This window comes from Hibiscus syriacus, unplaced genomic scaffold, assembly GCF_006381635.1.
Source record: "Hibiscus syriacus cultivar Baekdansim isolate YM2019G1 unplaced genomic scaffold, ASM638163v2 tig00111708_pilon, whole genome shotgun sequence".
NCBI lineage: Eukaryota > Viridiplantae > Streptophyta > Magnoliopsida > Malvales > Malvaceae > Hibiscus > Hibiscus syriacus.
In genome coordinates, this window is record NW_024063159.1 from 455119 (window position 1) to 599297 (window position 144179).

At 34.7% G+C, this 144179-nt stretch overlaps 5 protein-coding genes and 4 pseudogenes across 6 annotated transcripts in view; 5 read left to right on the forward strand and 4 right to left on the reverse strand.

The window, feature by feature from the left end:
* Window positions 1-292: 292 nt before the first annotated feature.
* LOC120168098 (GDP-mannose transporter GONST2-like) lies at window positions 293-1723 on the forward strand. The gene is made up of 7 exons (XM_039176926.1): window positions 293-307; window positions 412-517; window positions 661-759; window positions 906-1060; window positions 1162-1278; window positions 1449-1546; window positions 1624-1723. Exons 1-7 carry the CDS (start codon window positions 300-302, stop codon window positions 1665-1667), a joined length of 627 nt encoding a protein of 208 aa, XP_039032857.1. The 5' UTR covers window positions 293-299; the 3' UTR covers window positions 1668-1723.
* Window positions 1724-12631: 10908 nt separating this feature from the next.
* Window positions 12632-35791, forward strand: LOC120168099 (annotated as a pseudogene).
* On the reverse strand, window positions 14424-32233 carry LOC120168097. Of its 2 annotated transcripts, none has more exons than XM_039176925.1 (3): window positions 32223-32233; window positions 14985-16446; window positions 14424-14736 (listed from the first exon to the last, which is right to left on the reverse strand). In XM_039176925.1, exons 2-3 carry the CDS (start codon window positions 16364-16366, stop codon window positions 14496-14498), a joined length of 1623 nt encoding a protein of 540 aa, XP_039032856.1. In that variant the 5' UTR covers window positions 16367-16446; window positions 32223-32233; the 3' UTR covers window positions 14424-14495. The 2 variants fall into 2 exon arrangements, with proteins under 2 accessions (XP_039032856.1, XP_039032855.1); XM_039176924.1 differs by lacking the exon at window positions 32223-32233 and adding an exon at window positions 16681-16815 and having other exon boundaries at window positions 14985-16458.
* A 7845-nt stretch (window positions 35792-43636) lies between the features above and the next one.
* Window positions 43637-64192, forward strand: LOC120168028 (annotated as a pseudogene).
* A 469-nt stretch (window positions 64193-64661) lies between these two features.
* LOC120168029 lies at window positions 64662-89475 on the reverse strand (annotated as a pseudogene).
* Window positions 83050-85800, reverse strand: LOC120167969 (dehydrodolichyl diphosphate synthase 2-like). The gene is made up of 3 exons (XM_039176849.1): window positions 85262-85800; window positions 83709-83776; window positions 83050-83627 (listed from the first exon to the last, which is right to left on the reverse strand). The coding sequence occupies exons 1-3, from the start codon at window positions 85679-85681 to the stop codon at window positions 83180-83182; spliced, it is 936 nt and encodes a 311-aa protein (XP_039032780.1). The 5' UTR covers window positions 85682-85800; the 3' UTR covers window positions 83050-83179.
* Window positions 89476-90240: 765 nt separating the features above from the next.
* LOC120167958 (inositol 3-kinase-like) lies at window positions 90241-92899 on the forward strand. Its single transcript, XM_039176844.1, has 2 exons — window positions 90241-91298; window positions 92475-92899. The coding sequence occupies exons 1-2, from the start codon at window positions 90429-90431 to the stop codon at window positions 92712-92714; spliced, it is 1110 nt and encodes a 369-aa protein (XP_039032775.1). The 5' UTR covers window positions 90241-90428; the 3' UTR covers window positions 92715-92899.
* A 27730-nt stretch (window positions 92900-120629) lies between these two features.
* On the forward strand, window positions 120630-122560 carry LOC120168030 (annotated as a pseudogene).
* Window positions 122561-143526: 20966 nt separating this feature from the next.
* LOC120168127 (omega-3 fatty acid desaturase, endoplasmic reticulum-like) overlaps window positions 143527-144179 on the reverse strand; it is a 2022-nt gene continuing 1369 nt past the window's right edge. The window contains exons 7-8 of the mRNA XM_039176962.1: window positions 144002-144139; window positions 143527-143816 (exon numbers count right to left, since the gene is read on the reverse strand). Of these exons, the coding sequence (XP_039032893.1) occupies window positions 143631-143816; window positions 144002-144139 (324 nt within the window). The 3' untranslated portion in view covers window positions 143527-143630. The remainder of the gene's footprint in view (window positions 143817-144001; window positions 144140-144179) is intronic.

Here is a 144179-nt window from a genome sequence, read left to right on the forward strand (position 1 = left end):
TTGTTCTATCAAGTTATAACTTCAATGGAGGAATATCATTGATGTTTTTTCAAGTATGTAACTGCATCTCAATAGTTTTATAGCATTTTAAGTATGCAAAAATGTCATGAGAACCTTAAAATTTTGTCGGAGTGGAAGTTCATTCTTTTTACTGTATTGCACCGCAGAATCTGATAGCATGTCTAATTGTTGCCATACTGGGTCTATGTCGAGCATTTTCGATCGTAAAACTCAACTGGAAGTTGATCAGGGTTTGGATCCCTGTAAATATAATCTTCGTCAGCATGCTTGTATTGGGAATGTATAGGTATGTTGAGGCTGCCTCTAGCATATTCCTCTTATATTATTTACACAAAAAAAAAGTTAAGAGAAGTGGAGTCCTAACTATACAATTTATGTTTTTCATTACAGTTTGAAATACATAAATATAGCAATGGTGACCATTCTGAAGAACGTGACAAATATTTTAACAGCAATCGGAGAATATTATGTTTTTCGAAAACGTCAAAATGTGAAAGTCTGGACAGCCATGTATATGATGGTAAAGTTACTAGTGCAAATCAAAACTCTTCCATAAATATAAACTCTCTTACAATGATGAATATAAATTTTCCCTATAGTCTGAGATTTTACAGAGATTTATGTGTCACTGTGCTGCAGATTATCTCTGCTGTCAATGGTGGTATTACAGATCTCTCATTCGATGCCACAGGGAATACTTGGCAGATTTTAAATTGCATCTTAACCGCTGGCTACTTGGTATGCGTTGAATATATTCGTTATTTAGTCAACTCATGATTTCAAGATCTTTAATTTCTAGCTTAGACTATGGAAACCATTGTTTTGTGAAGATCTATCCGCACTTGTATGATTATCTAATGAGCCACATTTGCAAATTGTGACAGCTTACTCTGCGGCTGGTCATGGATAAAGCTAAGCAGGCAGCCAAATCAGAATCACTTAATAAAGTGTCCATGGTTTTGCTGAACAATTTGTTGTCTCTACCCTTTGCCATCTTCTTGATTTTCGTTTTGAACGAATGGGAATATGTAATAAACACGTGCGTAAACACCTTAACTTACTCTTTGTCACGGTTGCATAAGTTTTCCGTGATGCAAGTATCATCATCCACATCCTGACGATTGCAGTTTTGGTTTTCAGCGATGTGATTAGGTTGCCGATGTTTTGGGTTGTCGCAACGGCTAGTGGGTTGCTTGGTCTTGCCATTATCTTCACGTCCATGTGGTTTTTACATCAAACCGGACCAACCACTTACAGGTATTCGGTTGTGTTACTTTACAAGTAATGCTTGATACAAAGTACATTATGTCTTCCAAATTACTTCGGTATCGTAATATATGTTAGTCCAGTAACTGTCCGGTGTATCCTTCGTCTACGCACGAATGTGACGATCACACTAACGATGACATTGTATCCTTGTTTTACAGCCTTGTAGGTTCCTTGAACAAGGTTCCCATCTCTATAGCCGGACTCGTGTTGTTCAAAGTTCCGCTAAGTGTACCAAACCTGTTCAGCATACTTTTCGTTAATGAAACGAATCATTTAGCATGAACAAAATGCTTACAAAAACTTAGATTCTTATCTTACGTCGATCGATGCCAGGTTTATTTGCCGGAATATTCTTTGCCAGAGCCCAAATGTCATGATCCAAGAACACGCCGGAGTCTGAATGAGATGAAGCAAACATGGCTTCTCTCCTTTTGTAGTGATTCACATACATTAAAAGTTGTAGGAAACAAAATATGATTGCAATCTCAATCGAGTAAACATATATACTTCGTATACACAACTCGGAAAGTTAATTAGTTAACACAATAATTGTCAATTTCATTGTTTAGGGCATGTTTTTCATTTTTTTTTAGGAGATGACCCAGAGAAAAATATTGTCAACTGTCCTTTGCTTATTCATATGTATTATATATGAATTACTAGTATTTTGATATATTGATAGTGTAAACTTTTAATTCCACAAACGGATTAAAACATTGTTGTTTGTCGACTGTGAAATTAAAATCATATGGAATTTCTTGGATCTTTGATTTCAGATTAAATCAGATAGTTCAACTATCTAAGAAATATATAATATTAATTAATAAAGGGCATGGAGCAATAGTCAGAAAGACATGGGTAGGGATGGATACGGGACCTGAATCTAACCGTTCATATCCGACCTGATCTTATTGGGTCGATTTTTTTTAAAACAATCGTGTTCAGGTTGGATTTGGGTTTAGGGTAAAAATACTCGATCTGATCCAAAAAATAATATAATTTTACCTTATATATTTAAAAAATTGCAATAATACTCATTTATAATATATTTTTTCAATTAAATCTATATTTTATTGAATAAAAATAATATTTTTTATAAATATATCTTTCGGGTTGGATCGGGTCAGACTCGAATTTTATCTCAAAAAAAGGATTGGGTTTAGGTTAGGTAAAGTCACCCTAAACTTGAATCGGGACAGATTTCGTGTGAAAAAAAAAATATTTTTCTGTTGAGTCAGGTTGAACGAAAACCCAACCCAAATCAACCCATGCTCATCCTAGACATGGGATTCTATTATTAATTGGTAGGAGAAAAGCAGCATAACTATCACAGTCTCTTCAATCTTCAACTTAAAAAAGATTGTTAGCTTCTGTTTGGCAGAAGGGAAAATTGAAGAAAACAAAAGGAATGGGTTCTCTTCTTCATTGTGTATTAGCATTAATTGATTTTGTGTTTGGCAGAAGAGAAAATTGAAGAAAACAAGAGGAATGGGTTTCCTTCATTGATGTAAATCGGCCAGCATTAATTGATTCGGTGTATGTTGGGGAGTAGAGAATAACGAAGAAACGACAACAACAACACTACAGCCTCGGCCTCCTTAATGTGAAGATTTGCATGTGAGAAGTGCATGTGCATGCATGGTGTCAACACACATTTTTCGTCTTATTAGGATTCAAACTCCTAAAAATAGGATAAAATTTTAGGATTCAAACTCCTAAAGATATGATAGAATTTTGCTAGGATTCAAAAAATAGGATATAATTTTATGATCTAAACTCCTAAAGATAGGATCCACAAGCACTATAAATAGCCATTGTAACTCACCATTGTAAGACACGATTTACACACAAAAACATAGAGGAAAGCACGGAAAGATACAAAGGCAAAACTATTGTAAATGATTCGAAAAGGAAATAAAATGTAGCATTTTCTTTTTTTTTTCTTTTGCATGTGCACGTTATTTTTCTTGAAATTTGGTTCGAATAACCCAAAATGTAGGTTGCGCCGATGACCAAAACGGGTGGGGTTTCGAAGTTTCGAACCTAGATCTACCCCGAGGCTTATTTTTAAAAACTGGTTTGATTTTCGGTTAAAGGAGGGGAAGAGCTTTTTAAAAATCTATATTAGTCCCTTTATTTATTATATGGATATTTTATTTATTTATTTTTATTATTCATGTTATTATTATTATATGTATATATATATATTAAATTATTTTCATTTATTTTTTACTATATTTTACTATTATATATATATATATATATATATATATATATTTTTTCTTTAATATTTTACTTATAAGTCTAATATTACTATCTATATATATTGTAATTATCTTTATCTAGTCATATATTTTTTTATATTTTTAATAGTTTATTTATATACCTATTATTAATATATATATTCTTAATTATTTTTATTTGATTATTTTTTTTATTTACGTAATATATCTTATAACTTTATATATATATTTTTTATTATTTTCGTTTTTTTTATTTATTATTATTATATTATTTTTTAAAAAACCTTGTGTCTTTATCATTATTATTATTAAACATTATATTATATACTACTAACCTAGAGAGTCTATTTTTTGTCTTATTTCTTACTAAAGCCCCCACTTTCGGTAAATTGAGAGGGTAGCTTTTCTATTTTTAAGTATTTGGTGTACATATATAGCTTATTTATTTTATTAATACTTTGATATATATATATATATATATATATATATTTTTCCTTTTTTCAAATATTACTATATACAATTATTACTTTACTATTTTTTTTTCTTATCTTACTTATTTATTTTATTTTTCCATTGTATCTTATTTGTTTTCTTTACCTTGTTTATCTAACACATTTCTCGATTTTTTTTTTCAAATCAATCAAGGGTAAGTAATTAGGATCGAAACTTTACTTTTTAATTTAACTTGTCATTTTTCTTAATTAAGACAACTGGAAATTACGTAGTACCGAAAGGGCGGTTCAAGGGTGCTAATCCTTCCTTGACCGTAACCGACTCCCGAGCCCGACATATTTCTGGTAAGACGCAGATCAGGTAAGAAATAGGGTATCCGATCAACCCATTTATTTTTAAATAAATGATCGATGGCGACTCCAATCCACATTTTTCAAGTCGAAGCCCAATTCTGGGGCCCAACCGAAAAACGGTTGCGACAGCTTGGCGACTCCGCTGGGGACACAGGTAAGTGAGTCAGGCTAAGGTAATTTCCAGTTGTCTTTTTAACGAAAAGGGTAAGTTTAAATTTTAAGGTAACCTTTCGATCCTTATTGCTTACTTTTGATTATATTTTCTTCGAGTAAATAGTTGTACTAACCGTTTTCTCAATGATTTCATCCCTTAAAGTCTTTTTTCATCTAAAGCTCTAAACCCGAGCTCTGAACCCATTTTAAATGGGGGTGAAAGCGACGTATTCGTGTGAATTTATTCACCGCATATGCCTAGCAAGTAGCCTTCGGGATTCATATACCTTATGTCTTCGTGTGAATTTATTCTCCGCATAGACATAAGGGAATGTGTCCTCTCGAGTTTAACTTAGCCCACACAAGCTTGTAATAGGCTTAGGACTAAGGGTCTGACAAGCCCAAGGGGCACCAGCAATGAGAACTCGGGTACCATTTTTTTAGAACCTAAACCGGGAGACGATGGAGAATTAGAGCCCACCCCAAAACCTCATTCCAAACCTTAGGCTGCTTTGATTTTATTTCATGCCTTACTTTCTGTTCAAAGCATGCGAACTAGACAAATATGCGGTTAGGATTTGTTTGAGATTAGCATGCGGGATAGAGATCATGTCCGGGTAGGAATAATAAGCATGTGGGGTAGATATCATGTGGGGTAGGATTTTCATTTTTATGATCTTTTTTTATTATTTTTTTCACCTCACTAACTCTTTTCATCTTTCTTTTATTTTATTTTATTTTATTTTCATCACTTGCATCATAAAAGAGGTCATTGATCCACTAAAACGTGTTTGTTAAAACTCGAATAATCTGAATCCATGGACAAAGGTGTTGTAATACAAGAGATTAAAAACCCCGAGGTACGACTATGGTCCGAGAAGACTCAGAAGGAAAATGGAGATAGTCTTCAAGGAAGCTATGTGTCAGAGCTAGTTAGCTACGCCTCTATCAGTTTAAAACATAATAATGTGCAAGAACTTCGAGACATATGAGATAGTTGGAAGAATGATCGGAAACAGAAGTTCAATCAGCGGTATGGTGACATTGCACTTTTGCTTCATGTTAAGACCAATGAGCCCTTAATCAGAGTCTTGGTTCAATTTTGGAACCTGGGATACAGTTGCTTCACTTTTAACCAGGAGGACATGGTACCTACCATCGAGGAGTATACTACACTATTGCACTGTGAAAGCATTAAACTGGAGTGAGCCTACATCAAACACATCAAGAGTCAGCCTTTCAAGAACGAACTGGCTAAGATTGCAGGAGTTGATGAAAAATGGGTGACTGACCGACTCCAAAACAAAGGTAACGGGCAAGACTATAGACCTTTTTGCACTAGGTCTGTATGGCTTGATCATCTTTCCGAAGGTTTTAGGATGCATTGACGCAGCCGTGGTGGAACTGTTTGAGCAACTTCCGAAACGAGTCAACCCATCACCGACCATCTCAGCCGAGACCTTTTGGTCTCTCAACCATTGCCGAAGAGCTGGCGGAGGTAGATTCATTGGATGTGTTCAGTTCCTTCAAGTCTGGATTCACATCCACTTCTAGAAGACTAATGGGGTTGCCTACTGTAGATTTAACACTACGTATTCACCTTTGAGAGAGTTCATCATCATGACAGGATATGAAGGCGCTTCAAAAGAGAAATGGATGAAAGTCTTCACTCATCTACAGGACCGAGATATTACCTGGAGAGCCCCCTGGTTGTTCCTCAGTGATGTTCTTTTCAAGTGTGGGAATTCTGACACTATGACCCTATTTGGACTTTGAGGTGCAGTTGGGTATGCTCCGTTGTTGGCACTTAGACAGTATAGGGCACATCAGTTTGTCCCAGCAACATATGGATTATCTATATCAGAGTTTATGTATCACGGTGACAGTTATAAGAAGATGATCAAAGAAGCAGTCGAGTCATGGAAGAAAGTATCTTGGATGGATGTCTAGAAGATTTAGTCCGAACATACCTTTTATTGTTTTTATGTCTCTTACAAGATAAAACATTTTTGTCTGAATAAGGATTATTTATGATAATGGACACTTTTCTGGATCAATGCCTCGAACATTTCATGCATTTTTGCATTTTGCATATACATTTCATTTTTTAAGTATTTTCATAAACATGAAATCTCTTCATGGAGAATTCGATGAAGTGGTTTTAACCACATGACACCACATGGAAGCAAGATTGTAACATCATAAAAAAACTATCACAACGAATGAGCCCAATCAGCTGGTTGTACGACTAAACCTGCCAAGATGATCTGAGAAAAAAGTCCACATATCCTAAGGGCTACAATGTTGAAGCTATTTGTAGTTGCCACATAGGATGCTCCAAACATTCCTCTGAGAACTATAAGGCGCTGAAGCGCAAGATCCAAAACCTGATGGATTCAGGGGCATTGACAGCCGAAGAAGGGGGCATGGCATATACCATTTGCACTTAGAGGATTGTTTTGTTTGAACACGTCACTGATATTTCATGTTTGCTTAATCTTTTAAACGATTGAATTTATGCTACTTTCTAAGGTGGAGCAATTGAACAAATTTTAATCTTTAGTTCTTCGAATATTAAATGAATTAAGGATTCTTTTAACTCTTCAAGAATTATAGATTTTTGACATATGACAAGATTAGACCTTTCTTATCATGTCTTAAACCCCAAAATGAAATACCTTGATCATTACCAAAAAGACCAAATTTTGACATAACTTTCCTTTGAAATTCTTGAACATTGTCTTTATCTTTTTGATACACCCATACCTTTCTTTGAGTCAAATAAAGTCACACCATTAGACTCAAAATTGACATTTTAATACCCAAGACATTGAGTTGTTCATTTGAACATGAGCATTCTTCTAAGACACAATTTGGGGCATCTCGCCGGGAGCCTGAACATTGAGATATGTTGGGAGCAATGAGTAAAAAAACAATTCATTCGAAATAATTCTATCACGCATTAACTACACTGTTTTCATGTGAATGAAATTAATCCTGAAAATCTATCCCCCTGGGGATACCTCTTCTGTGAGGACTTCCATGTATGAAATGATGAACGGCTTTCTTTCTTTATCCCTTTACAACAGGAGAAAATATATATCCCTTGTGTCCCCTTTTGAGCCTGTAGTATTTTTCTTCTGATTCAACCCTAACCAAGGATCACCCTCCACATTGGGGGGTAAGGTGGAAGAAATCTGCTCACATGAGTGAAGACATCAATCAAAAGGAGACACCAAAAGGTGGACCAAATGGCAAGTGCGAAGATCCAATCAAGAACAAAAAAGAAAAGAAGCAAAAAAGCAAAAAAAAAACAAAGAAAAAGAGAAACAAGAACAAAAAAAAAGAGAAAAAATCAAAAAGAAAAAGGGACAAAAAGCACATGCAAAGATTCCCTAAAGACAAATGGCACATCAAGCTTCAAACTATGAGATTGATCAAGCACAATCATTCCCGAATCTCTGAATCACTTCACTCGAAGATCATGGAACATCCAGAGAAAATCCAGAGAAACACATATGAGCAGATCCAAATTGAGCAAGACAAGATTGAAGGCATCAGAATGAATTGATCCTTGGTTCAACACCCTGAAACACTTGTTTGGGCCTATTTATCCTTTTCTTTCATAACCATGAGCCTTGGCCTACATTACGTGCCTTAAAAGTCCCTTCTAATCATACATGGATTTCTAAACAGAAGATACTATCTTCAGATTTCATCCCGCCCATCAGGATTAATCTTTGTTTGCAAAAAAACAATGTAATTAATGCATGGTAGAAAAAATAACAAAGAGGGGTTCAAGACGTAAATCATGAATAACGTCTTGAAACCAAAGGAGGGTTCGAGTTGAAAACCTGAAAAGGCGGCTCAAATATAAAAATTGTGCAACTGAGGCGATCACACAAATTCCTTGATAAGGCATCGCACAATCCGAGTGTGACCACGAATACTGGGAGTCGAAGAACACTTCCAGTAGAGGAGCATGCAGGCTATCCCATCAAACCTTTGAGCATCAAATGCCAAACCTTTGAGCATCAAATGCCAAACCTTTGACCAAACACAATAACCTGAGACTTTTTATCCTTTCCTTACTTGACCATCTCTCAAAGATAGCTTTGATCTTGACACTTGTCAAATAGCTATAATTTATTGAAGGATTAACATTGTAATTAATTCTTTGATATCCAATGAACTCTAGTTTTATGATTCGTCTCAATTGTAAAACCGTGAAAGGGGCAATATTTTTAAAACTTGGGATTAAACATTTTTCGAAACTCTTTTAATTGATATTAAAAGAGAAAGAAAAACATTTTTTTCAAACAAGACAGTCTCTCTAGAGTGGATCTTGGTAAATGACATGTGACTCTTAGACACAAAACTCATGCTCAGAATCAATGCTGAAGCAAGAAATGAGGAACATTTGGGACATCTTTGAAGATTCAACATGAAATATTGGAGCATTTTTTTGGGCATCTTTGGGGATTCAACATCCTAATGCGAATTATCAGGCCTTTTTCAAGAGATAAAATATAACCAATTCATGTTATATGCATCTTATGCATACATTTTAGAGCATCATTTTTTCCCACATATATAATTTTTGCAGCTTTTAGAGTCAAGTTTCGACTTCAAGACGAATGATACTCGAATCAAAAGCACCTTTAAAGATTGATGTTGGTTGCTTAACTCAGCAGCAAGAAGCTACACTTCAACCAATTTGACATATTGAAAGATCGACAGATCTTAGAATCAACTTCAGACGAGTTCGAGAGATAATTCAGAACCGATCCAGTTCGCATTTTCAAGTTGGATTTCAACTTCATGACGAAGGATATCCAATTCCTGGCTCAACTTCACGACGAAGAGGCCACCCACGATTTCAACTTCACGACGAAGGGAATCGTGCTCACTATTGTCTCTCTTGAGACAGTTTCCCTTGAAACAAACTTTGTCTCTCTTGAGACAGTTTCCCTTGAAACAAAATTTTGTCTCCCTTAAGACAGTTTCTCTTGAAACATAAACATTGAAAACATTTCCCTTGAAATGAGTTTTTTCTCTCTTGAGATAGTTTCCCTTGAAACAAAATTTCGTCTCCATTGAGACAGTTTCTCTTGAAACATAAACATTGGAAACATTTCCCTTGAAATGAATTTTGTCTCTCTTGAGATAGTTTCCCTTGAAACAAAATTTTGTCTCCCTTGAGACAGTTTCTCTTGAAACATAAACATTGAAAACATTTCCCTTGAAATGAATTTTGTCTCTCTTGAGATAGTTTCCCTTGAAACAAAATTTTGTTCTCCCTTGAGACAGTTTCTCTTGAAACATAAACATTGGAAACATTTCCCTTGAAATGAATTTTGTCTCTCTTGAGATAGTTTCCCTTGAAACAAAATTTTGTCTCCCTTGAGACAGTTTCTCCTGAAACATAAACATTGAAAACATTTCCCTTGAAATGAATTTCGTCTCTCTTGAGATAATTTCCCTTGAAACAAATTTTGTCTCCCTTGAGACAGTTTCTCTTAAAACACAAAACCTTTGAGATTGTTTCCCTCGAAACAAATTTTGTCTCCCATGAGACAGTTTCTCTTGAAACACAAAATCTTTGAATTTATCTCCCTTAAAACAAAATTTCGTTTCTCATGAAACAACAGATATCTTTGAAATCGTTTCCCTTGAAACGAATTATATCGCTTTTGAGGCAATTTCTCTTGAAGCATCATCTTTGAATATGTTTTCCTTGGAACTAATTTCATCTCCCCGTGAGACAATTTCTTTTGGAACTAAGTTTTGTCTCTCTTGAGACAGTTTTTCTTAAAACAAAATTTTGTCTCCCTTAAGACCGTTTCCCTTAAAGCAACAAATATCTTTGAGATCGTTTCCCTTGAAACGAGTTCTGTCTCTTTTGAGACAATTTCTCTTGAAGCATCATCTGAATCGTTACACTCAGCTCAGGCACATATTTGGGATAGCATTTCTCAAATCAAAAATAGAATGTGCACATCAGATTTGAACATTTGAAGAATTTGAGACCATGATCAGAACTTGAAGATTCCAGAGCCAAGATTCCAGAAAAACAACCGGAGATCGAGATTTCTCTCCTGAGCCCAAAAATAACATATGTTGCATATGCATTTTAGGCATACCTAAGAGCATTGCATCCATCTCATCACATATATGCATAACTTTTTCAGGTTTTAGCTAGAGTCAAGTTCAACTTCACAACGAAGGGACGTCTGGTTGCCAACAACAATTTCCCAATTTCAGAACCGATTTCAACTCCACGACGGAGGATATCGTGCTACCCAAGACAACACAAGTTCAACTTCACAACGAAGGGACGGTTGGTTGTCAACGAACAACTTCCCAATTCCAGAACCGATTTCAACTCCACGACGGAGGATATCGTGCTACCCGAGAAAACACAAGTCCAACTTCACAACGAAGGGACGACTGGTTGTCAATGAACAACTTTTCAGTTTCATCCGCGATTTCAACTCCACGACGGAGGATATCGTGCCACTCGAGACAACACAAGTTCAACTTCACAATGAAGGGACAGCTGGTTGTCAACAAACATTTTTCAAATTTCAGAGCCAATTTCAACTTCACAGCGAAGGATATTGGACTCGAGACAACACAAGTTCAACTTCACAACGAAGGGACGGCTGATTGTCAACAAGATTTCGTTCAGAGTCAATTTCAACTTCACAGCGAAATATATTAGACTCGAGACAGCACAAGCTCAACTTCACAGCGAAGGGGCGGCTGACTGTCATCAAACAATTTCCCGATTCCAGAACCAATTTCAACTTCACAGCGGAGGATATTGGACTCGGAACAATATTTGGATTTCAACTTCATGGCGAAGGATATCCAATTCTCAGGCTCAACTTCACGGCGAAGGGGCCCTGTACGATTCCAATTTCACAAACAGATTGACCCAACTTCACGACGAATGAGTCATCTGTAACGCATCAACACTGAAGTCTTCAGGTCAAGTTTCACCTTCACGATGAAGTATCTTGATCCAGAAGACGATTCAAAGGCCACTCGCCAAAAGCTTTGAGTTCGATTCCAACTTCACGACGAAGGATATAGTGCTCAGAAGTTTCAAGATGAACTCGACTTCACGATGGAGGAGTCATCCGTAACTCAATTCGACAGGGAGTTATTGAAACATCAGAGTTAATTTTCAACTCCACTGAACGAAAAGTGTGTCTTTTAATCTTTGCCCTATCCCCGTTACACGACTATGGGCAAAGAGGGGCAGCTGTCAACACACATTTTTCGTCCTACTAGGATTCAAACTCCTAAAAATAGGATAGAATTTTAGGATTCAAACTCCTAAAGATATGATAGAATTTTGCTAGGATTCAAAAAATATGATAGAATTTTATGATTTAAACTCCTAAAGATAGGATCCACAAGCACTATAAATAGCCATTGTAACTCGCCATTGTAAGACACGATTTACACACAAAAACATAGAGGAAAGCACGGAAAGATACAAAGGCAAAACTATTGTAAAGGATTCGAAAAGGAAACAAAAGGTAGCATTTTCTTTTTTCTTTCTTTTGCATGTGCACGTTATTTTTCTTGAAATTTGGTTCGAATAACCCAAAACGTAGGTTGCGCCGATGACCAAAACGGGTGGGGTTTCGAAGTTTCGAACCTAGATCTACCCCGAGGCTTATTTTTAAAAACTGGTTTGATTTTCGGTTAAAGGAGGGGAAGAGCTTTTTAAAAATCTATATTAGTCCCTTTATTTATTATATGGATATTTTATTCATTTATTTTTATTATTCATGTTATTATTATTATATGTATATATATATATATAAATTATTTTCATTTATTTTTTACTATATTTTACTATTATATATATATATATATTTCTTTAATATTTTACTTATAAGTCTAATATTACTATCTATATATATTGTAATTATCTTTATCTAGTCATATATATTTTTATACTTTTAATAGTTTATTTATATACCTATTATTAATATATATATTCTTAATTATTTTTATTTGATTATTTTTTTATTTACGTAATATATCTTATAACTTTATATATATATTTTTTATTATTTTCGTTTTTTTATTTATTATTATTATATTATTTTTTAAAAAACCTTGTGTCTTTATCATTATTATTATTAAACATTATATTATATACTACTAACCTAGAGGGTCCATTTTTTGTCTTATTTCTTACTAAAGCCCCCACTTTCGGTGAATTGAGAGGGTATATTTTCTATTTTTAAGTATTTGGTGTACATATATAGCTTATTTATTTTATTAATACTTTGATATATATATATATATTTATATTTTTCCTTTTTTCAAATATTACTATATACAATTATTACTTTACTATTTTTTTTTCTTATCTTACTTATTTATTTTATTTTTCCCTTGTATCTTATTTGTTTTCTTTACCTTTTTTATCTAACACATTTCTCGATTTTTTTTTCAATCAATCAAGGGTAAGTAATTAGGATCGAAACTTTACTTTTTAATTTAACTTGTCATTTTTCTTAATTAAGACAACTGGAAATTACGTAGTACCGAAAGGGCGGTTCAAGGGTGCTAATCCTTCCTTGACCGTAACCGACTCCCGAGCCCGACATATTTCTGGTAAGACGCAGATCAGGTAAGAAATAGGGTATCCGATCAACCCATTTATTTTTAAATAAATGATCGGTGGCGACTCCAATCTACATTTTTTAAGTCGAAGCCCAATTCTGGGGCCCAACCGAAAGACGGTTGCGACACATGGCCATGGCCTTAAATCTTCACTTCAAATCAAAATCAATACCAAATGGGTTGTCAAATTTCTCACAGTTTTTGGAGGTTCCATTTGTTTGCATGCTTTTGCCTTCCTTCTTTAATGCTACCACCACCTTCTACTCTTACTACTATTTATTTCTAGTTACATCCAAATGATTTTAATTCCAAATTTGATCATTTAAATTTTGAACTTCTCATATAATTTACAATCATATTGTTTCAGATTTTATTTACTTACTCATAATATTTTAAATATAAATTGTTTAGATATCATATTATTCATGTTCGAGTCGAGTTTTTCAAATTTAATTATTACAAGTTTGAATCACGTCGTTGTTTTATCATTATAAGTCATATTAAGATCGATTTGTTCTGCATTAAATCGTTTTAAGATCATATCAAAGTTGGTTGAAGTTAATTTAAGTTTGAATCAAACAAATTTGAAATTCGAACTATAGTTTTTTTTTAACAGTCTACTTAAATCCTAATTTGTGATTAGGTTAAACTGTATTATAAATTTAGTAGCGGAAGATTACTCGATGATTAAGAATTTTTATTTAAGTAAAAAGTTCTATGAACATATAGAATAGGTTCTGACTTTTACAATTACGAGAGAAAATTATTTTAGATAGATTTTTGTATCTCTTAAACTATTAAAGTTTATAGGAGAAATATTATTTTCAGTCGAAAACTAACCTTAGAAATTGTCCTTAATATTTGTTTAAATAATTGTATTGATCTGAATTAATCTAGTAATTGATTAAATATAGGTGATTATATGAAAATATATATATAGATTTAGATTAAAGGTTTGAAATTTGGGATCAAAGATTGAGACATCAACACCGAAATATCAACTACCGGACCCCTGAGGGCACCGCCTAGTGCTAAAAAAAGTCGCCAACTTTGCCTGTATTTTCCGGAATTCTTCACGTGCATCCCGATTCCATGCACCTCAAATCAGCCACCTGTCCCGAATCGCCACCCCTTGCGACCAGATGTTTACGCCTAGTTAAAAGAACAGCACCACAAGCTTCGAACACATGGCCCTTTCTTTTTCTCCAAGTTACTTCAATTTCATTCATGCCTAAACCTGGATTATCCGATTAATCATGGAAAAATAGCACGCGAAAAGTAAAATAAGAAAGGCTTTAATTTTGTTATCTTACAAACAAAATCAGGGGAACAGAGGTAATTGTCTAAAATTTCAAGCTTGTTCCGGGGAGGGAAGAGGGAAGCAAGTGTCTTCCCCGCCGGTGTTCCATAGGAAATGAGCATAATTGGCGGCGTAATAAGAGTTGGTTGGATCTACCGACATGGCTTCCAAGAATGTTTCCTCCGCCGCCCACAAATCATTCCTCGCCTTCCATAAAAAACTCGCGTATTTACTGTATGCTTCCGCATCCGCTGGCTCCACCCCTATTGCTTTCTTGAAGTACTCTTCCGCTCTGCGTTTTTTCAATACCAAAAAACAAAGGGGGGTAATTACGATTTTTACCATCTCAACCTTATGAACCACACACATGAAAAATTTATTTCGTTCAACAAAATGCCAAAGAAATAGATATTATAGCAATTTTTGATTCAGATGCTCAGTGATCAGTTAAAAACTATAAATTTTTTTTTGGGGGGGGGGATTAAGTAATACTAAATTATACTAATGAAATTGAAAGAGTAGATGACAAAGATTCTGTACCTGTCGTAATCATGTGCAACAAGGTAGAGAAACTGAGCATAATTGGCAAGGAGGACGGCGTTATTAGGCTCTCGTGACAACTCCGTTTGATAAAGCAGCTCCGTTCTGAAATAGTCTTCATGATCACCGTCCGGTTCGATTATTGCCGTCACCGGCGATACAAATCTCCCAACTGTTTCATGATCCACCGTTTCGTCTCTCACTGAAGCTATCATTTTCGAAGCTTCGTCCACCATCGAGTTCCAAAGAGTGAGCTCTTCTTCTCTGCTGCCCTCTTTCGTTGAATCTCTCTGTGTTTCCCCTGTTGTTCCTGGAGATGACAAGCCATCGGGAAAGATGGTACTGAATTGGTCGGCTTTGTTAAACCATCCATCGTCGTCTGTTCCGCTGGCGACCGGTCGGACTTTCCCGCCTCCGCCACTGTTTCCGCCAATTGATATGGTTTTACCGCTCGATGACGATAGCGAAAACGACTTTATCGACGAAGAATCTAACTTGGAATACTTCTGATCTTGGACATTTACCGTGGAAACATAAGTCCCCGTCGTTGGATTCGCGGCGTTGCTTCCCATGGAATGAACTGAATAATTGGCTAACATGATCATCACGTAAACCATTAAAGTGGGTGTGTGAGAAAAAACCTGTTGAAACAACCAAACGAACGAAGCGTGCATCTCTTTTTGAACTCTAACGAGAATCCCTTGTAAATCCTCGTAATACAAAGGTTCTCGCATATGCAAAGTGTAACTATGAAGCTCTCGGATTATGAAAACCATCGAAGAAAACGCCTTTTTAATTGAACAATAAGCTGATTCCCCCGGCTCTCGGAACCCTTCTTGCCATTGTAATTTCCTCTTAATCATTCGCAGGGAAAGCGGAAGATCCACGCTGTTGGCTTTACGTTCTATGCTTGATGAGGCCATTTCTTCCCCTCTTTCCTCCCACAATGATTGTTCGTTGAATCCCAAAGATTCCAGTACGGAATCGGAATCGAAAACGGATTCTCTTTCCCGTTCGGAATCTCGATCATTCCCGTTACTTGTGCTGCTAGCGGTTCCATCATTGTCCGATAATTGGAATCTGAATACCAATTCTTGAATTTTTTTTGAAAATTCTTCATCGGAGGAGTCTAAGCTTGCACTGCAGGCTCGTCGTGAAGTTCCAGATCTAGGTTTCTCCCGGGACCGTTGGATGAAGGTTGAGTTTGTAACGAAGAGAGCCGACCGGTTGAATCTTAGAACGGTCTTGAGATTAAGAACGCTGCCGTAACGGCAACGCCTCGGAAGGGAAGGCGAAGAGACTGCCGATGCTAAAGCTTGGGAAGAAGATGGTGGCTGGGACCATTGTAAACGCGCCGCCGTTTCCGCAACTTTCACTACCATTTGTTGAAGCTGTTGAAAAGCTTTCAGGGGAAAGATAGAACTTTCTATTACAGATGGGAATCTCCACAGTAAGCTTTATCCTTGGCAATAACCTGGAGATTTATTAAAAAGCGAAAACAAAGAATTTCTTAGAAATCACTCACCTGAAACTGAAATGGAAAACACTTTCCAAAGGAAGAATTCCTCTAACTGAGATCTATAAACCACATTTGCTACCACGGAAATCGGATCTCTAAACTCGAAAACAGTGAAATTCGAGGCTTCCTACGAAATTATTAAACAATTCTTCATTTTTTAATAAAAAAATAACTTACTTAGATTGCCTTTTAGTACGGGTTTCGCTAAAAGTGGGGGGAAAACTATATTTCAGCCGTCCGATTAGAAGCACCGGCGAAGCTTGAAATGGAAGCTTATTGGAAGAGAGAGAGAATTTCAAGGCGCTTCTTTACCCAGACACAGCTCCTTGATTTCTTAAAGAAAAAAAATGCATTTTTGAATAAATAAAAATGTAATTTTATAAAAGAAAAAAAATATCTAACCGGCTAAGCCGGTTACGAATTATGGCCTATGATCAGAATCCACAATCTGTTCGATGGAGATATCCGGTCACGGGTTGCTTAATCATTTTTTTTTTTGGATAAATTGATTTTATTATCCAATGAACCAAAGTCTGATACATGCTCAAAATCCCAATCACCGATTACACCCCTAAATAATTACAACTTACAAACAAAAAGAATGATCGGTTAACCTATACTTCAAGTATTACAAAATTGAATATTAACACAATCTAAACGGGTAATTTTCCTTCCTCTAAGTTGAATCCCTATTATCTCTTTGATAGCTTTAAAAATATCTTCCGGAGATCTGAAGCAACCTTGAAAAATTTGTTTGTTTCGTTCCTCTCATATGGTGTAGATAAATGCGTACCACGAAAGTTTAAGGAAAGTGGTTAGCAGGGATTTACCTCTCTATGATTCACAAGTTTGCACAATCATGTCCTCCCAATATTGAGAAGACTTCCTCAGTCTAGTATGAAGCAGCACTTGATTTCATACATGAGAAGTCAAATAGCAATAAAAAACAAATGATCTCTAGTTTCAATTGCTTCATTACAAAAACAACAGTTCGCATCATTAATAATACCCATTCGTTGTAAACGAGCTCTAGTGGGAAGTCTATCCAACAAAGTCATCAATGCAATCATGCTATGTTTAGGTATATGTAAAGGAAACCATACCAATTTATGCCAAGGGGACTTGTCTCATTTCTCCCTAATTTCCTCCCAAATTGATCGGATATTTTGAGATCCAGTAGCAAAGACAGCAGTAGCTTCTGTTCTTGCTTTTAGAATATGGTTTAAGCACCAGCTGTAGGAAGTGTTAACTTCAATTTGCCAGAAATCTCTATCCTTTAGAACATTAGCTTTGATCTAGGCAACCCACATTGAACCTTCTCCAGCAAGATCTATTCCGGCTTTTTAAATTTTTCAAACCGAGCCCTCTTTCATACTTCGTTTGACATATTTTAGACCATTTAACTCTTGCACCAACAGCTGATTTATCATATCCTTTCCAAAAACAACCTGAAGCATAGTTGTTCGATCTTGGTAATGATAGCTTGAGGTAAAACTACTTGTCTACACCAATAGTTTGCAACATTGAAGAGAAATGCCTTGATGAGTTCCAATCGACCAGTGCTGAAAACATTTTGATGTTTCGATATAACAAATTAAATTAAAAGAATTTTAATTTTGAAAATGATTTTTCTAAGCATATTCGATATATTAAATCGAATATCAAAATATTACTCAAAGTATTTCAAAGTTCATTTTAAATCCTTAGTAAAGTGTAAAATTAAGTTTTAATCTTAAAATAATTTCAAAACAATTTTACAAAGTATTTCGAACCGTTTCAAAGCCAAAAATTATAGTTTGTCCAGAGGGAACCGATTCCCCTTGAATGGTTTTGCTCCGAGAAATTCCAGTATGCTCGGAGGGAATCGATTCCCCCCAAGAGGTATCGATTCCCCCCTGTTCAACGGTTGAATATTTGAATTTTACACTTAGGTAACCGATTCCCTAGGAGGGGGTACTGATTCCCCCCACGCTCCAAGCAAAAATATTAATTGTTTTCACACTTAAACGGCTCCAATAACTTCATTAACGATCCCAAATGTTCAGAAGTGATTCAAGGTGTATTTAAACAAGCTTAGAAGCCATTGATCAAAAACAAGAAACAACAAGCAACTAGAATCAAGAGAGAATCAAAGAGAAAGCATCAAACCTCAAGTTTGTGCATTTCAAGCCTATTTTTCATTCAATATTCATTTTGCTTTCAAGAACACTACTTGCACTCATATTCATTCTTGAGTGTTATTTTCTTTGTTCTAGAATTGTGCAAACAATCTACCTTGTGAGGATTTCCTTGTAAGTTTGCAAATTTATAATCTTCTCTTTGGAAAAGAGTATTCTCAAGAATTGGGGTATATTCTTGAGGGTGTTGTAAGGTTATCTCTTTGGCCTCAAAAGAAAGAACAAATTAGTGAATTTTTTGGAAAATCCTTAGTGTGGATAGCTAAGGTAGTGGACGTAGACTTTGATTGAGAAAGTCGAATCACTCTAAATTGTTGTGCAATTACTTTTAATTTTCTACAAAAGCTTTCACAAATTTTTAATTACCAATTCACCCCCTCTTGGCCGATTCCGTCAATCGATTAACTCAACAATTGGCATCAGAGCCTAACTCATTTGAAGGTTTAATCGCCTCTTGAGTCGATTCGGGAAGAGTTACATCGATAATCAAAGTCATCAATGGCCTCTACTTCAAACTTCGACTCTGGTCTCGATTCGATGCCCGTCAACAAGCCTCCTTTCTTCAATGGGGATAACTATGCCTATTAGAAAAATAGGATGATGTACTTCATTCAAGCAAGTGACATGGGAGCATGGAATACCGTAGAAGAAGGATACATAAAGCCTCTCACTCATCCAAGATTGTGGAGTGAAGGAGAGACAAGAATGTTCCAGCTCAACTCCAAAGCCATCCATATCATATTTTGTGCTCTTGGACCAGATGAATATGGAAGTGTTTCATCTTGTACAACAGCTAAAGAAATATGGGACAAACTTCAAGTCACTCATGAAGGTACCGATGAGGTAAAGAAATCTAAAATTAGTATTCTAACGCATAGCTATGAAAATTTCAGGATGAAACCAAATGAAGATATCAAAGCTATGACGGATAGATTTTCAACGATTATCAATGGTCTCAAATCATATGGAGAGATCATTTCAAATGAAAAGCTTGTGAGGAAGTTAGTCTACTCCCTTCCAAAATCGTGGCAATCAAAGAAGACGGCAATCATCGAGTCTAAGGACCTAACGTCCTTAACTCTTGAAGAACTAATCGATTCCCTTCTCACTCATGAAATGATGCTTGAAGATGAAGTGGACCTCGATAAGATTAACAAGACACCAAAGAAAAAGGAGAAGAAGAAAAATATTGGAGTTGCTCTCAAATCCATAAAAGATAAGAGTGATTCGAATGAGGATGATGATGACGAGGAAATGGCAATATTTTCCAAACGATTCAGAAAGTTGATGATGCCCAACCGAGGAAGAAAATTCAAACGTCATGAAGGCTTCAAAACTGAATCGAAGGAGAGAGACATCATTTGCTATGAATGCAAAAAGCCGGGGCATGTCAAATATGATTACCCACAATTGAAGAAAAATGGTCAATCCAAAAAGAAGCACAAGGCTCATGTAGCTACATGGAGCGATGAAGAAGGTTCCGATGAAGAGGAACAAGAAGTTGCAAACTTGTGCTTGATGGCTATCGGGGAAGATTCTAAGGTAACCTCTAACTCATTCGATTTGGATAAATTATCTTATGATGAGTTATTAGAGGATTATAATGGGTTGGCTTCGTATTATAAAACTCTATTTTCAAAATACAAAAATGATATTTCAAAATTGAAAAACGAAAATAGTCTTATATCCAAGATCAACAATGAGCTTGAAAGTAAGATCAAAGAATTGCAAATCAAAATTAATGATTTTGAAAAGAAAAATACTGATTTGCATAACTTACTTTCAAAAGTTCATGATGATCATCAAAAGAAGATTGATGATCTTAAAACTTCTTTTAATAAGGTTAGAACAAAAAGTTTTGAAAAATGTGAGAATTCAAAATCCAACTTTGTTAAGAAAAGTTTTAGAAGCTACAATCATAGAAGTCCTCAACGAACCTTGAATGGTAAAATTATTAGGAGTATATGGGTTCCTAAAGAATTCATTACTACTAAAGATAATGATGTCCTTCATAAATGGATACCAAAGGGGACAAGGATTTTAGAAACTAATGAATATGGACCCAAAAGAATTTGGGTACCAAAAATTAGAAATTAATCCATGTTTGTAGGAAAAGAAGCATTGCTACAAGGCATGGGAAACAAATCCAAATTCATGGTACCTTGATAGTGGATGCTCGAGACACATGACCGGAGACAAAAGCCGGTTCATAGAGCTTAACGCCAAAATAGAGGAGAAGTGACTTTTGGTGATAATTCAAAAGGTCACATTGAAGGTAATGGTACTATAGGTAATACCTCTTCCATACAAATTAAAAATTTGTTATATGTGAATGGATTAAAGCATAATCTATTGAGTATTAGTCAATTATGCGATAAGGGATTCAATGTCATGTTTGAAATTAGTGGTTGTAAAGTCATTGAAATTGCATCTAATCGGGTTATGCTTGTTGGTCATAGAATAAGAAACATATACATGGTGCATTTAGATTCTATTAATATGACTAATTTGTGCCTAGTTGCTAAGGATGAGCATGATAGTTGGTTAATGCATAGGAGACTAGGACATGCTAGCATGAGTGTTTTGCAACGGTTAGTTAAAGGAGAATTGGTTCGAGGGCTGCCTAAACTAAAATTTGATAATGATAAAATCTGTGATGCTTGTGTTAAAGGAAAACAAAAGCGAGTTTCTTTTAAATCCATTAATGATGTGTCAACTAGTAGAGTATTACAATTGATCCATATAAATCTTTTTGGGCCAACTAGGACTACTAGCTTGGGTGGAAAACAATATGCATTTGTCTTGGTAGATGACTATTCTAGATATACTTGGGTTCTATTTTTAAGTACTAAAGATGAAGCATTAGAAAATTTCATCACATTTTCAAAAGTAATCCAAAACGAAAAAGGTTACTCTATCACTAGTGTTAGAAGTGATCATGGCACTGAATTTGAAAATCTTAGATTTAATGAGTTTTGTAATTCTAATGGTATTAGCCATAATTTTTCAGCACCTAGAACCCCTCAACAAAATGGAGTTGTTGAGAGGAAAAATCAAACTTTAGAAGAAATGGCTAAAACCATGCTTTGTGAAAATAATTTTCCAAAATATTTTTGGGCAGAAGCCACAAATATCGCTTGTTATGTTGTAAATCGAGTAATGATTAGGCCAGTTTTAAAGAAAACTCCATATGAAATTTTCAAAAATAAAAAGCCTAACATTAGCTATTTTCATCCTTTTGGATGTAAATATTTTTTTTAAACAACGGTAAAGAAAACCTTGGCAAATTTGATGCTAAAAATGATGAAGGAATTTTTCTGGGCTATTCCTTAAATTCTAAAGCTTATCGAGTATTTAATAAAAGAACTTTAGTTGTAGAAGAGTCTATACATGTTGTTTTCGATGATAATCTCCTTCCGAGGAAGGATTCTTGTGTTAATTATGATGTAGGTATTATAAATACAAATGACGTTAGACATGACGTTGGAGAATCATCATCAAAGGAAGAAACGAAAGATGAGGAAACTCATGATCATCTCGAGAATCCAACCATTGAAGAAAGGGAAGTATCTTATCCAAGAGAATACAACTATGTCAAGGATGGTGAGATTATAGGTGATCCATCCAAAGGGGTAACAACTCGATCTTCTTTTAGAAATATTTGTAATTATGTTGCATTTATTTCATGCATAGAGCCTAAGAATATTAAAGAAGCATTAAATGATGAACATTGGATTATGGCTATGCAAGAAGAGTTAAATCAATTTGAGAGAAGTAAAGTATGGACATTAGTTGAAAGGCCTAGTAATAAATCTATTGTATGTACTAGATGGGTATTTAGGAATAAGCTTGATGAGAGTGGTAATATAGTGAGAAACAAGGCTAGACTTGTTGCTCAAGGGTATACTCAAGAAGAGGGTATAGACTATGATGAAACATACGCTCCCGTAGCTAGGATGGAAGCAATTAGAATATTATTAGCATTTGCATGTTTTCATGAATTTAAATTATATCAAATGGATGTTAAAAGTGCGTTTTTAAATGGTTTTATAAAAGAAGAAGTGTATGTGGAACAACCTCCAGGTTTTGAAGATTCAAAATTTCCGGATCATGTTCTTAAATTGACAAAAGCACTTTATGGTTTAAAACAAGTTCCTAGAGCTTGGTATGAAAGATTGTCAAACTTTTTAATTGAAAAATGGTTTTCAAAAGGGAAGGTTTCAAAAGGGAAGGTTGACACTACATTGTTTTTAAAGCATAAAGGTAAAGATTTATTAGTAGTTCAAATTTATGTTGATGATATAATATTTGGTTCTACAAATGATGTTCTTTGCCAAAAAATTTCTAAGCTAATGCAAAGCGAATTCGAAATGAGCATGATGGGGGAGCCCTCATTTTTCTTGGGACTCCAAATCAAGCAAAGAAAAGATGACATCTTCATCAATCAAGCTAAGTACGTCAAAGATATGCTCAAGAAATTTGGACTGGAAAATGGCAAGCCTCATGACACTCCAATTAGCTCTTCAACAAAGCATGACTTAGATGTAGGAGGTAAATGTGTAGATGTTAAATTATATAGGTCAATGATTGGATCTTTACTTTATCTAATTGCAAGTAGACTAGACATTATGTTTAGTGTTTGCTTATGTGCTAGATTTCAATCATGCCCTAAGGAATCACATTTACTAGCTGTTAAGAGAATATTTAGATACCTTAAGGATACTCCTAGTTTAGGACTTTGGTATCCTAGAGACTCTAGCTTTGGCTTGCATGCCTTTTCTGATGCGGATTATGGAGGATGCAAATTAGATAGGAAAAGCACCTTCGGTACTTGCCAATTCCTTGGAAATATGTTGATTTCTTGGTTTTCAAAAAAAAAAATGTGTTGCATTATCTACCACTGAAGCGGAATACATTTCAGCTGGTAGTTGTTGTGCACAAGTGTTATGGATGAAACAACAACTTTTTGATTATGGACTTGAAGTAGGTACCATTCTTATCAAGTGTGACAATACTAATGCTATCTGTCTCACTAAAAATCACATCCAACACTCTAGAACTAAGCACATTGAAATAAGACATCACTTCATTAGAGACCATGTCACTAAGGAAGATGTAGTTCTAGAATTTGTTGATATTTTGTATCAATTAGCGGATATCTTTATAAAACCTTTAGACAAGGAACGTTTTTGGACACTTAGGAGAGAATTAGGTTTAACTTACATATCTTCACTAAGTGTTTAAAATAATTTTAGCACTTTAAAGAATAAATGAAAAATGCTTATAATAGTAATTTCTGATTACATTCATTGCTATTAGTTAGGTGGAGTTTATGATTCTTGATGAAAAATTAAATTTATGTTCAAATGTAGTTTAAGGATTAATTTGATTGATTGAACATAATTAATTTTTGATATATGAGTTATCAATACCTTTAGAAAATATTAATTTAGCATTTTGAGTGTTTAAAATACATATTTTTTGAATTATAGGGCAGAGGGAATCGATACCCCCTTGAAGGGGAACCGATTCCCCCTTTGAAGGGGAATCGATACCCCCCTAGGGTTCTGTTTTTTTTAACACGGGCAGAACACCCAAAATTATCAAACCCTCTCTTCTCTTCTCTTCGCCGTTATCCTTCTCTCTTTCTCTCTCCCAAATCATCAATTTGATTCAAAAACAACGTTTCTTATCGAAATTACTTCAAAAATCATCTCCTAAACCTGTTGGAATCATCAAATTAGAGCAAAAATCATCACATTCTCACAAAATCCAAAAATCTTCAAGGTATTTTTCTAAAACTTTTATTTTATCAAATTTTGAACATAGAACTAGTTTTAATTAGTTCTAGATTGAAATAGTGATTGCCATTGATTGTGTAGTGATTAGAAACTAGATTTTACAACTAATTTCATCAAAAACACAAGAATTTTCCAAAATTCTTTGAAATTGTTGAAATAAATTTTTTTTTCTTCAAATTATTGTGTTTTGATTAAATTATGTTGTTGCTATGAAAACTATACATATATTGATTTTCAAAACCTTATTTTTCAATAAGTTTTTCAAAAAACTTTGTCCATTAGGATTGGTTTAGAGAACCTTGAAATATTAAGGACTCAATTGAGTTTTGGGATTGATTACATTGCATACATGTGTTTTATAATTGCAGGTTATTCATTCTATTCCGATTTTCTTAAACCATGTCAAATCCTAAACGTGTTAGGTCTTCATCTAGTCGTTCAAACCAACAACTAAATCCACCTCCAAATCCTCCTCCTATTCCTGAAATTCTTATTCCTAATCCCGTTGATCCTAATATGACTATCCAAAACTCGTGCTTCAATCATCCTGGTCCTAGAAATCATCGTTTTTGGTATTATCAATATTTTGACTCTTACAAAATTAGAGAAGAACGTATCCCTTCTCTTCAAGCTATGATAGATATCAATTTTAGATATCTTCCTCTTTTACAAGAGTGAAAATTTGATAAACTTAGTGACCTTGAACCTATAGTTTACCATCAACTTGTTCGCATATTATATTATAATGTCGTTTGTATTAAAAACCGAGCTCAAACCAAAACCATAGGAGTTCGTTCCTATCTCCTAGAACAATTCTTCCATATTGACTCGGCTTACATAGCCAATGAATTAGGATTAGATAATGATGGTATATCAAATGAAAACAGTTTTTAGGTTCTTGTTATAAAAGAAGGGATAGTGCGAGTATCTTAGATCTTCATGATCGTTTTCTTCATCTAATGATTTCTTGGTGGTTTCGACCATCCGAAAGTCGTTACTCAACTCTTAGAGCCTTGGATCTTTGGTGGTTACATTATTTCCAAAACAATATTAAAATAAACCTACCTCATATTATTTTTGCTGAAATTGTTGAAACCGTAAATCTTGTTCCTAATAAAAAACTTTGTTCATCTCTAGTTTACGGTTGCATTCTGAGTAATCTATTTTCTAAAGCCGGGCTTAGAGTTGGTCTAGATGTCGTCTTCCCTATAAAAAAACTAATTAATCTTCTTTCCTTAATGAGAGCGGGATGGATAAAGAATAAGGAAACCGGTGAATAGGTTCGATCTTCTGAGAATCCTCCGGGAGCTAGTTCTTCACAAGCTCCACCTGAAGGTGACGATGATCCCGAGCTTGAACAATTAATGCAAGATATTGACGAAGCCGACGATGAGTCGGAGCAGCACAAGGAACAAGCTCAACAAGAAGATCAAGTGCCTCTATATTTTAAATCATTTATGGAGACATTTGATTTCCGTTATGCATCCTTGGATTCTCGCTTCACTTCCATAGAATCTCACTTCTTGACTATGGAAGCTCAACAATTGGAAATTCTCCAGGAGATGCGTGCAAACAATGAAGCTACCAACGCTCGTATTAATGCACTCACTCATGAAATGGCAGCTATGTCCTCCTACGGATGCTTGAACTTTGATCTTTGCTTTGCTTGTTTGGATTGAACTTGGATATTTGCATTATTGTTAAAACATTTTACATGCTTTTGGATTGTTTATTTTTGGTTGTTCAAACTTATGTTTAATACATTTGATTTGGATTTCGTGTTTATTTTGCATCTTTAGACATATATGACCAATTATACATTACATGTTTATGAATATTGATTATGAAACTAATGGTTAACCTCTCTTTTGATTGTGATCTTAGTAGCTTAAGCTTTATATTAATAAATCAATTGGTTTACGTTTTTCAAAATTCTTGTTTAAAACGTCTTATAGGGTATTTTTGATTTAACAAAAAGGGGGAAAAAGTGTTAAAGTAAGGGGGAGTAGTATTTTTCAAAATCAAAATTCATTTTGAAATTAGAAAATCTTAAAATGTTTTGTTATATCAAAAAAGGGGAGATTGTTGAAAACATTTTGATGTTTCGATATAACAAATTAAATAAAAAGAATTTTAATTTTGAAAATGATTTTTCTAAGCATATTCGATATATTAAATCGAATATCAAAATATTACTCAAAGTATTTCAAAGTTCATTTTAAATCCTTACTAAAGTGTGAAATTAAGTTTTAATCTTAAAATAATTTCAAAACAATTTTACAAAGTATTTCGAACCGTTTCAAAGCCAAAAATTACAGTTTGTCTAGAGGGAACTGATTCCACCCCAAGGGGGTACCTATTTCCCCCCAAGGGGGTACCTATTCCCCCTGAATGGTTTTGCTCCGAGAAATTCCAGTATGCTCGGAGGGAATCGATTCCCCATGAGGGAACCGATTCCCCCCATGGGGTATCTATTCCCCCCACTGTTCAACGGTCGAATATTTGAATTTTACACTTAGGGAACTTATTCCCCAAGAGGGGGTACCGATTCCCCCCACGCTCCAAGCAAAAATATTAATTGTTTTCACACTTAAACGGCTCCAATAACTTCATTAATGATCCCCAACATTCAGAAGTGATTCAAGGTGTATTTAAACAAGCTTAGAAGCCATTGATAAAAAACAAGAAACAACAAGCAACTAGAATCAAGAGAGAATCAAAGAGAAAGCATCAAACCTCAAGTTTGTGCATTTCAAGCCTATTTTTCATTCATTATTCATTTAGCTTTCAAGAACACTACTTGTACTCAATTATATTCATTCTTGAGTGTTCTTTTCTTTGTTCTAGAATTGTGCAAACAATCTACCTTGTGAGGATTTCCTTGTAAGTTTGCAAATTTGTAATCTTCTCTTTGGAAAAGAGTGTTCTAAAGAATTGGGGTATATTCTTGAGAGTGTTGTAAGGTTATCTCTTTGGCCTCAAAAGAAAGAACAAAATAGTGAATTTGTTGGAAAATCCTTAGTGTGGATAGCTAAGGTAGTGGACGTAGACTTTGATTGAGAAAGTCGAACCACTCTAAATCGATGCGCAATTACTTTCAATTTTCTACAAAAGCTTTCACAAAATTTTAATTGCCAATTCACCCCCTCTTGGCCGATTTCGTCAATCGATTAACTCAACAACCAACATAGCTCAAACGCTTACCAGACCAGGATAGTAGCCTTGATTTAATTTTATGGATTAGCTCTTCACAATCCTTTTCATTAAGCTTTCTTGAAACTAAAGGAATTCCCAAGTATTTTACTGGCAAGGAACCGTGGTTGAAGCCAGTTGAGAGCTTGATAGAGTCAATGATATTCCTTGAGATTCCTACAGTAAAGAAATCGCATTTGGATGCATTAAGTTTAAGTCCAGAAATATCATAGAAAAAATCCAGAACAGAGCAGACTCCCAAGACAGATTTCATATTTCCTTTGCAAAAAATTAGTAAGTCATCTGCAAAAGATAAATGAGTGAGCTCAACTTTTTTGCATTTAGGGTGATAATAATTTTTTTTATTAAATTAAAGTATTATAAAGTAGTATATAGTTTAAATAATCTCAATTATTTGATAATAAATACTCAATCACTCTACTACTACCACTGATGCTAAAACCTATGACCTCTAAAAACAACAATGATTCCTTTAACTACTTAATTAAGTTGGTTCGTGCACGAATTGTTTAATCTTATTCTAGAAAACTTATAAACATGTTATATTTGTTGAGATTTTTCTTTAAATTTATTTGAAGACAAATTTTACTTATGTTGTATATTAATATTTATTTTTTACTTAATTTTTTAAAAATATACCATATATTTTATAAATAATTAAAGTTTGTAAAAAATGTTTGTTATATGGTCTTATTAATTTTTAGTGATAAGTTCACGTTCATGAAAAATAACAATATCAATTATATTTTGTACTCTTACAAAATAAATTATTTTGTAAAATTAGTAAAATTTAAGTCTCTAGATAGTTTATAAATTTTAATAAGTTATTATGAATAACGATACGTACTAAGCCATTAAAACATTGACCACAAATGTGTATATAACAATAACTATTCACAGTATGTGATAAAATTTAATACATATAGTTTGATTGAATCGTTTAAATAATTATATGATTCTATTTATAAAATTAAAAGATTGATGATCAAAATAAAAAGAGATGATAATTAAATGGTTATATGTATAATTTATCTTATATCAAATTGCACAACTACTCGATTAAAATTGTATTTATTGTATTATATTAATGACTTAACTAATTTTAAAGGATTTTTAACCTATTTTAAAGTATTTTTTTAACCTAGGATGCTTACAAGTGGTAATATATGTTGTAAAAAATTTTAATCATTTGACAATAAACGTTTAAATATTCTGCAGCCTCTGGTGTTCGAATCGAATACCTCTAAGAATAACAATCACTCCATTAATCATTAAAATAGCTTGATTTGTGTGATTTAAAAAAAAAAAAAAAGTTTATGTTGTGTGAAATTTTCTAATTTAAACATATAGGACAAATAAACTTGGCATGTTATAATAACACATTTAATATTCAACACTTATACATTGTGATTGTTCATCATTGAATAGTTAATCAAATTTATTTTCTTATATTTATAATTTTAAAATTTTAAAATAATTATGATTATAAAAATTTCTTGCAAATGAAATTTTCATCTTTAAATGGCATTACTCTCATATTCTCTTTCGACTATATGATATTACTTTATTAAGTCATCAAATTATTAAAAGTTACAAAATGATCTTTCGATTTTAGGGAGTTACTTTTTTGAGTCTATGGACTGTTAAAAGTTACAAAATGGTCACTTGACAATTCATTATGTTCCAACTCATTTTTTTCTATTAAAAAATTGACGACAATGTGAACTGTACATTAACCTGGTGACTGAGATATGATAAAATCAATTTTTAATAGAAAAAAAACGAGTTTGGAACATAATGAATTGTCAAGTGACCATTTTGTAACTTTTAATGGTCGATGGACTAAAAAAAGCAACTCCCTATAGTTGAAGGATCATTTTATAACTTTTAATAGTCAAATGACTCAATAAAATAATATCCTATAATTGGAGGATCATTTGTGTACTTTACCCATAACACAATGAAACGTACATTTACCATTCTTAATTAATCGGAACAAATTGAACAAACCCCGAAAACTCTACCCAGTGTTGTGGAGATGGATGTGGTTGAGGCTTTTTTATTGTGGTACGTGTCCAACACATCACCGTCTGATATGAAGTTTTGGTTTAACAAGGGATATTAATGAAACCGTGATAATTTCACCGACCTTTCACTGTGACGTCATAAACACTCGTCTATTTTCTTTTTTCTTTTTTGATAAAAAAAGAAAAAACATGTCTGTTTTCTGTAGCTTTGTGATTTGTTCATGGAATTTAAACATTTTTCGGCTTGAATTAATATATGGAACATATATTAGTTTTAAAAAGATGTTATTGATATTTTTGAAAAAAAATAATCATTATTACATGCGTGGCAGAAATTTCTCATTTTATTTATTTTAAATATGTATTATATCTTTCACTCATCTATAAATGTAATAACATGCGTATTAAATAAAATTTAAATCGTATTTAGAATTTATACATGTGCAAAATATAAGTGTAAAGTTTAAGCTTTTGTATTTAAAAGTTCAAAGTTGAAGCAACTGAAACCGATATTTTATTTATTATGACCTAACTTTATGAAGCAAAGTTTTTTAAAATGAAATTCAACTTTGTTACTTATAAATCAAATAAATGATGTTAATTATATATATATAGTGAATAATCAGCAAAGTTTTGTTTATATTTTATGATGGTCCAAAAATAGAAATACGATGTCTTTTGGGGTAGCCTGGGTAAGGTGATGATGAACCGACGGTCCAAAATGGAAAGGCTTGGGAAGGCAATTTACTGCATGTTTGCATCAGCAGAAGAAAATAGGAAGGGCAAGACATCATAAGAACAACGGCTGAAATTTTACTTGGAAAATCTTCTGGACGGTTCAGATTGATTTTCTTCGAAAAAACATCTTTTCTTTTTTAAAAAATAATATATAAGAATCATTCGTTTTCATTTTATGAATTTCTAATCAGCATACATTTGTTGTCCTTTTATAGTAGCATATGGTATGATCTATCGTAATATTGAAAAAAATATTTTTGCGACATCTCTTTTTTAGTCGGCGGCGATATTAATTTCAATGTTGGTTTTCGACCGCCGATGACTATTAGTTATATATATATATATATATATATATATATATATATATATATATATATATATTATGTCTTTTATATTTTTTACTTGAGTCTTTTTAATTTTAAATAAGATTTTCTGTCATTGTGACATGATTTTTTATGCTCTTTTGGCACGTGTTTTATTTGTTATTGTGGCACGATCATCATTATTTTTGGTACGTTTTTTTTGTAAACCTTTTGTAGTCGTTTTGTTTATCGCACAAAAATTATCACGACATTTATTTTTTTATTAGCTAGTCGGTGGTCACGTATAACCATATCTCCTCTTTTGGTAAAAGGTTTGTTGATGTAATCAGATTATATAGCGAAGTAGCTTGACATATTATTTGGTTCGCTCTCTACTCCTTTATCATTTCGTCAAGTGTCTCATTCGATAAAGATAAGGAGTTTTTATGTAATTTATTAGGTTTTGATGTTAGTTGTCATTTTCATTAAAATATTTTTTTCTTAGTATCTTTAGTTTTAATTGTTTCTTTTGTATGATTATTTTGGTGATTATTATCTCTAAATTTATCTTTATATTTTGATATGTTTTAATATTTATTCCTTCCATTATTAATAGAATCCAATTACCGTTATTGAAATTAAATATTTATGTGTGCGAAGAGCTAATACACTTTAAGCCAGTGGCGGGATGCACTCATAGCTTAGGGTGCCCATTCTGAAATCTGGATTTTTTTTCTATTAATCATCTATTTTATTGATGGTATCAGTCTAAAATTATATTGTGTCTATCTTAAAATATAAATACTTTTCGATTAATGACCCATTTTATTAATAGTTTTCACTGTAAAATTTTATTTATATTTATCTTATTTAAAAATTTTATACTATTAATATATATATATACTCTCAAAAATATTTTTAGATACGGGGCTATTTTGAGTGGTGCATCATGATTCTGTTCATAGATACAAGCTTATTAATATGTGAGTTGGCAACAGTTAGGGTCTGTTCAGCAGGTCAACAAAGTAGACCCATCCAATGGAAAAGGGTTATAAGTATTACGGGTGGGTGGAAGTTGTGGTTCTAAGCTGGTCCTAGGTAGGCTCAAAAATATATATCATATAATATTATAGAAATATCTCAGGATGGATCGAGAAGAATCATCCCTAAAAATATAATATTTCAAATTCAAGTTTCAGGTTTAAACTCGAGATCAAATTTCAATCGAATTAAGTATGATGATATTTTGAATTCAATTTTTTTCCGAAATCAAATCAAATTTTAATTTTTTATTTCGAATTTGAATTAAACAATCTCAAGCACATGAGCTCTCAATTGAATCGAACTTAATTTTAAATTATTTGAATAAAATCAAACAACACTCCACCTCGACTCCACTTACTTACCATCATAGCCAAAAGTATCAAATTCAGTACACTGCGAAATCGACACTTGGTAAACTTTACTGAGAAATGGGTGCGTGCAATTCGTCAAAGCCAATACACTAGAACCAGATTGCATATGCTGTGTCTCGACATGAAAAGTTGCCCAAAACACTATTTTTCTTACAAGTCGGAGTAATAAAATCGCAAGTTGGGTGTCTTTTAGCCGCAAGAGTTCAATCCATAAATAGTTGGAACAGGCAAAATCACCGTTTGAAGAACCACCAAACAAACGATAAAAATGGCATCAATCATGGAGGGGGGTTGAAAAGAATTCAACGTTTAGGTAAAGGTGTTCAAAGATAAAGGTTGAGGGATGCATGCGATGGAAATTGTACGGGTTATCCAAATAATTGAGCTTTAAGCCAAGAGGGAGAAATGGGTGCATTGATGTAGAACTGTCTACGTCGTTGGAGGCTTAATTGTCTGCATCAGGGGAAAGGGTATCTGAATTTTCACAGTACGGGGTTTAATGGATACGAAAAATAGGGACGTGTACGTCAACGATGCCACCTCAATCTCCTTATCTCTTCATCCAATATAATACATGGATCAATGGCTTCTTTTCCTCTCTTTTCTTTCCCAATATTTTTTCTGTTAGACTCTCGTATAAACTCCTCCATTTATCAGAGTTTTCAAGGAACCGGCATTTTCAAAGTATAAATTTCTAAATCAATTACGGTGCATATAAAAGCCCTTTAAAAAGTAAATGTTTACACCACTAATTAGAATAGTATGGTTATTATAAATATCTTTCAATCAAGACCGATAGACCGATAGGAGGGTCGAACCTTCAACTATCTAGACACACTCTCTTCCTTCTTTATGACTCTTTCTTCATGTTGACCAAATTCCTCTCATAGAGAAACATACATTAGTCTTCTATGAGTTCAGTTCCTAAAGCCACGTTAACTTTTGATCCTCCAACAACCAATTCGGAGAGCAAACAGAGGAAACATACCATAAACCCTGCTTCTCCTGATTTTGTGCCACTTCCATCATTTGAAGAATGTTTCCCGAAGAGTTCAAAGGAATTCAGGTTAATGTGGTTATATATGTAGCTTATTGGTTCTACTTCCTTTCCCTTTAGCTTTAAATTATTTTCTAATGGATGATCAATCTTTCAGGGAAGTTATTCATGAACAATCTGGCCATACACTCAAGGTTCCCTTCCAAAGGGTGCATTTATCCGGAGATGTGCCAAACTTTGACACATATGACACCAGCGGTCCTCAAAACATCGATCCACGTATTGGTAGGAAGCTCAAGCTTACTTTTATCTTTTTTCTCCTTTTTGAAGGCTTTAATATTAACTCTTTTTCAACTTTGTTTTAACAAACTCCCCTCTTTTTTATTCATGATGAATATTGTTTGTTTGTTTGAGTATTCTCTATGCTCTTATTACTTTCTGTTCCTTACATATATTGGATATAATGATATTGTTAGTTTTGTGGTTAAGCTAAATGCCAAGTATTGTGCATGACATCTTTAAACAGGACTCCCTAAATTGCGCAAGGATTGGGTCGATAGACGAGAAAAGCTTGGTGTCCCAAGATACACTCGATGTACTATGCGAAGCAGGGAATTATTACTGACGAAATGTTATATTGTGCTACTCGTGAGAAGCTTGACCCAGAATTTGTTAGGTCAGAGGTTGCCCGTGGGAGGGCAATCATTCCTTCCAACAAAAAGCACTTAGCGTTGGAGCCAATGATAGTTGGACGGAACTTTTTGGTCAAAGTAAATGCAAATATTGGAAATTCAGCTGTTGCAAGTTCTATTGAGGAGGAAGTTTACAAGGTTCAATGGGCAACAATGTGGGGTGCTGATACTGTTATGGATCTTTCAACTGGACGCCACATTCATGAGACCCGTGAATGTATCCTAATTAACTCTGCTGTGCCAGTTGGAACCGTGCCCATCTATCAAGCCCTGGAAAAAGTAAATGGAATTGCTGAAGATCTTAGTTGGGAAGTCTTCAGGGACACCCTGATTGAGCAAGCTGAGCAGGGTGTAGATTACTTCACCATCCATGCTGGGGTACTTTTGCGATACATTCCCTTAACTGCAAAGCGCATGACAGGAATTGTTTCTCGCGGGGGATCTATTCATGCAAAATGGTGCTTGGCATACCATAAAGAGAACTTTGCTTATGAGCATTGGGATGACATACTAGATATCTGCAACCAATACGACGTGGCACTTTCAATTGGGGATGGACTAAGACCTGGATCTATATATGATGCAAATGACACTGCTCAGTTTGCTGAGCTTTTAACCCAAGGGGAACTGACTCGTAGGGCTTGGGAAAAGGAAGTACAGGTATCTCATTGCAACTTACACAATTTCCCCTTTTGCATTCTGTTTATAAAATGTTTAGAAGTACTGCTTGACTTGAGACATATTAGTGGCTCTGCGTGGTCTTGATTATTTAATAACATTGTCATTGATTTTTAAAATGTTGATATCAGGTAATAAATGTCGATCTCTGTTTCAAATGAAAATATAACATGCAATATCACGTAATTGGCAATCTCATTTCTGGGATCTGTCAGTTGTCAAACCGAGAACATTGCTTGTTGTATTCTCATATAACTTGGACTTTTGAGTTTTTCATTTTTGCGCATTTCAGGTAATGAATGAAGGACCTGGACACATCCCAATGCACAAGATTCCTGAAAATATGCAAAAGCAGCTTGAGTGGTGCAATGAAGCACCTTTCTATACCCTTGGTCCTTTGACAACTGATATTGCTCCAGGATATGATCATATCAATTCTGCAATTGGTGCAGACAATATTGGGGCCCTTGGCACAGCACTTCTTTGTTATGTTACTCCAAAGGAGCACCTTGGGTTGCCAAACAGAGACGATGTGAAGGCTGGTGTTATAGCATATAAGATAGCTGCTCATGCTGCTGATTTAGCCAAGGGTCATCCACATGCTCAGGAATGAGACGATACATTAAGCAAGGCGAGATTTGAGTTCCGATGGATGGACCAGTTTGCTTTGTCACTGGACCCCCATGTCCTTCCATGATGTAACACTGCCATCTGAAGGTGCCAAAGTTGCTCACTTTTGCTCCCTGTGTGGACCAAAGTTCTGCTCTATGAAGATAACAGAGGATGTTCGTAAGTATGCCGAGGAGCATGGTTACAGGAACCTGGAGGAAGCCATGCAACAGGGGATTGATGCTATGAGTGCTGAGTTCCTGGCTGCTAAGAAAACAGTGAGCGGTGAACAACATGGTGCAGTTGGTGGGGAAATCTACCTGCCAGCCAGTTATTTCAACTCTTCTGATAAGTGAGAGTAAGTATGGCAGGGCTGTTCTTTGTTATTGAAATTCTAAAAGAAACTATATGTTGCAATTAAAATCCATGTTTTGTTCCCTCATGCTATATGTCTCGTCGGGATTTTTCCTTGCAGGGTTACATGAACAAGGAGAATTGCTTCGGAATCCCTGGGAGCCCTGGTGCATTATAATTAGCTCACTAATAACAGTTGTATTTGCAGTCATTTGACTATCGTGCTTTAGGTGAGTACCAGTTTAGTAGATCTTCAGACGTTTATCTTTGTTATGCTTTGTCTATTGCGAGTTGGAATGATAAAAAAGGGGTTTCCGACTATCTTCCATGCACATTGCATTGTAATTTAAGTTTTTGGTGTCGGTATTGACGAAAAAAAGCACCAGGGGTGCCTGTATCCACGTTTCGGCACACGGCATTTTGGCCGAGATGCCGGGCGGATGAGGCTGAGAAAGTCCCTTTGAACCTGAACAGGATAATTCCTGCGTAGGGAGTGTGCTTTATTGTTGCTTGGTTTAACAGGACTGCGGCTCCCATGGCCTGATGGTTTGAGCTTAGCTGATACTCGAGGGCAGATACATACGGCTCAATGCCCCAACTTTTCACTCCTGAATTTGCCTTGTTGGGTAAAACTAAAATTGGCTAATTTGCTAAACTTCAAATATTGGCTCTAAATATAATTTTAATCCATCTACCGTAATTTGATAAAATTTGGTGTTAACTTTTTATACTGTTATCTAAATTGAGTATACCTTGTTCTTGTCAAAGTGATGGTGTGGATTTTGTTTACTATCATTTATAATCACATCATTATTTAAGTGATTTTAATCATGTCATGTCTTGATATTTAATGGAAATACCGATGTAACAGTTAACAAAATTAATATAATTATATATTTGATTCTCAATACTTATATATTCGATCAATTTGATCTTAATTTTAATTTAATTTAATAAATTAATCTGTCAATCAAGATGTGACATGTGTTAACATATGATCCTAGCACATGCCACAATGGACATATGTTAGCACCTAATTGAAGGACTTTTATATTAATTTCAATTTATTTAATTAAATTTATTTTCTATATATTCAAATGATAACATGCGTCACAAATGCATAATTAAACTTTGGTTCTTGGGTAAAGAAGTGCAGCGTCCAAGCCGCTGGACCAAATGCCTTATTTGATTTTTTACCTTATGATATTATTAATTAATGATAGAATAATAATAATAATAAAACACTCGATCTTTGGTCAATTATAAAATATAAAATACTTAAACCAATTAAATAAATATAATGTTTTTATAATTAAATAAATCACACACACACATATATATTAAACTGCATTTGATATAAGATTTAAAATTTTAAAAAAGTTTAATAATTTTATATTCTTAAATTAAATTAAATTTTTTAATATTTTTGTTGATTAGAATAATATTTTTCAATATTGATATTTCTAAAAGCAAATATGAAATTATAAAAACTAAGTATGAAAAATTTATTGAATATTTATGCAAAGTACTATTGGAGTTAACAGACTCTAAAATTTCTAAAATGTCTCCGACCTTGACAAGATATGAGAACAAATTTGTTAGTCGTCCTAATTTTTTTACACGAGTTAAAGGTGAGATGAATATTTTTCACACCAATTACATAAAATAATCTCTAGTCCCAGCATGAACGAAGATGTAGAAATTAAGAATTTTTTTTTAATTTGTTTTAGTAACAATGTATAGAAGCAATCAATCTGACAGATTAAACATAACAATTAGAAATGTAACAAATAGTTAACATGGAATCTATTCATGATGATTTTACATAAATGTGCAGCTATTTAAAGTTGTGAATGAGCAGCTGCATGAACGGTTATAACTAACCTAGAACCGTCTACCAGCCTAACTAAATATGGTTTAACATTCACCCTGCTTCTTACAAACTTCCTTCAACTGAAAAACACACAGTTTACTTCTAAACAAATCAAATTTGAGCAAGGGAAAAGGCTTTGTTAGAATGTCTTCTACTTGGCTACTAGTGGGCACATAGTTGATTTGAACTTCACGAGCTGCCACCTTTTCACGTAAAAAATGTAAGTCTAGCTCGATGTGTTTACTCTTTGCATGCAATATGGGGTTTGTTGCCATAGTTACTGCACTGGTGTTGTCACACCACACCTTGGGCTCTTCGGGCAGTGTAACGTTCATCTCATTCAGCACAACCTTAATCCACACGACTTCAGAGGTGGCATCAGCAAGGCTCTGGTATTCGGCTTCTGCAGTGGACTTGGGCACGTTGCTTTTTCGAGCTCCATGGCAGCAGATGGTTCCCATTGTAGACACAGTATCCAGAGATCGACCTCCTGTCATCAGTATCTTCTCCTCAATCCGAGTCCGAAAAAGCATTGAGTGCCACCATCTTTTGTGCTTGAGTTGAAAACCAGAGGCCAGCCTCTAGTGTTCCTCTTAGGTACCTCAGTATGCGTTTTACAGCAAGCCAGTGTGCCTCTGTGGGCTCATGCAGGAACTGTGCTGCTTTATTGACTGCAAAAGAAATGTCCGGCCTTGTATGACAGATGTACTACAGTGCCCCTACTACACTTCTATACTGCTGAGGTTTGTTTAACACTTCCCCATCGTTCTTACTAAGTTTCATTGTTATTGCCATGGGAGTAGATGTTGAGTTTACATTCAACATTTGGTTCTTTTGTAGCAACTCGGTGACAAACTTCTTCTGGCTGAGGAACAAGCCATTGTCTGACCGATGAACTTCGATACCAATGAAGTACTTAAGCTGCCCAAGATCCTTCAAGGAGAATTTCTCATGTAGTGCATGAATAATTTGATTGATTTCAAGTTGAGAGCTCCCTGTGATGAGGATATCATCCACATACACCACCATGTATATGACTTCACAATCTATTTGTCGAATAAACAGTGAGGAATCTGCTCTCGAGGGCTTGAATTTTAAGCTAAGAAAGAATTTCTTAGCTTAAGAAACCAATTTCTTGGAGCTTGTCTCAGGCCATACAATGCATTCTTCAGTTTGCACACTAGAAAAGCTCCATCACTAGACTGTTCCTCAAAACCAGGAACCTGTTGCATGTATACATCCTCGATTAGATCACTTTTTAGAAAGTCATTGTTCACATCCACCTGCCTTATTTGCCAGTGGCATGAAACAACCAGTGAAAACAATATGTTTATTGTGAAAAATCAAACCACAGGACTGAATGTGTCCATAAAATCATAGCCTGATATTTGGGAATACCCCTTGGCAACCAGTCTAGCCTTCAATCTTTCTACTGAGCCATCAATATTGTTCTTCACCTTGAAGAGCCATTTGCAGCCAATGGCTTTCCTACCAGCTGGTAACTCCACAACGTCCCATGTGATATTGCTAAGAAGTGCATTGTATTCAGCCATAACAGCTGTCCTCCAGTCATCATCTTTGAGAGCATCTCGAATATCACTAGGCACTTCCTTACATTGAGCTGAATAGATTTTTGGTTTAAAAATCCCATGCTTGCTTCGAGTTTTCATAGCGTGAGTATTGGTCATTCTAACATCTGGAACATTTTCTTGATTCTGAGCTTGCTCACTAGAGGCAGCTTGCTCATGCTGAGAAGATGCAGCTTGATCATGTTGGGAATAAACATAGGCAGCAGATTCAAGAGCATGAGAGCCTGATTAATTATTTATTGACTGCTCTTCAGTGTGTGTATGCAGTTCATCGCCTGCAGCTGCATATTGGTTTGTACTGCTAGCTTCAATCGTTTGACCAGTACCAACTCCAACATTAATACTTGAGCCTGGGGCAGTCTTGGCTTGCTCGTGTGGACTGAAAACAACTAGAATGACCCTCGATCAAACTGTTTCATTACTACTTCTACTGCAAGTTGTTGTATTATGAGCAAAATAGAAGATACTTTCATTGAACACCACACTCCTGGAAACATAAATTCTACCATGATCATCCATGCATTGATAGCCCTGATGCATAGGAGAGTACCCTAGGAAGACACAAGATTTGGATAAAAAATCCAACTTGTGAGTATTGTACATCCTGAGATTAGGAAATCACTGTCATCCAAAAAATTTAAAGAATCTGTAATCAGGAGGCTTATTATATAGTTTCTGATAAGGAGACACATTACCAAGGTTCTTGGATGGCATCCTGTTGCTGAGGTATACAACACTTAGAATTGCATGAGACAAAAAGGTTAGAGGCATTAAAGCTTCTGCTAGCAGAGTCAAGGCAGTTTTCATCTATGTGCCTATGTTTTCTTTCCACCACCCCATTTTGTTGTGAGGTATGTGGGCATGTTTTCCTGAGTTTAACACCTAATTTTCGTGAGACAGCTTCTAGGAATCAAAACTCTCCTCCATTGTCTGTTTGTAAAGCAAGAATTGTAGTTTTAAACTGATTAGAAACCAAGGCTGAGAATACTTCAAAAGACACATCAACTTCACTTTTATTCCTTAGCAAATAGACCCAGTTGTTTCTTGAGTACAAATCTATACAACTCACAAAGTATTTGAAACCACTAGAAACAATAGAGGCAGGACCCCATACATCAACTTCAACTAACTCAAAAGGTTGTTTGTACACAGTTTGTGACATAGGAAAAGGTTGAGTTTTGTTTTTTTCCATCTGACAGGATGCACAAACCTCACTTTTATCTATACTTAATCTCCTATTGAGGGTTGTCATTACCACCTCAGGTGCTGGATGACCGAGCCTCTTGTGCCATAATCAGTACTCATTAGTATTTCTAGCAATAGTGTTGTTGAGTGTTACTGCTCCTTGAATAGTCTGACAATCAAAACTGTACAATCCTCTATCAAGCTTCCCTTATACCAGCACGACTCATATGCATTCATCCTTAATATAACAAGCATTTTTGTGAAATTCAAAGAAAACAAAATTGTCTTGTATGAATTTCGAAACTGATAAGAGATTCTTGTTAATATTTGGAACGTGTAGTATTTGATCAAGCAAGAGATCCTTAGAGATAGTTTTTAAAGCATTTCTACCAATGTGAAGGATTAGAATAGAGGAACCATCACCTAGATGAACCTTACCACTGCCAGTGTATGCTTGTTTGCTCGAGAATGTGGAGATGGTACCAGTCATATGATGTGTGGCTCCTGAATCAGGAAACCATTTAGCATGATTCAAAGGACCATTAACCATTAACGCATTGACCTACACATTATCACTTGGTTCAATGGCAGATGCGTCTTCACCTCCTGCACTGTCACTTACAAAGGGACTGTAATGGCAGTCAGGTGTATGCGAAAAACATAAACACATATTTGCCTGCATGTCATTAGGTAAGGAGTTTTGTTGAGCGATTACTCCTTTGAAATTTTGATCAAACCTATGCCAGCAACTGTCAACTAGATGACCTAGCTTTCCACACAATTGACACTGCATCTTAGGTCTTCCTTTATATTTGTTTCTCGTGGTGCTGTTGGGTTTAGAAGTCCCACAACTCTTGTACTATTGTGTATCAGAAACCTGGTTGGTGTTGTAGCGTGTGAAATTAACACCTATTGGGAACCTTGATGAGCCATCAAGACGAGACTCAGCATCGATAAGAACAAATACCACATTATCGAGGGAAAATGGATCTCTGCTCGTAGTGATCATAGCCACCGTTAGTTCATATTCGACTGACAGTCCATTAAGAATAGTGGTAATGTGATCGATGTTTGAGATAGGGTTACCACACGTGGCCAAGAGATCACATATTTCTTTGATGACCATGGTGTAATCTCTCATAGACTGAGAGCCTTCTTTCATCGATCTAAGGCGACAATGCAGGGCCATTATTTCTGTGGTAGATAGTTTGGAATACAACCTGGTAATGGCATTCCAAACTGCAGCAGTGGATTCATTACCAACCAATTGAGGCAAAATATTGGTGCTAATAGTGGAAAGAAGCCAAAAGGCCAAAGAACTGTCTTGCTTGACATACCGAAGGTAAACTGGATTAACAGTCTATTCTCCAATCTCGTTGAGTATCAGTTTTGTTGGAACCACCATGGATTCATCAAGAAACCATTCAAGACCGAGCCCTCTGATTGTGAGAATCACTTGTTGCTTCCAAAGAAGGTAGTTCGAGTGGTTTATGCATACATTTATTCTTTTATTAGCGAAGGTATGCGAGTTGGCTTCTGTCAGCTGCTCATCCTCGGTCATCATTATAATGCCTTGAACCATGACTATTCTTTGAAGACAAACAATAACCAGAAAGAATGACACACATCGGAGTTTTTTCAGGATCTAATGGCGAATGATATCATGTTAACTATATCTTGAAGCTTAGAAAGAATAAACAAGAAAGGAATGCTAAAACATAGAATCTATTCATGATGATTTTACAGAAATGTGCAACTATTTAAAGCTGTGAATGAGCAGCTGCATGAACGATTATAACTAACCTACAACTATATACTAGTCTAACCGAATATGGTTTAACACAAATAACCTTACGTTGTTATTGATAATCAGAGTCTCATTATATTATATATAAGATTTGAAGATTTACTTTGAAGCCAAGAAAAAACCAAGGTCAAGAACTGGGGTTGGCTAGAATTTGATATGTGATGGAATCTTTCACCTAGAAGATTATCTAAACCTTTTTCCATTACGTTAGACTAACAAATCAAGTAGTAAGAGACGGAGTAGAGAAACGATCAACACATGCCCTTGAATTAGATAACGACATAATTTGGATGGAAGATTTGACTTTCATGGCAAAATGAATGCAAATTGATGTTTAGATTAAAAAGTTAGGTTAAATAATTATTTCATATGGAAGCGTGTAATGGATAGGGGTGTTCAAAATTTTGGTTAATGAAATTTTGAAAGTTCGGTTTGGTCAGTTAATCGAACCGATTGATTGAACATCCTTAGTGATGGAGGTTAGGAAAGTATTGATTGTGAATTCTAAAAATCGTCCACTAATCATCGTTAATTTTTTAACGATGGACGATCACAATAAAATTAAATAACATGAAATAGTTGGTGACAAAACAGAACTAAAATAATAGTTAAATGACTAAATACTTAGTTTATCCTTGGTATTTACCCAAATGTTTTTTTTATTCTTTTAATAAGAAATTATTCTATATACTAAGGGGCTGTTTGTCTACTTCAGAATGATTAAGCGCTGAATGATTCAAATGCTGAATGATTCAGAGGCTCTATATGAATTAGCTCTGAATGTGACATGTTGTTTGATAATGACTCTGAATCATTCAGAATGTACTTCTGTGCTAAATCATTCAACACTGTTTTGCTGAATCATTCAACACTGTTTTGCTAAATCAGTCAACACTGAATCATTCAGAGGTGAGAAACAAATAGTCTGAATGTTGAACGGTTCAATATTCAGCGCTGAATGGTTCCATTCAGAGCTAAACAAACAACCCCTAAGTTGTATTTGGTTCGAGTGATTCTTGATATTAATCTTTGAAGGTTTTTTTCGGCCCACTAGGCCATGTTGGTTAAAAAAATAGCCCATTAGGTCATCTCCAAAATTATTTTGGGATCTACGACAAATGTTACAGTGCAGGACAAACTTGTAACGCTCACATGACGAGTTTGCGCAAATAGTATTTTTTTTATTTAAACTCGTCACAAAAAGTTACGAATTCCAATAAAATATAATTTTTTATTAGATTTTGTGACGTCGTAGTGACAAGTTTCAATAAAAAATATATCTTAGTAAAATTCCTCATGCCCACGTGATAAGTTCCAAATCATTGTAGTGAAGGCCTTAGTTTCCAAAAAAAAAATGGTGTTGTATTGGGTTAAATAATTGGCCTGAATACGATATTTGGCCAATTTTGCCATCTTTGAATGAACGAAGGCCCATTGAGTTTATTGTGTTAAGTCCATTTTATGAAATTGTGATTAAACCAATAAAAGGCGGGAGACCAAAACGTTACGTTAAGTTTCCCGCGAGAAGAAACATTTAGCCGCTCCTCGTTTTCCCCATAAATTAATAATGTTATTCTTTTATATATATATACCGCCAATATTTTCCCACTCGTCAACCGAATCCAAGCACATTTATTCTTGTTCCAGTTTGTCTAAATCGGTGAAATTTTTTAACAATGCATGCAATTGCAGATCGCTGTTCGTCTCCCTTCAAGGGGGTGTCGGCCGGATCCAATGGCTATTGTACTCCTCAGAAAAGAAGGTTAAGGTTTGACACGACAGAAAAAAAAACAGGGTCGGGTTTCAACGCCGATGAAACTCAAATCTCCTCGCCGTCGCTTAATTTCAAGTCCAAGCTGCCCTACAAATGTGAGCTTTACTTTTAATGTTTACTTTTTTTGGTAACTGTGTGTCTGTTTTTGTTTGAATTAGTTTTGTAAACATTAATTTTTTTCATTTCGTTTTATTATTAATATTATTATTATATATATTATTATTATTAAATAAAAAATACAAGGCCCAAAATCGGGGCCTGAATACAGACCCGACCCATTTACAGCGGAGCCCAGTTCTGGCCTAACATACAACCCAAACCCTTCAGGGTTTGTAACATTTCAACTAGGGTTTTCTAACCCTAGCCCTAGCCGCCAATGATCCTTCATCCACGCGGCCGCCGCCGTTGATTCCAGAACATCTAGCGCCGATGCCTTTAACGCCAGGTGGTCCAAACAACTACTGTCGACGCTGTTGCTGCCACGCCAAGCCTTCACCGAGCTTTCTAGAGAGCCAGCTGTCCCATCCACGTCAAGACCCTATTGTGAGTCACCACTAGAGGTTCGGTGACTCACCAAGGACCATTCTTATATCCAGTCTGTGGTAAGGTTCATGGTGGCTATAAAGCCACCGAACCTACAAAACAAAAAAAAGAGGACAACAAGAAAAAGAAAACGGAGCAAAACAGAGGAATAGAAGAGAAATCAACGACCATCAATAACCACAACCACAACAAACAGAATAGACAAACATCCAACAAACAACAAACCAACTGAGAAAATGGAAGAAAACTTGCCGAGGAGTCATCGGAGCATCCCTGCGGCACTAAAAAACCGAAACATCTAAGGTAAATAACCTTGGATCTACGACAATCGAAGGCGATTTATAAAAAAAGAAGGTCGGATTCGATCTCTAGAAATTGAGTTCTTCGATTTGGGGTATGTTTTGAGTTTTTCGGCCACCATTGACGGTGGGCGACAGTGGTAGTTGGTGCCGGAGCACAGCTGCCGACCGGTGGTCTCTCTCTCCATTTTAGAGAGATGTCAGAGAGAATTTCTTTTCTCTCTTTTAGAGAGAAAGAGGAAATAAGGAAAATGAAGAAGAATGGCCTCAGATGGCCGGTTTTATGGGTTTATATACCCCTCCCTGAACGACGTCGTTTTGGGGAGGGGTATGTGCGTAATTTCACTAAGGGGTAAACCCTTCCGCATTGTTCCACGTTTGTATTCTTTACGATTTAGTCACTGAAAGCACTTTTTAATTATTCTAATTTATTCTTCGAATTTTATTTTATCGTATTTTAGTCTATACCAGTATACATATATTTTAGGTTAAATACTAGATTTAGTCCCTCATGTTTTGATAAATTTTAGTTTAACTTCTCAATAATTAATAAGGCTAAATTACATTATTAGCACTTATATTTTTTATTTTTCGAGTTAAAGCCTTTAATTTTAATTAAGTTTTATTTTAATCACATATTAATAATTAGAGGCTAATTACACTATTAGTAATTATAGTTTTATAATAATTTGAATTATGTTCATTAAATTTTGATATTTTACATTTTATTCCTATTGTTTTAATTTTTATTTGTTTTAGTCACTTTTAAATTGCAATTTTAATTTTTTATTACACTATATATTTCAATACTTTAAATTATAGTTACTTATATACATTCCCTTAAATCACATATTAATTTTAAAATAGTTGTAGTTGAAAAAGTGCTTTTGTTTTATTATAAAAATAAGACTTTTGATGTTGATTAAATGGAAAAGTATACTTACCCTCAACCGTGTAAACCAAATCTCTGCTTTTGCATTGAATTATTTTAGCTATATACATTTAGGGTAAATACCATAATTAGTCCTTAATGTTTTTTTTATATATTTTATATTAGTTCGATAATTTTTATTTTATATACTTTACAATTTAATTTTATAATTTTAATTTCTTTTAATCATTATTTATTGACAATATTATTTTATTATTACTTTTATATTTCAATTATTGCTTCAATTATTATTTTATTATTATCTTAGTCATATATATATATATATATATAATAAATATTATTTATTTATTTTTTATTTTATTTTGTTTTTCTATGAAATAAAAATCCTATTTATGAACTATATATGTTTAAATTTTATTCTATTATTATTTTAAGAAAATATTTTAGTTATTTATTTATTTTTTAATATTGAAGGAAATAGTTGTCTTAAAACAACTAGAAGCCCTTTTCTAATATTTTTAAATAAATAAATATATTATTATATTAAAATAAATTTATTATTATTATTTTAAATGTTTTAGTTATTTATTTATTTTTTAATATCAAAGAAAAGAGTTGTCTTAAGGCACCTAGAAACCCTTTTATGATATTTCCAAGTAAATAAATATCTTATTTATAAATATATATATACATATATCTTAATATATTTTCTTAAAATTATATTAATAAATTTAAAATAACAAGATTATGAATTAAATATATTTTTGAATTTTTAAATTTCCAATAATAGAGACTATTTATAATTAAAGAGTACCAATCTTAGGCGTTGTGGGGTGCTAATCCTTCCCCAAACGTAATCGACCACGAATCCCTTTTTAATAAAATTTTGGTTATATGTAGATCAGTTTTATCTTTTAAATTATGTTTTATTCAAAACTATTTTAAAAGAATGTTTTTAGGTATTTGACCTGACCCAAAAGATCAATGGCGACTCCCAAAATATTGTTTTATACAAAAATCATTTATATTATCATTTCGTATTTTATTTTAGCATATCTATTTTTTTACGTCCAACCTCTCCCCCTTTTTCCATTTATTCCCGCCAAGTAAAAATTTTGTACCCGGACGAAAACCGGTTACGACAGCTTGACGACTCCGCTGGGGACCTGGTCAAGCTTTAAAATCAATTATAAATTGTTTCTATTAATTAGAAATTATAAATTCATATATTTAATTTATAATTCTTTCTTTTCAAAATTATTATATATACTTATTATTTTCATAATATTTATATGTATATTATTTTTTAATATTTTTATTTTATTTTCAAGTATTTTATTTTCATTATTTATTTGTTTGTCAGAGGGTTGAACATTTCTCCTCACACACAACACTCGCATTGCATAAACATAAAGCTTTATAATTAAGCTTGTCCCTTTTAAGTGGGAGTGAAAGCGATGTCTTCGTGAGAATTTATTCTCCGTGTCAGACCTAGCAAGTAACTTTCGGGGTTCATATACTCTATGTCTTCGTGAGAATTTATTCTCCGTGTCAGGCATAAAGAAATATGTCCCCTCGAATTGAACTCGGTCCGCTTAAGTCTGTGATGGACTAGGATTGAGGTTTGGCAGCCCAAAGGGGCATCAACAAGGACAGTTCGAGTACCTTTACTCCTAGAACTGAAACCTTGCATATAATAAACCCTAGAAATTCTCCAGATCTAAGACAATATTGAACCTCTGTCCATAGGTATACACAAAGGAGAAATAAGCTCTAGCTTTTAATTTATTTTCTTTTCTTTTTCCTGAATAAATGCATGCGAACTAGAAATCATGCAGTTAGGTTAATTTTTCCAAACAAAGCATGGAACTCGAAAGCATGAGGTTAGGATTTAAACCTTGATAGATAGAAATTTTTTTCTTTCCATTAGTTGGTATTAACCATTTTATTTTTTCTCATGCATGTTATTTTGCTCTAACTTGTTTATATTGATTTCTTTTGTTTGCATTGCATGATCATGACATAACCAAAAGGTGTTGACTTGAAAGACTGTTCATCAAATTGGAAAGACTTCATAAATGGAAAAAAAGTTTTATGATCAAACAAAATATGACGCAACCATGGAATGGCATCCTGAGGGAACTCCGAGGATAGATGAGAGATATACACCCAAAGATCGTATGCCCATTGAAGAGAAAAAGGAGATACGAGAAATAAGAGAGCAGATGTCCAAGATGTTTGGTAGAATATCTGTTTTGGCCAAAGGAAAAGAGACTTCTGCACAAAAGGAGAGAGAGCTCAATGAACATAACCCTGCAATCTCAAATATACAAGGAGCTTATAATCCTAACCAATTACAGACAGTCATCATTCGTATTCACAAATCGTCCGGAAATACCAAAGAAATGGTGACAACTGTAGAAGCTTCCAAAGATGAGAAGAAATCATGTAATCCGAAATCATCAAAGTTTAGTCTGATCCCGACGTCGAAAACTCAGGTTCAATCCAAGACAAAAGGCGGTTCTCATGTTGATGATATACCTATATCATATAAAGAGTTGTATAAAAGCTACTTGAAGTGGCTCTATATTACATAAAACCATTTCAACCTCCGTATCCAAATTGGTATGACATCAACGTTCATTGTGAATATCATGCCGGAGCTCAAGAACATACCATCGAGAATTGTCTTGCCTTCAAACGTCGAGTCCAAAGTCTTTTGGATCAGGGAATCTTACAGTTTATGATAAATGATCGACTTAATTTGGTAATTGAATGTCCTGTAAGATTGATACCAAAAGTTAGGGGCATCCAGAAAGAAGAAGATTTGCTGATGTTTGAAGCTCAAATACGTCATTTAAAGGATCAAAACGATAAATTAAGCATCAAAATGGAAACCATGCATGAATATTTCCAAAAGGTGAGTCAAGCCTTTCAAAATGCTGTCATAGGAAACACCCCAGAAGAGTGGATAACAGAGGTCACCAAACTGAAAAAGAACTGTAACATACATGAAGGACGAGCCAAGAAGTTTTCTCATGATTTACGAGTTACAGAAGAAAGACTCAATACAACCGTCATTGAATCGAGAAAATATCAAGTCGACAATCAAAGGTTGAATAGTGCTATGACCAATATGAGATTGATACTAAATTAAAAGCCAATATCGACAAGAACAAGACATTGAAGAAATGATTAGATGATTATGGAGATATTGTACGAGAACTTCTTGAGCTCAAATATTCTCTCACAGGAAAAAATGAACAACATTGTCTACAACTTCGAGAATTGACACGGAAGATGAAGGAAAAAGATAATATCATGAATAAAGCTGATGCTCAAGAAAATAATGTGGCTCATAAGCTGGTGGACATAGCTGGTTTCGCGAGAGAATTAAAGCAGATTGATAACTCCACACCTGAGCATAAGTGGAAGTTAATTTGGCTTTTAAGAGAAATAGAGAAATTAGGAGTGAAAGTTATCCCCTACATGTAAAGTTTTGTTTGATGTACCAAAACTTTTGTGTTCAATGAAATCTGTTCTAAGATAATCACTCTTGAGTAACACATTTTTCATACATGCATTTGCATTTCACATCTTTGCGTTTTCATTTTTGTATTCATACTTTTGTGTTTGTTTTTGCATTGCACATTTTACATTCTTATTTTTGCATTTATGCATTTTCACATTTACATTACATTTGTTATTTTAAGTAATGTTATATACATTAATGTAAATAATTCATGAAAGGTTTTTGTAACAGTAAAATCAAGATCATTCATTCGTTTTACTTTACCATCATCATGAAAACAATGAAGCAATCTTATGAGGGACTACAAGATCAGTTGCCAGAATAATTGACAGGGTTACCTCAGGATACTAGGAAATAAACATCAGATTCAGTACCAGATGGATCAAATCAAATTATTCAGATGATGACAACTGATAAAGAAGAGATAACTGATAAAAAGCAACCATACTGTCAGATTGAAGAACCAAGAATGATAACATATCCTGGGGCATCCCACTCGAACCCAAAGAATAGCCTCATTAATTATTCACAATATGAGGAGAGATTCAAGAGGATGGATAAAGCAATCAGAAATGTGAAAGGTGTTAATGCCCCTCAAGAAGAACTAGAAGCAAGAGAGCTCAGTTTGGTTCCAGATTTGGTTATTCCCCATAAATTCAAAATGCCTGATTTTGAGAAATATGATGGCACCAGTTATCCCTTAATCCATTTGAGAATGTTTTACAGAAAAATGGAAGGATATTTAAGTTCTGATGATCTGTTAATTCACTCTTTCCATGATAGCCTCATTGGCCCAGCAATAGTCTGGTACAATCAGTTGACCCAAAAACAAATCAAGAGATGGGTTGATCTAGCTGATGCATTTTTGGGACAATATCAGTATGTTAAAGGCTTAGATCCAACACGTATGGATCTTCGAGGAGTAAAGAAGAAAGCCAATGAAAGGTTTCAAGAATATGCCTTAAGATGGAGATGAGTGGCAACACAAGTTCAACCTCCCATGTTAGAAAAAGAGATATCACGTATGTTTCGTGATTCCCTTCCCGCTTCTTTCTTCGAGTTAATGCAGGCAAATCCTACGAAGGAATTCGAGAATCTTGTGACAAGTGGAGAATTAATTGAGAACGTAATCAGCGAAGAAAACTCAAAAGTCACATCCAAGAACCCGACAGATCAAAAAGAAAAAGCTGATGATATAAATGAGTGTCGTATCCAGAGTCCCCGCAATTGTAAAAGAAAAAGATCAAGTAGTTGTTCAGATCGACCAAAGAAAGTCATGCGATCAAGAAAAACTTTGGAAGTGTTCCGAATTTCCATTTCAAAATTGTACCCTCATTTGGTTAAAGATCGATACATCACACCAAGATCAACGAAAGTACCACCAAACCCTTCTGCTCATAGTTATGATCAATGTAGTGTTTGTAATTTTCACTTAGGGGTAAAAGGACATTCAACAGGGAGTTATTGGCTATTGTTAAAAGAAATAAAGATGATTGTTGACAAAGGAGTCTTAACACAAGAAATGATTAAGAAAGGGGGGCAATTGAAGACAATGACCCTGATCTTATTACACACCCAACATTATAGGATTAATGAGGCATGATAAAAAAGTAGAAGTTAATATCTACCACTATAGTACCTTTCATTTTCAGCATCTTGTTTGAACTTGTTTTTTGTTCATTTTCTCCGCCTTTTGTACAATAAATAAATTTTTGTTGCTTTTATGGTTATGAGCAAAGAATCAAATTTTAATCTTAAAATTCTTGAGTATCAGGTAGATTAAATATTCTTTTAATTTTTCAAGAGCTATAGATCTTTGGCAAGTGGTAAAATTATATCTTCCATATCCCATCCTACACCAATTACTTGATCCTTACAAAACCAAATCCTGACACTACAATTATCTGAGACTCTGAAGAAATGTCTCTACCTATTATTGAGACACTAACTACAGATGTTGACTGGTTTATGATACTACCTTCCACCATATACATGACTTCAAAAGTCACACACTTTTGTCATTCCAAATACAAAACCATCATAAACCAAATGACCTTAAAAGAACAAAACTTTTAATTATCTGGGAATTTTCCTGCAAGAAGAGACGAGATGAGGCATCATGGATCAACTTATCGAAGATAATTTCGAGTGATTGGGGCATACCCAAAGAAGAAGAAAAAAGATTGATTTAGATAAATATATCATGCATTAATTACATTGTTTTCATAAAGATTAATCTTGAATATTCATCCCCCGGGGATACCTCTTTTTACAAAGGCTTCTGTGTATGAGATGACGAACGACATTGTTTCATTTATCCTTTCAAATATATGTATATATATATCCCTTGTTGTCCCCTGTTGAGCCTATAATTTTTTTTTTCTGATTCAACTTTAACCAAGGATCACCCTCCACCTTGGAAGGCAAGAAAAAGGATATCTGCTCACAGGAATAAAGATTGTCAATTACAAAGGCAAATCTTCATGAAATGAAGAGAGTTTTGAACTACATGGTAGATCAAATGAAAAGTGCTTGAAGATCAATCCATTAAAGAATAACGAAAGAATTTTTGAAATACAAGAGAAAAATGAGGTTCTCAAAGCAATTGAAGTCATATACTCATTCAAAAAAATAAAAAAAGGGAAAAATGAAAAAAAGAAAAAAAGAAAAAAAAATTGAATCATTATGGGTGACTCATTGAGCCTCAAGCTACAAGGTTGATCAAGTGTAATAAGTTCAAAGATTCATATTCAACAAGAAGCACAAGAAATGCTGGAGATGAATAAATCTTATGGAAAAACCCCCAGCAAAGCAGATCCAAGTCAAGCAAGGCAAGTTAAAGGCATCAGAATTGATCCTTGGTTTAATTACCCTTAAACACTTATTTGGGCCTTTTTATCCCTTTCTTTCGTAACCATAAGCCTTGACCTATGTTACATACATGAAAAGTTCATTCTAATCATACATGGATTTCTATGTGAAATGGACTATCTTCAGATTTCATTCCGCCTCTCAGGATTGATTTTTATTTACAAAATTGTTTTTTTTAATCTTTAATGCATGATATGAAAAATGATAAAAGGGGGGTTCAAGATGTAAATTTTTAAATAACATCTTGGAACCAAAGGAGGATTCGAGTTGAAAACCTAAAAAAGTGGCTCGAATATTGAATGGTGCAACAATGATATAAGAGACGATCTTAAGCTCTTGATAAAGCATTGCACATCCCAAAGACGTTCCTGAGATTCTGGAACCAAGAAGTATCTCCATCAGATGAGCATAACAACCCTTCTTTCAAGATAGTGGAATCTCAAAGAAGACATATATGCTTGACCAACCTGAGAGACCTTACTTTACCAGAATCAACCTACACCTTAAATCAGTCAATAATTTTGACACTTGCCATATGACTATGATTTTTGAATGATTTGAAAGAGTAGTTGATTTATTTGATATTCATTAATTTCATGTCTTATGATTCAATTCTATTATGAACCAGAAAAGGGCAATACTTTATAAAATTTTGTCATTCTTCAATAAAGAAAGGGAAAAAAACATTTTCAAACATGATAATCTCAAATAAGAAAGATCCTTGAAGCAAGTTATTGCCTATTCTACCTCTATTGAAGAGAAAGAATAAGTCAGGCCAAAATGATGAAGCATTTCAATTTCTTAAAAACAAGTGATTCAAGAAGTCCAAAAAGTTTATTGTGACACTCTCTTGTGACATTATTGGCAATTCATCAAGAAAGATTATCACTTATCTCATGCGGAGGGTGACAATCATAACCAGACAAAATCATTTTCCCTGCCATCAATCCCTGTCCCTAGCAGATCCTCCAATCATAGATCTATAAGTCCCATTAAGGTGTATTATGGGAATAAACAAGTCACCATATGCACTCTGGTTATACCATGATAATGACTCAAGTCTTGATACATCATTGTTACTTCTTCCATGCTAATCATTTTCTTTGTCAGGATTATCTTCATTATGTCCTTCAGAAGATTGTTGAACCTAAAACTGAGAACTTATAGACACATAATAAGACATTGGAACAGATTCTACATTTGTAGGCTTTTCATATGGAGTAACAGTGGTTATCGGATTCCAAAAGTAGAGATAACCAGTTTTACTATCAACCAAACCTTTCCATGGTTCAGGAAAAGTGAATGGGATATAGCAGTGACTATTTTGGAGTAGCAGAAGAGACAGTCACTATAGCATTCATTGCAAAAAAATGCACCAACAAAAATTCTAGTTCATCCCGATGATGTATATTTCTTCCGGTAAGGTTATTACACTGGATGCCACAAAAAACAAGGTTGAGTCCGTCAAATCTACTCATCAATTGCTCCAACCGATCACCATTTAGTTCTTGCACATTTCAAGGTATGCTAAGACAGTAGAAGGCAACCTCTGCATCACTGATCCTAAAAAAAAGAGACAGGACATTGATATCACCGGGGAACATGTCTCTAGCAGATCCTCTACCTCGTATATGGTTTTTAGGGAAACATAGAAGCATTTCCACCTCATCCGGTTCAAGTGGAGCAACTTTATTTCTCCCAACCCATACATGATTCCATTTTCAGCAATTATCAAGAACATACTTCTGGATATTCAAAGGTGGCTTATTGTCATAAGTTTCAAGAGCCTTACGGATCCTTTCTGTCAATTTGGCTCTTCCTGTACATGTTTGTAAATAGTTCAACTTTGTTCTTAGATCCCAAGAAGGTCACCAGTTTGTTGTCAATGGAAAAGCATCATGTATGGTGCATGGAGGAAGCGGAATAAAAGGAAATATGTTATCAATTGACAGATTATGAATATAGCCCATTTTCCAGCAACACAAAAATACTTCGAATCTACAAATTCTGGCTCTACATTGTATAAGTACCATGATATTTCGGTCCAAACACCAACTGGAGCAAGTGCCACATTCTCGAATTAGAAATAAGGAGGCCCAATAGCATCTTCTGGAAGTGTTCTTTGAGTTATCTGATCTGGTTTGGTGAGAACCTCAAAACCAATCATTGGAGTTAAAAGATGAACTGCATGATCGTCTTCATTAAGAAGCTTCTTTTCAAGCTTCATCTGATCTTTCCTTTTTCAAAGATCATAGCCCGAGTTTTGCCTTTTCTTGTAATTGGGGTCATTGCATATTGATTTTCTATCTTCTACTGGAAAAAATGCGTCAGTAGCCTTAGCCATTTGAGCAGAACATATAAAATCTGTCAACTCTGTAATTGATGAATCCGGACCACATATCTCCATGATTATTAAAGCCTCAATCTCTGAGTACCCCATGTTTGTCAAGTATAACAGTTTATTCTCCTCATCAGAATCAAAATTCAGGATTTCCTTGGTATCAGAAGAACTATCAATATATGTGAAATCATCCTGAAAGGCCGCTTCATAATCAGATGATTAGTTATCAAAATCAACATGTTGCATGGGTGCAAACTTTTTAAGAGCCTTCACTGAAAACAAGGTTCTCTGTGTCAGCCTAAAATGAATTACCAAGTGATTTACACCATTCTGTCTAATTAGATCTCTTCAGATCCAAAGAATGGGCACCTCATTCAGAAGAGGCACATATCTCAGACATTTCTGTCAGAATGATTGATTACTTCTTAAGTTTGTGAAAACATGAAGAGAATTCCTCAAGTTACTTTACAACACTGCTGTTTAGTGACATCAGAATGAGAGTATTCAAGATAAATAGATTTGGGCACATATAAATTCACAAGTACCCATAACAATACATTGTCAAAATTGGACCTCGTGGGGATCATGAAATTCAAATCAAACAAACATTTAGAATAAGCCTTACAGTTTAGAATGTGGTGGCATTTTGAAAGCCTAATTTAGACAGATCCATGCGGGACATCTTGAAAGCCCATTTAAACCATAAATAAAATGGTGAGGCATTCTTGGAGGCTCATCTCAACAAAAAGTAATGTTGAGCACACTTTTAACATTTGTAACGATAAATGTTGGAACATTTTAAAGATTACTTCAGACAGTTCCATGTGGGGTATTTTGAAGGCTCAGATTAACAAAAAGCAAATGCTGGGGCATGCTGAAAACCCCTTTTAATCAAAATCAAAAATGTTAATGCATTTTGAACGTTCATCTCAACAAATATTAGGGCATGCTAAAGGCCCACATCATCCTATGTCAAGATCATTGCCTTGAACAAATATTTCCAATGAGACAGAAAGGTATAAAGAATGAAAATGGAGAAACAGTGATAGTCGAGCTGATTATACATAATTGCTTCTTTCATCAGATAGATGCACTAGGGTTCTGATGTTTACTCAGCAAGTATGGTTTCAAATACCCAATCTTCTTAACCATGTATCACATGACAGCGTGTTCTTTCTTAGGCTACACTATGGTTGCATGGATAAAGATATTCCCCAGGTAGACCATTCGATCTAGGGTTCAGTTCCTCAAAATCTCGGCTTTGAATTTTGCATTCTCTGTGTCGGTGATGATTGGAAATATTTATTTGAGATTCCTGGCAGTTAGTTTCAACCGTACTGTTGGGATTACAAAGCTATTTTTCACATTAGTTTTTGTTTACTTGATGACATTGAAATATCTATTCTGGTTTTATCATGTGCGTTTCATCCCCAATGGCAAGAATTACATGAACATCCTTCTGTACATGGTTCCTATAGTTGATGTGTTTCTACTTCCTACAACACTCGTTATGGAAGAAAATGTGACCAGTATCACACTGGTACTTACCTGAGACGATATCAAGATCAATTGAAATCTCTTATTCAATTCATCACTAGCATATTTTGTGAATTTGACCAACTTTTTGGTCATGAAACACATCAACCTCTCACCTATATTCCCTCTGAGTTTTGTTCTCAAGAGGTCTTGTGACATCATATAAATGCTTTGAACACTGAGCAAAGAGCTTCCTTGACCAAAAATTTATGCAGAAGCCATAGGAAGAGATGAATGTGTTATCAAATGTTTTATGAACATCTGGGCAGAAACCACATGAGAGGATAAATGTGTTGTTAAATATTTTCCGAACCAGTGATTATGGTGCTGACCCAATGTTGCTATCATATGGTGTTTTCATTTATTGATCTGAGATAAAGTTTTCTTCAACCCTAAGGTTTGAAATGAGAAATGATGAAGATTTCTTTCCACAAAAGGGAAGCAAAAATTTTAACAACAAGAAACTAGTGGAGCCAACAAATGTTGAACGACAGGTTGTTGTTAAGTATCTCGACATGATATGGTCCAAGTTGCCTTATTGAGATTTGATTAGATGTGGAGACATGAAAGAATTAGGATAAATCCTCCTTGTGATGTGTTTCAAGAGTCAAATCAGAACATACGTCGATCTCCTAATTAATCTCCGCTGAGTCAGACATATCTACATCTATACTCTTCAAAGATGATAGATTCTCTCTTTAAAGATGATAAATTATTTTTTCAAAGTTGAAAACTTTATTGGATTTTTACACAAGTCCAAGCAAAGGAAGTCAATTTTATCCAGACAAAATGGGGCAATAAAATCATAGCTCTGATTACTGCAAGAACTCCATAAATGAAACATTTCTTCTGAGACTTTCATGAAGCCAAGAAGACACAAAGATACAAGATTGATAAGATGGTTCTTCAGCTTTATGGCATAGGTTGCTACACTGATATCCAAAGGTAACCCTAGTAATAAATGATGAAGTGAAGGAAGACCAAGTTCACCACTTTAAAGTCAAATGAAGATTGCATCAACATTCATGCATTCATAAGAACACCATTTACACAATAGACAATGCATTACATTGATACATCTGAGTGCATTCAAACATAAAAATTTACAGATCTTCGTATGAACAAGAAGATTCATGATGGAAAATACCTTACAAGAAGAAGGTATTCAAAACCGCAAATGTAGGAATCACGCAAACATCTGAAGAATAGATGGACGCGATCCATAAATGAAGCATTATCTTGAATTGGGGCATATTACCCAATCAACAAGTTATTTCAATGAGAAAACAATTTCCAAAATTTCTCATTTAATCATTTCTAAAAATGAAATTGTTGAAAAGTAAGAAAATGATTTCCATAGTTTTTTACTTAGTAAACTATTTCCAACATCTGTAAGTCCTTCAGTGCATGATATTATCAAAAAAACCTTTGGGTCATCTGTAAGCCCTTTAGTGCATGATGTTATTAAAAACCTTCGGGTCATCTATAAGTCCTTCAGTGCTTGATGTTTTCAAAAACCTCCGGGTCATCTATAAGCCCTTCAGTGCATGATGTTATCAAAAACCTCCGGGTCATATGTAAGCCCTTCAGTGCATGATGTTATCAAAAACCTCCAGGTCATCTGTAAGCCCTTCAGTGCATGATGTTATCAAAAACCTTTGGGTCATCTGTAAGCCCTTCAGTGCATGATGTTATCAAAAACCTTCGGGTCATCTGTAAGTCCTTCAGTGCATGATGTTTTCAAAAACCTCTGGGTCATCTGTAAGTCCTTCAGTGCATGATGTTTTCAAAACCTTCGGGTCATCTGTAAGACCTTTAGTGCTTGATGTTTTCAAAAACCTTCGGGTCATCTGTAAGCCCTTCAGTGCATGATGTTTTAAAAAAAAAACCTTTGGGTCATTTGTAAGCCCTTCAGTGCTTGATGTTTTCAAAAAACCTTCGGGTCATCTGTAAGCCCTTCAGTGCTTGATGTTTTCAAAACCTTCGGGTCATCTGTAAGCCCTTCAGTGCTTGATGTTTTCAAAACCTTCGGGTCATCTGTAAGCCCTTAAGTTCTTGATGTTTTCAAAAACCTTCGGGTCATCTGTAAGCCCTTTAGTGCATGATGCTTTCAAAACCTTCGAGGTCATCCATAAGACCAGCAGTGTAGGATGTTTTCAAAAAGCCTTCGGGAGCTTTTTTGATATTTTCAAAGCCTCATGGTCATCTGTAAGACCTACAATGCAAGATGATAAGACCTTAGGGCCATTCATAAGACCTCTGGGCAGAATGTTTTCAACATTTCCATCATACTCAAAAGAAGCCAAATGAAAAAATTATTATTTTTTTTCGTCTTTGATCTATTCTTGTTAACACAAGAATGAGCAAAGAGGGGCAGCTGTAAACATTAATTTTTTTCATTTCGTTTTATTATTAATATTATTATTATATATATATTATTATTATTAAATAAAAAATATAAGGCCCAAAATCAGGGCCTGAATACAGACCCGACCCATTTATACCGGAGCCCAGTTCTGGCCTAACATATAACCTTAACCCTTTAGGGTTTGTAACATTTCAGCTAGGGTTTTCTAACCCTAGCCCCAACCGCCAATGATCCTTTCTCCACGTGGCCGCCGCCGTTGATTCCAGAACATCTAGCGCCGACGCCTCTGACGCCAGGTGGTCCAAACAACTGCTGTCGACGCTGTTGCTGCCACGCCAAGCCTTCACCGAGCTTTCCAGAGAGCCAGCTATCCCATCCACGTCAAGACCCTACTGTGAGTCACCACTAGAGGTTCGGTGACTCACCAAGGACCATTCTTATATACAGTCTGTGGTAAGGTTCATGGTGGCTATAAAGCCACCGAACCTGCAAAACAAAAAAAAGAGGACAACAAGAAAAAGAAAACGGAGTAAAACAGAGGAAGAGAAGAGCAATCAACGACCATCAATAACTACAACCACAACAAACAGAACAGACAAACATCCAACAAACAACAAACCAACTGAGAAAAGGGAAGGAAACTTACCGAGGAGTCATCGGAGAATCCCTGCGGCACTAAAAAACCGAAACATATAAGGTAAATAACCTTGGATCTACGACAATCGAAGGCGATTTATAAAAAAAGAAGGTCGGATTCGACCTCTAGAAACCGAGTTCTTTGATTTGGGGTATGTTTTGAGTTTTCCGACCACCATTGACGGTGGGCGACAGTGGTGGTCAGTGCTGGAGCACGACTGCCGACCGGTGGTCTCTCTCTCCGTTTTAGAGAGATGACAGAGAGAATTTCTTTTCTCTCTTTTAGAGAGAGAGAAAATAAGGAAAATGAAGAAGAATGGCCTGAGATTGCCGATTTTATGGGTTTATATACCCCTCCTCGAACGTCGTCATTTTGGGGAGGGGTGTGTGCGTAATTTCACTAAGGGGTAAACCCCTTCCACAGTGTTCCACGTTTGTATTCTTTAGGATTTAGTCACTGAAAGCACTTTTTAATTATTCTAATTTATTCTTCGAATTTTATTTTATCATATTTTAGTCCATACTAGTATACATATATTTTAGGTTAAATACTAGATTTAGTCCCTCATGTTTTGATAAATTTTAGTTTAACTTCTCAATAATTAATAAGGCTAAATTACATTATTAGCACTTATATTTTTATTTTTCGAGTTAAAGCCTTTAATTTTAATTAAGTTTTATTTTAATCACATATTAATAATTAGGGGCTAATTACACTATTAGTAATTATAGTTTTATAATAATTTGAATTATGTTCATTAAATTTTGATATTTTACATTTTATTCCTGTTGTTTTAATTTTTATTTTTTTTAGTCATTTTTAAATTGCAATTTTAATTTTTTATTACAGTATATGTTTCAATACTTTAAATTATAGTTACTTATATACATTCCCTTAAATCACGTATTAATTTTAAAATAGTTGTAGTTGAAAAAGTGCTTTTGTTTTATTATAAAAATAAGACTTTTGATGTTGATTAAATGGAAAAGTATACTTACCTTCAGCCGTGTAAACCAAATCTCTGTTTTTGCATTGAATTATTTTAGCTATATACATTTAGGGTAAATACCATAATTAGTCCTTAATGTTTTTTTATATATTTTATAATAGTTCGATAATTTTTATTTTATATACTTTACAATTTAATTTTATAATTTTAATTTCTTTTAATCATTATTTATAATATATTTTATTATTACTTTTATATTCAATTATTGCTTCAATTATTATTTTATTATTATCTTAGTCATATAAATATATATATATAATAAATAATATTTATTTATTTATTTATTTTGTTTTTCTATGAAATAAAAATCCTATTTATGAACTATAAATGTTTAAATTTTATTCTATTATTATTTTAAGAAAATGTTTTAGTTATTTATTTATTTTTTAATAATGAAGGAAAGAATTGTCTTAAAACAACTAGAAGCCATTTTCTAATATTTTTAAATAAATAAATATCTTATTATATTAAAATAAATTTTGTATTATTATTTTAAATGTTTTAGTTATTTATTTATTTTTTAATATCAAAGAAAAGAGTTGTCTTAAGGCACCTAGAAGTCATTTTATGATATTTTCAAGTAAATAAATATCTTATTTATAAATATATATATACATATATCTTAATATATTTTCTTAAAATTATATTAATAAATTTAAAATAACATGATTATAAATTAAATATATTTTTAAATTTTTAAATTTCTAATAATATAGACTATTTATAATTAAATAGTATTAATCTTGGGCGTTGTGGGGTGCTAATCCTTCCCTAAATGTAATCGACCACGAATCTCTTTTTAATAAAATTTTGGTTATATGCAGATCAGTTTTATTTTTTAAATTATGTTTTATTTAAAACTATTTTAAAATATTGTTTTTAGGTATTTGACCTACCTGACCCAAAAGGTCAATGGCGATTCTCAAAATATTTTTTTATACAAAAATCATTTATTTATTCCCGCCAAGTAAAAATTTTGTACTCGAACGAAAACCGATTACTACAGGTTTTATAATCTCTTGTAATGTTCGGGGTAAACAAAATGAAATTAATATGATGCTTATTTGAATTTTTGACAAATTAGAAGGAAAAAAAGTAGTTATTTATGGTTTCATTCCATTTTAGTGTTTGATGAAATTCATGTTCTGCAAAAAAAAACATTGGGGATGGAGTTCAAAAGATAGCTAACGTGGCTTAATTTTGTATATTTACAGCAAATTAAGGAAGATCTGAGCGGTAAACCAGTGAAGAGATGCTGGGATCCGAGAGGTAGTTTTGTAGCAAGTTTTCTCCCCAAAGAGCCTTTTAATTTTGAGCAATCAATGATTATACTGAATTGGTTTTTGTTTATTTTTTAAAAGATGTTGAGCAAATGAGGGGTCTGAAGGAGGCTCTACATGTATCAACAGCCCCATCAATTTTTGTGTACCGAGAAGATGAGAAAAAAAGGGTTTTGGATTTTTGCAAGACGTGTGTTGAACAAGAGAAATCTGGGAGCTTGTATGCGTGTGGATGTCCTGGGACCGGTAAATCATTATCCATGGAGAAAGTAAAACAGCAAGTTATCGATTCTGCAGCAATGGTATGTTCATTGTTTTATAATTCCTTTTACCTTGAAACCTTATTGAACCGATTTATCATTTTCAATTATTCCCTCTTTTTGTAACAGGAAGGTTTGCAGCCACCAGACATATTGACTGTGAATTGCACTTCTTTACCAAATACACCTCTGATTTTTAGTAAGGTGTTGTTATTGAAACCTTAACAACATTTAAAGCTTTTTATTTTGTAAGTTTGTGCCTGATGATTATCTTGGCAGATTCTTGACATGCACCAATTGAAGAAGAAAACTACAGGATCGATGTCACCTTTACAGCATTTACAGAAACTATATTCTAACAAGCAGGCGTCATCAGGCTCAAAGATGATGTGCGAAATGTGCCCCCAACTACCTTGAAGCATCTTTATTCTCCTCTACCCAGGCCTTAACAATACCATGCGTTTTTTCAGGTTAATAATTGCTGATGAGTTGGATTATTTAATTACAAGAGATAGAGCAGTACTTCATGATCTTTTCATGCTTACAACTTTTCCGTTTTCAAGATGTATATTGATAGGTATAATTCATTCCAACTATGTATTATGAATATGAATATGCTTATTGAGTTATTTCTATGTTGCTTGTCCTGATTCATGCTGACATTCACTCATGAATGTTATCCTTTTTTTTGCAGGAATAGCAAATTCCATTGATCTAGCTGATAGGTTTCTTCCAAGACTTCAGTCATTGAACTGTGAGCTCCTTACTTTTATTACCCTGGTTAACACTGCTTGATCACTTTCTGCTACTTGTTATTTTCCCGTTTTCTTGAAGCCATCCGTGTTCTGAAATAGCCATAATCATTTTCCTGGTTATTTTCAACTAAAAACTAGTGACTTGTCACCTGCATCTTCCTAGTTTCTCCAACTAAGCACCGGGGTTAAGAATGAAAGCATCTTTAACTCAGTTTTATATTTTCTTGGTTCTTTACTTGCTAGTCTTGAGTTTTTCACTGTCATTTTATTTATCTGCTGATATTAACTTCAATGCATGTTTTTAGTGCTTGCAATGATGCAATATGGGTTGTTTTTATTAAACTACTACCACTTCTACATGCTAGGCAAACCTATGGTTGTAACCTTCCGCGCTTACTCAAATGATCAAATCCTTTCAATACTCCAGGAGAGCCTCCTGGTAATTACTACATTCCACTTTCATTCATGATTCTGAATTACTTTGAATTTGATTTGTGAGGCAAATTCAATGTTTTTGAGTTTTCTTGGCTTTCTTCTACAGGTACTTCCATATGTTGTCTTCCATCAGCAGGCTTTAGAACTTTGTGCCAGGGTAAGTTATATGACTTCTTTTGTAAGCCTCTTCCCGCCTTTAATTAATCTGCTTTCAACAGATTCTAATTACTCGAAATTAGCAGAAAGTTGCAGCTGCATCTGGGGATATGCGGAAAGCTCTTTCTGTTTGTAGGTTAGTGTTTCATTGCACCATAATATTACTTCAAGCAAGGCATTTCATTATAATTAATATTCCTGAAACATCGTTGGTGTCAGTGTCAGTGTTAAGGAATTTTTTTCATGGTTTAATATTTTTCCAAGGGGATACCAAAACAATAACTTGTATTTAAATTGTGGTTAGTTTATTTGGTAATGAATATGACCTCCTTAACATTCTTTGGGTTCCAGGAGTGCGGTGGAAATTCTTGAGGCAGAATTAAGGGAAACTGTAAGTGATGTCAGTTTGACATCAGTAGAGGGGGAGTTCATCAGTCCACAGACGCCTCCTCATGAAGCCTTCCCTTCACAAGAAAATATTACAGTAAGCTTTCTCCAAATGTTATATCAAGCTTGAGCTTGAAACATTACTCTTACACATTGTGCTTAACCAGTCACTTCTTCTGCAGTTCCTTGCACTTAATGATATATTTATGTTTCAGGTGAGGATTGACCATATGGCTCTTGCATTGTCAAAGACATTCAGATCACCTATAGTTGACACTATACAGTCTCTTCCGCAGCATCAGCAAGTAAGCTTGAAGTGCATAACGAATACAACAGAACAATAGTTAAGATAATAGTCATGTCTTTGCCGCTTCATCTTCTCACTCTTAAGTTTGACTGCAGATTGTACTTTGCTCTGCTGTGAAGTATTTCCCCGGTGGAAAGAAGGATACAACTGTTGGGGAGGTGTGTTTTCCATTAAGTTTGATAGTAATTAGCTGAATCATTTCATATTTGCAAAATTGACTTATAATGGTTATATTCGGCTGCAGCTGAATAAATCTTACATTGGTATCTGTAAATCAGCATTGATTCCACCAGTTGGAATTTCAGAATTTTCTAGTCTGTGAGGAGTGCTAAATGACCAGGTAGCCAATTCTTCAGTTTGAATGCATAACCATAACCATCGACAAAGCATAGAAAGGGAGATTGACATGGTTCAATATACAGGGGCTATTTAAACTGGGTCAGTCTCGTGATGATAAGTTCAAAAGGGTAACGCTAAAAGTTGATGAAGCCGACATCTCCTTTGCTTTGCAGGTATAGTAGATTCATCACTTCAGCACAGACAAGATTCTATCTTCTTGACTATTAATTTGTTTCTTACCATTTAGCATTTATCTTGAACAGGGTGTTCGTTTGTTTCGGAATTCTCTGCAGTAATTTTGTACAAACGTATGATGAGTGGTGATAGCTTGATATGGTGGCTGTCTCTGCCTGCTCGACACATTTCGGCAGGCATTGCAATCCTAGGTAGGTGGTCAAGTTTAGTCTGCTTCGTGTCGCAATGATTAGTTCCATGCCGATCCTCCGTAAAGGGAATGCAAGGTACTATAGGCTTAGTCTGCTTCAGTGTCGCAATGATTAAGTCCATGCCAGTCGTAAAGGGAATGGACAAGCTATTGGCTATTCGGACACTGTTTCTTCAATTGTTGAGCATTTGATACAAATTGTAAATTTTTCTTTTTTACTTGATGAGTATTCTCGTGTAACATTGGTTCTTTTATTTGTTTACCTTTCTAACAAAAAAATATAAATTGATTATGCAATGAATGCCTCCTGTTCTTTCAACTGCATGCATGTGTAATTAGTGCAAGGGACAAGGGAGAACCTACCAAATGATCTCAAAATGATCTCAAAGCTAAGCCTGGCTAGATAGGGGTGTGCAAAAAAATCTGATCCGTTGATCCGACCAAAAAATTTAGATATCCGATCCGTTTTTTAATTTTTGGATAGTTCGGATCGAATATCTGAAAAAAATTTCGGATTATCAAATCGGATACGGATCGATAAAATTTCATGTTTGGATTATCCGAAAACCCGAAAAAAAAATTGGGCCTTCTTTTTTATTTCAGATCAATCCATTGAACTTGATGAAAGCTTACATATGACGCTCCTAGAATCCCATTCGATGATTACCTCCGAGAAACCCAGATCAAGTGCCAACTGGACAGCATGAATCACCGCTCTCGCCTCTGCCATAAAAGCCGAGGTAACATTCTTCACCCACCTTCTGCATGCACCAATATTTGACCCATGGAATCCCTGATAATGACCCCCGGCCACGATTGATGTTGTGCATGTAAATATCGGGCATCTAAATTCGCCTTAACACTAGGAGCTGTTGAAGGAAGCCATCAGACACTCGAACCTGGCATGGAGAACCCCAAACGAGAGTTAGCACTGGTAAAGTCTCGATTTTGGGTTTGAATTAACGTGCTAAGATCTTCTCTTCTCAAAACTCTTCCTTGATGAATAACGGTGTTCCTAGCATACCATAAAGCCCATATTGTTATCAAAATCTCTGCATGTTTGTTTGGATTTTTTGCAAAAATAAATAAATAAATAATCGGATTCGGATCCGGATATTTGATCCGAAATTTCGGATATCCGATTTTTTCGGATTGAATATGGATATTTTTTTATGTATCTGAAATTTTCGGATATCCGAAAATTCGGATCGGATAATATCCGATAATGCACACCCCTATGGCTATAAGTATGTCCTCTAATTCTCAGTCAAAAAGACAAGCAACAAGGTCCTCATCAGAGTTATACTCTTTGCCTCCTCAACCTTCTCTTCCTTGGCTGCACCTGAATCTGCCGGAGCAGCTGCACGCCACGGGCCCACGGCAAACTTGCTCAGATCCTATCGTATTAATAATAAAATATCCTCTCAGCATTGTCAAGCAATCATATGACAAACAAAAGCAAATTAAATGAAATGCATTTAAGAAATCAAGATACTATTTGACTCTCAGCTTGAGGGAAGGTATACTCTGTAGCCACAGCAAGAGCATTATTGTAGGCATGAATAAACATGCGAGGTGCAGCGGCAAGAGTTGGGAACGAAATCGCCAATGAAATGGAAGAAACATCGGAGAGCCAACCATAAGATTATATCTTCAGTTAGGTCTGAAACACCGTTCCATTGTCATAAACAGATACCACAGCAAGTCCATAAGAGAGTGGCTTTATTCCGAGCTTTGAAAGCAGGGCTGCCTCGGATGACCTGACCTTCTCACTCTTCTTAACCACCTCCACCGCCGTCACAATTTTGACTGTACCTTCGATGTTCTTGGTCAGAATGTTGAGCACCTGATGAGAAGATATCACATATATGAGATTATAGCATACATGAGAGCTTCTGAAACACACACACACACATATATATATACCTGAAAAAAAGATGTTTGAGAAGGATCAAGGCCAGTGTTGCCATGGGGAGCAACGAGACCCATACGTGCTGGAACCCCAACCTGAAGATCAATGGAAAAGCACATAAACAAGCAACAGTTATAGTTATGGATAAGCATTAAATGAAAAAGACTATTTGACATCAAAATCAGAAATGAAAATAATATAAATCATCCATTATGGAGTTGGAAATTAATAATCATAAATCATAAACAGAACATTTATTAGTAAAAAAAAAACCCCCTAAGCCAAAAGTGGTAACGAATAATCATTTACAAAACAACTTATAATCATGAGAAAGTTCCTTCAAATCACCCTTGGTAAAGATGAACCCCACATTACCCTGATAAGGAAAACAACTCATCAACATATCATAAATCACAATTGACTTCAGAAAAGTAGAAGAAAAAAGCAACCAAGGAGCTAAAAGTTTCTAAAAAGGGAAATGAAGATGAAGATAATCAATTTGCCACAAGCAAAGGAATGAGGTTTGTAATAGCAAGGTCGGCGGTGGTGTCAGCGTGCATCCTAATGGACATTTTCGTCATAGTATTCTTTCCCATGAGAATAACGGAGTCATCCCTCAAACCTTTTCTCTTGTTCTGCATTTGTTTGGATCTCACCATATGGGACGTGTCGCAACCTGTTTTCGTTCGGGCACGAATTTTTTTACTCGGCGGGAAAAGTGATGTGAATAAATGGTTTTAAAATAATTTGGGAGTCGCCATCGGCCTTTCGGGTCAGGTAGGTCGAATACCTAAAAATCATCCTTTAAAAGAGTTTTTAAGAAAACATCGATTAAAAGATAAATTGATATGCGTTTTAACCAAAAATTCGTTCTTTTTGATAATAAAAAGGGATTCGTGGTCGGTTACGTTTAGGGAATGATTAGCACCCCTACAACGTTCAAAATTGGTACTTTTTAATTAGAAATTGTCTCTATTATTAGAAATTAAAAATTCAAAATATATTTAATTTATAATCCTATTATTTTAAGATTATAATTATGAAAAGTATATATTAATTTATATATATTTATAAATAAAATATTTATTTATTTAGAAATATCAGAAAAGGACTTCTAGGTGCCTTAAGACAGCTCTTTTCTTTGATATTAATAAATATTATAATAATTTAAAAAATAAATTATAAATTTTTTATAATATTTAATTTTAAAATACCAGAATAGGACATCCAGTTGTATTAAGACTGCCCTTTTCTTTGATATTGAAAAATAAATAAATATTAAAATATGATAAAAATAATTTATGTAAAATCAAATTAAGATTTAATATAAATTATTATTTATTATATATATATTTATATGACTATATAATAAAAAAAATAATATTTAAATATATAAACAAGTAAAATTAAAACATAAATAAACAATAATAAAAATACAATTAGAACTATATATTTAAAAGCAATAAAACTTTATAATAAATGAAAATATTTAAAATTAGTGACTAAATTATAATCTAATAAAATTAAATACTTAATTTATAATTAATTATTTAAAATTATAGGGATTAAACATGCTATTTTTCTTATTTATTAATTTAGTGACTAAACCAAAATTATATAAAATTCGAATATCAGATTAAATAAATTAAACATATGATTTGGGGTTAAAATATTAGTTAAAAAATTAGGGGACTAAATATGTTATTTATCCTAAATATTTATAAATATAGTTAATGGTTAAAATATAATAAAATAAAATTTAAACACTAAATTAAAATGATTAAAAGTCAATTTCAGTGACTAAATTACACAGATACCCCTCCCCAAAACGGCGTCGTTTGGAGAGGGGTTTAAATACTCAAAATGGCCGGCCCTACGGGCCAAATTTCTCATTTCTGTTTTTCTTCTTCTCTCTCTAAAAAATAACTCTCTCCCTTCTCTCTAGTTTCTCTCAACAGAAAGATAGCCGGCCGTTGACCACCACCATCGCCGGCCACCGCTCACGGTGGCTGGAACTCCCAAATCCCCCAAAATAAAGCTATGAACACCCTAAGACCGATTCCAAACTCCTTTTCTCCTAAAAAGCTGTAAAATTACCTAGATCTATGGAAATACGTTCGGTATTTCGGCTTCTTTAGTGGCTCGTGTAGGTTCCGATGGCCGTGCTCCTTCCTCGATAAGTGCTTCTCTTCTCTTTTCTCTCGGTTTTTTTTGTTTTGGTTTCTGTTGATGTGTTCCTCGTTACTGCATCTCTCTCGTTTTTGGTTGTGGCTGTCCTCCTCCCTTCTTTTCTCTTTTTTTTTGTTGTTCTCCGTTTGTTGTCGTGGCTCCTTCCTCTCGTTGCTTGCTCGTGGTTTTGGTGGTTGTTCTCATTTTTTTTTATTTTGCAGATTTGGTGGCTTTATAGCCACCACCAAGGCTCACTATGGACCAGTTAATAGGGCGATTTTCCGGTGAGTCACCAAACTATGGTGGTGACTCACCCTATAGCTTCAATGTGGAAGGGCAGCTGGCTTCTGGATGCTGCTGGAAAGGGTGCTGTAGTAGAGCTGAAACGTGGAGGGGCTGCTGCAGTTGGAAGCTGCTGGAATTTGCAACGTGGAGGGGCTGCTGCAGCTAAAAATTTAGTGTCTACAACTGCCCCTCTTTGTTCATTCTTGTGTTAACAAGAATAGGGCAAAGACGAAAAGGCAATAAATTTTTGCTCATTTGACTTCTCTTGATTAGGACATAAATGTTGAATAAATTATTCTCATTATGAACTTCTTCCACTGTAAATGACAATTCATCCCCTTCTATGATGAAATCTAGCAAAAGGTTGAACATTGATGTTGCTCTATATCCTTCTACGATAGAGTCGAACAAAATGTTGAATAAGTTCTTCTCATTACGAACTTCTTCTTCTTCAGATGAGTTCTTCTCATTATGAACTTCTTCTGGCAAAGTTGATGTTGATCTACCTTATGTGATAGAATCAAGCAAAAGGTTGAACAAGTTCTCCTCCTTCTTCAGATGAGTTCTTCTTATTATGAACTTTTTCGTTGGGGATGACAATTTATCTTCTTCTGTGATGTAATCTAGCAAAAAGTTGAACAAATTCTCTTCCTTCTTCAGATGAGTTCTTCTTATTATGAACTTTTTATGGAAATACTGATACTGATCTATCTCATTCTGTGATAGAATCAAACAAAGGTTGAACAAGCTCTTCTCATTATGAACTTCTTCTTCCTTCTTCAGATGAGTTCTTCTCATTATGAACTTTCTCTGAAAAATTGATGCTGATCTATCTCCTTCTGCGATAGAGTCGTGCAAAAGGTTGAACAAGCTCTTCTCATTATGAACTTCTTCTTCCTCTTCAGATGAGTTCTTCTCATTATGAACTTTCTCTGGAAAAGTTGATCCATCGAATGATGAATTTAAGCAAAAAGTTGAACAAGTTCTTCTCATTATGAACTTCTTCTTCCTTCTTCAGATGAGTTCTTCTCATTATGAACTTTCTCTGGAAAATTTGATCCATCGAATGATGAATTTAAGCAAAAAGTTGAACAAGTTCTTCTCATTATGAACTTCTTCTTCCTTCTTCAGATGAGTTCTTCTCATTATGAACTTTCTCTGGAAAAGTTAATCCATCGAATGATGAATTTAAGCAAAAAGTTGAACAAGTTCTTCTCATTATGAACTTCTTATTCATTCTTCAGATGAGTTCTTCTCATTATGAACTTTCTCTGGAAAAGTTGATCCATCGAATGATGAATTTAAGCAAAAAGTTGAACAAGTTCTTCTCTTTATGAACTTCTTCTTCATTCTTCAGATGAGTTCTTCTCATTATGAACTTTCTCTGGAAAAGTTTATCCATCAAATGATGAATTTGAATCTTTGCTAAAATCTTTGAAATTCCTGTCAAAATTCAACATGGATGAGAATGAATGAAAATGCACTTATTTTTGCAAATGTCTAAATATGATGCATGAATGTTGATGCAATCTTCATTTGACTTCAAAATGGTGAACTCGGTTTTCCTCCACTTCGTCATTTATGCCAGGGTCACCTCTGAGGATTAATTAGGAGAGTAGAGTATGTTCTAATTTAACTCTTGAAACACATCACAAGGAAGATTTATTTCAATTCCTTTCATGTCTCCATATATAATCAGATCTCGAATAAGGCAACTTGGATCATATCATGTCGAGATGTTTAACAACAACCTGTAGTTCAACCTTAGTTGGCACTACTAGTTTCTTGTTTAAAATTTCAGCTCTCCTTCTGTGGAAAGAAATCTTCATCATATCTCATTTCTAATCTTGAGGTTGAAGAAGACAAACTTCATCTTGTATCAATAAAGGAAAACATATGATCACAACATTGGTTCAACATCAGAATAACTAGTTCGTAAAACATTTTGACAACACATTCTTCATCTCATGTGGTTTCAGCTCAAATGTTCGTAAAGCATTTGACAACACATTCATCCTTTTTTGTGGCTTATGCCAAGATTTCTCAATCATTGAATCTCTTTGCATGGTGTTCAAAGTTTTTGTATGATGTTACAAGACCATTTGAGAACAAAACTCAATGAGGATTCAAGTGTGATGTTGGTATGACCAAAAAGTTGGTCAAATTCATAAGATATGCTGGTGTCGAATTGAATAGAAGACACTAATTACTCCTGATATCATCTCGAGCAAGGTCAAATGTAATACTGATCACGTTTTCTTCTGTAATGAGCATTGTAGAAAGTAGAAACACTTCATCTATAGGATCCATGTACATAAAGATATCCATGGATTTCTTGCTGCTGGGGATGAACCGCACATGATAAAACCAAAGTAGATGAAAACTCAGTTCATCTTGTCTAGCAATGATGATCCCAATAACAACGGGAATAACAGTAATGTAAGTGAGTCGAGTCTCCCTTTCCAATGTCATCAAGTAAGCAAAAACCGATGTGAAAAACAGATTCATAATCCCAACGTTATGGTTGAAACTAACTGCCAGGAATCTCAAAGAAATATTTCCAATCATCACCGATACGGATAATGCAAAATTCAAAGCTGAGATCTTCAAGAACTGAACCCTGGATCGAGTAATCTGCCTGGGGAACCATCTTTATTCATGCGATTGTGATGTAGCTTAACAAGGAACACGCTATCATGTGACACATGGTTAAGAAGATTGGGTATTTGAAAACATATTTGCTGAGTAGATATTTTTTCAACAACATGATCATAATGTAACTGCCTGATGAACGAAGCAATTATGTATAGTCAGCTTCATTGTCATTGTTTCACCATTTTCATTCTTCATACCTTTCTGTCTCATTGGAAATATCTACTCAAGTCAATGATTTTTAACACATGATGTTGTGGGCCTTCAGCATGCCCCAACATTGGCTAATACAAGTGTTCAAAATGCATCAACAGTTCTGATTCTGATTGAAATGGGCTTTCAGCATGCCCCAGCATTTTGCTGATAAATATTCAGAATATTTCAACATTTTTGATTCGGATTGAAAAGGGTTTTCAGCATGCCCCAATATTTGCTTCTTGTTAATCTGAGCCTTCAAAATGCCCCACATGGATCTGTCTGAAGTGAGCTTTCGAGTTACCCCAATATTCTGCTTCTGATTCAACTCTCAATGTATGTTTAACTGGAATATCATGATCCTCATGAGGTCCAATTTTGACAATGCATTGTGGTGCTTGTAGCTTTCTTCATGCCCCAAATCTGTTTATCTTAAATACTCTCATTCTAATGTCACTGAACAGCAGTGTTGTCAAGTAACTGGAGGAATTTCCTTCATGTTGTCACAAACTTAAGAAGTGCTCAATCATTCTGACAGAAACATCTGAGATATGTACCTCTTATGAATGAGGTGCCCATTTTTGAATCTGGAGAGATCTTAATCGGATAGAGTAGTATAAATAGCTTGGTAATCCGTTCCAGGCTGACATAGTGAACCTTGTTTTCAGTGAAGGCTATTTCTGGAATATAATTTTCTGAGGTCGAGAAACCAATTTATGTGAATAGTAATCTGATACAACAGCAAGACTACATATACAGTGGTACAGGCTTTTGAAAAATCTGCATCCATGCAACATGTTGATTCTGATAACAACTCATCTGATTATGAAGTGATATTCAGGATGATTTCACAGATATTGATAGTTCTTCTGATATCGAGAAAATCCTGAATTCTGATTCTGATGAGGAGAATAAACTGTTATTCTTGACGAAAATGGGGTACTCAGAAGTTGAGGCTTCAATAACCATGGAGAGATGTGGTCCAGATTCATCAATTGCAGAGTTGACAGATTTTATATGTACTGATCAAATGGCTAAGGCTGCTGACGTACTTCTTCCAGTAGAAGATAGGAATTCATTATACAATGACCCCAATTACAAGCAAAGGCGAAACTTGGGCTATGATTTTTGAAAAAGAAGAAGCAGAGGAAGCTTGAAAAGAAGGCTTCTTAATGAAGACGATCATGCAGTTCATCTTTCAATTCCAATGATTGGTTCTGGGGTTCCTACCGAACCAGATCAGATAACTTAAAGAACACTTCCAGAAGATGCTATTGGGTCTCCTTATTTCTACTATGAGAAAATTCGTCTTTTAAATCCAATGATTGGTTTTGGGGTTCATACCAAACCAGATCAGATAACTCAACGAACACTTCCAGAAGATACTATTGGGGCTCCTTATTTCTACTACGAGAACGTGGCACTTGCTCCAGTTAATGTTTGGACTGGAATATCATAGTACTTTATTCGATGTAGAGCCATAATTTGTAGATTCGAAGCATTTTCATGCTGTTACACTGAAAATAGGCTATATTCATAATCTGCCAATTGAGAACAGATTTCCTCTTATCTTGTTTTTCTCCACGCACTATACATGATATTTTTTCATTGACAAAGAAATGATGGCCTTCCTGGGATACAAGAACAAAGTTGAACTGTTTACAAACATGTACAGGAAGTGCCAAATTGACAGAAAGGATATGTAAGGCTCTTGAAGCTTATGACGATGAGCCACCTTCGAGTGTCCAGAAGTATATTCTTGATGAGTGCTGAAAATGGAATCTGGTATGGGTTGGAAGGAATAAAGTTACTCCACTTGAACCTGATGAGGTGGAAATGCTTCTAGGTTTTCTTAAAAACCATACATGAGGATCTGTATAGAGACATGTTCCATGGTGGTATCAATGTCCTGTCTCTTTTCTCTGGGATCAATGATGCAGAAGTTGCCTTTTACTGTCTTGGCATACTTTTGAAAACAGATGTGCAAGAACTGAATGATGATTGGTTGGAGCAATTGATGAGTAGTTTTGTCGAATTCGACCTTGTTGTCAGTGGCATCCAGCGTAACAACCTTACTGGAAGAAATAAACATCATTGTGATGGGCTTGAAGATTTTTGTTGGTGCATTTACTTGCAATGATTGCTACAACAAACTGTCTCTTCTGCTGCTCCAATATATCCCACTCTTTTCGCATCATGGAACGATTTAGTTGACAGTAAAACTGGTTATCTTCAACTTTTGGAATTCTATAACCAATGTTACCCTATATAAAAGGCCTATAAGGATAGATTCTGTTCCAATGTCTTGTTCTGTTCCATAAATCCTCAAATTCAAATTCAGCAATCTTCTGAAGGACATAATGGATATATAATCTTGTCAAGAAAATGATCGGCATAGAAGAAATAGCAATGATGTATCAAGACTTGAGCTAGCATCACGGTATAACCAGAGTGCAGGTAGTGACTTGTTCATGGCTCTATGATGTAATCTTCTAGAGAACATGAATTGATAGTTGGGGAAAATAATCTGTCTGGTGATGCTTATCGCCCTCAGCATGAGATAAACGATAATATTTCTTGATGAGCTACTAATAATGTCATAGGAGAGTGTCACAAGTTCAATTCTCCAGACTTTCTGGCTTCTTGGACCACTTGCCTTCAAAAATGTGAAGTGCTTCATTATTCTGGCCTCGTTCATTCTTTTTCTACAACAGAGGTAGAATAAGCAACAATTGCTTCAAGGACCTTCCTCATTTGAGACTGTCCTGTTTGAAAATGTTTTTTTCTCCTTTCTTTATTGAAGAATGAAAGAATTTTGTAAAGTATTATCCCTTTCAGGTTCACAATATAATCGAATCATAAACCTTGAGTTTAATGAATATCAAATAAATCAACTACACTTTTAAATCATTCAAAAATCATAGTCCTATGGCAAGTGTCAAAATTATTGACTGATTTGAGGTTAGGTTAGTTCTGGTAAAGTAGGTTTTTTCAAGTTGGTTCAGTATGTCTCTTCGGGCTTCCACTAACTTGAAGAAATGATTGTTATGCTCATCTTGTAGAGATACTTCTTGATTCTAGAATCTCAGGAACGTCTTTAGGATGTGTGGTGCTTCATTAAGAGCTTAAGATTGTCTCTTATGTCGTTGTTGCACCATTCAATATTCGAGCCGCCTTTTCAGGTTTTCAACACGAATCCTCCTTTGGTTTCAAGATGTTATTTAAAAATTTACATCTTGAACCCCCTTTTATCATTTTTTATATCATGCATTAAAGATTTTAAAAACTAATTTTTTACAAATAAAAATCAATCTTGAGAGGCGGAATGAATTATGAAGATATTCTCTTTAGATGCCTTCAATCTTGCTTTGCTTGACTTGGTCTGCCTTGCTGGGAATTTTTCCATCATCTGGATCCCTCTAAAATGCCAAATTTTGGATTCATTTCCATTTTTTCATATCTTCATCATTTCTTGCTTTTCTTGTTGAATATGAATATCTGAATTAATTGTACTTGATCCATCTTGTAACTTGAGGCTCCCTGGAGTCACCCATCTTGATTCAATTTCTCCCTTTTTTTTCTTTTTTTTTCTTTTTGTCATTTTTCCTTTTTCATCTTTTTCATCTTTTTTTTCTTTCTTTGTTGGATTTTTTTTCTTTCTTTGCTGGATGAGTATAAGACTTCAACTGTTTTGAATACCTCTTTTTCCTTTTTGTCATTTTTCCTTCTTCAAGTATAATATTTCTTGACAGAATCTAAGTTTATTTGGTTTCTCAGACCTTTCCCATCCATTTTCTGCCAAGATCAACGCTTCTCCGGAAAATGTCTTTTTTACAACGTATGGCCCTTCCCAATTAGGCATCCATTTCCCCCGGAAATCTTTATGTATAGGCAAAATCATTTAACCACTAGATCGCTCTCTTGGAACTCTCTCAGATGTACTTTCTTGTTGTGATCTTTCATCATCCACTTCTGATACATCTGCCTATGGCAAATAGCTTTAATTGATTCTTATCGAGATTGGATACATTCAGTCTTCTCCAATTTGTCTTCCTTTAGGATACAAAATGATGGGATCTCAACTTCAATTGGTAATACTGCTTCCATCCCATAGACTAAACAATAAGGTGTTGCCCCAATAAATGTTCGCACAGTAATTCAATATGCATATAAGGCAAAAGGTAGCTTCTCGTGCCAATCCTTGTAAGCTTCAGTGGTCTTTGTAATGATCCTCTTAATGTTCTTATTTGCTCCTGCAAATGCCCCATTCATCTTTGGGTGATATGAAAATGAGTTGGCGTGCTTGATCTGTGCTCGAAGTTTAGTCATTTCATACATAGAAGTCCTTGTAAAAAGAGGTATCTCCAGGGGATGAATATTCAAGATTAACTTTACTTACATGAAAAATGTAATTAATGCATGATATATTTATTTTAATCAATCATTTTCCCCTTCTTCTTTGAGTATGCCCTAATCATTATCATCAATGAGTTGGTCCATGATGCCTCATCTCGTCTCTTCTTGCAGTAAAATTCACGGATAATTGAAAGTTTGGTTCTTTTGAGGTTTTTTGGTTTATGATGGTTTTGTGTTTGGAAGGATAAATGTGTGACTCTTAAAGTCATGTATATATGGTGGAAGGTATTATCATCAATCAACTCTATCCGATAAGGTAAACATCTAGAGTTGGTGTCTCAAAAACAGGTAGAGACATTTCTTCAGAGTCTCAGATAAATGTAATGTCAAGATTTGGTTTTGGTAAGGGTCGAGTAATTGGCATTGGATGGGATATATAATTTTACTACTTGCCAATAGATCTATAACTCTTGAAAAATTTAAAGAATATTTAATCTACTTGATACTCAATAATCTCAAGATTAAAATTTGACTCCTTGCTTATAACCATAAAAGAAACACATATTTATTTATTGCACAAAAGGCGGAGAAAGGAACAAAAAACATATTCAAACAAGATGCTGAAAATAGAAAGTACTACAGTGGTAGATAACACTTCCACTTGTTTATGCATCATTACTCCTCTAATGTTGGGTGTGTACTTAGCCCAAGATTTTTATCTTTATTTGCCCCCATTTATTGATCATTTCTTGTGTCAAGACTCCCTTGTCGACGAGCGTCTCTATTTCCTTTAACAGTGACCAACAATTCTCTGTTGAATGTCCAGATACTCCCAAGTGAAAATTACAGAAGCTATTTTGATCATAGCAATGGGCATAAGGCTTTGGTGACACCTTCACCAATCTTGGTGTAATGTATTGACCTTTAACCAAATGAGGGTACAGGTCTGAGATAGATTCTTGAAACACCTTCAGAGTTTTTCTCGCTCGCGAGGCTATCACTTTCTTTGATCGTTCTGAACGAATGAATGCTCTCATGTTATCAAGGGGGTTCTGAATACTCATTTCAACTATAACTGGGGTAATATTAACCATATTTCTTAAGTTGTCCTTTGCCTTAATAGTTTTCGGCAAATCTGATACATGTATATGAGGTGTCTTCTGGGTTATATCTGCCTCATTCTTTCTTAGACCTATAGGCCAATCTCGAATTACATCCATGGGAGCCTTTTGATTTCTTTTCCCATTTTCTTGTGCCCAATATTCTTCGTAGGGTTTGGTTACATTAGTTTCTGTTGCAACAACGGTTTCTGAACATTGAACCTTAACCCCTTCTTTTATCTTGCATTTTTGAATTGCTTGCTCTAAAGGGTCTTGAAAATTTCCCTTAAGGTTACCATGAACCTTAGCTGAACAATTTGGAATTCCAGTCTGATTTATCCAAGGAACTTCCTTATAGGTCTAATTCTCATTTGGAGGCCACTATGATTGATCAAGTTGTGGAGTAATTGATCTAGCTAAGAGCATTTTTGGATACAATTTTTCACTCGAACAGTGGAAGGGAGGAAATTGAAATCCCTGCACATTCTTTTTCTTCTTGATCACTCTATAAGGTTTGGCACCATGTTTAACTGAATAAGACCTCACTGTATTAAGCCCAGCTTCTTTCTTGACTTTAGTATTGTCAGAGCCTCTTATCTTGCCATTCTTGATAGCCATTTCGATGATTTCTCCACTTATGATAATGTCAGAGAAATTATTAGGGACAACCCCTATCATGTGATTAACATAAGGAAATTTTAATGTGCTGATGAACAAAGTAGTGAACTCTTTTTCAATCAATGGTGGATGTACTTGAGAAGCAACGTCTTTCCATCGTTGTGAATATTGTCGAAAGCTTTCATTGCACTTCATATTCATGCTTTGCAACATTGTTCGATCAGGGGCCATATCAGTCATGTGCTTGTATTGACCCAAAAAAGCTTGAGCTAAATCCCTCCAAGAACGTATTTGAGTACGTTTTAGCTGATTATACCATCTGGATGCAGACCCAGATAAACTGTCTTGGAAACAGTGGATCAACAATTTTTCATTCTCTACATAGTCAGTCATACGACGACAATACATAGTGATATGATATGAAGGGCATGTGGTCCCATTATACTTCTCAAAATCTGGAACCTTGAACTTTGGTGGAATAACCAAGCCAGGGACCAAACTTAGTTCTTTGGCATCAAACCCATAAAATGACTCAACTGTCTCTATAGATTTTATCACCTCTTCTATATTTTCCAGTAGTTGAGTGAATTTTTCCTTCTCAACTGATTTGTTTAGGTCAAGGACCTCATTACTAATACAAAATTCATCAGGCTTCAACTTATAAGTAGTAGGACAATCAGTGGGGAACGATGCTCCAGCTTGATATGGTGAGTTCTTAACAGCGAAGTAAATCGGTGATTGAATTTCCTGGGGTATAGAGGTGAACTCAGGAATATGAACAGGAATAACATCCAAAGAATTTTTGGGGTTTTCAACAAGACTCTTTCCAGCGGTCTGGTGCTTCTCAATCATTTCTTTCATATTGTTCAGTAGATCGATATGAGAATTTATGATATTAGCTTCAATTTGTGCCAACTTACTCCTTAATTCCTCTTGTATTTCTTTCTGCTCTATCTCAAATTTGGCTAGCCTATCCTCAGTTTTTTTAGACATTTTTCTTGTGTCGTGCTGAGCGTTCTTTTTTCAAAGAAAAACCAAGATCACTTCGTTTGAAATCCTTATTTTAATGAATGAATGTTTTAATGTATTATGACATAAAAAAATGCAAAGATGCCAAAGGCAAATGTAAATACGTGAATAATAATAAGAATACAAATTGTGCAATACAAAAGCAAACATGAAATACAAATGCAAAGATGCCAATGCAAATGTAAAATGTAAATGTAAATACAAACGTAAAAAAATGTACAAATGCAAAATACAAATGCATGTATGAAAAGGTGTTTACTCAAGAGTGATCGTCTTAAAACCAAGATCACTTCGTTTGAAATCCTTATTTTAATGAATGATGTTTAATGTATTTGACATAAAAAAATGCAAAGATGCCAAAGGCAATGTAAATACGTGAATGTAAATAAGAATACAAATTGTGCAATACAAAAGCAAACATGAAAATACAAATGCAAAGATGCCAATGCAAATGTAAAATGTAAATGTAAATACAAACGTAAAAATGTACAAATGCAAAATACAAATGCATGTATGAAAAGGTGTTTACTCAAGAGTGATCGTCTTAGAACAGATTTCATTGAACACAAAAGTTTCGATACATCAAACAAAACTTTACATATAAGGATATCTTTCACTTCTAACTTCTCCAAAGCCCAGTTAGTTTCCATTGAGTCTTCAATCTGCTTCATCTCCTTGTAAAGTTAGCTAAATCTATCATTTAAAGACCATATTGCTGTCTGGACTTGAACAAGATCCTCATATATGTTGTAGCTCTTTTTCAGCTTGGTGACCCCTGTTATCCACTCTTCTGGGGTACTTCCTAGGCCAACATTTTGAAAGGTTTGACTGATCTTCTGAAAATCTTCATGCATGGTTTTCATTTATGTGCTCAATTTCTTGTTTTGGTCGTTCAAGTCCTTCAAATAACATGCTTGAGCTTCATAAAAATCTCCACTACTCTGAATGTCCCGACTGATACTCTTACCATAGACTGCTTTTGGTATCAATCTGGCAGAATCTTTGTAGAGTACTTTTGGTATTAATATAACTGGTTCTCTGTGTACAGAACTTCCCTCGATCCTCGTAGTTTCTTCAGGATGTTTTTCCTTGGCCGCATCATATTTTGTTTGATCATAAAACTTTTTGTCCATTTACGATTTCTTTCCAATATGATGAACAGTCTTTCAAGTCAACACCTTTTGGTTATGCCATGATCATGTAATGCAAACAAAAGAAATCAATATGAACAGATTAGAACAATGTAATATGCATGAAAAAAAATAGAATAGTTAGTACCAACTAATGGAAAAAAAAATCTATCTATCAAGGTATAAATCTTAACCTTATGCTTTCTAGTTCCATGATTTGTTTGGAAAATTTAACCTAACCTCATAATTTCTTGTTCGCATGCATTTATTCAGGAAAAAGAAAAGGAAATAAAATAAATTAAAAGCTAGAACTTATTTCTCCTTGTGTATACCTACTGACAAAATTTCGGCATGGTTTCAGATCAGGAGAGTTTCTAGGGTTTATTATATGCAGGTTTTCAGTTCTAGGAGTAAAGGTACTCTAACTGTCCTTGTTGATGCCCCCTTGGGCTGTTAACCCTCAATCCTAGTCCATTACAGACTTAAGCGGATCGAGTTCAATTCGAGGGGATACATTTCTCTATACCTGACACGGAGAATAAATTCTCACGAAGACATAGAGCATATGAACCCCGAAAGTTACTTGCTAGGTCTGACACGGAGAATAAATTCTCACGAAGACGTCGCTTTCACTCCCACTTAAAAGGGACAAACTCAATTATAGAGCTTTATGTTATGCAATACAAGTGTTGTGTGTGAGGAGAAATATTCAAACCTCTAACAAATAAATAATAAAATTTAATATTTGAAAATAAAACATTAAACAACATATAAATATTATGAAAATAATAAGTATATATATAAAAATTTTGAAAAGAAAGAATTAAAAATTAAATATATGAATTTTTAATTTTCTAATTGATAGAGACAATTAATAATTGGTTTTAAAGTTTGACCAGTCCCCAGTGGAGTCGCCAAGCTGTCGCAACCTGTTTTCGTCCGGGCACGAATTTTTTTACTCGGCGGGAAAAGTGATGTGAATAAATGGTTTTAAAATAATTTGGGAGTCGCCATCGGCCTTTCGGGTCAGGTAGGTCGAATACCTAAAAATCATCCTTTAAAAGAGTTTTTAAGAAAACATCGATTAAAAGATAAACTGATCTGCGTTTTAACCAAAAATTCGTTCTTTTTGATAATAAAAAAGGGATTCGTGGTCGGTTACGTTTAGGGAATGATTAGCACCCTTACAACGCCCAAAATTGGTACTTTTTAATTAGAAATTGTCTCTATTATTAGAAATTAAAAATTCAAAATATATTTAATTTATAATCCTATTATTTTAAGATTATAATTATGAAAAATATATATTAATTTATATATATTTATAAATAAAATATTTATTTATTTAGAAATATCAGAAAAAGACTTCTAGGTGCCTTAAGACAGCTCTTTTCTTTGATATTAATAAATATTATAATAATTTAAAAAATAAATTATAATTTTTTTTATAATATTTAATTTTAAAATACCAGAATAGGACATCCAGTTGTATTAAGACTGCCCTTTTCTTTGATATTGAAAAATAAATAAATATTAAAATATGATAAAAATAATTTATGTAAAATCAAATTAAGATTTAATATAAATTATTATTTATTATATATATATATTTATATGACTATATAATAATAATAAAAATAATATTTAAATATATAAACAAGTAAAATTAAAACATAAATAAACAATAATAAAAATACAATTAGAACTATATATTTAAAAGCAATAAAACTTTATAACAAATGAAAATATTTAAAATTAGTGACTAAATTATAATCTAATAAAATTAAATACTTAATTTATAATTAATTATTTAAAATTATAGGGATTAAACATGCTATTTTTCTTATTTATTAATTTAGTGACTAAACTAAAATTATATAAAATTCGAATATCAGATTAAAATAAATTAAAACATATGATTTGGGGTTAAAATATTAGTTAATAAAATTAGGGGACTAAATATGTTATTTATCCTAAATATTTATAAATATAGTTAATGGTTAAAATATTAATAAAATAAAATTTAAACACTAAATTAAAATGATTAAAAGTCAATTTCAGTGACTAAATTGCAAAGTTACAGACCTATAAGGGTTGCGGAAAGGGTTTACCCTTTCTTAAATTACACAGATACCCCTCCCCAAAACGGCGTCTTTTGGAAAGGGGTTTAAATACTCAAAATGGCCGACCCTACGGGCCAAATTTCTCATTTCTGTTTTTCTTCTTCTCTCTCTAAAAAATAACTCTCTCCCTTCTCTCTAGTTTCTCTCAACAGAGAGATAGCCGGCCGTTGACCACCACCATCGCCGTCCACCGCTCACAGTGGCCGGAACTCCCAAATCCCCCAAAATAAAGCTATGAACACCCTAAGACCGATTCCAAACTCCTTTTCTCCTAAAAAGCTGTAAAATTACCTAGATCTATGGAAATACGTTCGGTATTTTCGGCTTCTTTAGTGGCTCGTGTAGGTTCCGATGGCCGTGCTCCTTCCTCGGTAAGTGCTTCTCTTCTCTTTTCTCTCGGTTTTTTTTTGTTTTGGTTTCTGTTGATGTGTTCCTCGTTACTGCATCTCTCTCGTTTTTGGTTGTGGCTGTCCTCCTCCCTTCTTTTCTCTTTTTTTTTTGTTGTTCTCCTTTTGTTGTCGTGGCTCCTTCCTCTCGTTGCTTGCTCGTGGTTTTGGTGGTTGTTCTCCTTTTTTTTTGATTTTGCAGATTTGGTGGCTTTATAGCCACCACCAAGGCTCACTATGGACCAGTTAATAGGGCGATTTTCCGGTGAGTCACCAAACTATGGTGGTGACTCACCCTATAGCTTCAATGTGGAAGGGCAGCTGGCTTCTGGATGCTGCTGGAAAGGGTGCTGTAGTAGAGCTGAAACGTGGAGGGGCTGCTGCAGTTGGAAGCTGCTGGAATTTGCAACGTGGAGGGGCTGCTGCAGCTAAAAATTTAGTGTCTACAGGACGAACGCAAGATTTTATACATTTATCCTTGGATCCACGTTATCCGCGGCCACCAAAAGTACCTGTGAGTACTCATCGAGTAGACGGGTAAATTTTTTGTTAAGGGTTTGTTGTTAAAGGTTACAAGAAAAAGCAGAAGAAACAATTTGAAATGCTGTAGAGACATGGACAAGAAAAATCAGCTTTAGACTTTGATCTTGTACTATAGATCTTGTCACTTCAGTAATTTATACATTCGGGTTCAAATGATGCGACTGTCGAAGGGCTGATGTGTTCTTTCATAGACCCTGAACTTAGAGAATACATTGCCAAGAATAAGTGAAGTTCAAGTTTGTGAAGGCTTAGGATCAAAGATGTTCATTGTTCCCAAGACTTCATTTGACTACTCTTACGTTCTTTACCAATAGGCTTTCATGGGGAATTGGCCATGAATCAATCATGCCATTCTTTTTTCATTCCATCTTTTGAACAGCATTTGTATTATCGTATCGGGTTGGATCAAAAATCGACGGATTCAAATTATTTTTATTAGTTAAACAATTCAGCAATGCGTACTGTTTTCTTAAAGATGAAAAGGAGAAAAGACTGAAAGGTATTTGTATATACTATTCTGTATATGTATATACTAAAACTATATTCCTTCAATTGCCATTTGCTTATGAATCAACCCCTTGCCCTTGCCAACACCGTATACACTTTCGCATCACCTCACGAATGTCTTCCGCCATATCGGCGCTGCCGCTGCTGGTACGAACTCAAAGCCTCGACGAAGTCTTCCTTCCCGAAATCGGGCCACAGTTCTTGAGTAAAGAAGAGCTCAGTGTAAGCCAATTGCCACAACAAGAAGTTGCTGACCCTGAGTTCTCCACTGGTTCTTATTAACAAATCCGGGTAGGGATACTCGGTGCAATTCGTTTCCAGCTCTTGTTCGATTAAGCCTTCATCGATGTCTTCCAGTTGGATTTGGCCGTCTTTCACTCTCTCGGCTATGCTCCGGCATGCTTGTATGACGTCGTATTTACCGCTGTAGCTGACCGCGACGATGAGTTGGAGTCGGGTGTTGTTTTTCGTGGTCTCCTCGACTTCGTTGATCAAGCTTAGCAGGGATGCGGGAAGCTTCGATGAATCCCCGATTACCGATATCCGAATACCACTTCTGTTGGAAACAAAATACGGTATCAGATACTTGACTTCCAGCATGTCATGAAATTGAGCTATACTATTTGTCTCAAATTACCTTCCAAAGGACTCCATCTCCGACTTCAACGCTCTCTCAAACAAACTCAGCAAGAAATTAACCTCCACCTGCACTTTCACAACGGCCCCCATTAGTATTCACTCCCATTTTAAGCTTCTAATGTCTTAAGTATGAATAAATTAGTTCCATCACTTTTTATTCGACAAATATCGTTATCGTACTATTGACTTATGGTCATAAGATACATCACCACAATTTTTAAAGTATCTACTGTAGTGCAATTAAGGATGCACATGCGTCAAGTCGTGTATTTTAACGTACCTATCTTGGTTTTTAAGGGCGAAAGGCGTACAGAGGCGCAAAAAGTCCTAGAGTCTGGACGCAAGATTTAAGGCAAAGACACACGTCTTTTGTATGCGAGGCACACCATTGGTACTATATAACATAAATCAATCTAATACTTTGACAATACATAAATACTTTGTAGGACAAACATAACTACACAAACTTGAATTTCTTAGACAGAATAATAATAATTTTAATATTTAAAACTTTTATTTTATTTATTTTTAAATGATATAAATTAGTTTTATAAGAACTAACTTTATATTTAATAAAATTTATTAAATAAGTATTATTAAATTTAATATTTTACTATTTTAAAATTAATTAATTATATATATATTATTAAATAAATTAATTAAAATAACATATGTATTCTATAAAAAAATAAACTATTCAATAAAAACATGTAAACAGTGAAAGAAGCTATGAACTTGTTATAATAAATAAATGTTAGGGTGGGCTATAGATTTGGGTCGATTTATATATATATTTTTTAAAAAATCTGAAGACCGCAAAGAGGCTGCGTCCAACACCTAACGCATGTAGGCGCACGCCTTCGGCCGCCTCTCGTAAATCGCCTTGCCCCGACCCAGGCGGGCGCTACCTTCATCGTCCGGCTGTACCTTGCACTTAAATGTGCATTTTAAAACCTAAGAACTATCAAAATTTTAAGTATTGATCGCATTAAATTTTTAATGATAGAATATTAAAATAAAATAATTATAATTAAAAAATATATTTTATATATAGTAGGTTTAAAACAACATTTGACAGCTAATTTTAATATTTTTAAAGGATTATTTAAATTCTTTTACCTCGTGAATATTTGAACTGATATTTTCTAATATGATAATCAATTTTTAATTTAATGTGATATTTATATATGCCTTATTTTATTAAGCTAAGGTGATTATGAAATAGTATTTATTTTAAATATTTTCAATCATTTGACAATGAACATTCAATCACCCTACTACACTTGCTGGTACTCAAACCTGTTATCTCTAGGAACAATAACGATTACTTTAACAATTGAAGTAAGTTGATTTGTGTAGATATTTATATGCGTTAAAAATATATTTTAAGTTCTAAGTATATTTTTTATATACTTAGCATGTAATTAAAAAAATATTTTTTAATAAATCATTTGTAATTTACTTGGCATCAACAACAATGACTAGAACATAATTTATTAATACGATCATGAATCCGATAAAAATAAATGGAATCAGTAGTCTATAATTTACCTTGGGACGAATCCAGTTCTCGGAAGAGAAAGCGAAGACCGTGAGAACCTGGATTCCCCACTGACCGCACAGCTCCACCATCTCCCTCAACGACTTTACGCCGGCTTCGTGCCCCGCTGAAGTCGGTAATTCCCGCTGGCGAGCCCACCGGCCATTCCCGTCCATTATCACCGCAACGTGCTTCGGCATCAACTCTCTGCTCAGCCCCGCCGGCAGCTCCACCTCTTTATCCTCCACGGAAGCCCTCCCATCCGTTATGTCAGTGGTAGCGGCTTGCAGCTTATAGTCGTATCGTTTGGGAGGAGAAGAAGAGAGGCCCGTTTGTTTCCAACCGGTTTGAACTACTAGACCAGATTTGGGTTTAGTCTTGGTAGGGATTAACGTATTCGCCGTAGGAACAGCGAAGCGCAGGGATAGCATTATCTTTTCCTTTTATGGGAATTCGGTAGCTGCGATTTTTGCCGCCACTCTGCGTCTTTCGAACAAAAGAAGCGCGCTCGAATCTCCTGTTTGGATGGTGTGCATATAAAACGGAGGATAAGGTCGGGAGATGAGAGGAAACGGCGCCGTTTAGAAGGACGCGAGCTGAGAGGAAACGGCGCCGTTTAGAAGGACGCGAGCTCGATATATTGGGTTCCAAAATGTGGCTTTGAATTTTTTTATTATCACGTGAGGTTAAAAATATTATTGGTTGAATTATTTTGGTTTTCTTTAATTACGTAGGCTGCCTAAATTCTCCTAGGCCACTAATTTCTTTTTCTTTTCTTTTTCGGTTTCTTGCGAAACTAACAGCGACGATGATTTATTTGTTTTTTTCTTTTACTTTATTTTCAATTTTTTATTATTTGAATATGAATTTTAACTTTTATGTGATAATAGAACGTAAATTATAAGATATTTTTATGTTCAAAGTATAAATATGTTTGATATGTAGTAAGGTTTAAAACATCACTTGGCAGTTAATTTTAATATTTTCAAACAATTATTTAGATTCTTTTATCTCGTTAATATTTGAACTGATGTTTTTTATATGATATGATACTCAATTTTTTATTTAATGTGACATGTTAAAAACTACATATTTTAGTATCAGAAAATAACACGTATTATTATACATTTAAATGATTGTGTAAACAATAATAGCTCGAGAGGGGATGGGTTCGCATGATTTTCTAAATTTTCGTTTAATTTAATTATTTTCTGTTAAATTTTTTGAGAAAGTGTACCTTGAATTTATAATATAAATAACTAAATATAAAATTAATTCATTAACATAAAAACTTGTGCGTTGTTGGTGTGAGGCTTTTCTTTCAGATATGAATGATTGTGAAAATTCAGATATTATATTCGGCATCATCAAATTTAAATATTAGAATAAATAAATTTATCGATTATAGATGTTCAAAATGGTTAAAATTTTATATCAAAATAAAGAAAATATAAATACAATATTCCAAAAGATGGTCGAATATTAAATCGAAAATGAACGGATTAAAATGAAAAGCGACAAGTAGGAAGCCTTGAACCCTAATAAAATAGTTAAAAATATCAAATATTTTAAGTATAATATATAAAAAAGTTAGGTTTATTGCACATAGCACTAGAAGTCTATTCTCCAAAATCAAGCCACTTTTGGACGTTTGGGAAGTCGTTTTCATGGGCAAATTGATTCAACTAATACAAAATCTTTGCAATCTTTCTTCTCCACAATTTAATGTTGTCTTTTAATATGATAGGTATCCTAATATCAAAACTAATCGATTGATAATAAATATTTATATATTATACGAATATTATGTTTGAACTTAAAGAAGAATAATATTTTCTTTAATCATCGAGGTCGTTTGATGAATTCTTATTATTATACAATTAGATTGATTAATTTTCATTAGGATAACGAAACATCACATGCAATGGTACGTAGATGGTTTGTCCATTATATTGAGAACTTCGACAACTCAAGTAACGAACAAGACATGCAATAATAAAAGAACCCCGCCATGAAGGGTACAATTAACCTAGGGATGGCGGTATGACCCGAATCCGACGGGAAAACTCGAAATTTGGTCAAGTTCGGGTCAGGTTGAAAGATATCAGGTCGGGTATCGGAGATTTTTTTCAGAGATTTGTTCGGGTCGGGTTCGGGGCAAGGAATCCCCGTCCCGCCCCGATTATATATATATATATATATATATAATATTTTATATTTTATATTTTATATTTTTTATATTAATTATATATATAGTATTTTATATTTTTTATATTAATTATATAAAAAATATTTTCGGGTTCGGGTTTAGATATAATATTTCGGGTCGGGTTCAGGGACGGGGCACAAAAAATCCTCAACGGGACGTCCCAATAAAAAACCCGTCAGGATCAGATTGGGGACGAAGATTTATTTCGGATTCGAGAACGGGACGAGCAAAACCTGCCCCGAATCCGACCCGTTACCATTCCTAAATTAACCCATTTCCAGTCTCATTTATTAACTTACAACTGTGAAGCACTCTTTCCATATGATTTTTCCGAAAAATCATCTTTTAATACTTTATATATCTGTCATACATCCTTCCATATTTATTTATTAATCTAACTCCCTTTACAGATAGGCACGTCCTTGAAGTGCACCTTACGTCACGTAAGGTAAGGCGCATCCCCTGAAACGTATCTTATGAAACGTGTAAAAAATCTAGGTGTTAGTTTTATAAATATTTTTAAGATGGTGCCTAATATGTAATTAATTTCTATTATGGTAATATTTATGTAAAAACATCAACTTTATTTATTTATTTTTTGTGATTGAAAAAAAACTTTTTACATTAAAATATTTAAATATTCTTTTTCAAATTATTTTATAACTCGATAAATTTTTATTTTTATATGAAATTACACAATACGTATAATCTAGTATAGGAAAACTTTGAGGGTAAACATTTTAAAATATTAATAATTTTATAAAAGTTTTATAGTTAGTATTTCTTTTTGAAAATGATGATGATGATGATAATAAATATTTTATAATTTAAAAAATTATAAATTTTATATATTTTTAAAAAAAATTATTGACTTTTAAAATTAATTGTTTAAAAATATAAAAAATATTAAAATAAACTTTTAATTTTTTTTAACAACAATTAATAATTTTTATTAATTTTTAATAAAATTAGAATTTAATATTTATTTAATATTTTTAAAATTAATATTATAAAGAATATTTTAAATAAAGAGGTGATATTTTTTAGTTTTATATTCTTTTTTTATTGAATTTTTATTTTTTTATTACATTTTTTATGATTTTAAAAAAAAGAATAATAATTTATTTGATCTATCGATTATAATTAAAAGTTTATTTTAATATTTTTATATTTTTAAACAATTGATATTAAAAGTTATTAAACATTATTAACTGTTGTTAAAAAATAACATCACATAAAAAAATAAAATAAATAAAGTTGACGTTTTTATACTAATATCATCATAATAAAAATTAATTACATATTAGACATCATTTTAAAAATATTTACAAAATTAACCCCCGAATTTTTTATACTTTTCATAAGACGCGCTTTAGGGGTACACCTTACATTACGTGACGCCAGATTAACATAAAGCGCATTTCAAGAGCACGTCTTACTGCAAAAGATGTTAAATCGATAAATAAAGGTAAAAGGGTGTATGAAAGATAAATAATGTATTAAAAAGATAATTTTTCGAAAAAAATCACCCTCTTTTTAACCTTATCTGCTCAAATTGAAGCTGTCGCCATCAATGTGGGACCTCTAGTTCTTTTTCTTATTAAACTCTATAACGAAGATGTAATAATAAAGTTTGAATTTTATTTGGGTAAATTACATCTATGGACACCAAATCTTTAAGACGTTTCTATTTTCGTTAATTAAATACTTTTTTTAATCGCTATTATCAAATAACATTTTCGCTCTAGTGGCCCGATTATTAAATCAGACACGTGATTACATGATTACACGGTTTCGTCTGCACAAAAACCGCGTAAAGCAGAAGGGAAGAGGGAATCAGAATCAGAAATATGTGAGGGCGAAAGTTAGGAATTTGCGAGAAAAGATAATTAAGGCACTGTGATGAAATGATGTAACAGGAGAGGAGGAGGACAGCATATTGATTAAAGGAATAAAAAGGGATCGGTCCAAATACGGAAAACAGGCCTGGCCTGGAGAGCCACCGGCACCGGCCATTTAGAGGATGAGGAAGTCAGCTAGCAGTGAAGGAAGACCGTTGCAGATGAGACTAGTTTTAGGCTTTCTCTCCTGCTTAAGATGTCGGCTGGATGTTTTCCATTTCAGCAAGCTGTATTACAACCTGCAGCTTTACCATTTTGTATTTATTTTATGTGGATCCATAGTTTTTCTTGGATTTTCCAGCAATGGCTGTCTCACTTGCATGTATTTATATTCACGCAAATCACAAGTTGGATAATGTAATAGCTGTCAATTTATACTACATATTATCAACTTACTTTATTTTGTTTTAATTTAATTTAACAAAGTAAACTGGTATAAAATATGTATATTAAATTAAAATAAAATTAGTTCTCTAACCGAATGGTGATACGTGACACGACACATGACACCAATGACATGTGACATCGTTCGATTGGAGAATTAAATTTATTTTAATTTATTAAAAATATAATTAAATTGAGAGAATGTGTAAATAATACGAAATATATAATTATATCAAACTATCACGTCACTTAATTAATTTATTAACTGTTAACTGTAATTAATCCGTGATGATCACATCTTAAATAAATAAAAATAAAAGTGATCATATCTTGACTAAATAAAAATAAATATACATATCTTAAATATTTTAAAATCAATGACAAAAAAATAAATAAAATATAAACGTAAATATAAATAATAATTCGTATAATTAACCCTAATAGATAAATAAGGCTCAGATGAACGGTGTATGTGGCGCGCTTCCCCTACTTGTCGACACCTAGATTTTTGTCTTCGTTTTAAACCTTCCATGTCTTCCCCCTAATTCTCTCTCTCTTTCCCTTTCTATTTTCAATGGATTCTCTCAATTCCTAAAAGCTTCCCCCATTTGCTTTTCCTCTTAATCTCCATGACCCCAGAACCCAGCTCAACACTATCCCTCCTTTTGTCGCCTTCCCTCCGCCATGGTAACCACCACCACCATCCCTCAACCCCAAAACACCCAAACCCAAAGCGTTCTCATTGTCGGTAACTACTGCCACGATGTCCTTCTCCAAGGCGGCGCCGTCGTCGCCGATACCCTCGGCGGAGCCGCCTCTTTCATCTCCAACGTCTTTAGCTCCCTCTCCGTTTCATTCCATCTAACATCGAAAGTCGGCTTCGATTTTAAATACCCGGTTAATCACGACCCCATCGTGATCCCCACCTCTAAAACCACCGTTTTCCATGCCTATTTCGATCAGGGCCATGCCGAGAATGCTCATCAAGATCGGGTCTTGAAACGGGTAGAGGTTTGCGATCCGATTAATTCGTCGGATCTGCCCGATAAAAGGTTCTCTTTCGGAATGGCGGTTGGGGTCGGCGGGGAGATATTGCCCGAAACGCTGGAAAATATGGTTGAAATATGCGACGCCGTCTTCGTCGATGTCCAAGCTTTGATCCGTACATTTGACAAAAACGACGGGACGGTAAAGCTTGTGGGTTTAAAAGAGAGTGGGTTTTACCATTTGTTACCGCGGGTACAGTTTTTGAAGGCGTCATCGGACGAGGCGCTGTTTATGGATGTTGATGAAGTGAAGCAAATGTGTTGTGTGGTGGTAACGCATGGGAAAGATGGGTGTGAAGTTCATTGGAAAGAAGGGGTAATGAAAATTGACCCTTTCGTGGCTAACCAGATTGATCCGACCGGCGCCGGAGATAGCTTTTTGGGTGGGTTTGTCGGCGGATTGGTCCATGGGTTGGTTGTTTCCGATGCTGCTCTGGTGGGTAACCTTTTTGGTTCACTTACTGTTGGTCAAATTGGTCTCCCTACGTTCGACTCGAGATTGTTACAGGTTTGTTCATTCATATTTTCTGGGTATTTTGGTGTTACATTCACTTTCATGGATATGAAATTGTTTCTGCTGACATTTAGGTACTGTTTCATTGACTTTGTTCTTTTTTTCCCCTCTCAGAATGTGCTGTTTCAGTGATTTGATGATGAAATTTATTGTTTTAATGTTGGCAAATGGTATTATTTTACAATATTGATGCTGGTTGCATGTAATGGAACAATTTGAAATGTGCATTGATTGAAAGTGTCATTTTGGGTTGCACAAGTACATGCATGGCTATATTATTCAAGAAGAGTGAATTATGTGGATCTCTGCGTTGGAAGTGGGTTAAATGTTTAGAATGTCCACTGTATGTAGAGTCGAATTGATGTCACCTGGAAAGGTGGACCATATGATAGTCATGCTGCTGCTCTTTTATCCAATATCTGTACTTGGAATCCAAGTGCATGTTTTCTTCCCATGGTTAAAAATATAGGAACCTTATTTTTGTCTGTAGTATATGTTCAGTCCACTGTAATGCGGCATAAGTTGTACATTACTGTTATGTATACGCTTTCGAAACTGAAATTTGCAACTTTCTTAGCTCTATCCTCGAGGAACTAGATAGTATAATTATTAAAAAAATCATTGTTAGGGAACTCTGGTTAGTTATTGTGTGTGTTTGTCGACGGATACAACTCCTTTGTGTATTTTCTCCCCCTTTGCTCTACGATGATTTGTTGATGCAAGATTTTATGAAATGGCACTGTTAAATGCATTAAATACTGCTGTGAATTTGTCTTAGTTGAATTATTCATGAAGTGTAAAAGTATTGCTTTATCTTCACCATTGTGTCTTAAACGAAGACATTAGGTTGTTTTTATTATCCCATTCCAGACTTTATTTATTTGACATTCATGTTAAGACATTACTCTTGAGTCTCGCTCGACCGACGTGAGAGGCTTCTTCTAGAAAGTCTTTAACTCTAGAAACATAACACACGTGCATCCTATTATTTTTGTTCTTTTTATCATGGCTTCTTAGGGAACTTGTAATGTGCTACTCGTATAGCATTTGGCTACTGAAAGGTTGGGGTATTGAGTGAAAACCATGCACTCGAGATTCCATAAAACCTGGCGAATGCTTCTTTCATAAATGGTGTGTTACTAAGTTTCTCCGTCTCTTTTGACATTCCAGAGAATTAAGGATGAAGTGCAAAGAAGGAAGCTGCACAGTACAAGCTGGTTTGAGAACGAAGATGATGATTCGATGAGTTTCACAAAGCCGGCCGGGCATGAAGAATTCCATGCTTCCCTTGCATCGAGTAAATTAGGTTCAACATGCTCCGTTCCAGGGAGCATAGAGCAGGTTACCCGGCCCCAATGTAACGGGCAGCAGAAGTTGTTAGTAGATTCTGTTTATGATAAACCAATTTAAGCAGTAGAGGATGCAGCCAGCATTAGCGGGAGCATTTGAGTGAAGAGCCTTTAAATGAGAAGCGAATTCTAACTTGGTAAATACTTGTAGCAACAATGCTTGCATGGTAATGTATATTTTAGAAAAAAAAGACATTCTTATGCTGCAGTTTCATTTAATTAATTAATTAATTAATGTTTTGAATATCATGTTAGCAATTTTTGAAAAAAAATAATAAAGTTTAGGTACTAAAACAGATCAAAATTGATATTTTAGGTATTAAATACGTTGAATTTTTAACAGCGGATACTAAAATGAAACAAAAATTAATCGTTAAGTATAATTTAAAAAAATATATGATATTTTAGGTATTAAAATGGATCAGAATGATAGTTTAAATAATAAATGTATAATTTATCATATTATTATGAACTTTACATCAAAGTTTTGGGTACTAATCAGAATTGTTTTCAATTCTTGGTACTAATCAAAATTGTTTTCAAAAGTCTTTATTTGGGGCTGGCAAAAGTCTTTATTTGGGGCTAGCAAAATGAAAATTGAATGAGTGTTTATAAGGGTAGTATTTGTTTTAATTTTTATTTAATTTGATGATGAATTTTCAAATATTTTGTAATTTCTGGTTCAAGTAAACTTTTAATAATTTGATGATGAACTATCAAATATTTCTGTATTTTTTTATGCTTGAACCAAAACTTTAAAACTTTTAGGAATAAATATAATTATTTAATTATTGAGGTAACTTAGTATGTAATTCATTGCAATTTTAATGACAACTTACCGGAAATTTTAGATTATATGATCTAAAATTAAATATAATAAGTAATAACTTCATATTAAATCAAGTAATAGAAAAAGATGATATATGCACGTGAAAAGATCTTTTTAACATTGTTTTTCATAAATAAATTAACATTATTATTTATAAGATAAACTACGACAATGATCATTAATGTTTAAGTTAGTGTTTGTTTGTTACAAAATGATCTCTCAACGTTAACTGCAGTTATTAAACGCGACAAAAAAATATAACTAGACCGTTATCTATTAACTTATCAATTGACCATTATTTTAATCTACCCTTCTATTCCATCTCCACTATCTCATCTCTATGTTTCATTTCAACTCAAAACGCACCATTTTCACTACTTCAATCTTCATCTTTTCTGCCCCTTCCAATCTCTCCACCATATTCCTTTCCCCTTCTATTACTTGCATTCTTCGCCTCCTTCACCTCTCAAAACCCCTCTACCATTGATTCTCTACATGAATTGGAAAACGAGAATAAGTCCATGAGTTCCGAGTTCTTCTCACAAAGCTTAGACTTTACTAGCTTTTGAATGCATCTCACAAAGCTTATGCCATCTATGGTAATCCATGAAATGGTAAATTTCACAATTTCCTGAACCTCCACTCAAAATTTTCTTCTTCGATCCCACTAGTTCCATGTGTTGCGGAAGACGGCTATCGGATAGAGCAAAATCGTAACTGATAATTTGAGAAAATAAAAATAAAGATAAATAAGAGACAAAATTTACGTGGAAAACCCCTAAATAATATAGGGTAAAAACCACGGGCAACGATAGAAGAATTTCACTATGAGAAAATAGGAATTACAACATCTCTTGATTTACCAAGGAGAAAACAATGATAATTCTCTCTTGATAAAAAAGAGAAAACAACTCTCAAGAAACTCTCTAAATTCTCTAGTATTGGGAGAAAACTAGAATGATTTGGGATGGTTTTGAAGCTAAATGAGCTAGGGTATTTATAGTTCAAACTTAATACTAATCTTATAAATACCCTAAAGTACAATGATTAAATTATGATATTACCATTGTCCAAAAAATCAACATTTTCCAGATACTTTCGATGCCAAATTTCTAGCTAATTTCGGTGCATTTATTGTGAACACTTTCCACCGAAATTTGCCATCAATTTGGCCAATTGAATGTTGACTTTTCAACAATCTCTCACTTGAAGACTTGATTGGAACAATCATATCTTCACACCATTCTTTCTACCTTGTACCTGTATGTTGCTTACGTCTCTGACAGGCCACAGAAGGATCAACACCAGGTAAATTTATCAGCGTTGATCGCCTTTGTCATGAAATCTGCTATGTTGTCTTTGGTATGGATCTTCTGCATATCTATCGTCCTTTCTTCCACCTTTTCACAAATGAAATGGTACTGAACTCGTATGTGTTTTGTTCTTGAATGAAATGTTGGATTCCTTGCTGAATGCAAGGCGCTTTGACTGTCACAAAACAGAGAGACATACTCTTGATTGTGCCTAAGCTCCTCCAATAACATCTTCAACCAAATTGCTTCTTTACTGGCTTATGTAGCTGCTACATATTCTGCCTCTGTTGTGGATGTAGCCACATCTGACTGCAATTTTGAAACCCAGCTTATAACTCCACTAACAACTTTGAACACATATCTTGTAGTAGATTTGCTTTTATCCAAATCCCCTGTATAGTCAGAATCTACATACCCATTGATTAGTAAGTTTGATCCTTCGTAATATAATGCAATATTTGAGGTCCCTTTGATGTATCTCAGGATCCTCTTTAATGTATTCCAATGCTCTTTGCCTGGATTCGCCATGTACTGACTAACCACTCCCACTGCTTGTGTAATGTCTGGTCTTGTGCATATCATAGCGAACATTAAACTTCCCACTGTTGATGTATACAACACTCAAGACATCTTCATCCTCTCTTCTTCACTGTTAGGACTCATACTGGAGGATAATTTGAAGTTAATAGGAAGAGGGGTAGAAATTGACTTACTATCTTGCATGTTGAATCGTGACAATATCTTCTTCAAGTAATTCTTTTGTGAAAGCCAAATCTTCCTATTACATCTGTCTTGGTGAATTTGCATCCCTATAATCTTGTTTGCTGATCTTAAGTCCTTCATTTCAAATTCCCTAGCCAGTTGTGCCTTCAATTCTTCAATATGATCTTTGTTGGGTTCTGCAACCAACATGTCATCCACATACAACAGCAATATAACAAAATCTTTATCACCAGACCTCTTGAAATAAGTACAAGGGTTTGCATTAAGTCTGTTGTATCCAAGACACATAATGAAGGAATCAAATCTCTTATACCAACACCTCGGTGCCTGCTTTAGACCGTACAAAGATTTTTTAACACCCCTAACCCATACCCGACCCGGATACGAGTCTGAGATTTTACATTGACTTTTTAAAAGAATATTCTTACAAACTATAAAAATATTTGAACTTATATTAAGAAAATACAATAAATACTATTAAATTATGCTTCATTATAAAAATTTGAAAAAAATATGTATTTATGAATAGTAATATATGGTATGAATAGTATCGTGAACAATATCATGAACTGTGAAAAATTTCGAATATAAATTGTGTATCGATACACTGCTACAGTAACTTTGACAAAATACGTATAAATTCGTAAAAAGCTAAGTTTTCATTTGTATAAAATTACCATTTACATATACACATTTAAAACAATACAAAACTCAATCATATGATTTTACAAAACCGATTAGAACATATCGGATTTAAACCTTTATTTACATGCCAATCACTATCATTATTACAAAATACATACTATACATTTCTTTTCTGATATGATCTTTGGAAAAGAGAAACTAACATGTCTTGCATAACTTTTACCAATCTTCCTCTTCTCGGAACCTACGCGTGAAACAATCACACGCTAAGTCGTTAACTTAGTGAGGCATGAAAACATATGATATTACTATACTCATATCAATGCATAACAATTAATACTATCATATCATATAAAAGCATATCTCCCATTGTATAACCAATGCACACATATACATATATCATTAACATACTTATTAGTACTCATATTACTATCACTAATTCCTTTTTATCATGTAATCATACACTGTACCTTTTTATACTCATCATCGGGCATCCATGTCATTTCACAACAGAGCACACATAGTATCATATCAAGTTATTTATCATCTTTAAAGCCAATGTATACTATTGAGAACTTAAGGTATGTGAGTGCGTTGAGGTTGTGCACCACTAAACTGTCACTACAGCTCGTATAAATGTCCCGAATGACCTATCCAGAGGTTATAAAGAACCTCGTCAAATGTCCATAGGTCCCGAAGAACCTAGGTAAACTGTCCATATGTTCCTTTAAACATAGGTATACTATCCATGTAATACCCCCAACCCGTACCCGACCCGGATATGAGTCCGAGGTGTCACATTGACTTTTCAAACCTTGACTCTTGAATAAATTCAAAGAAAATTTAAAACTTTAATTAAAGTAAAAGCAATTTATTTACATAACTTGACCATAATAACTAAAATTAATCAGAGCATATTGACTCAATCCTTTAGTACATGCCAATTATATTCATAATAACCAAAATCATTTAAATCATCTATTTTCTGATCTGAAATTTGTAAGGGAGATGCTGACCTATCTTGCTCTCTTAGCTTTTCTTCTAGCTTTCCAGAACCTACGTGTGAAACACTCACACGCTAAGTCGATGAATTAGTGAGGCAAATAAAAATTATAATGCACTTAATAACATTTAACCATGCATGCATGTTTCATTCTATCATGTTATACTAAATCACCTTATTCCATCATAGCATACAAAATCATATTAGATTACCTAACAAAATATACCTACATACACATAAAGCATCATCAACAATTTATCTTTTAATCACATACTTTTATACTTAAACCCCTTAATCAAACAATATACACACACCCAATATCATATCATTTCTACAACATTTATCATATCACAAACATATATTTGTTATTATCTCCTGATTAGCCCATGGACATATGTGAGAACTATAGGTATGTGAGTCTATAGAGGTTGTGCACTAATGCTGTCACCACAGCTCGTATAATTGCACCGAAGTGCCACATAGAATTTGCACCGTAGTGCCATATAAGATTTTCCATAAGGACCACATATAAATTCCTTAAGAACCATATACATATACCAAGGATCAAGTAAGTGTCTCAAAAGACCTCATACATGCTCCAAAGAATACATATACGTCCCGAAGGACCACATAGAAAATTCCTTAATAATCATATACATATGCTAAGGACCAAATATGTGTCGCAAAGGACCTCATAGATATTCTATAGGATACCTATATATCCCGAAGGACCGCGTAGACCCTCAACTCTTGGCATGCCAACTATACCCCCAAAGCTCTCAAGACACATAACATGTGCATTAATATTTATGTTAACATACATTCACATATACACATAGTCTCATAGTTCTTTCACATAGCTCATTGTCATATAAATCACATATCACATATACATATAAACACATGATTCACTTACGCGTAGAACATTTTCATATGATTCACATATCACAAAGCTTATCACATATAATTGTATTCTTTTCCATATAATCACATAATCATATAATATTTCATATGACATATACTTTCTCTTTCATATATCTCATGTCAAGTATCATATCTTGTAATCATGTAATCATGTTACTTATAATCACATAACTTCTACTCATACGGTTCAACATCATTAAACTTAGTTCACTTTTTCATATTATCATACATTTATATAACCTTATATGTCCTATCAATAACCTATAAACTTACTCATATACTCATATATACTCTTTAATATAATTTGCATAGCAATGCTCTATAATTGTATCATATAATGAGTTTACCTAAGTCTTCCTTTATAAAGTTTATACTACAAGTTCAAAGAGTCTCATTCTATCCTATACATAGTTTCTACTTATCATATCTCACTTCCCCTTTCACTCACATAAATCATCTATATACTAGTTGTATCTATTTATTTAATTCAATTTCCCATGACTTCTATAATACTCTTTCATAAAGTTTTGTAATTCTTCACTTTATGATTCATAAATTGTAGTTTCCTTTAAGTATATAAATCTTCCCTATAAAACTTATGTATCATTACTTATGTTTATGCCCTCAAATTTATACTATCCTCGTAGAGTCTCTTAACCTTTCTCATGTAATCACTTATACCATATAATATGACTTATACTTGGTTATCTTATATTCATATATATATATATGTCAATGATTCATTAACTTGTAGCTTATTTCACATATTCATTTCAGTCCTTATGTCTTTATCATACAACTTATTTCATGTTATTCTATTATTACATAATAGTGTTTTACACAAATCATATAATATATATAAAACATATCAATATCTTTAGTCATTCATACATACAATTAATGTAATACATATAATCACATATAATCATAACAAACACATAATCATGTTCATGACTTCATCCATATTACTCTAGGAAATGGACTCATCGCAAATCTTATTTCCATTAAACACTACATGTTACTAGTATGCACTCACTTGGCCTCACTAGTCAATACAAATCTCTTATCTTTCCCTTTTATCGATCTTACTTGACAATGATTCCTACATCTTGTAATTCGATACTAACAACTTAAACGAACTTAATAAACCAATATTCTTTTCTTCCTTTAGGGGGAATCGATTCCCTCCTGTGGGGGTATCGGTTCCCCCATGACATTCTGTAAATTCTGGTTCATTTGAGGGGGCATTGGTTCCCCTTGAATGGGTACCGATTCCCTTAGCCCAGAAATCACATGTTGAGCTCGAAAATCACTTCATTTTCCGCTCAACACTTCATATTTCCCTACCTTTAATATTCCTAACTTTCATATACATACTTAAACTAATTAATTTTCATTCAATACCTCTTTAACTCAAAAATTCACTCCTCCACATAGCATTCAAGAATCATACCAAATTTCTATATGTTCTAAATCCAATTCTATCACTCCAAATCTCTTAATTTAACCATTGATAAGTCAAATTCAACTTCACAATATATAAACTCCCTCTATTTCAATAATTCACTTTCACTCTTCACATTTAATCCTTCATAACTCATTCATTTTGGAGTTTCAACATGCTTTAATCTCTAAATAATCTTTCTTATCACCCCAATAATCAAAACTAAGTTTAAAACTCAAGAATTAACCAGTTGAAATTAAACTTACCTTTGCCATAGAGCTTACGGGAAGAGAAGAAGAAGAAGGTTGAACCAAAGTCTTCAGACTTTTCTATTTTTTCATCCCTTTCCACGTGCCATCTCCTATATAAAGGAGAAATAAAAATCTTTCTTATGGAATTACCATTATACCCTTCAAACTTTCCAAAAATTACCATTTAATCTAGCACTGAAATTTTTCTATTTAAATCCTTAAACTTTTAACTTGTTTCGAAACCGAGCATATAGTTTTCAAAATTTGTAATTTAGTCACTGACCCTGATTTGGGATGTTACAAATCTCCCCTCCTTTAAAGAAAATTCGTCCTCGAATTTTCACTGCATACCTTTATAATATCATGTCTTTTAATATTTTCATGTTGCTTCCCTTAATCTTTCCTGTTATCGCTAGCAAACTTACCATTTTCCCATACTGAATTCTTCATATACGTCCACATCTTTATAAGTCCATGTAATATCATTCCATCAAAATCAAAATCTCCTTATAACATAGATCACATCTTTTCTTCAGGCTCTCATACTCTTTTCATATCGTTTATACTTATCCCTGATTACTGATCTTCATCGCATCTTCATAACTTAGATAATCCGCTTTACTTATACAGAACCCCATTCTTTACCATCTCTTGTACTTGTATTTTCTTCCTCAAAGCTCCTTTTTAAACATACAAATACTTATTTCCTTGCCTACATCATATCTATATGATCAAAACCATATCAAAATCCACATAATACTTGATTAACTTAACTTTATATTTTCTTCAAATCTTATAACTTTATTATCCATACTATTATAATGAATCAATAACAATTTTTCAATTTAGGCATAAGCCCTAATCAGACTAATCATATTCATCTTCTCAGTTGAAATCCAATAAGTGCAATTTACTCACTTATCCAGCCCACACTCTTATTCGTATACAATATTATTCTCTTGTTTCTTCCATTACCTTACATTTCTGTGATCAAAATACATAATCGTTTCTGAATTCACACCATACTTAGTTAATTTACCCTGGCATCATCTTCTAATCCTTTACCTTTGATAGACTTACCATCACATAATTCTGTTAGTTATCACCAGTTCTTCCAATCCAAAGCATAAACCTTCATCAAACCATTCATATACATTCTTTCCAGTCAGAATTATCTCAACAATAGTTTACTTAACTTATCAAATTCACATTTATTCTCCTACACCATGCAATTTATGTTGTTCCAACCCAACCTTCTAATTCCTTTATCTTATAAACTGATCATGGATGTTCCTATTCTTAAACTCTTCTTATCAATCCTTAGCTTTATTCAAACATACGAATCCTCACCTTCTTCACTATATCACATTATTATGATCAAAATATACAATTGTATCCAGATCCACCTCATCTTTGGTTGTCTTATCCCGACAACATCTCAAAATATTAAATTTCTATACATTTTCCATCATATAATCTGGTTAGCCAACACTAACTCTTTCCATCTAAAATGCAAACCCTTATTGTATCCATATTCTTGCTTAAACATAGTAATATCCTTTTGTCTTAAATTCATAAACTTTATCTCCATATCTCTTATACACTTGTCACTGATGCATATATTCTTGAATTCTTATACAATTACTCACCACATCCTTTAATCTTTTTAACATTCTTATGGTGACACTTGTTCACCATATTTTATCTTATCCACGTAATAACAAAACTACTTCATATCGTGTTTTCGATTCAAAACAATGAAAACTTTCTATCATTATTCAGATATGATTTCAGTTTTCTGAAATCAACCTTTGATCTTACTAGGCACTTCCTGAGGTGTCCGTTTTCATCCTGCCTGGCCAGGGCAGGCGAATAGCTATCACAATCAGGAATATCGCCTTTCACTTTACTTCGAAAAAATCATAATTCTATTATAACTTAGCAATCTAATTCTATTAGCAAAATAACACACTCCTTACACTATAAGATCAGAAATTTTCACCTTATGTTGGCATGTACAAATTTTAAAACTCTTTTACCTTCGGTTTAAGCCTAGAATCGGCTAAACCTTATCTTTGATACCATTAAATGTAATACCCCCAACCCGTACCCGACCCGGATACGAGTCCGAGGTGTCACATTGACTTTTCAAACCTTGACTCATGACAAAATTCAAAGAAAATTTAAAACTTTAATTAAAGTAAAAGCAGTTTATTTATATAACTTGACCACAATAACTAAAATTAATCAGAGCATATTGACTCAATCCTTTAGTACATACCAATTATATTCATAATAACCAAAATCATTTAAATCATCTATTTTCTGATCTGAAATTTGTAAGGGAGATGCTGACCTGTCTTGCTCTCTTAGCTTTTCTTCTAGCTTTCCAGAACCTACGTGTGAAACACTCACACGCTAAGTCGATGACTTAGTGAGGCAAATAAAAATTATAATGCACTTAATAACATTTAACCATGCATGCATGTTTCATTCTATCATGCTATACTAAATCACCTTATTTCATCATAGCATACAAAATCATATTAGATTACCTAACAAAATATACCTACATACAAATAAAGCATCATCAACAGTTTATCTTTTAATCACATACTTTTATACTTAAACCCCTTAATCAAACAATATACACACACCCAACATCATATCATTTCTACAACATTTATCATATCACAAACATTTATTTGTTATTATCTTCTGATTAGCCCATGGACATATGTGAGAACTATAGGTATGTGAGTCTATAGAGGTTGTGCACTAATGCTGTCACCACAGCTCGTATAATTGCACCAAAGTGCCGCGTAGAATTTGCACCGTAGTTCCATATAAGATTTTCCATAAGGACCACATATAAATTCCTTAAGAACCATATACATATACCAAGGATCAAGTAAGTGTCTCAAAAGACCTCATACATGCTCCAAAGAATACATATACGTCCCGAAGGACCACGTAAAAAATTCCTTAAGAATCATATACATATGCTAAGGACCAAATATGTGTCACAAAGGACCTCATAGATGTTCCATAGGATACCTATATCTCCCGAAGGACCGCGTAGACCCTCGACTCTTGGCATGCCAACTATACCCCAAAGCTCTCAAGATACATAACATGTGCATTAATATTTATGTTAACATACATTCACATATACACATAGTCTCATAGTTCTTTCACATAGCTCATTGTCATATAAATCACATATCACATATACATATAGACACATGATTCACTTACGCGTAGAACATTTTCATATGATTCACATATCACAAAGCTTATCACATATAATTGTATTCTTTTCCATATAATCACATAATCATATAATATTTCATATGACATATACTTTCTCTTTCATATATCTCATGTCAAGTATCATATCTTGTAATCATGTAATCATGTTACTTATAATCACATAACTTCTACTCATACAGTTCAACATCATTAAACTTAGTTCATTTTTTCATATTATCATACATTTATATAACCTTATATGTCCTATCAATAACCTATAAACTTACTCATATACTCATATATACTCTTTAATATAATTTGCATAACAATGCTCTATAATTGTATCATATAATGAGTTTACCTAAGTCTTCCTTTATAAAGTTTATACTACAAGTTCAAATAGTCTCATTCAATCCTATATAAAGTTTCTACTTATCATATCTCACTTCCCCTTTCACTCACATAAATCATCTATATACTAGTTGTATCTATTTATTTAATTCAATTTCCCATGACTTCTATAATACTCTTTCATAAAGTTTTGTAATTCTTCATTTTATGATTCATAAACTGTAGTTTCCTTTAAGTATATAAATCTTCCCTATAAAACTTATGTATCATTACTTATGTTTATGCCCTCAAATTTATACTATCCTCGTAGAGTCTCTTAACCTTTCTCATGTAATCACTTATACCATATAATATGACTTATACTTGGTTATCTTATATTCATATATATATATATATATATATATATATCAATCATTCATTAACTTGTAGCTTATTTCACATATTCATTTCAGTCCTTATGTCTTTATCATACAACTTATTTCATATTATGCTATTATTACATAATAGTGTTTCACACAAATCATATAATATATATAAAGCATATCAATATCTTTAGTCATGCATACATACAATTAATGTAATACATATAATCACATATAATCATAACAAACACATAATCATGTTCATGACTTCATGCATATTACTCTAGGAAATAGACTCATCGCAAGTCTTATTTCCATTAAACACTACATGTTACTAGTATGCACTCACCTGGCCTCACTAGTCAATACAAATCTCTTATCTTTCCCTTTTATCGATCTTACTTGATAATGATTCCGGAACTCGTTCAGGCTCTGAATCTACATAATTATACATTTTCAAGACAATTATTAGATACCTACATCTTGTAATTCGATACTAACAACTTAAACGAACTTAATAAACCAATATTATTTTCTTCCTTTAGGGGGGAATCGGTTCTCTCATGTGGGGGTATCGGTTCCCCCATGACATTCTGTAAATTCTGGTTCGTTTGAGGGGGTATCGGTTCCCTTTGAATGGGCACCGATTCCCCTAGCCCAGAAATCACATGTTGAGCTCGAAAATCACTTCATTTTTAGCTCAACACTTCATATTTCACTACCTTTAATATTCCTAACTTTCATATACATACTTAAACTAATTAATTTTCATGCAATACCTCTTTAACTTAAAAATTCAGTCCTCTACATAGCATTCAAGAATCATACCAAATTTTTTATATGTTCTAAATCCAATTCTATCACTCCAAATCTCTTAATTTAACCCATTGACAAGTCAAATTCAACTTCACAATATATAAACTCTCTCTATTTCAATAATTCACTTAAAAACTCTTCACATTTGATCCTTCATAACTCATTCATTTTGGAGTTTCAACATGCTTTAATATCTAAATAATCTTTCTTATCACCCCAAGAATCAAAACTAAGTTTAAAACTCAAGAATTAACCAGTTGAAATTAAACTTACCTTTGCCATGGAGCTTACGGAAAGAGAAGAAGAAGAAGGTTGAACCAAAGTCTCCAGACTTTTCTATTTTTTTCATTCTTTCCACGTGCCATCTCCTATATAAAGGAGAAATAAAAATCTTTCTTATGGAATTACCATTATACCCTTCAAACTTTCCAAAAATTACCATTTAATCTAGCACTGAAATTTTTCTATTTAAATCCTTAAACTTTTAACTTGTTTCGAAACCGAGCATATAGTTTTCAAAATTTGCAATTTAGTCACTAACCCTGATTTGGGATGTTACAGCCCATATGTCCCGAAAAACATAGGTAATTCTGTCCATATGTCCCGAAAGACATAGGTAATCCCTCAACTCTTGGCATGCCACCTATACCTATAGCTCTCGTATCCTATACCATGGGCATTTATTTTTATGTTTCATATGCTCATGTACTCATGTCATTTCTCTTGTGATCGCATATACTTTTTCTTCTGTCACATACCACATGTATGTGTAAACATCTATGTCATTTCATATAAAATATAATATATATTGTATATTCATGTAAGTATGTATATCATGTCACATATGATATACTATACCTATTTTCATATATTCATGCACATATAAGAATCACAAATCAAATAACATTTTAGGAGTCACTTCTTACCATAGTAACTCCATCACTGACTCATCGCAAGCCAATGATCGTTCAATAATATAACTACAATTAAAATTGCACTCACCAGAGCCTTGCTTGCTTTTAATTCAATCCTAACTCTTCGATTGTTCTGTAACTCGTTTAGGCTCGATCTCTACATAACATAAATTTTGAGACAATTTTCAGAAGCCTTAACCTTATAACTTGGTATTAATAACTTAGGCTAATTTAATAAACCAAAAATTCACTTTTCCTTTAGGGGTGTATCAATGCATTATGGATGCATCGGTACTCAAAATAGCTTCGAAATTTCCATGCATCGATGCACCCCTTAATGCATCGATGCACCTTCAAAATTGTTTATTGCATTGGTACACACTTATAGTGCATCGATGCACTTGCCCAAAATAGACTATTTCATCCAAAAATCATCAACACTTCACCCAAATTTTCATGTATAAAATCCTTATTATGCTATTAAACTCATCTATAACAACTTTAACTAATTTCTATCATTCCAACACTTTATAATCTCCCATATTTCATCCAAATTCTTAAGGCTAAGAATCATACCAAATTTTCCATGTTATCCAAAATTAATTCTAACACTTCTAACTTCTTATTCTCATAGATGACAAGTCAAATTCATCCTCCAAATTCATTTAAACCTTCTTATTCAAAAATTTACTTAAAACCCCATTTTCTTTAATCTGTCATAACTCCTTTATCTTTTGATTTTAAGATAACTTAAGCTTTCCTTAATCTTAATTATCATCTAAGGATCAAAACACAACTTAAATTTTAGCTAATAATCAACAACAAAGAAATCTAACCTTTTGCTCGAGCTTTCACGTGGAGAAGAGAAGAAGATGAAGAAGAGAATTGTCTGGAAACTTATCTCCTCAATCATGCTCCATATGGATATTATAATACCCATTAATTATGATTTAATTATTTTCCTTGTTCAATGACTCATTTGCCCTTTGACTTCTTTAATATTTACTAAAAACTTTTAGGAAATATATCCACATAAATAATTGAAATATTCAACTATTATACTTTTATCCCTAAATTCTAAAATTTTACAATTTAGTCACTAACCTGATATTGAGGATGTTACAGATTTGTTCAACCTGCAAACCAAGTTCTTCTTTTCTTTTTCTTCAAAACCTTCAGACTAGAGCATATAAATCTTTTCTTTAAGATTTCCATGAAGAAAAGTTGTTTTAACATCTAGCTGCTCTAGATGTAAGTTCAATGTAGCCCACATTGCCAAAACTAATTGAACTGTTGTTAGTCGAACCACAGGAGAAAAGATTTTATTGAAATCAATACCTTCTTTTTGAGCATATCCTTTGACTGCCAGTCTTGCACGATACCTCTCCACTTGATCGTCACCATTTCGCTTGATTTTGAAGACCCATTTGTTACCAATTGGCTTCCTTCCTTGTGGTAGTGGCACAAGGTCCCATGTATTATTTTTATGAAGGACTTTGATTTCTTCTTGCATCGTCATCATCCACAGTGAAGCATCTGAGCTGTTTATTGCCTCCTCTCCACTTGATCGTCACCATTTCGCTTGATTTTGAAGACCCATTTGTTACCAATTGGCTTCCTTCCTTGTGGTAGTGGCACAAGGTCCCATGTATTATTTTTATGAAGGACTTTGATTTCTTCTTGCATCGTCATCATCCACAGTGAAGCATCTGAGCTGTTTATTGCCTCCTGGTATGTTGATGGCTCACCATCCTATGTTAAAAGGCAGTATGCAATATTTCCTTCATAACATAATCTAAGTGCCAATTGGGACGTCTTCTCACACGACCTGATTGACGAGTTGTTTTAGTTTCAAAACTCTCTGGTTCTTGTTCATCATGTGCTTGTTATGCTTTAGAAGAATCTCCTTGTTCAACCACCTTTTCCACATGTATATGTGTAGTATCTGACTTTTCAGCGTTATCATCGTCTTCTTTTCCTTTTAGCTTGTCTTCTACAAAGATAACATCTCTGCTGATGATCACTTTGCGGGCAGTGGGATCTCACAAGCGATACCCCTTTACACCATTAGCATACCCCAAGAATTTGTATTTCTGGATTTTGGATTCAGCTTTGAAATTTCTTGGGAGTTGTACATCACGTACACAATACTTCTAAATACATGGGGGTTTGAATAATCAGCTGGTTTACCAGTCCACATCTCCATTGGTGTCTTCAGCTCTATTGCAGTTGATGGAGCCTGATTCACCAAATAACAGGTGGTATTGACTGCTTCTGCCCAGAATGATTTTTCTAGGCCTGCATCCCTCAACATTGCTCTTGTTCTTTCTAACAAGGTTCTGTTCATCCGCTCTGCCACTCCATTTTGTTGAGGAGTGTTCGCCACTGTGAACTACTTTTTGATGCATTTTTTCCTGCAAAAGTCATTAAATTCTTCGCTTTTGTATTCTCCTCCATTATCCATTCTGAAACACTTAATCTTATTTCCAGAATCAAGTTCTACCCGCGCTTTGAAGATTTTAAAAGTGAAAAACACATCTGAGTTTTTCTTAATAGGGTACACCCAACATCTCCTGGAGCAGTCATCAATAAATGAGACAAAATATTTTGCTCTGCCTAGGGATGTACCTGGTGCTTGCCATACGTCAGAATGAACAAATTCTAGAATATTTTTGCCTCTAGAATTTGACGTGTTGAATTTCAACCAGTGTTGCTTACTTGATATGTAATGCTCACACAAAGTAAGTGATACCTTTGTTAAGCCTGTAAGTATCTTTTGCTTCACAATGACTTTCATTCTTTGTTCTGAAATGTGTCCAAGTTTTTGATGCCATAGCATTGCAGAATCTGAACTACATGAGGCAACAGAGGCTTTTGCTTCTAGCAAAGTCTCTCCCTTCAGCATATATAAGTTTGATTCTATCTTTTCGCCTTTCATCACCACAAGTGCTTCACGGAACACTTTCATGATTCCTTTCCGTGTTTCAATCTTGCTTGCATTATTATCTAACAATCCGTAGGATAATAAATTTTTCTTCAGGCCTTTCACGTGCCGCACATCTTGAACAACTTTAATTGTTCCATCATACATCTTCAATTTGATGATTCCCACGCCAACGATCTCTAAGACATGATCATTGCAACTATACACAGATCCTCTTGAGACATGTTCATAATGATGGAGTCATTCTCTTCTTGAGGTCATGTGATATGTTGCTCCTGAATCAATGAGCCATATATCTACAAATCTTTTTCTACCTTCCACAGTGGTTGACAGTTCACATCATAGAGCATCTCCATCATCTGAAATGTTTGCGGTATTGCCTTATGGATTGGAGTTTTTATTTAGATTCCAACAATCCTTCTTCAAGTGACCCTTCTTTCCACAGTTGTAGCACTTTAAATTCTTCTTGCTTCTCGACTTTGATCTATCTGGTAACCGGAGAGTGTACAATTTCCTTTTAAGGAAAATTTTATTATGCAACGATGTGGCCTCGTACAGTTTGGTGAGATGATCCCATATCTCCTTAGTTGTCTTCTTCTCCTCGATGCTTGACAATACTTCATCTGCTAATGCTAGATGAAAGTTTTCCATAGTATTCCCGTTTATCTCGTTCCATTTGCTGTCATCTGTGAAATCTATCGGCCTTTCACTGATAGCTGCTAGACAACCATCTTTCCTCAGGATGACCTTCATCTTCAATTTTCATAATGAGAAATTTCTCCCATTGAACTTTTCAATATCAAATTTCGTTGCCATAGCTTCTATTCCGGATAGCTCCCACTATTTTACTATCGTGAATAGTTCTCTGGAACCTTCAAAGAATGGGTAATACCTTCTTACTTTCTTATGCTGGAGGATCCACCTTTTGGTGGCATCCATAAAGACAAAAAACATATATTATACACTCTAATCTGGCTCGGATACCAATTGTTGCCGAAGATGGCTATCGAACAGAGCAAAATCGCAATTGATAATTTGAGAAAATAAAAATAAAGATAAAGAAGACAAAATTTACGTGGAAAACCCCTAAATAATATAGGGTAAAAACCACGGGAAACGGTAAAAGAATTTTACTATGAGAAAATAGGAATTACAATCTCTCTCGATCTACCAAGGAGAAAACAATGATAATTCTCTCTTGATAAAAAGGAGAAAACAATTCTCAAGAAACTCTCTAAATTCTCTAGTATTGAGAGAAAGCTAGAATGATTTGGGATGATTTTAAAGCTAAATGAGCTAGAATATTTATAGTTGAAGCTTAAGGACTAATCTTATAAATATCTTAAAATACAATGATTAAATTATAATATTACCATCGTAAAAAAATCAACATTTTCCAACTACTTTTCGTGCCAAATTTCCAGCTAATTTCGGTGCATTTATTGTGCACACTTTCCACCGAAATTTGCCATCAATTAGGCCAATTGAATGTTGACTTTTCAACACCATGCCATCTCACTTTGATTGTTTGGATAATCATGGCCACCTTGGGAGCCTAGCTTTAAAGTGAGGCTACCTGTTTCTTCATTCACACTGTCATCTTTGACCACAATAACCTTTTCTTTTACAATTTCCTTTACGTTTTCTTAGTTCCCGAATTCACTCAGAGCATGACGATGAACTATTGGGCAAATTCTCAAGAATCCTAGATCCAAGTGGAAAAAGCTAACTTCTCATGCTATCAGTAGACACTAGATTTATCGAGCTAGCAGTTGATTTCATATTTAAGATTTAGGAACTGTACACAAAGGGCTCAGAAGATGTAGCGCCAAAGGACGAAAGATGGACTGAAAGAAAGGGACAAGTCGGAAAGAAAGGGACAAGTTGGAAAGATTGGTGAGGGTGAGGCTGTGAGGGTGGAGGTGGAGGTTTATGATTCATGTTGGAGTCAACTAAGTTGCCTAACAATTGAATTTTGAGAACAACAATCAGTGTGAATGAAGACCTAAACTCAACCCAAACTCATGATTCGTCATTTTCTTCAACTCACAAGACACATTTTTTTTTTCAAATCCCAGAAAATTGAGATAATGATAGATTATGGATGTGTTAGATTCTTGGCATAAAAAAACTTCAAACACAAAATAGGTGAATTCCACTTTTTATTGAAACTGAACAAACCTTTGGCTTATATAAGCCTTACAAAAACAGAAAAACAAGGCTCAATGATTCTGCTATCCTAAAATCATGCAAAGTAGTTTTAGAGAAATCTACTATTTCATATCACTAAAAAAAAAAAAAAATAGGAACGTATTAACAACAGAAAATCATAAAAAAATCCTAACAAATCCTCTCTTAAATTGATTGCAGTAGCATTCAGTTTATTTCAGGTACTACACGAACACTAAGAAGCTTGCACAATTTTAAAAACACATCTAGCTTGAGTGTTTTGGTCATGATATCAACAATTTGTTCTTGTGTACCACAGTACTTCAACTCCACAATTCCTTCTTTAGTTAAGTCATGTAGGAAATGAAACCTGACATCGATGTGCTTGCTACGTCCATGTAAAACTGGATTCTTGGAAAGTTTAATAGTGGAACTATTGTCACAAAGAACAGTAACCTTGTGCCTTTGTGAATGACCAAGCTTTTCCATCACTCTTTTCATCCAAACCCCTTGATATGCACATGAGGTTGCTGCCACAAACTCTGCTTCAGTGGTGGACAAAGTGGCCACAGGTTGCTTTTTGAAAGACCATGACACTGCTCCTTTACTAAGTAGAAACATATAGCTAGAGGTGTTTTTTCTATCATCTACATCACCTGCGTAATCGCTGTCGATATATGCCTCGAGTTCTTCTTTACTTTTTCTCAGATAAAATACTTCCAAATCCACAGTACCTTTCAAGTACCTTAAAACCCTTTTTGCAGCTTGTAAATGCAACTCGGTTGGATTTGACATAAATCTGCTAAAAAGACATACAACATACATTATATCAGGCCTTGTTACTGTCATATACATTAGGCTCCCTACCAATTGCTTATACATAGTAGCATCCACCATAGTGTCATCCTTATCTTTCATTAATTTTATGCCAGGAACAACAGGATTCTTCACGGTGTTACTTTTCTACATATTGAATTTTTCCTGACTTCTCTTGCATGTTTCCTTTGGCAGATATAAATACCTTCAGAATTTCGCAGAACCTCCGCACCAAGAAAATACTTCATTCTTCTCAAGTCAGTCATATAAAATTCAAGTTTCATGAAACTTTTAAAAATAAGAAGCATGCTTTCATCATTACCAGTAAAAATCAGATCATGAACATATAAACTGATAATCAAAATTTTACCTTCATTACTTCTTTTGACAAACAAAGTATGGTCACAACTACTTTTCAAAGCCTTCATTGGCAAAATAATCTTCAATGCGACTGTACCATGCGCGAAGGGCTTGTTTGAGTCCATACAATGCCTTCTTCGATTTGTATACTTTATGCTCTTCACCTTTCTTGTCGTATCCTTGTGATTGCTCAACAAATACAACTTCACTTAGTTCTCCATGTAAGAAAATACTCTTGACGTCAAGTTGTTATATACTCCAACCATTTTGAGCCTTTGCAAACCGGAGGCCAAACTTTAATGAACTGACATCCATAAATCATTCTAGGTTTTCTTCACAAGTGCAGTGCCTCGTGTTTTACAGGGAGAAGAGCTAAATAAACTAACACAAGCTTCGTGTTTTACGTTCCAAAGCAGTAGCATAAATTTGGGAGATCCAACAGATTCAATGTTTAACTTCAGACGAGCCAGATGTGTCATGGGTTGAAGGACACCCGTTCCGAGCAGTTCGGTTTCGAGGAAGGGCAACAGGAGGCGTAACTATGTCATCTTAACACCGATTGTTCGACAGTGTTCCCTGCCTGGGTGTAGCGATATCATATGGAACATGAGTAAATGGCGGCCAAAAAGAAAAGCTAGCAAAAGATGGGCAGAACAAAAGGTTTCAGCTAATGCTAATGAAAGTTCCAGATTCGTCCATCAATGATTTGGTGAAGAAGGTAGTTAGGTCTATTTAATATATAAAATTGGTAGGGTTTTTGTATACATTTTATGTACTAAAAAGTATAGAATTAATCAATAAATACACATTTATAGTTTTTTTTTGGGGTGAAAACTTGCTTTTTATATACTGTAATATGGAAATCCAAGAGTGTAAATACATATTATCTAGAAGATGACAAGGGGTGCTTGGAAATGAAATCGAGTTACATCTATGGTTTGCCCCATCTTCCAGTATTTATATGTAGGCTTTGAACTCGAATAATGGGGACGATGAAGATGTTGGGAAATAAACCGAGTAACGAGTAATTTTCCTATAACCAGATTAGTGAGAATGCGAAATAAAAGCGGAAAAATAATACCCGAAATTGATAACGGAGTTCATCCAATTTGCTTACGTCTCCGGACTGCTGCAGATCTTTTACTAAGAGAGAAAATTTACAGGTGTTTACAAAACACTCACTACTCACAAGAAAACTCTCTAGTATTGGGAGAAAGAAATGATTTGGGATGATTTTGATGCTAAATGGGCTAGGGTATTTATAGTTGAAGCTTAAGGACTAATCTTGTAAATACCCTAAAATGCAAAGGAGTAAAAATGCACTTTCCCCATTTTTTTTAAGCAGTCGGCTGCCACTTTATTAATTTAGCAACTCATGTGTTGCATGTGTTGCCATCCAACTTTGACTTCCAACAATCTCCCACTTGTAGACTGATTTTAATCTGTCTTCACACCTCGATCAATGCAGCAGCTTTTCTTGTCTTGTTATTCTAGCATGCCAACTGAAGCTGAACACAACTTCAATTTGTCCGTGTTCACCGTCTTTTGTCAACGTGTCTGTTGGATTTTGAGCTCCACTAATCTTTTCAAATTTCAAAATCCCATCTTCCAGAAGAGAACGAATAAAATGATATCGCAATTGTATGTGCTTCATTCTGGAATGAAAACACGGATTCTTCGCTAGATGGATAACACTTTGACTGTCGCAATACAAAACATTATTTTCTTGTTTCTTGCCTAACTCTTCTAAGAAATTTTAGAGCCAAACCATCTCCTTGCTGGCTTCCGTAACATCGACATATTCTGCTTCAGTTGTGGAGAGAGCAACTATCTTCTGTAGTTGAGAAACCCAACTCACTGCAGTTCCTCCTAGAGTATAAACATACCTTGTAGTGCTCCTTCCGATGTCAACATTTCCGGCTAAATCAGCATTTACATAGCCTGTCAGTATCATATCTCAACCTTTGAAACAAAGTGCTTTGTTTGTGGTACCCCGCAGATATCTGAGGATCCATTTGACTGCTTCCCAGTGTACCTTGCCTGGATTATTCATGTATCTGCTAACAGCTCCCACTGCTTGAGCAATATCTGGTCTAGTACAAACCATGGCATACATCAGACTTCCAATTGTTGAGGCATACGACACCTTCACCATGTGTGCACGTTCTTCCTCCGTCTTTGGTGACTGTTCTTTGGAGAGTCTGAAATGAAACTTACTGGTTTAGCATCTTGCATGTTGAACCTGGAGAGTACTTTGTTGATGTACTCAGACTGTGATAATATCAAAGTCCCCGACTTTGTGTCTCTCTTGATCCTCATCCCAAGAATCTGCTTTGCAGCACCCAGATCCTTCATAGCAAATTGCTTCGATAATTTTTGCTTCAAGTTTTATAATCTCTTGTATGTCTGAGCCTGCAACGAGCATGCCATCAACGTACAACAATAAAATAATGAATCTATTATCGAACCTCTTGATGTAGGAACAATGATCTGCTTGGCATCTGGTAAAACCATTGCTACCCATGAAGCTATCGAACTTCTTGTACCACTGTCTAGGAGCTATTTTAAACCATACAAGCTCTTCTTCAACCTGCATACCAGGTTATTCTTGCCTACCTCTATGAAGCCTTCTGCCTGCCTCTATGAAGCCTTCTGACTGCCTCATATAGATTTCTTCCTCCAAATCACCATAAAGGAAAGCTGTCTTCACATCTAACTGCTCAAGATGTAAATTCTCTGCAGCTACAATTTTCAACACCAGTCTGATTGTAGACAGTTTCACGACTGGAGAGAAAATTTCATTGTAGTGAATACCTTCTTTTTGCTGAAAGCCTTTAACAACCAATCTTGCTTTGTAGCGTTTGCTCCCATCGTGCTCTTCTTTGATCTTGTAAATCCACTTGTTATGGAGTACTTTCTTGCCTGGTGGTAATTCAGCTAATTCTCACGTCTGATTTGACATAAGCGAGTCCATCTCATCTTTCATGGAAGACTCCCACTTGACTGAATCCTCCACCTGCATTGCTTCATCATAGCACTCTGGTTCACCATTGTCAGTCAGCAACAAGTAGTGCAAAGAATGAGAATACCGTTGGGTTGGTTTAGGAATTCTGGAGGAGTGTCTTAGTTCTGGTGTGCCTGGTTCTTCTTGAATTGCTTCAGGATTGATCTGAACATTATTTCCATAAATCTCCTCAAACTCAGCAAATTCCTTTGTTTCAGCTTTGGTATTGGAGATACTTGATTCTATGGTTGCTCTATCTTTGTACATCACATTGTCATTGAAAATGACATATCTGCTTCTGATGATCTTTTGATTTTTATAGTCCCAAAATCGGTAACCAAAATCATCACCACCATAACCAACAAAGAAACATTTGTTGGACTTGGCATCAAGTTTACTTCTTTCAGCAGAATCTATGTGTACATAAAAAATACAACCAAACACTCTTAAGTGTGAAAAGTTTAATTATTTCTTGCTCCAAACTTCCTCTGGTATTCTGCCATCCAAAGAAACGAAGGGCCCATGGTTGATCAGGTAAGCTGCAGTGTTGATAGCTTCAGCCCATAGAAATTTGGGTAATCGGGCATGTATCCTCATGCTTCTGACACGTTCATTCAGAGTTCTGTTCATACGCTCTGCTACGCCATTCTGCTACGGTGTCATGGGAACTATTGTATCCATCTTGATCCCATTGTTTGATCAAAAATCTCTGAATCTACGATTTCTGTACTATCCTCCATTGTCAGACCTCAACCGCTTGACTTTCAGACCAGTCTCATTTTCCACCATGGCCTTCTATTTTCTGAAGGTATCAAAGACTTCTGATTTCTTCTTCAGAAAATAAACCCACACATTCCTTGTAAAATCATTGATGAAGGTGACATAATATAATGAGCCTACAAGAGATAGAACTGGAGATGGTCCCCATACATCAGTATGAACCAACTCTAACTTTTCAGCCTTGGGTGTCTTGTCAATCTTTGCAAAACTGACTTTCTTTTGTTTGCCAAAGATGCAATACTCACATAGTCTGACATCTACATTCTTTAGATCCGACTGTTTCCCTTTTGACAAAAGTGTCTTCATCCCTTTCTCGCTCATATGACAAGCCTTTGGTGCCATAGGTTTGATTTTCCATCAACATCTACTGCAGCAATGATATTCTCTAAATTTGAGGTTACATAGAGAGTACCAGTTTTCTTACCACGAGTAATGACGAGTGCTCCTTTGGTAATCTTCCATTCACAGCCTGAAAAAGTTGTGCTATACCCTTCTCCATCAAGCTGTCCTACAGAAATCAAATTTCTTTTGAGATCAGGAATATGTCTTACTTCCTTCAGCGTCCAGGTGGTCTGGTTTGGCAACTTTAATCGAATTTCTCCTTTTCCGACGATCTTCAAGGTTTTATCATCAGCTAGATGAACCATCCCAAAATCACCACTGACATAGTTCTCCATGATTTCTTGGCATGGAGTGGAGTGGAAAGATGCCTTTGAATCCAAGATCCATGATTCAATCGGACTGTTGACGCTTAGAATCATGGTATCACATGTCTTCTCTGTCATATTTGTAGAATCCTGTGTACCGGTATATTTCTTCAGTGCTCGACAATCTCTTTTAAATGACCCTTCTTGCCACAATTATAACAGGTAAAATATTTCTTTTATGTTCTTGATTTTCCTATTCTAGATTTGGATCTGCCATGATTTGAATTTCTTTATGAAGTTCTCCCTCTGGATTCCGTGTGCAAGGCTGAGGAGGTTGATGCTTCACCGATTCTCTCCGTCGAATTTCTTCGCTCAGTACCATATCCTGAACATCGTCTAATTTCAATTTACTATTTCCCGACGAGCTGCTAACTGCTGTAACAGTAGCATTCCAACTGTCTGGTAGAGATGATAAGAGAATTAAAGCTCTCATTCATCATCGAATTCAATTTCCACAGAACTCAACTGGGTTGTGATTGTGTTGAGTTCATTTAGGTGTTAAGCCATTGATGCCCCTTCCGCCATCCGCAAATTGAATAATCGTCTCATCAAATGAACTTTATTTATGGCCGATGGCTTCTCACACATACTGGAGAGAGTTGCCATAAGACCAGCAGTGGTCTTTTCCTTTTCTATGTTGAAAGCAACATTGCGGGATAACGTCAGTCAGATAACTCCGAGGGCTTGTCTGTCGAGAAGAGCCAGTCTTCATTCTTCATGCCCTCTGGTTGCTTTCCTGAGAGGGATTGATATATACTTTTCTGGTACAAAAAATCTTCAATCTGCATCTTCCAAAAGCCAAAGTCCGTACCATCGAACTTTTCAATTTTCACATTCCCTTCGTCTGCATCCATCGCTTCCACTCGAATCTGGCTTTGTTTGGATCGTTTCTGACAATTCTTGCGAACCACCGTGTATTAGAACACCTCCGTCGACAAATTCGTATCGATGACAAAATTTTTACTATTCACGAAATTTACTATTCATGTGAATAGTAATGAAAAGTAACCTCGCAAAAAATTGACAAAATTCACAACCAAAAGCTCTGATTACCAGTTGTTGGAAATAAACCGAGCAACGAGTAATTTCCCTATAACCAGATTAGTGAGAATGCAAAATAAAAGAGGAAAAATAATACCCGAAATTGATAACGGAGTTCAGCCAATTTTCTTATGTCTCCGGATTACTGCAGATCTTTTACTAAGAGAGAACATTTACAGGTGTTTACAAAACACTCACTACTCACAAGAAAACTCTCTAGTATTGGGAGAAAGAAATGATTTGGGATGATTTTGATGCTAAATGAGTTAGAGTATTTATAATTGAAGCTTAAGGACTAATCTTATAAATACCCTAAAATGCAAAGGACTAAAAATGCACTTTCCCCATGTTTTTTAGCAGCCGGCTGCCACTTTATTAATTTAGCAGCCCATGTGTTGCATGTATTGCCATCCAACTTTGACTTCCAACAAAAGAAACTGATTTATTCGAATTCAACTATGGCTTCAAAGTAAATCTTCAAATCCTAGATATAACGAGACTCTAATTACCAATATTGATATGGGTAAGACAAAAAATAACATAAATCAAAAGAAATAAGACTAAACAAATTAAAACGATAGGAAAAGAAGATTGAAATTAAAGATTATAAAACAATGATAAGTTGTGACTGTATTTATACCGAAATTACAAAAAAAATTTAATCATAAACCTAAAATGTGCACAAACAAACTTACCTGAGTGATTAAAAGAATCATCATTGTTCTTATAATAAATAATGATAATTGTAACAGAGTAAACCAAATCACATTACAAAGTTATTCTCTATCCATTAAAGGGCTCACTCCGCCGTTGTTGTCTGGGCGGTGGTGGCTGCCTCCACCACCGTCCTTGCTATTTTTTCGCTCTATTTCGATTGCTTCTCTCAAGTTCTCTAAAGGCCAACACCGTGTACGTTGAATTTATGTTCGTTGAACAAAGGTTTGGTCAGCTTGCCTTGGTGTTTTTGGGGTTTTTCTTTTTGATTTTGTTTCAAAATCGTGAGTCTCTGTGTGGGTTTTTAGTCTGCTTCTGGAGTCAGCTTGTGTTTAGTTAAAACTGCATGTAAGCTGTTTGTGTAAAAGCCACAGTGAACCAGTCTATTGCTCGTTTGGAAAATATAGTTTGAGGGAGAGTGTTTTAGGTATTCCGTTGGAATCTGTTTCTTAGTTTATGGATATTCTATCGAGTTCTTTCTTTGGAAATGCTTATGGCAGTTAGTGGGTTACTTTGGTGTAGTTCTGAGTGTGTTTTTTTTCCAAAGAAGAGGAGTCGTGTAGACTCAAGGTTTCGATCCGTATATGATATTGGTTCTGAATGATGTGTTTCTCTAGAATTTTTGTGCCTAGTGAGTGATTGTCAGGGGTTGTTGAGGTTAATGGTTTTGGTCCTCAGGTTTTTGTCGTGGTATTTAGAGGAGCTAGAGTGGTTAGTGCAAGGATTGTATTTAGGTCATTTTCATTGTTAGTCTGATTTGTTGTGGCTCAAGTTTTATTAGTTTTTTAGTTGTTCTCTGGTGGAGTATTTCATTTCTACGTTTTCTGTTTGGTTGGTGTGGTAGTTCAGTGGCCTGTGCTTTGGTGGGTGGTGTCGCTCCGTTGCTTAGGTGATCTGCCGTTTTGATTGTGTGTTGTTGCTGCAGTTTTTGTGTGTGTTTGTTTTGGATTGTTTTAAGCTCTTGGGTGTTGCTTTAGATTCTGTTCTAAGTCCGCTCCTGTGTTGGTTTTTGCATTGTGTTTTCTTTGTTGGCTCTCCGGCCGGTGGTGGAGCGGTGAATGCAATAGTGGTCGGTGATAAGATGTTTCATAGGATACATGAGGGTTCTGATGCAGATGATGGTCTCGAGGTAAACTGTTTTGAAGAAAGTTTCATTGAAGCACTAAATAAAAGAAAGTGAAGTGGTGCCCTGTAAAGTTGTTATACGCATGCGATTCCTGTTGTGGAAATGAGGAGATTGTCGGTAATATTTTATTTGTCGTGCCTATAGTTTCATATGACGTGTCCATTAGTTGAAGTTTCAGCTCTTTTAGGCAGAGTGGTGGGTATCAGGTTGAAGCATCTTAGGTTAAGCATTGTGTAAATTCCTTCTTTTTTGAAGGAGTTATTTATTCTATCGTGGGCAAATTAGAGACTGGTGGTTGCGATATTTCTTCTCTTATGAATGGTTGTCAGGCCATTTGTTGAATTGTTTCCCTAATACATAGTAGAAGTAGAGTACAAAGGGTAGATGGGAAAGGTTTTTGGGAGTTGTTTCCTTTGGAGTTTCAGAAAATGTGTTTCCAGTTCTTTGTGCTGCATTCGTTCTTGTACGGGTGCTGTTGCTATTTCGGGGTCTGGGTGTTATTCCTTTGGCTGATTACTGATTCCAGTAGTGAAAGATGTTGGGTGTAAACTGAAAGCAACCGTTCGTGGTGCCTACTCCTATACTACGCTGCTATGTTTTAGTTGAATTGGTTTACTGGGTGGCCTGGTGAAGTTCTTGTTATTAGTGCATTGTATTTGGTTCAAGCTATGGATGCTGTTGATGTTTCGTTAGAGGTGTTGGTCCATTTCATAGGTTCTGCCTTTTGTGTTCCCTATTTCTTGTGTTGGTTTGTCTAGGTTGGCTTATTTTCAAACTGTCGAGGGATTGTTGTAAGGATGGGGATGGATTGTGTGATGTATGTTTCTGTGTTTGTTGATCTTGCCACCTCAAGGTACACTCTTTTTCCTCCATTTAGGATTAGGGAGGTTTTTTAATGAGGTCCTTGAGGTGGTTTACTTTGTATTCTTTTTTAATATAAAGTACCATCTTTCAAAAAATAAAAAAATAAAAAAAAATAATTGTAACAGAGTGATTGAACGTTCATTGTCAAATGGTTAAGAGTTCATTGTCAAATGGTTAAGAGTATTTAGAACAAATGCTACTTTGTAGAGCTTTGACGACATATTGACAAAAGTTTTTTTTTAATGCTGGTGCTTTGTTTGTTTGTTTTTCGTTTAGTTTGTGTGATAAAAGAAAAAGTAAGCGTTCTCGTTAGAGCCCAGAAGGTACTTAGCTTTCTATCTTAGTACTATTGTTATGCTATTTAATTTCTGTAGAGGTTTTTCTATTTTCAATTTTACAACTGATTCTCTGTTTATTATATGATTTTATCTTTTAATTTCTGGATAAAGTTCTTTTGTTACATACGAAATTGTTGTGTTGTATCGGTCAGTTGATTGCTTTATAAAAAATATGATGTAGTTTGCTTTCATTTTTCCTGTCAATTTCATGAATTGTGGTGGAGGGAGTTTAATGTCGTTACTTTTTATACCAATTTCAACGTCTGAAATTTTCATCAGTATTTCTTTCTTTCTTTTCTTGTGTTTTTATTTCTGCTACAAATAATCTTATTTTCCATCTCCGGTGACTCAAAAGGGGAATTAACTCGAAGTGATTTCATCATGAAGGGCGGGTCTCAAAAAGTAAACATGGTTCCTCAAAAGTTCTCATTTTTATTGGAGTTGTCGGCTTCAAGTGATCTAATAATCTTTAAAAGTGCTATCGAAGAAGGTTGTCATAACATCGATGAGCCAAGCTTATGGTACGGAAGGAGAATTGGTTCGAGTAAGATGGGGTTTGAAGAAAGAACACCCCTTTTGATTGCTTCTCTCTTCGGGAGAAAGGACGTGGTGAATTATATTGTTAAGAACGGTCGTGTCGATGTTAACTAGACTCATGGTTCTGATGGTGTCACTGCTCTTCACTGTGCTGTTGCTGGTGGATCATTTTGTTGGACTGAGGTTGTAAGAATCTTGCTTGATGCGGGTGCAGATACCAACTTGCTTGATGCGGGTGCAGATACCAATTCTCTTGATGCTAATGGAAATCGACTTGCTGATTTGATTGCTCTGACTCGTAATTCAGCTTTAGGATTGAAGAAGAAGATGTTGGAGTCTTTGTTGAAAAGAAGCGGATGTGATGGTAAAATAGAAGGTTTGCCTGAGGAAATAGAGGGCTGTAATTCAATGACCCAGGTTTTGAAAGATGGAACGAGAAGAAAGAGAATGCTATTGATATTACTCTTCCGGACATTAAGAGTGAGATATATGGCACGGATGAGTTTAGGATGTATAATTTCAAGGTCACGCCTTGCTTGAGGGCTTACTCTCATGATTGGACCGAGTGCCCTTTTGTTCATCCCGGGGAAAGTGCGAGGAGACGTGATCCTAGGAAATACCTATACAGCTGCATTCCTTGCCCTGAATTTCGTAAGGGTTCCTTCGAGTATGCACATGGTATTTTTTAGTGCTGGCTTCATCCTGCCCAATATCGAACTCGTTTATGCAAGGATGAGACTAATTGCAACAGAAGGGTTTGTTCTTTGCTCACAAGCCTGAAGAGCTTTCGCCCCATACATGCTTCAACAGGTTCAGCAATGCCTTCCCCAATATCTTATTCAGCCACCGGTTCCTCTTTAGACATGGGTTCAATGAGCCCCCATGGTCTTGACTCCCCATCTGTTTTTTACCTTCAGCATCAACACCGCCCTTGACCCCTACAGGTACTGGCACTACATCTTCACCTAACCGGTCTAACAGCATACCATCACTGCAGCTTCAAGGACAGGTAGTAGGATGAAAAATGCTCGACGTGTTCGGAACATGGAATTTGACATGGAACAACTCGAACTGGAAAGTTGTCGCCGCCGCCAAACTCAACAGCTAATTGATGAGATGGCCGGAAATTCCTCCACCACTAATTGGAACAATCCCTTGTCCATTATTTCAACCTCTGGTGAATCTAATAGATTTGGAAGAATCCCACTCGATACTTCAACTCATCAGGCTCAGTCTCTCACTGGAGCTAGCTACATGACCAACCTAACATCCTCTCCCATAAGGGCATCTCAATCCTTCGGGGTCGACCCATCTAGGCCGCTTGTAGGTACAATTTTAAGTCCAACTGCCTTTGCAAACCGGTGGTCTAGCTTTATGGAACTTACTTCGTTAAATAATCATTCGGGGTTTTCTTCGCCAACTGTTGTTCCTTGTAACTTCTCAGATTGGGGTTCACCTAATGGAAAATTAGATTGGGTTATACATGAAGAGGAGGTAAATAACGCAACACAAGCTTCGTGTTATGCGTTCCAAATCAATTTGGGAGATCCAACACGGTCAATGTCATCAACTTCAGATGAGCCAGATGTGTCCTGGGTCCAGTCTTTGGTGAAGGACACCACTTCCGAGCAGTTCAGTTTCGAGGACGAGCAACACGAGCAGCAGTTCAGTCTTTGGTGAAAAAGATAGGTCAATTTCAAGTGTATATACCTTTTTTTCATTGGTGGGGTGGTTGTATACATTTTATGTACTAAAATGTTACTGAAATTATATTAAATATGTGTATATGATTTTTTTTATGTGAAAACTTGGTTATTTTTTACATATTGTAATATGGAAATCCAAATTGTTACTAAATAAATTAAAAAAGAAAGAAAGAATTCTTAATTTCTATATCTTCATCTATGATGAACCTAGGATTATTTTGCACTATATATGTGGAAAATATACACCTCACCTTCAAATAGCTAACATATTAGGACACCTATAAACATTCAATAAATTTAACTATTCAAAATAAGTATTTAAAACTTTTACCTTAAAAACCTAATTTTGTCTCGTTGGTGTACATCTCATCTCATCTCTTTTCTTTTTCATCTTTGTTAATTGGTGGCGACACTAATTTTAATATTGGTTGTCGACCAATTTTAATATTGGTTGTCGACCGTCGATATTCTTTATTGTCTTTTTTTAATATTGTATCTTTTTTCTTTTGATTTTTTATTTTCAATAAGTCTGACTCTGTTGTACGTTTTTATTTACCTTTATGTCACATTTTATTATGTTTTTTTTACATGTTTTTCGGGTTTTTTGGCCTTTTTTATTTATCTTTTTTCTAAGGGTTGATTTGACATCGCCACGACTGATCAAGATGACGCTTATCTAATATCTTGTTGATCTTTTTTGCTTTGGACCATCATATTAGATTTGAATACATGTTTTACGTTCGTGGATAACTTTTCACGTCGCTCGAGTTTGATTTACGATTTTTCGGTGGTCTTTCAATAGCTTGATCCCCTTTTGTGGTTTGTTTATCGATGTGATAATATCTGTTTGTATTTATATTTGTTCGAGTTTCTTGGTTAGATTTAGGTGGTGTTTGTTTTTGTAGAAGTAAAAGGTCTGCAGTCTACGGACCACATCTGCAGGCATCTGCAGCAGAAGAGGTGGACCAAAAGTCTATAGTCTGCAAGAAGAAGACTGTTTGTTTTTTAACGTCTGCAGAATGCTAAAATAAACTGAAATACAAATGAACTGATTTTTTAAACTTAAAAGTGTTTTGCAATACTGAAATTTAAATAATTTTAGTTTTATAATACTGAAATTTAAATAATCCATACAACTACAATAATAAATTTTTTAAAATAAATCAATCCATATTTTAAAATAAATCAATCCATATTTTAAAATAAATCAATCCATATTTTAAAATAAAATTTTTCATATTTTTAAAATAAATCAATCCATATTTTAAAATAAATCAATTCATATTTTAAAATAAATTTTTTCATATTTTAAAATAAATAAATCCATATTTTAAAATAAAATTTTCCATATTTTAAAATAAATCAATCCATATTTTAAAATAAATTTTTCCATATTTTAAAATAAATCAATCCATATTTTAAAATAAATTAATCAATTTTTTAAAATAAATCAATCCATATTTTAAAATAAATTTTTTCATATTTTAAAATAAATCAATTCATATTTTAAAATAAATCAATCCATATTTTAAAATAAATCAATTCATATTTTAAAATAAATTTAAATAATTTTAATTTCTTTGAAGACGTTTGAAGACGTTTGAAGAGATAAAACTATGTCTGCACCAAGAAGACCTCGTGCAGACATTAGAAAAGCTTCTGTCTACTAAAAAACAAACGGTCTACGAAGCTCAATGTCTGCGCGTGGTCTGCGTGGTGCAGACATAAGAGCTTTGCAGACCTTACACAGTAAAAACAAACACCACCTTAATCTTTCCTTATATGGTCATTATATGATATTAAGTTACTAATTTTAATTCAATGATTATAGGAAATTTTCTTAATTATGTGCTTAATTTATAATTGTGATCATAAATCTTTATTGTAATTTGAGTTTTTTCCATTTTAAATAAAATTAGATGATTTTATAAAATATAAATATGACATATATCAAAATTGTCCTCATATTCTAATCAAGTCGAAATTACTTTAGAAATTAAGAGGTCAGTTTACTCCAAAAACGTGCTCAACTCTTTCTTTAAAATAATCACTTTTATATAATGATAATTAATCCTTCAAGATTTTAAGTCAGTTTTCTAATTTAATAACAACTTTTATTTATTAATATTTAGAAAAGTAGGATTATAGTTTTACTTGAGATAAATTGTTCTTTTAAAATTTTGTATATTAAATTCGTTCCTTTAATTATACCCAAAACTCAAGTAAGTGAAGGAATAATTTTTTAGAAGTTTTACTGTCTAAGTGAAGTAATTTTGTGGTCTTAGATTCTATGCTAAAATTGATTGATTAAGGTTTACATGTGACTATGCTTTGTATATCGAATACCCAAGTGCAATATTTAATATCGATTTGTGAATTGATCTAAGCAACAACAATGTTGTAGATCTAGAAACGTTTCGGCTAGAAAAACTACTGACTCAGATTATGTTGTTTCAATAATAACTGGTTTCTATCTTAGTTTCCTCTTAGCAAACAATTTTGCTAAGTGTGTTCTTCCCACGTTAACCATAACAACATCCAGACCAACGTCAACTTTTTGGTTTTGAAAATTGTTTTAATTTGAAAATAAGCCCAGAAAAAAGAGAAAGATATCCGAAGCGATTTAAGTGCCTTACAAGTCTCACGTTTGGAATTGAGCCATCACTTTAGCTTTCGACTTAAAAGAAAATTAGCTAAGCATGCCAAAAGTCATACTTAACATATTTGAATAAAACTTAAAATAAAAAAGAAAAAACTTGAAAAGAAAAGAAAAGAGAAAACTTTATAAAACTAGAGAGAAGAAGAAGAGTAAATTCTCAATTGTTGAGAGATATGTTTTTACGCTTATCCTAAGAGGATATTTATAGCCTTCAAAATCCTAAAAAAGGTAAAAATAATTCCTAAAATAAAGAAATAAATCCTAATGAAAATACTTAAACTATTTAAACTAAAATACCTAAAACAAATATAATATAAAATATAATATTTAAAATAATATCCTAAAACATATGTTTAATTCAAATCCGAATTGTAGAAACGTGCGATTGATCCATTCGTTCTTCTAGAAGCGCTGACTGTACCTTCTAGAAGGTGTTGATGTCATCACCACGTCAGATGCGTCATGCACAAAGTCTTGCCCACTAATCTAGCTTTGATTCCAAAAATTAAAAAATAATGCATAATTATGTCATTTTAGTGTAATTTCCAGAATCTAGTATCATGCACAGAAAATGAATCAAAACGAACAAATAAGCCACAAAAAACTAATAATTAAGGAGCAATTTAAAAGCAAAATATTAACCAAATAAAACACTTATCAAATTCCCCCTCACTTATTCAATGCTTGTCCTCAAGCATTCATTAATTAATACATCAAAACCATAAGTTGCCATCTTCAATCCCATGTTATTCCTCAAACTTCCAATCGAACTAAATCCATGACAATTGCCAAATTTAATGTACAATCAAGCTATGACACAACTAAGAAAATTTAAAGCAAGCAAGATATCCCAATTAATTACCAACTTTAATGAAACATGACTCAATACTTCACATAGACTCAAAGTGTTTGGGGTAAATAAAAACGCTCAAACCGGAACTAACCAAAATATTACCATAGGCTTGTAATCCAATCAAGTCTCCACTACTAGATGTGAACATAATGTAATAATCAAGAGGTCTTTAAACAAGGTGTAACATGGCTTAGGTTAGGGTAGGGAAAAGGCCATGATAATCTGTTTAAGTACCAAGACAAGAGATTAAAACAATTAGGAACAATCCACGAACTAACATGAAGCACAATGAAAGATCAAACAAGGAAAAAGATTAGATAAAAGGAAATTGAAATGGTCAATTTTTCCTTCTTCTTCTTTTCATTTGAACAAAATGTCTCTCTTTTTTTACTGTTCTAAACAGTGAACATTTTTTCGATTTTTTTTCATTTTAATTTCCTTTTTTGTGTGGAACAAGAGTGATACAAGATCTCAAGTCTCAGCAAGGGTATGAAAAGAGATGAAAAATAAAAAGAAGGCTTCGGGTTTAATTATGAGGTGTAAGACAAAGAAAGGGAAATATACTCAAATGTGGTTCACTAGTGGATATAATGGGTAGGCTTTTTGGGAAAAGTATGTTATCCTAGGTGCCCCTATCACATTAAAAATTACGTTCAACATGTAGTCTCGATATGTATTATGATTACAGTTTTTTTTACTGTTCTAAACAGTGAACATTTTTTCGATTTTTTTTCATTTTAATTTCCTTTTTTGTGTGGAACAAGAGTGATACAAGATCTCAAGTCTCAGCAAGGGTATGAAAAGAGATGAAAAATAAAAAGAAAGGCTTCGGGTTTAATTATGAGGTGTAAGACAAAGAAAGGGAAATATACTCAAATGTGGTTCACTAGTGGATATATAAATGGGTAGGCTTTTTGGGAAAAGTATGTTTATCCTAGGTGCCCCTATCACATTAAAATATTACGTTCAACATGTAGTCTCGATATGTATTATGATTACAAGTTCTAGAATATCCTAATTAGTCCGACACACTTAAATCAAACAATGAGTAAGAAAGAAAATGTATGCTCGTTTAGGCTCGAATCTTACAAGAAAAGTTTATATGTACTAAGTCAAGTTCATCTCCATAAACAATCATGAAATAACTATGCTCAACAAAAAAAAATTCACCAGCTATACCAATCACCATCATTCAAATTAAATTCGATCAAAACATGGTCACAATACAAAAGGAAGCAATAATATAAAGTGAAGTTCAAGAATAACAACCAACGATCCCAACACATCAATATCAGAATAACTCAATTTCAAACAATCAAACAAGCCAAGGAAAAAATTTGACATGCTTATCCTTCCCCCTTACATAATCCGTTCTGTCCCAAAACATATATCAAATTTAAAAACAAAGAGATGGAAAAGGAATACTCCCCGATATAGTGGCGACCGCGGCCACAACCATGTCGAGACGAGCCCGGGCGAATGTAAGAAAGATCCTCAGCAAGGTTGGCTTTAATAGTGTCAAGGCGACCAGACACACCTTGCATATTGGCTCTCGTATCCAGTTAAGAGCTGGCTTTCGGAGGTGGTTCAATCCTCCTCATGTAAAAGAACCCATTACGAGGTATAATGGTGCCACGAGGTACAATGTGAGGGGAAGCATGAGTGCATGCGAGAAGTCACATCGAGTCCAAACACATAGCATCAAGTGGATCCATAGAAAAAACATAAGTAACATTCACATTGTCAAAGGTTAATGGAAATAAACGAGATGCTAAATGTGTAATATAAGGTCCAAGGATCAAGTCAATTAGTTCATACAACTTGCGCGAAGACTCGAGCGAACCAATATCCTAAATTTACCTTCGTGTTGGTTTGCATAAGAAAAACAATTCAACCTTACTTAAACAAAATGTAGTATCATTACGACTGGAATAGTTGTAAGCAAGGAACCACTATATGTAACGAAGAGCGGGGTCATGAATATGCCACACCTTTGTAATGTGTGCATTGAACTGAATGCCTACCAATCCTGTAAGTGCTTCATAAGCCATATCAGTATCAAAGTCTTGCAGAATCTCATGTAAAGATGTCAGATAACCATGGTCCGTGACATCAGTCACGAACCCCATAGAGAAGTTAAAATCATTTAATGACATCCTAAAGTATTTCTCTAATAACCGAAAAACAATAACATCAAGTGTATTGATAGAAACGACACGACGCTGTAGAAAAATGAAAGTGCTATAGAACTCAAAGACTAACTCGTAATAAGTATCACATCTAATATTTGAAAAGAGAGTCCAACCAATTGCATCAAAATAGTGCATCACAACATCATGTACATGTAAAGTGTCCAAGATGAAATATACTTACAAACGTGAAACCTACGGTGACAAATGCTATAAAAAATCCTAGCCTCGTCGCCATTAAAATCGAGGTAACCTTGAAATATCTCCTCGGGTGGTATAGAATAGGTTCGGCATCTTCGATTCATTTTATTGAAAGGATCAAATGTTTCATCTATAGGCCCTTCGAATTCATCCGAGCATCTGTCAAAGGACGTAGGTTGGGGTTGTCCGGGTGAGCGGTGAGACGAGGAAGGCTCGGGTTCATGTGAGGATGTAGAGCTTGGTTATGGTGGTACACCACCTGGGAAATTGAATCAATTCCTAAAATCTTCGGAATAGTAAAAAATAGGATGCCACATTAGTAATGGTTCAATATCGAGAGGTTCAGAATTTACCTCGGGTTGTTCATGTGTTGCAAACGGAAGGGACGCAACATCCGACAATGAACGTGAAGTGAAACCCGACGGCATAGAGTATAACATCAGGGTGGCCGGTGATGAAGTTATGGACGGTCGTGTATTACTCGGAAATACAACGTGATGGCGGAAAAAAAGTGGAACGTCCGACGAACAGAGGAGCGGTGGCGGTTTCATATGTGGACGCTGGGATTCTCGATGGAGAGCTTTGCGATTGACGTCCACCACGATAATGAGGAGTTGGAGTGGGAAGCGAGTCAGAATCGCTTGGAACGTCGATGATAGTTGGAGCGGCGTGGTGGCAGCGTCCTCTAAGGTTGAGCGGCGGTAAAACCCCATGATTTTCTTGTTGTGTGTTCACATCATTATGAAAAAAGGAGAGACGGTGGAGCAACGAGAATCATTGCTATGGAGGTGGCATCCGGCGTTGTAGCCGAAAGCGTGGACACTTGAGAATAAATCAGTAAACCAATTTTTTGCAAAGTAGAGGGAGATGGAGAATGTGTTGTGCAGATGGGGAAAGAATGAAGAAGGCAAAAGTTTTGTTTAATATGGGCTAGGTGACATGTAAAAATAAAAGGGAGAGTTTGACTTTAAGTCAAACTAAAAAGGTAGAATGGAAATAAATGGATATGTTGGGATTGGTTAAAATTATAGAAATATGTAGATAGTGATAGATAATGTGGGCGCCACTGAAAATTGAAAAAATTAAACCCCTAAAATTGGAAATTTCGGTAGAAGAGGAAAAAATTTAACTTGGGGAATGCTATCATACGCCACATGGGGTTGGGCTATGCTAACGTGCACCTGCTTCTTGTCTACAGACATGAGACACTAGTCATTCATTATATATTTGATCGAAATTTGAATCTGTAAAGAAAATAAAATAAGCATAAAAAATGAAAATTAAATTAAATAAAATAAAACATACGAAAAATAAAATGAGTGGGTTGCCTCCCATGAGTGCTTTTGTTTAACGTCGTTAGCTCGATGACCTGATTTTTTTTCATATTACGGGTTCCTCTTAATTGATTTCTTCGATTAGACCAACCAGAGCATTTTTATAATACGACTTAAACCTTTGACCATTAACTTTAAATCGAACTCCAGAGTTATTTTCAACTTCAATAGCACCGTGAGGAAATACTTGAGTCTGTAAATGGTCCAAGCCACTTTGATTTGAGTTTTCCTGGAAAAAAATAAATTTGGAGTTAAATAACATAACCTTTTGATCGACAGAAAATGTTTTAAAAGAAATTCGATTATCATGAAATTCTTTTGTTTTTCTTTAAATATTCGAGCACCGTCATAGGAAATTTTTTCGAATTTCCTCAAGTTCTTGAATATGTAATTTACGTGCTTCACCAACAGCATCCATGTCCATATTACACTGTTTAACGACCCAATAAGCCCGATGTTCTAACTCAACCAGTAAATGGGATGGTTTACCAAAAACAAGCCGGTATGGTGACATCCCAATAGGACCTTTATAAGCAGCTCGATATGCCCAAAGTGCATTAGTTAATTTTAAACTTCAATCCTTTCGGTCCAATATAACAATTTTTTCAAGAATTGTTTTAATTTCCCGATTTGATACTTCTGCATGTCCATGTGTTTGTAGATGCTAAGCGGTAACAATTCTTTGAGTTACTCCAAATTTCTCATTTTTTAAAAAAAATTAACTGTAGTTTTAACATCATTATTCTGAGTGGCCTTAGCTTCCACCCATTTAGAAACATAATCTACAGCTAAAATAAAATAAGTATTTCCAAACGAAGACACAAAATGACCCATATAATCGATTTCCCAAACATAAAAAATTTCACAAACTCATATAAGATTAAGAGACATTTCATTCCTATGGCTTAAATTACCTATATGTTGACATCTCTCACAAGTTTTACAGAACAAATAAAAATTCCAAAAGATATGGGACCAAAAGAAACCACATTCAACAATTTTATGAGCTGTATGTTTTGGCCCAAAATGACCACCACAAGAGTAAGAGTGACAAAATTATAAAATTGAATTTACCTCATTTTCGGTAATACATCATTGATTTACCTGATCCGAGCAATGCTTCCATAAATAAGGATCGTCCCAAATATAATATCGAGATTCTCGCTTACTTCGATTGATTTCAGTTATTGACAAATATAATGGTAACTTACATGTGCCAAAATAATTAACCATGTCTGCAAACCATAGAGTTATGTTTTGCGCCACCATTAGTTAAACTCCTGTAAAAGCAGGATCCATCGGATAAGCCTCGATTTTGCTTTATTTTTGCTAATCAAATACCTTAAAACTGCATGATCAGAAAAAATAGTAATTTTAGTGCCAAACATATAAGATATAATTTTTTATAAAGGAAAAATTATAGCAAAAAGTTCATTTTCTTTTTTCGTAGTTGAATAATTTTTTGCTAAATGAGCATGCTACTGGCATAAGTATAAAAACATTATAAAATATTGTTATAAACTCTTGAAGTAAGCATCATGGTGTGGCTAAGGGTTCTGTATCTCGAAGCACACACCCCTCTGGCCCTCCTAAAAATACCCTCAGGTATTTGGGCTGAGATCCAAAACTGCATCGGAAACGTACACCCAGTCAACTTACTTTGTCGAGTCTTGGAGCATTTGCGCCTAGTCGATAACTAAAGTGCCTTGAGACTAACTAGGATATCCAACTGAGACAATCATATTCTATTAAAGAAACTCGAGTGTCTTGGTTGTTTCCTGATACTGAACCTTTCAGTATTGATATTGACCGTTGAGTATCGATACCCTCTCCTTGGTATTGATACTGGATGAATGTTACCTGCTGAGTGGGAAAGGTAGTATTGATACTCTTGAATCAAGTATCAATACTCCAGTGATAGGGTATTAATAATGTCTTGAGTATCGATACCAAATTTAGGTTCGATGTTTTAAAAAATACCTCAGTATCGATACCCTACTGAGAGTATCGATACTCTACCCTTGCTATCAATACTCGCTTGAGTATCGATACCAAAAATGGCTACTAGAATCTGCTAATTGCACTAAGTATCGAAACCGCCCAACGAGTATCGAAATCGGACTAATAGTATCAATACTCTATGGATGAATATCAATACTTTCTTCCTAAAACTATTTTATTTTAAGCTAGTTGATGAATAATATCGATACTATTTTTCCAATACCAATACCTGAACCCATAAATGCCCTGTTTTGGGTACAAAAATGTCTCATCTCTACCCTCAAACGCCCTACTGAGGTGGCCAAGCATATCTTAAGTTTTATGCAAGTTAAGATATATCATAAAAGATCTTTTAACATGATAAAAACACCAAATACTGAATCTACCATGGGCATGCTTCATAACTCATGCAACTTACCAAAACATACCTAATGATCTATATGTGGTAAGGTTAAGTTAGAAGTGTGTTACTTGATGTCCTAAGATACTTGATGTGGTAGGTTTAAGTATAATACAATTAATAAGGTAGCAATGAGCTCGTAAGCTCCGCGTTCAAAATGTGTTTTCATGCACAAGTTAATAGGAGATTAGTCGATGAGCATTATCATCATCAGATATTCCAAATCAACTGAGGCATTCAGAATACGTCTTTATTTATATTAGAAGACATGTACTATTGTAGACTCGTTTGTATTTAGTTGTAAATCTGGCTTGTTAAACTCAGTATTATATTATTTTGGACATTTTAGGAGCTCCCTATATTTGTAAACTCATATTACTATGTCTTTTTTAATTTACTTTGGACGTATTTTATTTGATGCTTTATACTTAGTTTTAAAAGAAAATTTTGAGTTAGCCACTTCGATAGTCTCGTGTGATATTCTAATCCATCGGTCTTCGGGTCAGACTGGATTAGGGTGTTATATTTAGTTGTATTAGAGCATCAGGTTTAGTCGTTCTTAGGACTCGCAGGTTAAAGTCAGTTAGCGTTTATACATGTACATGCCTCTAGAGAGTCAAAAGTACTATAATGGCTGGAATGACGATAATAACCTTAATTTCTTTCTCAATTTCAAAAAAACTATGGGTATACGACCCAATATATAGTCAGGATGGTACAACCAATAGTCACGCCTCGTTAGCAGTAGATACTAGTGATGAGTTCGTCTCAGATACAGATCGATTCGATATACCAATAGATGTAGGGTTCGATGAGGTGACCTTATTTAGGGACCTTACCTCAGTGCTTAGGCAGATTGTTAAGTTATACCTAGAGGTTTAGTTGTTCCACATCTTTCACCAGTACCCCCACCTCATCCCACAGTAGTAACATGGAAATCCCTAATAGAGAGGCTCTGTAGGTACAAAACCATCGAGTTTTACGGTTGAGGGGATGTCGATCTCATAACGGCATATGAATGGCTCAGAGGGATCATTTGTACCCTCCGACAGCTGCACATTACCCATGATGGCAAGCTTGAGTGTGTCACTTTCCTGCTCAAGGGTGACACCATCGTGGTAGACTATATAAGTATATCGAAAAGGCTCACACCGATGATCTGAGAGAGTATTTTATACATTTGGTCTAAAAGGATATGACGTTGATGGAGTTTGAGTGTGAGTTCCTCAGGCTAGAAGATATACTCCGAAGTTGGTCTCGACTAATGAGCACCGCTGTTAAAGATTCATACATAGCCTTCACCTTGATATATAGTCACATCTTACAACCAACCCTCCTAAGTTTTTTACCAAGTTGTCTCGTCAAGCAAAGACATATGAGAGGGTTCTGAACAGAAAGGCCATTTAGTCTTGTGAGGTTGTAGGATAAACCAGGAGAACCCCTGAGCCAACAAGATCATCACATACTTCGACCAAGAGGGCTAGAGATAGTCAGGGTACGTGGAGACCCCTAGCTGCTCAGTCTAGGAGAGCTGGTCAGAGTTTCGATCGTGGGGGCATATCTGAGTCTCAAGGGAGACCCTTGACGCTAGTGTTTAGAGCTAGTGTCATCGAATCGACCATAGTATTAACCAATCCACTATACACGTAGAATGAGATTGTACAACCAGGAACGTGCCAACAAGGTTTGAGGGGTTACTTTAGTTACATCTACTTGGACCATTTTATCAGAGATTGTCCAGGGACTTAGGGAGCAACTCCAGTGGCGACTAAGAGGTTAACACTGTCAGTGTAGAGAGGTCGAGGTCCAACGAGAGGTGGTAGTATTGTGTCTGGGTAGCATAGCAGAGGGATGACTAGATCGGTAGCCGATGGTGGCCTTCAGGCAATATGCAGTGAAAGCTCGAGAGGATTATAATGTAACAGATGTAATCCCGTGTACTTTCACAATATTTTTCCTCCCAATTATTGTATTAATATACCTTGGTTCCACCCACTCTTACATATGCTCTGAGCTAGTTCAGGAATTAAAAATCCCAGCAGAGGACTTAGAGATAGGAGTTCGAGTGTCGAGCCCCCAGGCCTAGATGTCTTGGTGGACAAGATTCACAGACGATGCCCAGTAGAGATCCAGGGTCATACATTCATAGCAAACTTAATGAAATTTCCCTTTTGTGTGTTTGACTTAATCTTGGGTATGAATTGGTTATCCGAGCAGAACATTAGCTTGAAGTACAAGGCCAGATAACTTAATCTTAGGACATACGATGGTACCAAACTAGTGATGAAGAGTGACAAGTCAAGTCATTCTAAGATAGTGTCAGCTATAAAGGCCCAGCAGATGATTAACCAGGGGTTTGAGGCCTTCTTGGCTCACATGGTTGATACCCAAATCTCATCTCCAACATTTACGGATATCCGAGCAGTGCTAGATTTCCCTAATTTGTTCCTAGAAGAGTTGCCATGTTTACCACCAGACCATGAATTAAAGTTTGACATCGAGGTAATGTCGGGTTCATCTATGATATCCATTGCTCCCTACTACATTACACCAATATAATTAAAAGAGTTGAAAGCTCAGGTCCATGAGTTGCTAGAGAAGGGGTTTATTCGACCGAGCATATCCCCGTGTAGAGCGTCGATCTTGTTTGTTAAGAAGAATGACGGGTTCATGAGGTTATGCATCGTTACAGGAAGTTGAACAAGCTAACCATCAAGAATCGTTACATAAATCAGATTGAAAAACACCCACAACACGTGATATGATCTCGATTATTTGTTTCGAGTCATATATAAGAATGCCCGATCATGATTCTAGTAAAAAACCCCGTAATGATAGCTTGAACTCTGAAATTGTATAAATATAAACATAAGAAGGAAAATGATATGAAATAATAATTGAAATGATGGAATGAAAAGAATGAGGAAGTTGTTTGAAGGTGATGGAAGAGTGATGGTTGTTTTGGTTTAATGATAATGAAAATAGATGGTGAAGTATGAATGGTGTTGTCGTGGCAAATGTTGTTGTCGTGGTAAGTGTTGTAAGGTTAAAGCGGATTATGACCCGTTAGCTATTTTGAGCTAAGAACCAACAATATAAAACATGGAATCGAAATGGTAGGGTATGGAACGTGACCCACTAGCTATAGATGAGCTAGGAACCAACGCTATAACAAAAAGAAATGGATGAAGACTACAAGAATATCTTGAAGCCAATAAAGTTCTACAAGAGAACAAGAATGAAATAAACCTCTCAAATATGTTTTATAAATTCAAAAATGTGTCCACAAATGATCCCAAAGGTGTCTATTTATAGTATTTCTAAGAAGTATATGAAAAGACTCAAAAGATGAAAACATTCTCATCAATTTAGCAATAAAATGCACTTGAATGCTTTGTCTTCTTATCTTCAAAGTTGGATGAATATTCTAGATCATTTTGGGATGAATCTAGACAATTTGAAGCTGAATTTGGCCTTAATTTCGTCCAAGGGGAGGAAGACTCTTGTTATTCCATGCTGAAAATTGTCTTGATAAGTGAATTAAATCACCCTTCACTGCATGCTCCCTTGAAGAATATGAACAACCCTTGAACTTAGATGATAATAATCAGCTTTAAATGCATTTAATAGGTGAATTAAGAGTCCTTCAATGGCTTGTCACTTGGCTGAAGTTGAAAAGACTCTCCCTTGTCTCAAACTCATCCAAATCATCCATGCATAAAATTCCCGTAACAATTCCAGCCTGCACTGTCTTCAATAAATCGATCATATCTCAAGCTCCCGATATCGGATTAAGGTGATTCAAAAGGCGTTGGAAATATAAGAGATAGAGGAATAATTTCAAATTGATTTATAGAACCAAAAACATATGTATCGCATCCATAATTGGAAGACATTCTGACTAACATTCTTGCATATGATGAAACCATTCAACTTCTCTCATGCACCTAGACACAAAGGTGAACTTTATTCAATATTTAATTGAAAACATGCATGAAACAATTAAGATTTAATCTAATAAATGAACTAATTTGATGAATGAACCAGATGATTTAAATGCAATGCATGCTTGAATAAACAATACACTTATTAAATGCAATGAATGTTATGCAAACTTTAAATTCTCATGCAAATTCATGCATAAGCAAAGTAAAGTGTTCCTCCCTTATTATTCCTTATTCATCACATTTCAAACATGATGTGAACATACTCTCCATGGCTGCTTGAAACTCCTTAGCCCTTGCTCGTGTGATGGGGCCACTTGGGTACTTCTTCGGGTCTTTGCTATTGGCGATCATATCAGTCCCTCCCTCTTTAAGGCGATTTGCCCCCAAATCATCACCTATATCATAAGGAGACAAGTCAGCAACGTTGAAGGTTGCACTGACATTAAACTCACCTGGAAGATAATTGATAGGTGTTGTCATTGATCTTCTTGACTATTTGGAATGGTCCATTTCCGCGAGGCATTAATTTGGACTTTCATTGTACTGGAAACCTTTCTTTCCTCATGTGCAGCCACACCTAATCCCCTGGCTCAAATGTAATTCACTTACGACCCTTATTTTCTTGCTGCTCGTATTGTTTAGTTCGCTTTTCAATGTTCTCCCGTACTTGTTGATGAAGCTTCTTAACAAACTCAGCTTTGTTAAGTCCATCTTTATTCACAATTTGATCAACAAGTAAAGGTAACAAGTCTATCGGTGTTAATGGATTGAACCCATACACCACTTCGAAAGGCGTACGCCCCGTAGTAGTATGGATTGAACAGTTGTATGCAAACTCCACATATGGTAAACTCTCCTCCCATGTTCTCAAATTCTTCCGAATGATAGATCGAAGTAACATGGAAAGTACTTGATTCACCACTTCAGTTTGACCATGCGTTTGAGGGTGGAAAGTGGTGGAGAATAGTAGCTTAGTACCAATCTTACTCCATAGGGCTCTCTAAAAGTGGCTTAAGAACTTCACATCCCAATCAGACACAATAGTTCTTGGTATACCATGTAGCCTTAAAATTTCCCTGAAAAACAAAGTAGCAATATATAAGGCATCATTAGTTTTGTCACAGGGAATGAAATGAGCCATTTTGGAAAATCTATCAACAACTAAAAAGATAGAGTCTTTGTTGTTCTTTGTGCGTGGAAGCCCTAGCACAAAATCTATTGAAATATCCATCCAAGGTGCTTCCGGTATGGGTAGTGGTGTGTAAAGTCTATGTGGCATGACTTTAGATTTGGCCTTCTTGCAAGTAATGCAACGCTCACATAACCTTTCCACATCTTGTTTCATTTTGGGCCAATATAGATGTTCTTGAAGTATAGCCAAAGTCTTTGCTATCCCAAAATGTCCCATTAATCCTCCTCCATGGGCTTCCTTAGTGAGCAATTCTCGCATGGAACCTTGAGGGACACATAGCCTCCATTCCTTGAATAGAAAACCATCATGCTTAAAATATTTATCAATCGTTCCTTTCTCACAAGCTTTGAAAATTTCCCCAAAATCAGAGTCAGAAACATATAAGTCTTTAATAAAAGTAAAACCCAACAACTTAGATTCCAAAGTGTTTAAAAGAACATACCTTCGGGAAAATGTATCGGCAACTATATTCTCCTTACCTTTCTTGTACTTGATAACATATGGAAAATTTTCAAGAAACTCTACCTATTTGGCATGCCTTTTGTTGAGTTTATGCTGCCCCCGAATATATTTCAACGCCTCATGATCGATGTGAATGATGAACTCCTTAGGCCAAAGGTAGTGTTGCCATTTTTCTATTGCCCTCACAAGAGCATACATCTCTTTGTCGTAGGTAGGATAATTAAGTGTAGCTCCACTTAATTTCTCACTAAAATAGGTTATAGGACGTCCACCTTGAGACAAGACTGCTCCAATTCCTACACCTGATGCATCACATTCAATTTCAAAAGTTAAATTAAAATCAGGTAGAGCTAGTAAAGGGGCATGTATTAAACAATCTTTAATTCTATTAAAGGACTTCTCTTGATCTTCCCCCCAAAAGAATTTAGAATTCTTCTTAATAACACTTGTTAGTGGGGCGGCTATGGTGTTGAAGTTTGGGACGAATCTCCGATAAAAACTTGCAAGTCCATGGAAGCTTATAACTTGAGAAATGCTTGTAGGTCGTGGCCACTCTTCAATGTCTTTAACCTTCTCTTTTTCAACCTCCAAACCTTCAGAACTCACAACAAAACCTAGGAAAACAACCTTGTCAGCACAAAATGTACATTTTTGTAAATTAGCAAACAGTTTTTCCTTTCTCAAAACAAGTAAAACTAACCTCAAATGTTGAATATATTCTTCTATGGTTTTACTATATATTAGAATGTCGTCAAAATAAACCACACAAAACTTACCCAAGAATGGCCTAAGAACATGATTCATTAACCTCATAAATGTTCTTGGTGCATTAGTTAAGCCAAAAGGCATAACCAACCACTCATAAAGACCTTGCTTCATTTTGAATGTTGTTTTCCACTCATCACCTTCTCGCATTCATATTTGGTGGTAACCACTCTTAAGATAAATCTTGGAAAAGAGGTTAGAACCACTAAGCTTATCTAACATGTCATCTAAGCGAGGAATAGGGTGATGATACTTTACCGTAATTTTGTTTACCACTCAACAATCCACCACATGCGCCAAGTTTCATCATTCTTTGGCACAAGTAGAACCGGCACTGCACATGGGCTAAGGCTTTCCCTCACGTAGCCTTTTTCCATCAACTCAGATACTTGCCTTTGCAATTCATTAGTTTCTTCGGGGTTCTTCGGTATGCTGGTCGGTTTGGAATGACGGCACCAAGAACAAAGTCTATTTGATGTTATATGCCACGAATAGGTGGCAACCCACTTGGTTTTTCTTCCGAAAATAGGTCATCAAACTCCTGCAATAAAGACACAACAAAAGCAGGCAAATTTTGATCAAGGTAGTTAGTGTTCAAAAAAATTCCTTGTACATGAGCACAAGTGCTTCCTTTGCCGTCATTAAACATTTTTTCAACTCTCTCTTTTTAGAAAGAATGATAATTTTCCTTCCCTCATTTTGATCACACTCTTTTTCTTTTACCTCTATTTTGGTCTCTCTCTCTTTAGCCTTTTCAAATTTTCCTCTCAATTGAATTTGGTCTTCATGTATTTGCTTTGGTGAAAGTGGAGCTAAAGTGATCTTCCTTGCCTCATGGGTGAATGTATACCGGTTGGTATAACCATCATGGATCACTCTCTATCAAATTGCCAAGTCCTTCCAAGTAGTAAATGGCTTGCGTGCATTGGTACGACATCACACAATACCTCATCTTTGTACTTCCCTATGGAGAAAGCAATTCGAACTTGCTTGGTCACCTTGAGTTCTCCTCCATCGTTGAGCCATTGCAGTTTATAAGGTTGTGGATGCTTTGTTGTTGCCAAGCCAAGTGTATCTACCATTAAGGTAATAGCAACATTAGTGCAACTACCTCCATCAATAATAACAAAGCATACCTTTCCTCCAACGTGGCAGCGAGTATGGAAGATATTTTCACGTTGTTCATCTCCTCCATTGGATTGCACGTTTAGGCTCCTTTTGACAACAAGGACTTCTCATTCCACGGCATGCTCTAATTCTTCCATATCAATGGTAGCATCTTCATTCTCATCCTCTTCTTGTTCCGATTCAACTTCTCCATCATCTCGAAGAAGCATGGTGTTGCGATTTGGACATTGGCTTGCAATGTGTCCACGTCCCAAACACTTAAAACATTGTATGTCACGCGAATGATTTGGAGTGGCGACAGTCTTACCCTTGCTGGTTTCGGCAATGGGCTTACTTCCTTTGGGCAGTCCTCCTCTTTCGTGGGATGACAATGGAGGAGTCTTCTTGTATGAACTTTGCACCCATTTTAACGTTGCACTCCAATAAGATCGTGTGGCACCCTTCCTTTTGAATTGTTTTTCCACCTTTATGGCCATATACACCATGTCTTCCATCTCCACATAATGTTGCAACTCAACCACGTTCGCAATGTCTGGATTAAGTCCTGCTAGGAATCTTGCCATTGTGGCTTCTCAATCCTCGTCGATGTTGGCTCGAATCATGGCCACCGCCATCTCTTTGTGATAATCTTCAACACTTCGGTTACCTTGTGAAAGGTTTTGAAGACGGTTGAATAACTCCCGATGGTAGTGGGTTGGAATGAATCGCCTTCGCATCACTGCTTTCATTTCATCCCATGTAGTGATAGGATATTCTCCATTGCGTCTCCTACTTGATGTCAATTGATCCCACCATATTAGTGCATAATCCATAAACTCAAGGGTAGCGAGTTTTACCTTCTTGAGTTCGGAATAATCATGGCACCCGAAGATGTGCTCTACCTTCTTTTCCCATACTAGGTAAGCCTCGGGATCTGTCTTGCCTTGGAATGGTGGAATGGAAATCTTGATATTAACAAGATTATCATCCATTAATGGATGAAACCTTTGGGGCCTTATACCTCGATTTCCTATTATTTGTTGTGATGCACGATCTTCTTCTGGTCTTTCCACTTCTTCATTTCCTCCTTGATTGACATCTTCTTGCTCTCGAAATCCTTGAGTACGCTCTTCTTCAATACGGTCAATACTTTCATGGAGAGGTTCCAACTCTTCCCTCAAAATCCTAGTCAATTCACGCACCATGGCTTGCATTTGTAGGTTTGGTTCAACGATACCTGTAACTTGAGAATTGTCTCCCAAATGATGAGACATAATTAGTAATAAAAAAATAACCTCACACAACAAAAAACCTCACCAAACACTCCAAGAAAAGTTACTCCTACTCGTGTTTCACTCGGGATGGCTTTTACCCTTAATGATCACTCTTGCCTTTTACCACTCGTGCTTTGATTTCAAGTCCTTTTGGGAACTTCCTCAAGGCTTACAAGGTCTAGTGGACTTCGGCTAAAACAATTATGGTTTGGTAGTAATGATAGTGAAAGGAAATTGGCTACAAGGAAAAGAGATGGTAAGTAAAGGTAAAAATTGAATAATTGAATATAAAGATGAAGTAAATATTTTTTTTAAAGATGAAAAGAATTACTCCCTCCCTCTTTAAACTTTTTTTTACTAACCCGGAAGAGAGAAAAAACAATACGCTTACTGAATCGACTAGATCTGATGCCAAATGATATGATCTCGATTATTTGTTTCGAGTCATATATGAGAATGCCCGATCGTGATTCTAGTAAGAAACCCCGTAATGATATTTTGAACTCTAAAATTGTATAAATATAAACATAAGAAGGAAAATGACATGAAATAATAATTGAAATGATGGAATGAAAAGAATGAGGAAGTTGTTTGAAGGTGATGGAAGAGTGATGGTTGTTGTGGTTTAATGATAATGAAAATATATGGTGAAGTATGAATGGTGTTGTCGTGGCAAATGTTGTTGTCGTGGTAAGTGTTGTAAGGTTAAAGCGGATTGTGACCCGTTAGCTATTTGGAGCTAAGAACCAACAATATAAAATATGGAATCGAAATGGTAGGGTATGGAACGTGACCCACTAGCTATAGATGAGCTAGGAACCAACGCTATAACAAAAAGAAATGGATGAAGACTACAAGACTATCTTGAAGCCGATAAAGTTCTACAAGAGAACAAGAATGAAAGCAACCTCTCAAAGATGTTTTATATATTCAAAAGCGTGTCCACAAATGATCCCAAAGGTGTCTATTTATAGTATTTCTAAGAAGCATATGAAAAGACTCAAAAGATGAAAACATTATCATCAATTTAGCAATAAAATGCACTTGAATGCTTTGTCTTCTTATCTTCAAAGTTGGATGAATATTCTAGATCATTTTGGGATGAATCTAGACAATTTGAAGCTGAATTTGGCCTTAATTTCGTCCAAGGGGAGGAAGACTCTTGTTATTCCATGCTGAAAATTGTCTTGATAAGTGAATTAAATCGCCCTTCATTGCATGCTCCCTTGAAGAATATGAACAGCCCTTGAACTTAGATGATAATAATCAGCTTTGAATGCCTTTAATAGGTGAATTAAGAGTCCTTCAATGGATTTTCACTTGGCTGAAGTTGAAAAGACTCTCCCTTGTCTCAAACTCATCCAAATCATCCATGCATAAAATTCCCGTAACAATTCCAGCCTGCACTGTCTTCAATAAATCGATCATATCTCAAGCTCCCGATATCGGATTAAGGTGATTCAAAAGGCGTTGGAAAGCTAAGAGATAGAGGAATAATTTCAAATTGATTTCTAGAACCAAACACATCTGTATCACATCCAGAATTGGAAGACATTCTGACTAACATTTTTGCATATGATGAAACCATTCAACTTCTCTCATGCACCTAGACACAAAGGTGAACTTTATTCAATATTTAATTGAAAACATGCTTGAAACAATTAAGATTTAATCTAATAAATGAACTAATTTGATGAATGAACTAGATGATTTAAATACAATGCATGCTTGAATGAACAACACACTTATTAAATGCAATGAATGTTATGCAAACTTTAAATTCTCATGCAAATTCATGCATAAGCAAAGTCAAGTGTTCCTCCCTTATTATTCCTTCTTCATCACGTTCCAAACATGATGTGAACATACTCTCCATGGCTGCTTGAAACTCCTTAGCCCTTGCTCGTGTGATGGGGCCACTTGGGTACTTCTCCGGGTCTTTGCTATTGGCGATCATATTAACACTATGTAAAAAAATGTGTTTACCTCATCAATGGTTCTCACATCTTTGATAACATACAATAATCTTATTCGTGGGTCCAAAGCAACCCCTAGAAAAAGATAAATGAATGCAACAACCAAACGACCAAAAAAACGTGTCAAAAAACAGAAGAAAGCATATCATAAAAGCTTATGTAAACGTGTCATACATTTAGTCGAATAAAATTACAATAAAAAATACAAGCAGTCAACAATCAACATTAAAATTAGTATCGACGCGATCAATAAAGATGAAAAGAAAAAGTGATGAACATTGTACTAACGAGAGAAAATTAGGATAAAAAACTTAAAATTTTATTACGTAATAATTTTCTAACATAGAATGAAATATTTTTTTAATATAGTTTCTGAAACATATTTTTTGAACTCTATGATAAAAATAAGATAATCATCTGCATATCAATATATTGATAATATATCAATAAAAAAATTAAAACAACAAAATATCTAAAAATGGAATAATTTCGTTATATAAAATTATATAATAAAAATGTATTTCGGTGTCCTATTTTCACCATTTTTGTGTTTTGGTGAGATTACTGAAACTTGAACATTAATTATTTGAAGGGGGAAAAAAGAGAGGAAAAAGCACAAAGACCTTTAAGCGAAAAGAATAAAGGCCCTTTGTTTTAGCTCTACGTTTTCTGCAATAGTTAAAATTATTCAGATTTGCGAGTCCAAAACATGTTTGGATCCGTCTCATAAAATACTACATCTCCGCTGTTGCTCACATAATGATCTTCTCTAAGGCTTGACGCTAGAATTTTTAATAAGTGGATAGGAATCGGCCCTGATTTCTGCGGCTCCCGATAGTATTTTCCAATCACCGGTTTCGCTGCTTTCGTCTGCAACATGCAGAAAAAAACATTAGTATTAACCCGCATCAATCCAGGTTGATAGAAAGACCTAATTGATACATTACAAATACTTGGATGACTTAATAGAATGTTTTAAAATTTGGATACTAATTTAGAGTTTAAGTTTGAGGACACTTGTTGGACTTAATCCCAGAAAAATTAAGAATACCTACAGCTTCAACTAAGTGATAATGGGGGATCTGAGGGAAGAGATGATGAATGACATGAGTGCCAATGTCATGCTGGATTTTGTTGAATACACCGTAGTCACGGTCAACTGTCGTAAGCCCTCCTCTCAGGTAACTCCATTCCTGTAAGTTCAAACAGTAACCAATTTTGAACATAAATCGT

What these genes read in the sequence shown, in the direction of transcription:
- LOC120168098 (XM_039176926.1), top strand. An exon ending in ACCGGACCAACCACTTACAG is followed by an intron (nt 1,279 to 1,448) that starts GTATTCGGTTGT and finishes CTTGTTTTACAG; the next exon opens with CCTTGTAGGTTCCTTGAACA. An exon ending in CCTGTTCAGCATACTTTTCG is followed by an intron (nt 1,547 to 1,623) that starts TTAATGAAACGA and finishes GATCGATGCCAG; the next exon opens with GTTTATTTGCCGGAATATTC.
- LOC120168097 (XM_039176925.1), bottom strand. Translation starts at nt 16,366, where the DNA reads ATGGTAGTGAAAGTTGCGGAAACGGCGGCGCGTTTACAATGGTCCCAG. An exon ending in GTTGCACATGATTACGACAG is followed by an intron (nt 14,737 to 14,984) that starts GTACAGAATCTT and finishes GAAAAAACGCAG; the next exon opens with AGCGGAAGAGTACTTCAAGA.
- LOC120167969 (XM_039176849.1), bottom strand. Translation starts at nt 85,681, where the DNA reads ATGCTATCCCTGCGCTTCGCTGTTCCTACGGCGAATACGTTAATCCCT. An exon ending in AGAACTGGATTCGTCCCAAG is followed by an intron (nt 83,777 to 85,261) that starts GTAAATTATAGA and finishes GTGAAAGTGCAG; the next exon opens with GTGGAGGTTAATTTCTTGCT. An exon ending in GAGATGGAGTCCTTTGGAAG is followed by an intron (nt 83,628 to 83,708) that starts GTAATTTGAGAC and finishes TGTTTCCAACAG; the next exon opens with AAGTGGTATTCGGATATCGG.
- LOC120167958 (XM_039176844.1), top strand. Translation starts at nt 90,429, where the DNA reads ATGGTAACCACCACCACCATCCCTCAACCCCAAAACACCCAAACCCAA. An exon ending in TCGACTCGAGATTGTTACAG is followed by an intron (nt 91,299 to 92,474) that starts GTTTGTTCATTC and finishes TTGACATTCCAG; the next exon opens with AGAATTAAGGATGAAGTGCA.